At 38.1% G+C, this 114,345-nt stretch overlaps 2 protein-coding genes across 4 annotated transcripts; both read left to right on the top strand.

Annotated features, from left to right (window-relative positions):
- The first annotated feature begins 6,588 nt into the window (after positions 1-6,588).
- hes2.2 (hes family bHLH transcription factor 2, tandem duplicate 2) lies at positions 6,589-9,006 on the top strand. Its single transcript, XM_053623907.1, has 3 exons — positions 6,589-7,136; positions 7,249-7,336; positions 7,458-9,006. The coding sequence occupies exons 1-3, from the start codon at positions 6,963-6,965 to the stop codon at positions 7,811-7,813; spliced, it is 618 nt and encodes a 205-aa protein (XP_053479882.1). The 5' UTR covers positions 6,589-6,962; the 3' UTR covers positions 7,814-9,006.
- Positions 9,007-10,990: 1,984 nt separating this feature from the next.
- Positions 10,991-102,714, top strand: acot7 (acyl-CoA thioesterase 7). Of its 3 annotated transcripts, none has more exons than XM_053624548.1 (10): positions 10,991-11,298; positions 20,257-20,374; positions 25,168-25,324; positions 41,250-41,341; positions 43,447-43,561; positions 44,473-44,487; positions 44,797-44,883; positions 77,974-78,090; positions 84,890-85,074; positions 102,163-102,714. In XM_053624548.1, exons 1-10 carry the CDS (start codon positions 11,228-11,230, stop codon positions 102,259-102,261), a joined length of 1,056 nt encoding a protein of 351 aa, XP_053480523.1. In that variant the 5' UTR covers positions 10,991-11,227; the 3' UTR covers positions 102,262-102,714. The 3 variants fall into 3 exon arrangements, with proteins under 3 accessions (XP_053480523.1, XP_053480525.1, XP_053480526.1); XM_053624550.1 differs by lacking the exon at positions 10,991-11,298 and adding an exon at positions 12,074-12,272 and having other exon boundaries at positions 102,163-102,712; XM_053624551.1 differs by lacking the exon at positions 10,991-11,298 and adding an exon at positions 19,362-19,452 and having other exon boundaries at positions 102,163-102,713.
- The last annotated feature ends 11,631 nt before the right edge of the window (positions 102,715-114,345 follow it).

Raw genomic sequence — 114,345 nt, 5'->3', positions numbered from 1 at the left:
CAACACTGAATGTTGACTAAATGAAACATAAGAACACCTCCAGAGAAGCATGGTTTTGGTAGCACCATATTGTGGAATGCTTTTCATCAACAGGGATTGGGAAACTGGTTAGTGTTCCGGGGAATATGGATGGAGCCAAATACAGGGCAAATGCTAGAAGAAAAACAAAGACAAAGTACATCTAAACATGAGGGTTGGAATAGGTGCCAGGACTAGATGCTCTCAATTTTTATGTGTATAATTTAACAACTCATATATCACTCCTTACCAAATATGGATTCAGGAGACTCCATTGGATCTTCCTTGGATGGACTGACCGACAGGATATATCAATTATGGACGTGCTTAAATTAAAAACGTAGTTGTTGATTGCCTCAGCTCTGCCAGTCTAGTGGAATATCAACAAAACTATTACACACCAAGTGCGTGCACACACACACACACACACACACACACACACACACACACAAACACACACCTATCTGGCATAATTGGAATATGGAAAGAAAAGGGAATTGTACATCTGTGTCATCTCTTCAAAAATAACACTTTCCTGTCAAGAAATAATCCAGATATAAATCAGTAGTGCCTAGTACAAGTTTAAACTCCACATAGTTTTACAACCTTCAACTGAAATTGACTTAATTGGTATTATATGTCATGAATCTACACAAAATAGCCAATAATACTGAAGTACAAAGGTTGTGATTACATTTACCATTGTTGCTGTGAAATTTCTAAATTAGGTCTGGTGCAACCAGTTGCCATCAGAAGTGACATAATTAGTTGAATGGAGTCCACATATGTAGTGTAACATGACCTCAATATACCTGTTTCAGGAAGACCAAAATAAGTCCAGGACAAAATTATGGAAAGATATTTAAAGTATCAAATATGGAAACGGCTTGGTTTTAAAAAATATACTGAACTTTGAATTTGATATCCATTCAATTCATTACTAAAAATTGGAAAAAATGTTATGTTTTAGCCTTGGAAGTAATTACTATATTTTGAAGTCCAACACTGCTCATCACCCTGTGAGCCTCATACACACAGTGAAGAATGTTGGTGGTAGCATAGTGTTGTGCATCACACTTAGTCTTTTGGTTGCTTCTCTGACTAGTCTGCTCTTGTCATGGTTGTGCCATATGTTTTAATGCTGCTCTGTGGAATGTTTAGTGTCTGGGATAAAGAAATCCTGATTGATACTTTTCCATACCTTCATCCTGGACTTGACAGCTCCTTGGTCTTCATGATTCTGTTTGTTTAGATATGTTATCTAACAAACTCTCTGACCTTTTAGAAACAGATATTGAGCTCAATTGACACTTTCATTCCACACAGGTGAACGCCATACAATTGATTGTGATTTTTGATTAGCACTGAAAATAATTTAGGGATTTCACAGCTAGAGGAGTGTATACTTATGCAATCAGAACTTTCGTGTTTTTATTTGTAAATACCTTTGCAAACTGTATTGATTCCCCTGCTCCTCATTTCAATATTATAGTCAATGTTGTGTAGATGCATAACATACACTATATGGCCAAATGTTTATGGACACCATCACACCTTAATGTGGGCCTTCCCCAAACTGTTGCCACAAAGTTGGAAGCACAGAATTGTCTAGAATTTCTTTGTATGTTGAATCATTACAATTTCCGATCACTGGAACTAGGGGCTCAAACCTGTTCAAGCATGACAATGCCCCTGTACACAAAGTGAGGCCCATGAAGATATGGCTGAACTGGAAGAGCACTGACCTCAACCCCACTGAACACCTTTGGGATGAACTGGAAAGCCGATGTGTCCCAGGCCTTCTTGCTTGACATCACTGCCTGACCTCACTAATACTCTTGTGGCTGAATGAGCACAAATCCCCACAGCCATGCTTCAAAATCTAGTTGAAAGCATTCCCAGAAGAATGGGGGTTATTATAACAATAAAGGGAAACTAAATCTGGAAGGGATGTTCAAGTGCATATGTGAGGATCAGTTGTCCACAAACCTTTGGCCATACAATCCTAATTATGTCCATTTCAGTTCCAAGTTGTAACACTACAAAAACTGAAAGAGTTCAAGGCAAATACTTATAAAGCCACTAAAGTCACCTGCTATTTTCAAATGTGGAACCTGTCCTTTACTGATTCTACTCCTTTCCTGCTCCAGTCCATAAACAAAAAAAACAAAGCCTATGCTCTCCAAGCCTGTCTCTTTTGCCATCACCAGGTGTCTAGACCCCCACCCCCCCTTAAAGACTTGTGGTGGGGGTTAGCAGCTGGTTATCCTAGTCAGGATCCTGCTTTATTCTGTCACCAGACAAAAGAATCATCTTTCGCAATTCTTTATTCACTCTAGGTATTTTTCAGCATACTAGAAACTAAAAACCTATGACCCAGTTATATTTTAGTCTCCATACTGGCTGAGACTTATACTGTATTCACAGGTACAAAATGTATCAGATAACGTTGCTGGAAAAATATCAAGAAAACCCACCATTTTTCTAATAGTGAAAGACTAATTTAGTTCCTTTGAAACACGCTGACAAACTAATTCTTTACACTTCATCTTGTCCAGACACTCATGTACCGTATATTACCAGAGTGTTTATCTTTAGATAAAGAAGGGGTGATTATAGTTTGAATAATATCAAATTTGAGGAATAAGTACAACAAAATATCTTAATCTAGGCTTAATAGTTGAGCTGAAACTCAACTGTTATATTATATAATAATGTTTTCTTTATTATTATTATTATTATTATTATTATTATTATTATTATTATTATTATTATTATTATTATGGTGAACCCTAATGTGTAAAGCCTACTCTTTGATCTAAATCTTTTCCCCAAAACCCAGTACAGAAAAATCCTGCAAATTCTACAATTCTGCTTGTCATTTCCGAATGCAAAAAACAAATGAATAACAGGAAATATATAAATAGTAAAGGACATTTGAAATGTCCATATTGTTTGAACATGCACAGAGCTTGCTGAATAAACATTTTTAAATGTATACATTTCTAAGTTTATAGTATAACATTTGCTGCATACAGTTTTATCTCAGTGCACTTGTAGAGTAGCAGACAACACCCCTCCCCCATGTCATCGGATTCACCATGCTCCAAAATCCTTACCCCCCACTTCCTCATCTTATTGTTTAAGGGTATCTGAAAATATATTGTTTTTTCAGTAAAATGATAAAATATATATATATATATATATATATATATATATATATATATATATATATATATATATATATATATATATATATATTTAAATCTATCACACATATTCTTGTCTTTGTATTCAATAGGGAATAATATATCATTCTACCAGTTTTATGTACATCAACTAATTATAAGCAATTATCATTTAAAAGGCAATGACAAACAGATAGATGCAAGATGAAGAATAAGGTTGAAGCAATGCATAGTGATTTTCCAAAAATAAAACTTTCAGTATTCTCATCTCTTGCTTGGTCAACTGGAGCAGTTCTGCTTTTTATGATGTCATCTGCTGGAAGACTAGAAGATAATAGAGAGACAAAATGGGAGTGAGTTTTTGCAAGGCAACAAAATAAAAAAACTGAAAGATTTGTATGTAGGGGAAAAGGGTGACAATACAGCTGAGACATACATCAATATACATCCAGGGAAGCAGTAATCACAATTATTCAGTTATATAAAGGTGTTAATCCAAGATTGAGTGGTGTAAATAATAGTAATCAATTTTTAAAAAAAGGCATGGAGTGAAATGAAATTGTATTTAGTATTTTTTTGGAATCTATTATAATGAATACAATCCTAGTATATCCTAATTGTTTTTCTGATTGCACTGCACATGATGTTTATATGGAGCTGCTTGTCTAACAAAAATACTCTCTCAGCACACTAAGATATTAACTGCTACATGTTCACTGCTACAACAGTCAGTGATTATCTGCATGCCATCACCATGCATTTTCCACACACTGCAGCTGGTCTTTAATCTCTCCGTATCCCTCAGCTTGTGATCTTATAGGACACATCTTTGGTTTAGTTTACTTTATTTGTTATAGATTATAAAACAAAGCAAACTTTTGAATTATAAATGTATTTTATTTTATATTTTTCCTTATGTATCATTTATGAAGATTTTTTAAATGCAATTACAACTAGAGATTGTTGAGCTACGGTATAAGCTACATATAGTCCACTTCAAAATGGAATAGTGTGGTGCTCTTTTCTTCTTTTTGTCCTCTTTTTCTTCTCAACATACTTCATTCCATCCTTAGTCTTTCATAATAAGAAAACAAGATGTATATTGTGTACAGTATATATTGTGTATATATAGTGTATGCTGAGAAAACCATATGCATTGTACTTGCAACAGTGTTTACTGAATTTCAAACGGTTTTCTGGAAATGTATAGCTAGCATTTAGTGTACAGAAGCCATTATTTCATACTATCAATGGCAGAATAATAATTGTGATTTTAAGGGATGCAAAATTATATATTTTTAAGAAAAGCATTTAATTAATAAGCATATTATTTCAGTAAAATGATGCATGAATTAATATATTATAGTAGGCCTACTAAAGTTGTTTATAGTACTAAATAGAACGCAAAAAAATGCCAAAAATGACAAAGGAAACACGACATTTTTGAATACGTGTTCAATCTGCTCTGAGTCGTTACGCGAGCTAAAACATTGTGCGTCGCTTTCTTCCCATGCATTAACGAGTGGCTGTTGTAGAAGAGTATTGTTCCCACATAATGATTATTTTTTTTTAAAAGAGGGGGTTTAAACGACATGTCTGCTTGATGTTCACTCATCGCACGTGCTCTCCTACTAGGAAACATCCAACCTTATCATTCCCAAACCCTGGACAAAAAAGCTCGCTCTCCAGTTGCGCATTCACAGATGGGGCACCCACGCTCAACGCGTTTTTGAGGACAAAAGAAACCCCCAACCGAACGCAATTCATGCACAAAAAAAAGTTCTCGAGTTCACAATTCTGTGCCCGCGCCGAGTGGCCCGTGCGGCCGGTAATTAAGGTGCCCGCAGGGAATTGGGGCGCGTGCGGAGCGCGCATCGGTTACAAGCTATTGAGCGGGGAGCCTCTGTCGCTCCCTTGTGTTCGCTTGTGCAATCCTGATGACATTTTTTTAAACTTTAAAACGAAATATAAAACAGTAAATCTTCTCTTCTTTTGTTTAATGCGAATGAGCCAGATCTCTATCCGCCAGCATTTTAAACAGAATTGCGCACAGATGCGCAAATATAGAAATGCGCACACTACATCTGAAAACAAAACAAAACAAAACAAAAAAAACAAGGAATTACATCTTACACTAAACCTAAAACTACATTTAGTGATGTTTCACAAAATTACACCTACGCTGTTGATCATTTTTACAGCAATTATGTAAAGGATGTTTTGCATATACTATAGCATACTTAAACATTTTCTCCCCAACCAACTTGGGTTTTTTTTTTCCAGAATGAAAATGATAAACACGCGTCGCTTTGTTACAACCCGTCGTTCATTATAAATCGCCGTAAAGTTCCCAAGCAAACAGGCAGCCAATGAGCGCGCGCAAAACGCCAAGAAACGCTTCTTCCTTTGTCTGATCATCTGTAATCCAAATCCACTGATGACAGGCATGCAGATGGGCCACTGACGCCAAATATTTTTTCCAAAAACTAAAGTGCATGCACCACACAAAAAAAACATTCGTGGATGGAGCGTACACAGGCATGACCATTGCGCACAAGGAGGGAGGGGGTGGATAGTTATAGGAGGCCATCTGGTCTCCTCGCCATGACGCGTGCTGGACGCGTGGATCCCATGGGGATGCACGAGTTACAAACTGAAAATATTTCCGTGTGTGCACCACACAAAGCCCTCGTGTTCTCTTCAAAGACAGTGCAAACGTTTTGGTTACAAATACAACAGTTTTTAGTCGTGCGTCGTAGCCAGGATACCCAAAACGCTAAGACCAGCTTTCCTTCTTGTGCGTAAAAATACAGAACATCTGTATTGTACATGTTGGATACACATTTTCTAGACCTTTTATCGTGTGGATTAGTGGATTCTTTGAACTAAACATAAGCCAAACGTAGAGACGCCGTTCAACCCCCACCCCAACAAGCACACATACACCAATCCTTGCGCACTATGGATGCAGGTGAACACTACGTCATCGCATGAACACGTCAGGGGGAAAAAAACTATTGTTGATCAAATTTTACAAGCAGATGTTACTTAAAATGGCGTGGCTTGTGGATCTGTGCTTGTAATTTAAATTATAGATACTCAACACCCCCCAAACCCCCCCCCCCCCGCCCACTGCAAATCCATATTGTTCATCCATTCCTTGTGCTTTGTGTTCTCTCCTTTTTGTTTCACACCCTCCGCTATATAGGAAAGCATATATAATTCATTACACATTATTAACAGTATGTTTATAAGTTGTATATTATATGCATTATCAGATAGTAAACGTTTATTTTTAAATTGCTAGGTCTCAGTTCACGTGGTAGTGATATGGAGTTTACTAATGTTGAGATTTCACAGATGCAGATTACATATCATTATACAAAAAAATTGTTCATGAAAATAAAATGCATCAGACAAAATCACATCACGAATGCTTTCTGGATTCCGGAGTAACCATGTATTTTTGATAGAAATGTTCGTTATTGTCGGTTAGTAGCACAGAGGCAGAATTTTATCCAAATAAGAACGTGCGTGTGGAAACCTAAATTAACGACAAGTGATCACGTGCACAGATTTTTAAACGCCAGCCTATTGTTCTGCGCGTCAAAACTTTAGCTTGTGCGCGCGCGTGGCTTGTGGTGGGCGTTCCCATGACGCGTTGAGCGTGGATAAATAGCGCGCGCTGAACGCTGCTCGGGCAGAAACTCGTCATCGCTAGAAAAGAAAAGAAAGCTCTCTGGCAAAGAATCAAGAATGACTCCGGCTGTGTCTTTCCCGCCTCCCGGTGTCAGCACGGTGCACGTGAGAAAAGAGATCTCGGAGCTGCGAAGAACTTTAAAACCGCTGATGGAGAAGCGCAGACGCGCGCGCATCAACGACTGCCTCAACCAGCTGAAAAGCCTCATCCTTCCTCTGATGGGAAAAGATGTAAGCAGAGGTTCATTTTCATTTACAGAACAATCCAGATCTGTTTAGAAATATAATGAGTTTAGTGCCTTTTGTAGTTTTAACTCACGTTTCTTTTGTTTTTGTTTTTCAGAAGTGTCGCTACTCGAAGCTTGAGAAAGCAGGCATCCTGGAAATGACGGTCGAATTCCTCACCGATGTCCCTAAAACTCCGATAAATGGTGCGCGCTATTTTATCTTCTTTTTTCCTATCTATCTTCTTTGAATAAAACCTTAATCTACTATTATAAATATCTCAACTGCAAAAAATAAAGTGCACGCCTTATTTATTTTTGTCCCCAGATGCTACAGTGAGTTACAGAGAGGGCTATGAAGCGTGCCTGCAGCGGGTCTCCGCGCTCCTCCCGCGCACGAGCCTCGACGGCGAAACCTGCGCGCGCGTGCACGACTTCATAAAGCAGTCTCTGCGCTCGAGCTCTCCGGCCTGCCGCACGTGCCGCGCGCGCACCTCCAGCACGCTCTCACCGATCCAACACGAGCGGCTTCTGAGCCAGAACTGGATCGACATCACTCGGAAAGAAAGGCGCGCGAGCGACTCGGAGCGACTCGACAACATTCGGAAAGAAAGGCGCGCGAGCCCGGAGAGAGCTCAGGATGCGCCACAGGCCGCCGCGCAGCCCATGTGGAGACCGTGGTAGCACGCGGGAAAGCGGCACACAATTCATGCTGCTTGTTAGATAATGTACATAAACAGCCCAGAGATGAGTAGTAAACATTTGCAGCTATGTACAGCGTGCTGATTTGAGGTACTAAGTCAAGTCGATTTTTTTTCCCACTCAAGTATTATATACTTCTCGTTCGCTTTGTCAAAATTCGCTCGTTTGTATCTATCGGTTCGTTTTCTTAAAGATCCTGCGCGTGACCTGTAAATAACGCGGTTATTCGGTTTGGGGTTAACGGGGTGAGGGCTTGTAGAAAACGCCTATGTAAAACCCTAAGGGTTGTCCAGTGTAAGAAATGTGCTCTTCCACTTCAGTATTCTGATTCTGTGCACATTATTTTACTCGTATGCACATTCTATTGTGTTTTAAAGTCTCATGTTTTGAGAGACGTGCTGTTGATTTATTTATTTGTTTACTTGTAAACACGTTGTGATGTGTTATACAGTCTCATTTTTTGAGAGACGTGCGGTTTATTTCTTTATTTGTTTACTTGTAAACACGTTGTGATGTGTTATACTGTCTCATTTTTGAGGGACGTGTTATTTATTTATTTGTTTGTTTACTTGTAAACACGTTGTGATGTGTTAGCTATACTGTCTCATTTTTAGAGACGTGTTATTTATTTATTTACTTGTAAACACGTTGTGATGTGTTATACAGTCTCCTTTTTAGAGACGTGTTATTTGTTTATTTGTTTGTTTACTTGTAAACACGTTGTGATGTGTTATACAGTCTCATTTTTGAGAGACGTGATATTTATTTATTTTTTGTTTACTTGTAAACACGTTGTGATGTGTTATACAGTCTCATTTTTGAGAGACGTGTTATTTATTTGTTTGTTTACTTGTAAACACGTTGTGATGTGTTATACAGTCTCATTTTTGAGAGACGTGTTATTTATCTGTATGTTTACTTGTAAACACATTGGGATGTGTTATACAGTCTCATTTTAGAGAGACGTGTTATTTATTTTTTTCACGTAGTATTGTTTTCCAAAGTCTCTTTTTTGACGGGATGGAGTATTTCTTTTGTTTGTTTATGTAATTATTCTGTACTTTTAAATAAAAGAAATGGGCTAACCAAATGTTTTACCTCTTTTTTATTTGATTTAAGCACACTGAGGTGTCTTTAAGTCACTGACATGAGACAAATTTAACATTTAGGGTCAGTTTTACTCATCATTTGGATTATAAACTATTGCATTACATTATGTTTTCATAAGTGCACTATAACTTAGTTACTCACTTTAACTTAGTATAAACAAAAACAACTAACCCCCTGCAAAAAAAAATAATCCGTGCGGCGGTCTTTGCTGCCACCGTGTGGTGAAATTTATTTACGCACATTTGTAATTGCTGACTTTTGCTTTTATCACAACAGAAAAATAAATAATAAATATCCTAATTTAAAAATAAAGGAAAAAAGCAAAAAAAAAAAAAACATACACAGGACAAAATATAGCCATAAAGTTCATGAAAAATTACTGTCATAGACTTGGGTTTTGAAAATACCCCTTGTAGCTTTTGTTATTCTTGCAGTGAATGTAATAGGCTTATGCAAAACTCTTTTGGACAGAGAATCAATCATGGCTTTCTACATTGTTCAGCCTAGCTGCATAAAATGGTTTTATGGAACTCTAAACGACCAAAATATTATTTTATAAATCAATGCAGCTGTTCTCATAGCTTTGCTTTTCATTCAAAATAGTAAATGTCCTGTTTTTGCCTACTTTCATGTACAATATCAACAGTATTCATCTTATCTGGGGTTTTCTACAAAGCAAGTATGCCCCTGGTATGCTTGCTGCCCCCAACATGATTGTACACTCACCAGCCATTTTAATAGGAACATCTGTACACCAGACTACTTGCCAAATACACCAGGCTACATAGTAAAGATGAGCCTATAATATGGTTCACTTGAGTGTCCAATGACTCAACCATTACTACTGTAAAGGAGCACAAGGTCTGAAGCTATTTCTCTTACACATTGCACAACATGTAGTGAAGAACCTATTACTTCCTACCTGGTGTAATACTACAACATCTCATGTAATTATTCAATCAGCCAATTATGTGGCAGCACCGCAGCACAGATACAGGTCTAGAGCTTCAGTTAATGTGTACATCAAACATCAATAATGGTTATTGGTGTGGGGGCATGATGACTTAGTGGTCAGCATATATGCCTTGCACCTCCGGGGTTGGGGGTCCTGCCACGGCCCTGTGTTGTCGCCGGGTACTCTGGTTTCCTCCACCAGTCCAAATACAAGCAAGGTAGGCTGATTGGCATGTGTAAAGTGTCTGTAGTGTATGAATGGGTGTGTGAATATGTATGTGATTCTGCCCTGTGATTGATTGCCACCCAGTCCTGGGTGTATCCTGCCTTGTGCCCCATGCTCCCTGGGATAGGCTCCAGGTTCCACGCGACCCTGTATGATAAGCAGTATAGGAAATGGATTGATGCATGTTTATTGGGGAGGGGGCATGATGACGTTGTGGTCAGCATGTTTGCCTTGCACCTCCAGGGTTGGGGGTCGAATTCTGCCTCCACCCTGTCTGCATGTTCTCCCTGTGCTTTAGGAGTTTCCTCTGGGTACTCTAGTTTCCATCCTCAGTCAAAACACATGTGTTGTAGGCTGAGTGGCATTTTCAAATTGTCTGTAGTGTGCAACTGTGCAATTGCCACCCCGTCCAGGGCGTCCCCCCGCCTTGTTCCCTGAGATAGTCTCCAGGCTCCCCTGTAACCCTGTGTAGGATAAGCGGTATGAAAAATGGATGGGTTTGGTGGTGCCAAGTGGGCTGGTTTGAATAATTCAGAACCTTATTGGTGAGAGAGGCCAGATAGGAATAGCCAGACTTGGTTTGAGCTGACAGGAATGTATGGTAACTCAAATAACCACTCGTTCCAACCGTGATGAGAAGAAAAGCATCTCAGAATGCTCCAAACTTGAGAAGACCACACTCCTGTCAACCAAAAACAGGAATCTGACTCACCGAAAATGGACAGTTGAAGATTTGTCAAAAAACAAAACAAAACAAAAACATTTTTGGCCAGTTTCTATGTTTGACGTGAACTTTAACTGAAGCTTTTGACCTGCATCTGAAAGACAGTGTACACAATGTGCTACTGATTAGATAACTGCATAAAAGTGAACGTGTACAGGTGTTCCTATTAAAGTGGCCGGTGGGTGTATATTAAAAAAAAAAACAAACCCAAAACATCGAAGACACACATTTATACAAAACAATATCTCTCATTTTAAACCAGATTTCATTAAGAACCCGCTGTATTATCTGGTGTATCTGCAGTAGCCCAAGATATCCGGTGAACCGACTCCCCCCCAAAGCTCGTGCGCTCCGAGTCATTCAGTTTCGTTTGGAGACTGTGATGTCCGACACACCGTCCATCATGTCTGCTCCAGATTCTCAATCATCCTCACCGTCCATTCAGATATGCAGGTAAGATGAGAACAGTCTGACTCTTACTAACAGGCTCGGGGGGGTTTCTCTCAATGCTGTGTAAACTCCATCGCATCCTTCAGTCAACGAGATTATAACGTCGCAACACGCCGCGCGTGCGGCCCCGGTAATCCCTGGTGTTTAGCTATAACAGACAGATCACATAACATTTCATTGACTCTACTGCATTCTACTCTGTACAGGTCTGAAATAATAATAATAATAATTATTATTATAGCTATGACTGCGAGTGAGATTAGGCGATTGGGTCGTGTGGCTTTACTCTAGTTATCAGATGCCGGCGTATTCCGACGCCTCCTGTATACCGGATATGTAGCATGTGATGACCTCCACACATATGATGCTGAGAAATAGCCCACAAGGTTGTTCCGAGGTCGTCACGGCTTAAAACAGGACACCGAATAGCAGTGTATCCGATATAGATATTAAAACCCCTATTTCATACGAGCGTGATGATTGATGTGGAAAAGAACAGGATGTGCACGTTCAAAGCATGGATTTTAGACATGTTCCGGTATGGTGAGCGTGTTTTATGACAGGGTGAAAAAGACACTAGACGAAATCAAATATGTATAGAGTAAAGACAATTAATATTCTCATAATTTCAGCATTAGCAACTAAGAAAGAAAAAAAAAATGGCCTGTAGAAATTAGTTGGCGCGGTATTTATTACCGGCCATTTCTGCTCCCTCTAGTGGCAGCCAGATGTAAATACACTCATTATAGACGTAGGCGTAACGTCATCACGTAACTCACGGCGGAATCCCAAATAGCATTGCATTCTTTATATAAACGCGCTACATCCGGTTTACATTGATGGCTCTTACAGCCTATGTAGTGCACATAAATAGCAAATATTGAGCCACTTCGGATTGAGCCGACGTGTTAGCGCGCATGAGAAATGCTTCGTCTGCCTTTAGGGATGATGTCGCGTTTGGCGTTGGTCACCTCTAGGTATGTAAACTTGCATGTTTAAGGTACAGAGGAAGCGGCTAATGGCTAAAGCATATACATGAACTGGTTGCTATGCAGAAGTAAGCGACTTGAATGGAACCTCACGACACTGGCCCCATTAAAGATAATCTATTTGACCTTTTTTTTTTTTTTTTTTTTTTTAAATATGGGAAATAATAAACTTATTCCACGTTATTGATGCCGTAAAGCAGTGTTTACATACAACATACTCCCTCTTTCTCTCTCTAAATATAATATAATATATTATATATATACACATCTATCTATCTATCTATATATATATACATACATACACACACACACACACACACACACACACACACAAACACAAATAAAGTAATTGTGCATGCAGTCTAGGTGTCTCAGGTGTAGAGATGGACAGCTGTGTCTCTCCATGATGGACACACCAGTTGTGTCTTGAGTGATACTTCAGAATGGAGAGGGTCTAGAGCAATCTAGAACCCAACAACAAAAGGTTTCAAACAGGCGTTACTGGACTCATTACACAACCCAAAACCCACTGAGGTGCTTTTGTTTCTTGCTCTGTTGGACCAAAGATTCTCCCAGTTCTCCATTTTTATTCTGCACACTTACTAACACGCATAACTGCGAGGCTAATCTGCACTCTTTCAGTGTTTTATTACGTGACTTTTATGAGTTTGGGAGTGGATGAGAATATGAACTATGGACTTTTATGAAGTTATGGTCTGTGAGGTCTTTAGATGCTGTGGCACACAGGCTGTCAGTTTAACACTCCTGTCATTTGTAGACTGGAGTCGACTGTTTCACTTCGGAACAACTTTTCGTCTGATCTTGCAACAAAGAGGTGGATATGGTCTTATGACCACCATAAAGATACATAGTGAAGTAAAGTCACAGAAATTCCCTCGCTGAACGTACTGAAGCTACTGAACATTGTACTATGTACAAACATTGTAATTGTAAACTCTAAATTTAGAAAGACAGAAACCATGACAGATGACTTGCAACAAAGGGCTTCAAAGCTGTACAGCACGTTGCCTGGCAAAGTAACCGGGGTCCTGGTCAGTTGCTCTTTGCAAATTGTGCAAACAGAGAGGAAGGACAGACTGAAAATGCAAACAATTCCCTACTGCAATGCCGTCCGATTGGTTCTCAACAGGGGGGCTTTTTTTTGTTTTCAAGAAAAAAAATACAGACAGGTCATAATTTGTGTACTTGGTGTATTTTATTGCTTTTCAAATAGAATGTGCATAAATGAAAAACCCCATGTTCCCTCTCCCTCTGTATTTTCTTTTTGCTGGGGAGAGGTGGAGTTTAGCCTTCCTTTTATCTAGCTGTCAGTGCAGACCAGTTTTGCCAACTTAGCGACTTTTCAGACCCCTTTAACGACTTTTTTTTTGCGAAAAAATGTAGCAACTTTTTGGACAAACCTTAGCAACTTTTCAAATGCCTCCAGTACTGTCCTGCAAGCGCGAGGTCTTGCTCTCCTGCTGCACTCTCATCTCTCTCTGCGTCTGCTCTGTTCAGTGAGTGTCTGAGAGTTGGAGATTTAACAATGTCATGGATAACAAGACGCAGCTTCATCCAAATTTACATCATTCGTATGCGAATGTTTTTAGAACGCAAGACGAATATAATGCAACATGTTTTACATGTAAAATAGTCCACGTTATTACCACCTAGTTCTCTTGTTCAAAGTAGTTATAGTGTTCATAAACATTTTATATCATTCATGTTCCATACCTGTCCGTTATATAGCTTTATAAAAGTTATAAAAAAAAATGAAAAGTTATGAAAAGTAATTTAAAAAAGTACAAAAACACAAAAGCAAAAAAAAAATCTATCTATCTATCAAAACAGATTATATAATAGGTAACATGATAGGGGAGGCTTCGGGGGGCTTTAGTTACAAAAGGTTGAGAACCTCTGGATTATAAGATTAGGTGCTTCACTTCGTACAACAGTCATCACTGGAGAGAGAGTATACAACCTGACTATTGTTTACAACTTGGCCATGTAGTAAGGCTTTTGGAAAACTATACCCAAAGTAGTACAAAACATTTCAGTAATGCTGATTTTCTTTTGTACTCGCGTGCTTACGTTGATAAACGCCAAACAGTCGTGAATTACGAAGCACGTTCATGCACCCGATTTGCACTTAGTGACACCCAGTCCATTAAATTCCATCAAAACAATGACTAAACGGTAAAAGAGGCCTACTAAGGGCCAGTTGTGCAGCTCAGTCGTTGTAGCGTGTTGGCTCCCACAGACAAACAATTCATCCTTTTATAGGACAGCGTAACTTTTTTTTTCTCATTGAACGGCTAGTCTTATTTGTCTTAATGTACGGATTTGTTTTGTTTTGCCTTTTTTTTTTCAAGAAAGTTCCACAAACTGTTCATTAAATTTGTGCATGCAGTTGAAATAAATCAGCAGTTTTAAACTTTACACCATAATCTGCGTATACAGTCTCAGTAACTATGGCCAGTTATACGATATGAACCTTATCACTCAAGGTTCACATTAGGGAGTCAGCTTATACGTTTATGTACACATTTTCAGGAGTTTTCATACGATACAAATGTATTTCCAAACAAATAGGATTTTCATACATATATTTCACATTTCTTGTGTAAATGCTAAAAATCATGGCTGTTTTTAAAAATTGAGCCCCATTGTGCTCAACGTTTGTGTTGATCTGCTTTGGGTTTAACTCAATGCAGGTTTGATTCTAAATACTAATCAGCTACGCTTCTCATTTATTAGCTATCTGTGTTGTTTCAACATTAATCCAGGTAAATGTTCAGTATATTTACCTTATACCTGGTACAGATTGTAGGCTAAATAATGACTTCTTCCTCAAACTTTAATAGTACACAACGGAAAACTACAAAGACACACAATATGTATTTGGGTTGCAGACATTTTCTGCACCCGCAGCCGTTGCACGGATACTGAATTCACTTACTATTGTGGATAGAAGAGATGACGTCAAAAAGGTTATGCTGAGTGCTTTAAATGCAGTGGTTGAGCTGGGAGCTGTGTTAGTTTTGCCCGAACTCTTCTGAAACATGCGAAATGGTCGGATTTTACTGAAAGAAATCCAATGCTTTTTGCGTTATACTCTTCTCAGGTAGGAATATATTCAGTTGTATTTGGTAAAATGTACAGCGTATGGTCCTGTTCTTTTTTTTTTTATAGTGCCTTGTTTTTGATTTCTTGTGCTATATGGATGCAAGACATAAAAGGTTTTAGATTCAGAAGTGTACAACCGGCATGGCTATTCAAGAGAGATTATACACTGCTTCTAGGATCATGTTCACAAAAATCAAACTAGACTTGTGTGATAAATTGACTCATACGCATCAAAGATTTCTTATTAATGATCAACTATCTGTGGCCATCTGTTGTGAAGCAACTCGCTCCACTGGACAGATTCGAAAAAGGCCTTTCCAAAAGCTTATTCAAGGTTGTGTGTTGAGGCATGTATGAACGTGTGGTCTCATGATTTCTAACCAAGAATCAGATGTATTAAACATTTTCTGGAAAAAAAAAAAGGCAAAACGGACACAAGACCACGAGACACACCTTATGGCATCAGATCAGCATTATGCGTTATATAGTTGTGAAAAATTTGCGATTACACAGTGGTGTAAGAATTTGTCTTATTTTCACGATGGCACTGGAGTTGTACATTGGTGGTGAAAAGTCATTTCTCTGGACTGAACCCTTTCTAGCAGTCCCCGGGCGCTGGATTCCACCGGCGGGGTGGAAATCGACTTATCGGACATTTTCAATCAGTATGAACAAATGAATTATTTAATTGCTGCAATTCTGTTATTAGATTAGTCGGGACATTGTTGGATTTCTGTGTGGAAACGGGAAGGGGTGTGAGCCCCTTGCTGGGCAAACAATCCACGCTTCTCCACAATAACACCGGTAGAGAGATCAAACGGACAGCACAGCTAAAGCTTTTTTTGATAGTAAAGCACCGTATACAACTGCCACAGTAAAATGATAATATTTCAACCTAGTAGGCTAGGCAAAAAAAAAATTCTTATGAAATACTGCAACTTTTTAAAGCCCTGAGTGTCTATTTTCATATGAGCCATTACATTTATTTACATTTACTCATTTAGCAGATGCTCTTATCCGAAGTGATATATTTTGTTAAATATATAAATGTGTGTGTGTGTGTGTGTGTGGGGGGGGGGGGTAGTGGTTATGGAAGTGTTCACGGAAGACGTGGGTCTTTAGCTGTTTTTTGAAGACAGTGACAGATTCTGCTGTCCGGATTGAGGTCGGAAGTTCATCCCACCTCTGAGGGACAGTTAGTGTGTAGGTTCTGGAAAGGGACCTCATGCCTCGCTGAGTAAGCACTATCAGGCGTTGGTCGTTAACTGAACGCAGGTTGCGTGAGGGAACATAAACCTAAAGGGGAATGTTGAGGTAGGGATTAGCTGTTTCAGACAAGGTCTTGTACGCAGGGCCGGTCAATCCATTAGGCGTCATAGAAAGATGCCCAGGGCGTCACCATATTTGGGGCGCTGCCCCACCGCTGCCCCACCAAATCTGATTAACAGTACCGAGCCACATTTAATATTCCTCATGTGTTTTATTACCTCAGAAAAGTTTGTTTAGTCAAATTGGTTTGTTGGCGCTCCCTAGTGCAGATGTAAATAAGTGGCAGTGTGTGCAAGCATGTATTAAGTGCAACACTCATCACCATTTATTTATTTATTTATTTATTTAATAAAATTAAAAAGTACATCATACTTATCAGTCATCACCATTGGTGTGTCCATGTGACTCTGAAGTGTGTGTGAGTGTCAGTGATGATTTGTTTTTTTTTACGGCATTATGGACGATAATGATCATGGCAAAATTTTTATGCTAATGCTGCTGACGTATTACCGGCAGTAGCAATCAAAATTTTTAGTTGAGATGCAAAATGAAGTGACAAAAACAATCGGGAGCTCAATTTCCAAAAAAGAAAAAAGAAGAAGAGGCAAAGCGTGAAAAAATCAAAAGTAAGCTTATTACAATTTCTATATCATTTGTCATTTTTGTGGTGTTAAATTATTTAGATAGTGGATTTACAATGAAGACCGGGATTGGTTGACTTCTGTCCAACTCTTCTGTCCAATTTGTAATCGTTAAGCACACCACGGACTAATTTTTGCTTCCATAACAAGATGCTGTTATAGATTTGAAGTATCTGAATGTTTGATTGTGTTCCTAAAACGTTCAACCCGGTTCAGTCACACACCCTCATAATTTGTGCCAACAACAAACCCCACCCCAGGCAGTCTCCCCTAATATATTTAGATAATAAAGATGACTATTACTAATATTTATTACTTATTCGTAAGACTGTGCTGTCTGTAAGCAACAAGCTAGCTATTTAAATGCAAAGCCAATGATGTTTTAACTGGTTAGCACTGACTGAGAGTACAGTAGTTCTGCAGTAACAAAGAACAACATGTTCTAAATATGGAAATAGCTGTGGCTATGCTTTTAATAGTAATGACTTACAATTTCAGCTGCTTTTTTTTATTATTGAAGTAAGTAAAATATCATTGAGTATGAGAAACGAGTGTTGTATAAATTATTTTGTGTGTGGTCGGGGGCGTTGAGGATGAGTCTCGCCTAGGGCACCTAATGGGCTAGGACCGGTGCTGCTTGTAGGTGAGCATCAAGGCCTTGAATTTGATCCGGGTGGCTACAGGAAGACAGTGGAGGGAGATGAAGAGGGGTGTGACGTGGGTTCTTTTGGGCTGGTTGATAACGAGGCGTTCTGCGGAATCATCTGAAGTGTTTTGATGGAGCCGGCTGGGAGGCCCCGGAGAAGTGCGAGTAGTTGCACTAGTCCAGTTTTGAGATAACAAGAGCCTGGACAAGTAGCTGTGGTACCTGTTCAGTGAGTTGCGGTCTTATTTTCTTGCTGTTCTACAGAATGAACCTACAGGATTGTGCAGTTGTTGAAATGTGGCCTGTAAAGGTCAAATTGTCATCGAAATGGGAACCACTACTGTGGAGTGTGACATCACCGGTAAATTCAATGCCGAACACAGGCACAAATAAAAAATTTTGGTCTCTGATAAAAATGTGAATCCTGATTCTTGTGATTTCTTGTAGAACGAGCACAGTGAGGTTTATCTCAACCATAGAGCAGCAATCAAGATTGAATACATGGACTAACCTCTTATATAATACATTCACCTATTCAAATTGAGATCTATAATGTACCAGGCTACTTGACACCTTTAATTCCTAGTTTTACTTACAAAACTATGTTTAGTTTCACTGTATTTACTGAATTATTGATAGTAGTTACAGAATAAAATGTTTGTTCTGGTGTCAGAATGACAAAGTAGGACTTAGGACCTTGGTAACTTGGTGTGAATTAAGGTTAAGTAGAAATCAGTAATACACAAAAGAGTTCTTCTTGGTACACAAAGAATAAAAATCACTTTGTATTTAAGTTTTAAACATATATTATTGTTTATAACTTGTAACAGAGTTCATTTGTGTACAACATTACAAGCTGTACTGATGTTGACCCCCAACTACAACATTATGGGCTTTTCTCTGTAGAGTTGACATATAATCGCAGTGAAATTAATTTCAGTTCCAGGTTGTAACATTACAAAATGTTAACAAGTTCAAGTAGGGTTCTTCTGCAAGCTGCATGTGTGTATTCATGTGTTATAATAATAAGGCCTACACATCATGCATAGTTTGACTACAACGTCAAACATAATAGTAATACTGCACGGTCATACTTAATACTGCATATCAAGTTGGCCGTTTTTCACCCACCTAGAGGGGTTAGGGAAGTGGAGCGTTTCTCCACTCCTGTAATAGAAAACACAAATAGTCATACCAGTCAAGCCCTTTCCAAACATTAACTGTTTGCACTCAGAACTTCACCACGGAAGTGTCAGTCGCTGGATCACTCTCATTGGCGCAAAACCACATGGTTTGAGTGAGGGCAGGGCCACTCTGGATGAGAACCATGTTAGTGGTGGAGAGATTGATGATATCATAATGTCTAGTAGAAGAAGTGATGAATGAAAGGCCTGGTTTAATTCCGTTTTGACACAAGCAATCTCTCTCTGATTCGTGACTCAGGAGTTTAATTGGTCGCACGAATGGCTCTTATTCAGCTTACCAGGTAGTAACACATTGGACTTCTGTTTGTAAATTAGAGCTTATCATTATGTACTGTATTCTACTGTAATGTACGTTGTCATATGCCGTGTCTCATATCAAGTCTAAATGAAGTAGTTTTGATTTAAAAAGCCTAACCATGTAATTAGCTGTAAAACACCTAAGAATGAAGAGTAAGGCATGTCCTAATTTGTACCTTTAATATCTATCTTTCACCTGGAAATGTGGATATAGTTGACGTTTTAGAGAAAAAATTTAAAGATACACTTTATACATCATTCTAGGTAAAAGGTACATACTAAAAGTACAAATTGTGTCTCGCATGAGACAAACATTTCAGTGGAAAGGAACATTACACATTAGTAACATTTCTTCTGACAGTTTTTCCTGTTTAACTTCTACACAAACCCGTTTCCAGAAAGTTCGGTATCACCAGATTACGTAGATTCTAGGTTGCGCAACCAGGAGGCACATATCCACCTTCATTGTTGTTTCTCTGCTTTAGTGAATTTACATTAGTTTACTTTACTTTTAGCCTATTGTAAATTTTTACAGACTGTAATAATGTGTCCCCATCATAGGCACGTTTGCATTATACCCAGTACACTGATATGGATGATTAATATGTGTTTATGACATCTCTCAAACCACTGGAATGACCACAGTATACCTGGGCTTTAACAGCAGGTTTGATAGACAAGCTACAGTGCACTGAGTCCTGATACTTCAAGATGTGGCATGCTGAATGTTGCTGACTCATATCCTGCTAGTACAGATGGAAATAATTGGGTTTGTTTGTGATTCTCAGAATTATGCGACCAGATGATGCCAACATCGTGGGTAACGTCCATGGTGGGACGATCCTGAAGATGATTGAGGAAGCTGGGTGCATAATAGGAACTCGCCACTGTAATACTCAAACTGGGGTGAGTTATGCTCCTATGCACATTTCGGTCATCTACACTAGATTAGTATTCTATTCAGCTCTGGTCATTTTCACTACTTGATTTTTTTTTAAAGAAACTGACAGGGTTTCTGGTGGTTTTTACAATGTTATTTCCTCAGTCAAATGTACACATGGCTTAATTATCAGGTGAGAGGTGATGGTTTTGTTTGAGCACGTTGCCATTTTACTTGGTCTGTGTTTGCAGTGTATGAGAATTTCTGTCTATAATATTCGACTTAAGAAAGGATTTATGACATACAGTGGATATTACAAGTTTTTGTGATGTATAAAGAATGAACCAAGATAAATCATGTCAGATCTTTTTTTTTACCTTTAGTGTGATATTACAAGCAACACAATTCAATTGAAAAGCAAATGGAAAAGTTTTAAGGGGGGAAACGTACAATAACCTGGTTGCACAACTGTGCAAGCCCTTTAACTAATATTAAAACATTCAAAAAGATATGTTTGGTGAAAAAAAACAAAAAAACAAGACAGCTTGTCACCTAAGGAACACCATACCTTCGGTGAAGCATGGTGTTGGCAGTATCATACTATGGGGCTGCTTCTCTTCAGCGGGGACTGGGGTTATTTGGGCAATATTTTTATTTCTATATCACATTAAAGATGGAAAAATATCTGACATGTTTTATCTTGGTTTCTTTCTTTCTTTATTTTTTTTACAACACAAATTTCTTCTATTTTAATATCCACTGTACTCTTGTTCAGAGTTAAAGTCACAACTGTCTAAGTTTTGTGAAATTCTAATTAAGATTAACTGGACTTGTTTTTGTCTCAGAATATTTTTTACCAAGCATCTGGATATGTGCTACACCTACTTTATACCCAATTTACATTTACATTTCTTCAGTTGGCAGACACTTTCATCCAAAAAGACTTTTGAGCTGCAAAGATGGGCTTTCATCAAGGATCCAACAATGCCAGCTTGGTGGTATTGGGAATCTACAACCTTACAATTAGTAGTCCAGAGCCTTAACCACTTTAAGGGACACATATCAGGGGCAGTATCTGTTCCTTCTTGCCTTATACCCAGTGCATGTAATGTATAGTGCATATGAAGATATTTACAGACAGGGACAAGTTAAAGGAAAAACCGACATTTTCAGTGCGCCTTGGCATAGATTCTACAAATCTTTGTAGATGTACTGGGGGATGAACACCGTTCTACCAAAATATATTCCCTCAATTAATGGTTTGATACAGCGCTCTGTCTAACACGTCATTCCAAAATCTCCGTTAGGTATTCATATATTTGAGATCTGGTGACCCCATCGGACATGATTTACATAATTTTCATCCTCATCAAACCATTCAGTGAGTCCTTGTGCTAAAGGCAAGCAATCAGAAGAACACTGAAAAAAATTTGATGATGAAAAAACAGGAATTACTTCACAAGTTGTATTGGCGTTTACAAATTGTTATGGTTAGGATAATTAATAGTTTTACAAGGTATAGCTTCGTTTCTGACATCCAAAAACAATCGTTGCTTGTTCCTCAGTATTACGTATGAGGGTTGGGTTAATACGGTCAAACCACGGCTAGACCAATTTACTTCTAAATGCAAACATTCCTTAGCTAAGAAATCATGGTTAGATTTATGCCTGTTTATTCCCAGTAAGTTTGTTTGTGGCTTTTAGGGTTGAGATGCGAGCTGTGTTTATGTTGTGTAGATCTAGAAAATGACCCGAACTAGTTCTGATTTCCGGTTCCATGTAGACAAGGCACTGCTGTGTAATTCTAGATAAGAGACATGAAATGGAAATAGCCTTGCCAAAAACTAAAAACGACTAAAAGTTTAACAACAGGTCAAAATGCTTCACATGATCTATGAACTCTAAAAAGAAAAAGTAAAAAAAGAAGGCCTGATTAATATCTAATGAAGTATTTTATACCACAGCACTGTTGAATCCTTGAATATGATTGGGAGAGGTGATTTTGATTAATTTTCTAACAGTAGTGGCAGCTGTAATTCAAATGACAGGTTTATACTAATGCTCTTGTTCTGTGTTATCATTTCTATAGTAACTGTAGTGTATATATAGATATATATATTGTAAAGTATCTAATTTACAGGGGTTTGTATGGTGGATGTTTCACAGATTTCTAAGGTTAATAATAATAATAAAAAAAATTTAATCATATGGTCAATATGTAATAATAATAATGATAATAATAATAGTAATAGTAATAATAATAATTGTTGATATGTCTCCAGTTGATATACTAGCATCTTCAGTGTAAGCCTTTTGTTACACATCACTCTCAGACCTCAGACCATCCTGACCTTCAATAACACCATCCTGTCATTGATTATTCTCCAATAAAATGTCTAAAAAACCCTGCTTATATCATTTATTCCTCAATGACTTCGAACATGAGCGTCACTCATAAGACGTGATTGAATAACTGTTTCCCCCAGTGTTTGCACATGGTCAGAAACATTTGGGTGGGGTTGTGTCCTGTCCCTTAAAATGTTTTTTGTTTTTCTTAACATGTTTAAAATGTCAGTCAACTGAAATACTTCATGCCAGCCTTTTAAATGTTTATGCTTTTCTTATTAAATGTTAAAGGTGCTTTATAAACAGGGCTGGGCTGAAACAGAGTACATAAACGTATTACATATTCTCAATACAAAATGGAAGTATCTGTATACAGTTCGCAAAATGTTTTCAAAAGGCAGCACTCAGAATACCGGTATATGTACTTTGTACGTTTTTTGGACAATTCTTATAGAATAGTTCTTTACTGAATAAAATCATCTATACATGCGTATTAACACTAGTATGGTCAAATGCACAAGCATGATGTTTGTTCTGTTACTCAATAAGGAAATAAGGATGTGTTTTTGGAGTTAATAACTAGCAGCAGCTTTCAAACAAGTACCAATATAGTTACTGTTTTAATCTTCCTTTGTAGGTATCGAGTACTTATTGTTTCATTCATGGAATGTCACTTTTTGTTTGATTTTCAGAAGCATATTCTTCTTAGTTCAAAGCCTAATGCAGTGAAGTAATTGTTCATACTTTCGATACAGATGTAACTCTGTTATTTCTTTTGAATTTGGCCACACCAGCCTCAAGGAGGCTACTAGCAAAAAGTAAAAAAGGAAGTTTGTATAAACAGCTTGAGTAGTTTGGTCTACTCAAGCTCTGAGTAGACCAAACTGGTCTCACAATTCCAGTCTGTTCACGCTGACCAGTAACACAGAGGAACAGGGTCTATAGTAAAAACAATATGTTGCTCAAACCTGTTTATAACTAGAGATCGTTACTGATAATTTTACAGTTTCTCACATGACATTTTTGGTGAACAGTACATGTTTGCAGTTATCTACAGTATCTCACAAAAGTGAGTACACCCCTCACATTTTTGTAAATATTTGATTATATCTTTTCATGTGACAACACTGCCAACATGTACTGTGACATACTGAAGCGGAGCATGATCAGTATGCAGTATTCCAACATGATAATGACCCCAAACACACCTCCAAGACGACCACTGCCTTGCTAAAGAAGCTGAGGGTGAAGGTGATGGACTGGCCAAGCATGTCTCCAGACCTGAACCCTATAGAGCATCTGTGGGGCATCCTCAAACGGAAGTTGGAGGAGCACAAGGTCTCTAACATCCACTAGCTCCGTGATGTCGTCATGGAGGAGAGGAAGAGGACTCCAGTGGCAACCTGTGAAGCTCTGCTGAACTCCATACCCAAGAGGGTTAAGGCAGTGCTGGAAAATAATGGTGGCCACACAAAATATTGACACTTTGGGCCCAATTTGGACATTTTCACTTAAGGGTGTACTCACTTTTGTTGCCAGCGGTTTAGACATTAATGGCTGTGTGTTGAGTTATTTTGAGGGGACAGCAAATTTACACTGTTACACAAGCTGTACACTCACTACTTTACATTGTAGCAAAGTGTCATTTCTTCAGTGTTGTCACATGAAAAGATATAATCAAATATTTACAAAAATGTGAGGGGTGTACTCACTTTTGTGAGATTCTGTAAATGAGGTATTACCAAAGTTTATAGAAAAAAAAGGCTTACAAAGCTTACAAGTAAGCTTTGTAAAATCAAAATATTTTGATACAAAACAAATATACAAAAGACACAATATCTTTGTGTACACAATATCTACAAAAGATACAAAAACAAAATAAATCTGAGCAGGCATAAGTCTTTATAAATATGGGTATGAATATTTAATTAAAATCAAAACCTCAAAGAAAAATGTTTCAAATGTTTCTAAGGGCCAAATTAGGTTTATATAATAATTTAGATAAATTTTTAATCTATGGATTCTTACTGTATCCACTAGAGGACAGCAGACAGCCATACATTTTCTTGGACTGGCCATTAAAACCTTTTAGAAGGCTAAAAAATCATTTCTACCAATCAACCCTTTGAGATCGACTCTATTTGAACCATATAAAGTGGTTTTTCTATATTTGTAGGCCATGTTTTCCTCTCAAAGCAGTTTTAAACAACAAAAGATACTTAGATATGAACACAGATCCTGAACTACGTAAGGCAACTCTATTCATACATATATGTGGTCAGTGTAGAATGTTCTGGGTTGCCCATTAAAGTTAAGGATTGTTTAATGAACAAACAAACAAATTTCTCACAAAGGAACGGGTTTCTTCAAGCAACTGGTTCAAGAGAAGTCATGTGTATGTAAACAAGCAAATGAAAACATAGTCACCTGAAAAGGCTGAAAAGTCAAATCCTTCTTTTCATTCGCCTTGCAGGACCGCTGCGCTGCTGCCCTGGCACGAGTGGAGCGCACCGATTTCCTGTACCCCATGTTCATTGGCGAGGTGGCCCATGTGAGCGCGGAAATCACCTACACCTCCAAACACTCTGTGGAGGTGCAGGTCAACGTGGTGTCTGAAAACATACTAACAGGTTAGTGGATATCCAGCATGATCATAAACCTGTCAGTGGTCACTGTGGCTGAAATAGGGTGTTTACTTGAAACATATACATTTTATGTATTCATTTTATTAAACTTGCCCGGGCCTTCTGCAAATAGATTAGACACATCACATTAGACATATATAATGAGCCAGTTTAACAATCATAGCTGTAAATGGCTGTAGACTATGAATAAAAGTGGGTAAAAAGATAATCATAGTTATTATTTTTGTATTTTATTTATTACACATTCATTTAGAAACAAATTCAGTTTGTATTGGAATCTTTAAATGCAATTTTCTCCCTTTTTACTTTTGGGTGTAACCAGAATTTAAAATGCTAGAACTCAGTTTGTGGTTGAGCTACATTATATGGCTAAATGTATGTGGACACCTGACCATCACACTCATATGTGGGTCTTCCCAAAACTGTTGCCACAAAGTGTGAAGCACATAATTGTATAGAATATCTTTGTATGCTGTAGCATTATAAGGAACTAAGGAGCCCAAACATGTTCCAGCATGACAATGCCCCTGTGCACAACGCGAGCTCCATGAAGACATGGTTTGCCAAGGTTGAAGTGGAAGATCTCGAGTGTCCTGCCCAGAGCCCAGACCTCAACCCCACTGAACACTTTTGGGAGGATCTGGAACACTGACTACACACCAGGCCTCTTCACCCAACATCAGCATCTGACCTCACTAATACTCTTGTGGCTGAATGGACACAAATCCCCACAGTCACGCTCCAAATTCTAGTGGAAAGCCTTCCCAGAAGAGTGAAGGCTGTTAGGGGGGACTAAATTTGGAATGGGAATGTGCAACAAGCACATGTGGGTGCGATGGACAGGTGTCCACAAACTCTTGGCTGTATATATAGAAGAAAATTTTAATATTTCACCATGTGAAGGGTTTTCCCAGGTGTCCACACAAGTGTTTTTTTAAAAACATACACGGTAGGGTTCAGAAGACCACATTTTCAGAGAAACATTCAGAGAAAGTTTTAGAATTTAGAAAAAGTTTTTTTTTTTTTTTAAAAAAAGGGAAATATTCTAGATTTTGCACTATTTCTAGGTCGCTATTTAAATGTGATCAAATATGTAATATTAAATGCTCTGTACAAAAGCTCAGATTTTCCTCGCATCTTATCCTTTCCATTGAAGCACATGTTCAGGTGATACTTTGATGAATTTGATCTAACGTGGATCATCAGGTTTTCTACAAACTTGTTGAGTGCATGCCAAATACTAAGAAATGCAGTTTCATATGCCGTACTTTATAAGTGACAGGAAATTTGCTTTGTTGTACTTCTATATGCATATGTTTTTAAAGCCGATGCGGTTGGAGACTTATTTTCATAACTTTCTGAATCTGCACCACACTCACTAGATTGCAATAATCAGGGTTAAGCCAATCACTCATTGTTTGACAGTGATGTGTTATTTGCCGTACATGGATTATGTGACAAGGAGCTGTTGAAAGAGATAATATCTGAATTTTCAGCGTGTACTAGACAATGCAGTGTTGTGGCTTGCTTTAAAGATAATCAAGATAAGTATGGTTGGAGGCAGCTGCATGTCTAAACACACTTCTCGTATGTACAGGGCTTACAAATGTCTTTGCGTCTTTTTCTGCCATAAGGATTTTTCCTTTTCATAAATGCAGTCAAGTCTGATCTGATTGCTTTCCTGTCAGTTGTAGGTCTGTGGAGTATTTCATAATCTTCTATGAGGTGGATGAATCATAGTTTTTGAGAACATTCCCCTCACAACAGTTGGTCATGCGGAACACCTCGTAACATAGAAAAAATGTGACATGGAATTCTAGTGGCGTCACAGAAAGTATCCAGATTTGATCTATTTCCTTGAAATAAGATTGAAGATTTCAGTTTTTAAAATAGAAACATCTTAAGCCATCATCTTAAACCTGTACACGGTGTGATTTTCAGGCCTATTTTACTGTTGCAGCCATCATAAAAGAATTATTTGGTTGTAAGTTGTCTGACATATGCGGTCTTAGAAGAAGTGTCAGAAATCGGAGGAAATTGGAGGATGGCATAAGATCATGAGAACCTTCCAGAACAGCTACAGAAACGGTAGTAGCGATGGCTAAATCTAAACAAAACATGATAATGGACAGAAATATGACCTCATTCTCACAAGAATGTTTCTGTTTATGCGAGCCTGTTTTCTGCATGAGTCCAGATCACCCTGATTGATAATTAGGGGTGTAGTGATGCACCGTGACATGATGCATCACGACGCAAAACTTTGATCGTGGAAATGTGCGACTCACATTGTGGAAATCAGCATTCTGGTTTTGCATCAAATACAATTACACCGTTTGAACACCGTGGGTTGCAATCTGCACAACCCATAAAATATATCGAGAGCACGCTGGTCACATGATCACGTTCATTCGAGGAGAGCCTGCGCCATTGTGACGTGACTGTTAGCTCAGGATCACAACAACTGACACGCATTATATAGGTTATATGGTTGCACGTTCATGCTATAATTGTTAAAAAGAGCTCTTCCGTAGCTTTCAAATGACATCAGTCTACAATGCCTGGAAAAGAGGCTGTGGAAGTCTGGCAGTTTAGCCGGTTTAAAGACTTTTTGTTTATTTAATTCAAATTTTTGGAGAATTTATAAATGTATTTGTTTATTTTTAAGATATGGTGAACCCATAGAACATTTTGTTTACAATATTAAACCTCTATTCATAGTCTTTTTTTGATTTATTTAGTTTTATACAAAAATATATTGTTTGCACAGGCTGATGTGGCCATATTGTTTTGCACTGTTTATGATTTGGAAATGAACAAGGAGTTTTTTCAGTCATCATTTTTCTTGGTCCAAATTTTGTTTAAAAAATCCAAATTGAATCAAATCACCAAGCATGTATCGCGAATCAGTTGAAATGGAATCGTGACCCGAATGTATCGTTACACCCCTATTTATAATGCAAGTAGAATGTTGTCATTTTCTTTTATGTTTAATGTTAGATTTGAACAGTCTGTTATAAAATTTGACCGATATTTTATTGTGATCTCATACAGTGTGACAGCAAAAACAGCTGAAAGCACACAATGTAAAACCGGCTTTAACCAGTCCATCTTGTAATATAAAAATATATTCTGCAGCTGGAGTAAATGTACTGTCATAGTGAGTTGTACAATGAACATTTGTCTCATATTCTTCTGGTTAATCTTTTGCAATGATTCAACCTCTTGAGTAGAATGAGAGGGATATTTGGTCTAACATCTGCTTATTTGAGTACAAGAGGAACTATAAATAACTGATAAAACAATGTGGACTGAAACACGATTAACACAATGACCAAACAGTTCTCATGTTGGCCCTAGCTCAAGATGGTGCTAAAGCATTATAAATATAGATTTCTCCTCAGAGCCTGATCACACGTCTTTTTCCTCTCTCTTCTCTCCATCGTGACTCTATTACTGTCCTAAACATAGCCCTTTTTAAAGCCACAAACAGCGCAAGCTGTCCCAGAAATGACAAATTCTTACCTGGAGAGATACTTCTTTAAGCGAGATAATGAATCAGTGATAAATGGCAGGAAAGAAAAGGGGGAGGCAGAAAACACATCAGGACAAAACAAAAGAGGTATCCCCAAGGTGCATGGTGTTACCACAGCAACCGAGTTGTCAAGGAAGCAGGGACAAGCTAGGGAGAGGTGAGATGCCGAGTCGATGGAAGGATCTGCAGAGACAGACAGAGACATGCACGTGCCTCTGAGGGTACTTTCTGCTGCGGAAGTGACAGGAACAAGAGACAACCACAGTGACATAAAAAATAATAATTAGGGACAGTTTGTGTGACTTAAGGCAGGGGCTCCCAAACTTTTCCAGGGCAAGGCCCCCCAAATGGCATTAACATGTGACCGAGGCCCCCCTTTTGCAAGATGTCTTTAAAACACATTAAAAATACAGACTTCTGAATATATTCCCCCTTTTTTTTTTTTATTAATAATTACATCTTACATCTTTAGATTACATTACATTAGGAATTGATTGTGTGTGTGTGTGGTTGTCTGAGAGTGACAAAGAGAAAACATACTAGTTGGAGGGATGGTCTTGGTGGCTCTGACCAAATTGTTGAGGCCCCCCGTGTGCCCCCTGGCGGCCCCCAAGGGGGCCGCATCCCCCACTTTGAAAACCACTGACTTAAGGCATTTGATGCATATAGGCTCCTTCTAGCTTTTGTTTATTATAAGCAGGTGTTATGCATTCCTATATAAGAAAAACAGCACTGACATTTGCTTCATAAAAAAATAAATTAGTTTTATATAATGAAAATGGTAAGATGCTGGCATGCTAGCTGATGGAGTCATATGCTAACAAAAGATAAGAGAAATGACAGAAAGCTAGCTTGAGTACCTGCATAATGCTAGAAGTGCTAATATTTTGGCTCTGATACAACTTGAATAGATAAAAGAGACTGCTTATATTTAAAGATAAATATAAGATAATGCTGACGTTGTTGTTAATGTAGTCATATACTGTGATATTTTGTACATTTTGTAGTGTTACAACCTGAAGCTCAAATTGACTTAAGTGGAATTATATATCATGGATCTACACAAAATAGCCCATAATATCCCCCCCAAATATCCCAAACTTTGAACATCCTTCAGAGCACCATTAAATCCATTATTAAAAATTGAATTAATAGGGCACAGCCACAACTCTAGCTAGGGTAGTGCCTAATTCAGTGAACAGTTAAAGGGGACATTATACAGAGAAGCAACCAAAAGGTCAGGGATAACACTCCACGATGCTACCACTATCATGCTTCACTATGAGGATGGTTTTCTCAGAGTAAAAGGGCAGTATTGGATTTTCTCCAAACACTTTGTACCAAGGCCACGACATTCAATTTTGACCTTATCAGAGAACATTTTTCTGCATGTTTGTGTCATGCCTTTTTTTTGTCAAACTCCCAATGGGATTTCATATGGCTTAGCACTCTTCCATGAAGCCTTGCTTTTTTAGAGTGTCCAAGCTAGGGTTACAGTTTCTCCCATCCGAGCTGTGGATCTCTACAGATCCTTCAGGGTGACCCCTGGCCTTTTGGCTGTTTCCATATTTACCCAGTTTTTAATAATGGAATTAATGGTACACTGGATGATGTTCAAACTTTGGTATTTGTTTTTCTAACCAAACCTTGATTGTATTGTCCTGGACTTGTTTTGATAGCACATTGGTCTTCATGATACTATTTGTTTAGGTATGTTTCCTAACAAACAGGTTGCACCAGAACTGGTTTCACATCAACAGGGGTGAACACTTACACCATCACAACTTTTTTTTTTTATTAATGATTCTGCAAACTTCCGATATTATGGGTTATTTTCTATAGATCCGTGACATATAATCCCAATTAAGTTTATTTCAGTCCCAAGTTGTAGCTCTACAAAATATGGAAATTTTTTGGGGTTAATACTGTATGCAAGGCACTGCACTAACATAATATTAAAGCAATGACAGAAAACTATAATCATTTAGCATTATTTCGGCTGTGTAATGCTGGTGAGCCTAGACCAGGGGTATCCAATCTTATCTGGAAAGGGTCGGTGTGGGTGCAGGTTTTCATTCCAGCCAAGCAGAAGCCACACCCGAGTCTATTGAAAGCCAAGATCAACTGATTAAGCAGGTGGAATCAGGTGTGGCTCCTGCTTGGTTGGAATGAAAACTTTCACCCACACCGGCCATTTTCGGATAAGATTGGACACCCCTGGACTAGACTGACAAATGTTTATGGTTTTTGCAAACAGCTTTTTGACCCTGTTGATAGAATACACACCACACAGACAATTCAAGTCTTGATTTCACATGTAGACCATAAAAAAGATATTGTCATGTTGGCTGATGGAGCTGTATTTTGACATCATTTGACAGACATTTAGCAACACTGGAATAAATCTCCTATGAAAAGGGATTTCCATCAGGTGCGCCAGACAATGATTAATAGTTTTTCCACTACTTACACTACCTTAAGTCCAAAGTTTAGGATTGAGAAACACTGTATTTGGGAATTGGGGTCCAAGTCCATTTTACATCATTTGGTTGTGCATGTAGTTCATAAACTACATGTCATTCCTATATACTGTACCTTTAATCAAAACTGTTAGTTCACACTTGAACAGTGGCTTTGAGTCTAATGAGCCAAAGAATATGAGTGATCATTTTCTCATCGGATAGTTTTGTGTATAATGATGCACCATGTGCATGTTTCTGTTTGAGAGTTGTAGGTCATTAGACTTTTAAACCACGCCCACATGGTCCTCTAATTGACTTGGTCAATGGATGTTTAGTATAACATTCACGTTTGGTATTATGTGACACATTTACCATTATACACTACTTTTCTGGGTCATAATGGACAACAGGTAGATATAAACAAGTTTGTTTGGAAATTTCAATTTCTTTCATCCCCTCCATATTCGAATTTATAGAGCAGAATTGCATGCACAAATGCACAATAATGATCATAAAATTTACAACAAAAATAAGATTCCATTGAATACTATACAATTCAGTGGCAAAGCAAGTACTAGTATTTTAGGGCTTTACTCAGTTCATGTCTCTGAGGTTGGCAGTATGTTCTGGAGTAGAAACATCCAGGACTGGGTACTACGCAGTTCCTGATGTCTAAATTGCGCATAACTAGGGGTGGGCCTATATGACAAAAATATCATATCAAGATTCTTGAAGACATTTCTACGATACATGATATGCATCATTATATAGGTTAACAAACTACCAACAACAATATGCATGATAGCAACCATATCATGATATGCACACTATCTCAGAAAAGTGTATTGTGACATAATTTACCACAATATTGACATTATTTAATCATATTGCCCTATTGGTAAATCCATAATTACTTCTGGGATTAAATCCTCATTGAGACACACATGTAATGTAACTGGGTATACAGCCCAATGTTAGTTAAACGACTGTACTAGTTAAGAACAATTACCTGCTTTTGGCCTTCATGTAAATGAAACATGTAGAAATATAGTTTTCTATTGTGGCCTAGATTTCCTAATCTGAAATAACAGCATACAACTATACTGTCACTATACTATTTCTAGCGCTGTGTTACTGGGTGGTCACGGCTCATGTTGGCATTGCCCCTTAAATTTGCTTGCTGCGCCAGAGGGCGAGCGTGAGGAACGGGAGCAGACATTATGTGCCTCTGTCATGTCAGCTTAGTGTCACGCTTTGCCCCGCATGCACAGGCCACATCTACACAGGCCACAGCACCTGCATATGCCGAGGCCTGTGCTCTCTCAGGATAAAATTAATTATCTCTCATGATGTGTGTTTGAATGCGATTTTCAGTAATGTCCGAAGCTTAAGCATAGATACAGAGGTTAGAAATGATATACAGATCTTGTACAAGTAGGAAGAGCCTTTCTGTGTTAATTCTGAGTGGAAGACCAGGCTAAAAGTAAAGCAACCATGATTGTTGGGGAAAAAAAACAACTTTTAGTTCCTACAGGGTTTTGTGTGTGTGTGTGTGTGTGTGTGTGTGTGTGTGTGTGTGCACGTGAGAGAGAGAGAGAGAGAGAGCGAGCGAGCGAGCTGTGTTGGGGCTGGGTTTAGGGCCATCACGTGGTTTCTTACACGGTTATGGACACACACACACACAGACACACACACACACACACACACACACACACACACACACACAGTCAGAGCCAATCTAGTCAGCCTCCTCACTCACACTCCTCAGGGGTCTCCTGCTTCTCAGCGCAGGGGCCGTGATGATTGGGGCCTCAGGCTAGCCTTCATCCTTATTTAAAACACACACACACACACACACACACGCTTATTTTTATTCCTACACCTAACCCTAAAGTCAGTAACGAGATGAAATCTTTTTGCTTTTAGTTTTTTTGTTTGTTTTAGTTTTAGTTTTTAAATACAGGCTGCAGGTTTTGTGAAAAAAAAAAAAAAGTTTTCTCTTGGGAGCAGAAAAATGTCCTCAGAAGGTCAAAACTGTCAGATATTCCTATCTTTGTGGTGACATTTGGATATGAAAATATAAAGATCTAAAACACACACACACACACACACACACACACACGATGCATGAATGCATAATTGTAAAATGCAGTATATATACAAATCTGAGTAAACACTCTTCTTCTTTCTCTTAATTTTACAAGTGTAAACAAAACTATGAAAATAGACAGATAAAAAAACAACACAAATTTGCATTTAACATATAATTTGACAATCAGTAGCATCTAACTATTACGTATACAGTCTATTGACTAAATATATTTCATCTTTTGTGAAAACATTTCGATTGTGAGATTTAGAACTACATTGGAAATAGTAAATATAGGATTAATGGTATGCAGTATGATATAATACAATATACTGTTATAGTAAAATATATCATTATAACACAATATACTGCTATGTTACAATATACCATTATAGTGCAATATACTGTTATGGTACAATCAACCTCTATAATACAGTATACCATATACTGCTGTAGTTAAAATACTGTTATATTAAAATATACGGCTATAGTACAATATACTGTTATAACAGAATATATTGTTATAGTACAATATACTGCTATGAATACAATAAAAATTATATATATATATATTGTTATAGTACAATATACCTTTATAGTAAAATATACCATCATAGCATGGTATACCATTATAGTACAATACACAGTTATAGTAAAATATACAGCTATAGTACAATATGCCATTATTGCAAAATATACAATTATACAGTCATGTGAAAAAATAAGTACGCCCTATGGAAACGGTTTGCTTTTTTGACATATTTGGACAAGCAACCATTTGCTCATCTTTGAAACAGTGCCTGTTAATGAAGTTGCTATACTTGAACAAAACAACAAGGAAAATGAGCTTTTTCAATCATTTATTCAACAGAAATATCAATGGATGTGATATTCTTCTGTGGAAAAAGTAAGTACACCCTTGGTCTCTCAGAAGCTACCATTGCTCCCTTTAGCAGAAATAACGTCTTGTAGGTGTTTTGCATAATTGTCCACCAGTCTCTGATATCGGCTTCCATGCAATATTCTTTCAGTTGCAAGATGTTTGAGGCTTTTCTTGCATGTACTGCCCGTTTTGAATCCCCTCACAACATTTCAGTGGGATTTGACTAGTCCGTTCCATAACCCTCCATTTCTTATTTTTGATCCATTCCTCTGTGGATTTGCTAGTGTGCTTAGGATCATTATCCTGTTGAAAGGTCCACTTTCGGTTCAACTTCAACTTTTGGACAGAAGGCCTCTCATTATCTGCAAGCACTCTCTGATATGATGCGAAATTCATAGTTGAATCAATGAATGCAAGCTGTCCAGTCCCTGTGGCAGCGAAGCAACCCCAAAGCATAACATTTCCACCATCGTGCTTCACAGTTGGTATAAGGTACTTCTCCTGAAAAGCATGTCTGCTGTTACTGTGGCCAAACAACTCTATCTTTGATTTGTCTGTCCAGAGCACATTATTCCAAAAGGCCTGGTCTTTGTCTGTATGCTCATTGGCAAAGTGTCTTGCTCTGATGTTCTTTTTAGACAGCAAAGGCTTTTCCCTGGCACACCTCCCATGCAGGTGAATTTTGTGCAATCTTTTTCTGATAGTAGAAGCATGCACTTTGACACCAACAGTTACTAGCAGATCCTGTGATGAAATGTTGGCGTTCTTGGAGACTTTTTTTTTTTTTGCATCAGATGGTCTCTTCTTGGGCTGAATTTGCTGGGATGGCCAGTCCTGGAGAAATTGCCAGTCGTTTGAAATCTGCACCACTTGTAGATGATTTTCCTTACAGTGGAATGATGTATTTCAAATAATCTTTTTAAATCCCTTGCCAGACACATAGGCATCCACATTTTTTCTGAAGGCCTATAGGAACTATTTAGATCTTGGCATTATGACACCACACACTTCAATAACAAAGGGAACACCAGGCACTAGATATGAGAGGTATAAATAAGACAGGTTCCACCTGCACTCCCTAAGCAGGTTCTAATCACTGGCACCCAATCCTGAACACCTGAATCTAGTTATATGGATTTTAAGGTGTGATAAATGTAGGGGTGTACTTACTGTTTCCATGTGACTGATCTGTTTTTTTGTTCATTTAAATTGTGAAAATTACTACAAAATGTCAATGATATATGTCATTTGATTGAGTGTACCTTTTTAATGGGCACTGATTCAAGGAGGATCAAATGTTTGTCTTTCCAAATATGTAAAAAAACCAAAAAACAAAAAAAAACCTCAACAAATTCCACGGGGTGTATTAATTTTTTTTACAATATTTAACAATATACTGTTACAGTACAATATACCGGTAAAGTGCAATACACTACTATAGTACAATATATTGCTATAGTGCACTATAATGTTATAGCACAATACAGTTATAGTACAATATAGTGCAATATACCATTATAGTTCAATATGCTTTTATAGTTCAGTATACTGCTGTAAGTCAGTATACTTTTATAGTGCAATGTACTGCTATAATACAATATACTGTAATAATGCAATATACTTTTATAGCAAAATATACTGTTATATTACAATGTACAATGTATTACAAAGTACAATATACTGCTATAGTTCAGTGAAAGGGAGTTACTGTTAACACCCCAAATATTGACTAAGTTGGAACCGATATGTCTTCTGTCCTGAAGATTCTCCCTTGGTGGAAAACGTACTGACCATTATAAAGTGCCGATACTAGAAACTCATAAATATAAATGGGAAAAAAAAAAGTTTCTTTACAAAAAAACTTCAAATTTTCTATTCACAGTATAAACCTTTATTTTCAAATACCATATAATTATGAAAGACAGAAATATTGCTAAAATTTCTTTTTAAAATTGCTTACTTTTAACTTTGTGGTTTACCTTTAACATGTTATGATGTATTCATTTTATAACTTTGAGATTGGCCTAAAATGAAAAGTGCAGAATAAATAAAAATGTACTATGATGATGATGATGATTATCTTTATTCACATTTACATTTATTCATTTAGCAGACACTTTTATCCAAAGCGACTTAAAAATGAGTAAATATAAGCAACGTGATATATCAAGCAGAGAACAATACAAGTAGTGCTACCATATAAGATTTTATAATTGAGTTCTAGAGAAGCAAAGTGCACAAAGTCGAGGTGTAAGAGCCAGAGTAAGTTTTTATTTATTTATTTATTTATTTATTTATTTATTAATTATTATTATTTAAAGGATAATGTGGGGTTGGCATTTTAGGGGTTAGTTAAGTGTTCACGGAAGAGGTGGGTCTTTAACTGTTTTTTTTTAAAAGATAGTGACAGATTCTGTGGTCAGGTTTGAGGTTGGAAGTTCATTCCACCACTGAGGGACAGTTAGTTTGAAGATTCTGGAAAGGGATCTTGAGCAACGCTGAGTAGGCACTACTAAGCGTCGGTCGTTAATCGATCGCAGATTGCGTGAGGGAACGTATGCCTTCAGGAGAGTGTTGAGGTAGGAGGGTGCTGGTCCAGACAAGGTCTTGTACGTGAGCATCAAGGCCTTGAATTTGATGCAGGCAGCTACAGGGTCTTTTAAAATCAACATCTTTTATTATAGAAATCAACATGTGGATAATTAAAAAAAAAAAAGATATGGGTGAAAGTTCCAGTAACAGATGTGCACTTGAGGAGCTCACGGCATCTGGACAGAGCTTAAGATATGCATGAATTACGCCTTTTCAGAGGACATTTGCAAACTCTCAGACACTGTCATACAAACCACCACAAGTCAGCTGTTCTAATTGCATTTTACACACACACACACACACACACAGAGTTACAAACACACACAATTCCCTAATGTCTAAAGAAAGATATACAGGTTCAGCAGAGCTTGTGCTAATTACTACTGTACTAAAAGCTCCACCAGTTAACTAGACACTGACACTGATTTTAGCCTTTGCTCTGTGTGCGTGTATGTGTGTGCATGTGTGTGTTCAAAGATGTGTGCAACTTCAAGCCTTAAAAAGCCAGACAATCTGTAAACAAACTGCACCCCGCTACACCATCTGAAAACATTCCAGTTGCAGAGACCCGAAGCACTGTGTTGCAAAATTGAAAGCAGTGTGCAAATAGCTGGCAAGCTTAATGGAAACTTTGAGTTGGTTATCCAATGTCCTAACATACTAAACAAGCCAACCATTGTCTCAGTCTGCTGGTAACAAATGCTTCCTGTGGGGTCACTGCTATTCAGTGTCCAGAGACATCTTGGATTTTTTTTTTTTTTTAATCTCTAAGATGGCGTTCAAATAGACACTTAGGAAAGGATATTATAGGCATAGACTATAGACTACACACAAAATGTTACACCTGTTCTTTTTCCAAAGCTTGGAAATAAAATCATCCATCATCCAAGAAAGCAATATAGAGTATATAATATATCTACATGCACGAGAAGAATATGACACTTATGTTTAATGCAAGTCACAGATTCAATGCTAGTGTGGAATGGTTTAGATGGTTATCTAATAAATTCACTCATCCATCATGGGGGAAAAAAGCAAAATGTGCTACGTCTGAACCAAAATGCATGATTAGTTGCTTGGGAAATAGATATACCAGCCTAACATGAAAGAATGCGACACCTACACAGATCAAGCTTGGGTTTCATGCCCCCATCATACTGCAAGATACTCTCGCTCTCACCGAATCTTTAATTTCACTAAGGTCCCACCAGGAGGAAAAATAATCGCTTGCTTTAATATTTGAGAGCAACAAGCGAAAGGAGGTAATGATGTTGTGGAGGCAGCCAAAGAGAACGGCACATCCTCTCCAGTGGGTCTTCATCTCATCTAATTACGCTCTTAGTCACAGCTGCAGTGCCAGATTAATCTTTTTTTTTCTCTCCCCCTCTCACCCTCCCCACAAGCTTCTTGAGATTCAGCGAGCCATCGCAAGAAGTTTCCAGTCTTTTCAAACTTTCCCTACTCGATTGTCGACGGGAAGGAGTCTGCAGAGTTCTTCTTCTCGAGCTCATCGGAGTTCAGCAGACACAGAAAGCTCCAAACAATATCGAACCTCCATCTGTCCGGCACGCGTGCTATTTTTAGCAAGTCAATCTCTTGCTAGCTGACGCCACGTAAATACGCCTCATATGCGGAAGCTGAAGACAAGTTGCCACAGGAACCAATTAGACAAGCCGCTCTCTCACCATGGCAGCAGCAGAGTCTCGGTGCAGTTGTCAAGGCAACCGGGCTGTCTGCGTGCCTCGGACGGAGTCTAAAATGCAAATGCTATTCCCAAATGTAGTCTGTCAGGACTCATCGCTCACTTTCAGATGACTCCGCACAGTCGGAGTTAGTTAAGGCGGCAATCATTTGTGCTTAGCGTTTGCTTTGAGCGACGGTGAGGTTACGAAGCACGGCTTTAGTGGTGATACTGTCTCTTGGAATACTTTTGTTAGTTGTTGCTCTGGCCTTACAATGAGTGGAAAAGTTTTCATGACGCATTACATTTTGCAAAGGTGATGCAAAGGTTAGCAGGGAGTTTATAAAAGTTAGTTTCCCTCAGGGAATCCAAAAGGGCCTTTATTTTCAGAAGCATCTGATATGAATATGAAATGTTTACGGAAAAAAAATCAAAAAATGTTTTGTTTACATGAAATGCATTAAAAGCACACCTATTATGGTTTTGAAGCCTGCCTAATTTTGTTTTAAAGGTCTCATACAATAGATTTACATGCATCCAAAGTCAAAAAACACTTTAATGTGCTCATAATTTAAACTGCAGAATTACATTTTTTTCCCAGTGTCAAAAACAACTTGTTAAATGATCTGTTCTAAAGGATTCAGTCTAAACTCCTCAGTTCAGAGAGGAGTTTTCATACTCTGCTCTGATTGGTCAGATGTCTGTTGTGATTGGTCTACCGCTGTCAGCGTGTTTCAAAAAGGAAACTACCATAACGAGTTTCAGCTCCGTCTGTTTGCGAGCAGCCAATGAAGACCATAGGCTTAGTTTTTTGTTACAAACCTACGTAGGTTAGTACAGGAAGTAAAGTCTGGAATTACTAACGACTCGTTTCAGCTGTTCAGAATCGGTTCTTTCTTTTGGGAGTCAATAACTCTGTTTGTCGTGTGCTTTGATTTTTGAAACTGTGCAGATTTTTTGCATTCACAAACAGCTCTATAACACACTACATGAAAGTTAATATTTGAAAAACCACAACAGGTGCACTTTAAACATTTCTACCCCAGAGCTCTTGATTTCGTCTTTTTGATTGGTGAGAAGGTATTGATTCGTTTTCTATAACAGCAACTCTGACATTAGTGCGGACTGTACTTCAGATCACAGGTTCATTTCAATGCGCTTGTTCTAATTTTTTTTTATTTACAACTCATTTACAGCGACATGTATGGCAGATGCTCCACATAATCTAATAGGCGAATAATAGGCTAAGGCTAATAATAAAATATATTCAAAAAAACATGTTGTTAATTTACAAAGAAAAGCATATGATTGTTCTTGTTATGATTAATGTTGTGCTTTGTAATAGTCAGTAAGTTTTGCACCATGGGAAGGACAGAAGACATTGCGCTTTCCAGGCTCTCAGAAACATGACAAGTTTTCTTAACTTCAAAAAAGGACAAAAGTGAGGCTGGTGAAGGGATGACGGTTTACAACTGCCATAACGAAAGTGATAACACGAGCTGACTTGTTTTGCGGACGTTCTGCAACATTAAATGTACCCATAAATGGCTAAAAACATGCCATTTATTAATAAAAATTTTTTTTTTAGTTTTGACTGGTTATAAGAGGAAGAAAACATTTCAGGATGTGCTGTGTCATTGACTATAACAGAATGCCCCCTTAGCGTTTTATTCCTTAAGTATTAAATACAGTAGAAACGTACTTTTTACGGCCTACTTATGGTTGAGTTTCACTAGCCGCCTTCATATTCCCACTACTATCATTGCTGCAGCTTGTTTTATATACAGGTATATGTATATTTACCCACAAAACCATCATTATAGGGATTGAATACGATAGTACAGGGTTGCTCGAGCAATAGGGCAATAAAGGTTTCTAGATGAGCAGAGTGTAGGATTATTGTGTTACGTTATTGCAAGTTTTTGCAAAAAAGTAGACGCCAAGGAGGCTCATTCTTCTGTGGTTACTGAGTACGAGCTTGGTAACTAGCTAAACAGGAATATGAGTTGATCCTGAATGTGGTAAGAAGTGATATTTTCTTAATATACTGTATTGTACATGTAACAGTGTGAGGAATATAGAGTAGCCAATATTTGAGGTGTCTCTTCAGCCTCTGTAAGGGCAAGGGTTCCACTTTAGTCATTCTGAGCAAACGGCTTATAACAGTTCCTCACCCCTCTCACACAGCTTTTTTTTTTCCTTCCCTGAAATCACTCTACTGCCTCATAAATGCAGCTGACCCAAAATAGCCTCACTTGGACTTTGGAGAGAGAGCGAAAGAGGTTCAGTGGGAGATGCTGAAGTCGCCATGACAACAAAAGTAACACTAAGCAACTAGCAACCCACTTTGCTGAAAATCTATTAGAAAATGGGCTTGTTTGACAGAGAGGCTTAGGACAACATTCAGCAAAATAGAAATGACATTTATTATGTGCTCACTATTCATTGTGAAATCATATTGAAAGCCTTTTTTTGGAAGCCAGTGTTGCTGGCTGAAATAGTAGATATTGTGGAGGAATTTGGAAAGAATACTTAAGATACTATACTGTATGTTGGCTTGAATCCTTGGCTTGGAAATGTTTTTATTTACATCAAGCCACGTCTCAGATCACAGTTGACTTTCCTTTCCCAAAAGATGCATTTTGTAAACTGTGCATGTCTTTCTCAGGTGCCAAGAAGTTAACCAACAAGGCAACACTGTGGTATGTCCCCGTATCGCTTCAAAATGTGGACAAAATCATTGAAGTCCCCCCCATTGAGGTAAGACTTTACATTGTCCACATAGACCATAAAGTAACTTACACTAATTTATATCGATCACATCCATTAAAAAACTAACTTAAACTTGCAGTTAGTGCACTGTTTGGGAATGAGCTTTCTGTATAGTGATTCCAGTGACTTGTTGAATACAAAGTAAATAGATGTAAATAAAAAAATTATTTGTTATAGTTGTGTAAAGAATAAAACACAATGCGACATGCTGTTATAGGAAAATAATCAACAATCACAACACCCTGATGCACTGTTTTCACCCTGATTATTTTCCAATAACAGCATGTTCTGAAGGGTTTTATTCTTCTTGTACCACAGTGATTTGCCAACAATTACATATTTTTATGTAATAATGAATGACACATCATAATTTTTATTCATTTATAGTTACATTTAATGTACATCTGAGAGTTCCACATTATCACTATAAACTATAAACAAGATAGATATTTGAACAAGATCCATAGAACATTTTTCATTGTTTTTATATTTTATTTTCCCTTTTTAAATAAATAAATAAATAAATAATAGTGAAGACTATAAACTATGATAGATTTATGATTATGTAGTGTCTTCAATCTTCAAAGGACACTTGATGACAACTTCTTGAAACAGCCGCTAGGGATGTTCTCACATCCTTTGAACACTTGGCTGCTTTCAGAAATACTGTTTATTTCATTTTGATGTTTTGGAAATAAATTCACACTCATGACCCAATGAACGCCATGAGCTGGTGTTTGTTTTGGTTTCTAATGTTTCTTTGGTTCAAGTTCTGTCTCCGGCCCTGTCCTGCCATTGGTTTGTTGCCTGATTGTGTTCACCTGTTCTGTGTTTGACTACTTAATCGCTGTTGTGTCTACATATCATCACAAAGTCTTATTGGGCAATTAGTTACTTTACGTCTGTGTCCTGTTTCCCGAGTTTGTGTTTTATATGTTCTGGTTTTGACCCTAGTTCCAGTTCCTTGATTCTGTTTTATGGATTTTCCTTCTTTAACTTGTGTTGTTTGATGCTATATGGGCTTTATTATGATTCTTACATATAAGATAAAGCACATACCAGGTTTACACACCAGGCACTTGTATCCTGTCTCTCACTGCACTTTACACATTCATTCATCCTCATTAAGTGCTTTATCCTGGTCAGGGTCGCAGTGAATCTGGAGCGTATCCCGGAAACACTCTACAGGAAAACAACAATCTTTAATATTGAGCACATCTGGTAGGGCGTTTTTGGTTTTGAGCTGTCAGCATTGCTCACAGTCTGACTGAAGCATGAGTACAAGGTCATATGAATCTCCAGGACACTTGCACTCAGCTTCTTAGTAACTTGAAGAGTCTGAAGGGAGTTATGATGTGGTCATGGCATTACATAATGTGTTGTGAATAATGTGCAGGGCCTTCCCCAAAGAAATTTTAACTTCATTTAATTGTCTTATTTTAGGTATATTTTAATATAAGACTTATATTATACAGAAACTGGACAGTTGAAGATTGAAAAAATTGTCTCATGTTTATTTCCAATCTTTAACTGTCCAGTTTCAGTGAGACTGTGCCTACTGTAGCCTCAGATTCTTGTTCTTGGAACCTGATATGGTCTTCTGCTGTTTTAGCCAATCTGTCTTAAGGTTCAATATATTGTGAGTTTTGAGATGCTTTTCAGCTCACCATGGCTGTAAAGAGTGGTTATTTGAGTTACCATGCACTTCCAGTCAGCTCGAACCAGTCTGTTTATTCTCCTCTGACCTCTTACATCACATCAAGGTTTTTCCAACCACAGAACCTCTGCTCACATGATGTTTTTTGTTTTTCACAACACTCTGTGTAAACTCTAGAGATTATTGTGCACGAAAATCCCAGGAGATTAGCAGCTACTGAAATACTTACACCAGCCCTTCTAACACCAACAACCATAGCACAGTCACAGAGATCACATTTTCCCCCATTCTGATGTTTGATGTAAACAACTGACGCTTTTGACCTGATTTTATGCAAGGTGCTGCTGCCACATAATTGACTGATTGAATAATTGCATGAATGTGTAGGTGCTTCTAATTAAGCTTAATTGTAATAAAGTGTATGTATATTTTTCAGTACTCCAGTCCTGACCAGGAGGAGCTGGGTAAGAAGAGGTATGAAGCTCAGAAGCTTGAACGAATTGAAACAAAAGAAAGGAATGGCGAGATCATTACACCGGTTTCTCTTCCTGGTAAAACTTATTTAAACATACATATACATATACATCATAATAATTATGTTAATAATGCTTCTTCACAGCTGTCCTGATTATATAGAGCTGATTTGTATTTTCATAGCTAATAGCTAAGCCCACTGAGCTTGTCATTGAATTAATAACATTTATTGCCCATGGGCTTAAAAATGGTCATGTGGTGCGGCTATGACTGTTACCTACAAATAAGTTATTTCCTTAATATGCTTAAAAGCCTGTTTAAAAATAAATAAATAAATAAAATTTACCAATAAAACTGATTAAAAAGTGTTCAAGCCTAGTATTCACTTCACCGTGCTGTATTAGTGAGTAATACTGAATATGTGACAGCTACATAGTTGTTTTCTAAAATTGATACAATTTTACAACTCTTCTAGATGTCTCCAAGGATCCCTGGTATTTTGCTGTATGGTGTCACTTATTATTATTATTATTATTATTATTTTTCATTATGAAAGCTCCGAAATGTTCTTTTTCTAATGGTCGCACCATATGATATTTTGTAAAATGATCACATGCGTGAATTATGAATTAACTATAAGTGCCAATGGTTTGCATTTTTGATCAGCAGTGCAAAACACGTTTGAAATTGTGACAGATGGCAAAATAAAAATATAAAATGATTTAGAGCGATTTCAAACAGCCATACCACATGATATTGTGACTCTTCTAATAAATGAAGAATGTACTGTAATGTACTAGATATGTTTTATGTCTTATTATGCGTTTGAATTTTTTTTAAAGCCAAAAAAAAAAATAGTTGGACAGAAAAGTCAACCCATGTCCTTGTATACTTGTTACACTTCTGACACAGTTTGTTAGTAGTTTAATTAAAAAAGGAGTCTAATAACGGTTTTCTCTATTCTATGTCTTTTTCTGGACACATGCAGAAAGGCAGACAAAAGGTATGTATCCCAAAAATTAAAATGCCAGACATAATTTTATACAAGGCTTTAATTCCCCATCCTTATTTTTTTACTGCAAAAAGTTTGTTTGTGCTACTGTTAATGAGTTTTCAGGAGTGAACAGATTAGTCAATTTCTTTGGGAACTCGGGAGTATTATATTTAGAGTAGTCTATTTATCTGCTTAATAGTTTCTGAAGATAAAATGTAATGATTCAGTGAGAAAAAAAATACATGTTCAAGTTGTAAATAAATTTTTTTGGTGGGCTATTCAGTAATAGAGTTGCATATGTGTGTGTGTGTGTTGCAGAACCATATACCATCGGATTCAGCCAGTCGAGTCTCATCCACCTGATTGGTCCTTCAGATTGCACTCTGCATGGCTTTGTACAGGGCGGTAAGGAACTCTACAGCTATGACTAAACAACATTTACTGGATGTTCTTTGAACACTGGCTAAATGTTTTAAGAAATCCAAAGGATCCAGTCTCATCTGGTTCCTGTTGAGAGAAAAGTAGCTTGTTTGCTGGAATAGGAATGAAGAAACAGGGCACAACAATGTAATGCTGTGTGTGTGTGTGTGTGTGTGTGTGTGTGTGTGTGTGTGTGTGTGTGTGTAGAGACAGAGAAAGTATTGGAATGGGACCATCATGTCATGGTCTGTAACTTCCTCCGCAACACATACATGTACAGAGCGAGAAATCAAAATCGCTGACCTGAACAAGTTACATAAACATGGCAACATCCACAGCGGCTCAGCTACGTACACACAGCAATCCTAACGAGAGAGAGAGAGAGAGAGAGAGAGAGAGAGAGAGAGATGCTTAAATGTATCTAACGTTCAGTATTTGTCTCCTAATTGGACATATAGAAGACCTGAGACCTTTGGACATATCCTCACTATAGATTACTGAGCTGGATCAAGAGCCAGGCATTTCACTAATCTAATTACCTTAGGGACCTTAGTAGGTTAGGAGAACAAATATATATATATATATATATATATATATATATATATATACACACACACATACACATATACATATACATATATATATATATATATATATATATATATATATATATATATATATATATATATATCTATATCTACAGATACAGACAGGGCATAATTTGTGTACTTGGTGTATTTTATTGCTTTTCAAATAGAATGTGCATAACTGAAAAACCCCACGTTCCCTCTTCCTCTGTATTTTCTTCTTGCTGGGGAGAGGTGGAACTTAGCCTGCCTTTTATCTAGCTGTCAGTGCAGACCAGTGTTGCCAACTTAGCGACTTTTCAGACCCCTTTAGCGGCTTTTTTTTGCCTAAAAAAAAGTGCCTAGCGACTTTTTGGACAAACCTTAGCGACTTTCCAAATGTCTCCAGTTCTGTCCTGCAAGCGCGAGGTCTTGCTTTCCAGCTGCAATCACACCTCTCTCTGCGTCTGCTCTGTTCAGTGAGTGTCTGAGAGCCGGAGATTTAACAATGTCATGGATAAAGAGACGCGCCCTTCATCCCAGTTTACATCATTCGTATGCGAATGTTTTTAGAATGCAAGACGAATATAATGCAACATGTTTTACATGTAAAATAGTCCACGTTATTACAGCCTAGTTCTCTTGTTCAAAGTAGTTATAGTGTTCAGAAATATTTTTGATCATTCACGTTCCATACCTGTCCGTTATATAGTTTTATAGTCCTAAAATTATTTTTAAAAATCTTAAAAGTTATGAAAAATATTTTAAAAAGTGCACAAGCAAAAAAAAAATCTATCTATCTATCAAAAACAGATTATATATATATATATATATATATATATATATATATATATATATATATATATATAAATATAATTATTATTATAAATAATAGTATTTGGAGGTTTCAGAAAGGGGTCTCCGCTCTTGGTGGTTTGCGACAGTTTAGGTGAAGGTCTATCCTTCACCACGGAGGAACTTGTGCTTTATAGTTTCATGGTAACATATGAAGCTGTATTTTTTGTCTTATTAAACTTAAAAAAGAGAGGGAAAAGCAAGTCTGCTTGTAGAATGACTGTTTATAACTGTTATAAGGTAGGTAATAATTGGATCTAACATTAAATGTAACTATAAACAGATAAAAAGTATTGGTGGACAATTGCCGGACATGCTGTTATTGGAAAATAATGAACTTCGCTGTGTGTCAAGCCGCATCAATCATTTTCGATCACCACATCGATCATTTTCCTGTCTTGTTGCTAGCCAAAGCAGCAAAGATGGAGATCAGCTAGAAAGCAGCCTGTGTTTCCTCTTTTGTGTCTTCTGGGAATAAGAGCAAATTGTTGGCGCTGTTCTTCTATGCTATTCCTTTCATCAAGAAAGGATTTTCGAGGAAAAACAGCTTTTTCTAAAGGTTATACAACTGTCTTATATTAAAACAAACTACATTACAGCCTAGCAACAACAGAAAAATCATTATGTCTGTCAGTCATCTGGATTTTCATCCCCTCTGAATAACAGTGAGAGAAGAAATAGGGAACTAATTATTTAGGTATTGACAGTTCCAGCTTTTTTATTTTATTTTATTAATCACAGTCTTTTGTAGTCAGCATCGACCATCTTCTTTCATATTCCTTTGTACAAAGTTGTGATTTTCATTGCATATTCAGTCAGATCCGGATCGAGTCAGGTAGAGCTGTGTGTGATTAGGGAGCAAGTAAAGTTTGCATAGTTATATTAAACAAAACAACTTACGAGTTATGGAATGCTGTAGGTCCTTGATATACACAATACCCTCCACTAATATTGGCACCCTAGGTAAATATGAGCAAAGAAGGCTGTGAAAAATTGTCTTTATTGTTTAACCTTTTGATCTTTTGTTAAATAAATCACAAAAATACTCTTCTCTCATGGACATGATGTACTTTTCCATATGGCTACCTTTCTGTGTGTCAAAACCACCTCTGGTGTTTTCTGCCAAAAAGCTCTATTTTGGTTTCATCTGACCATAGAACCCGATCCCATTTGAAGTTCCAGTAGTGTCTGGCAAACTGAAGACGCTTGAGTTTGTTTTTGGATGAGAGTAGAGGCTTTTTTCTTGAAACCTTTCCAAACAACTTGTGGTGATGTAGGTGACTTCAGATTGTAGTTTTGGAGACTTTCTCACCCCAAGACACAACTAACTTCTGCAATTCTCCAGCTGTGATCCTTGGATATTTTTTGTCCACTCACACCATCCTCTTCACAGTGCGTTGAGACAATGTAGACACATGTCCTCTTCCAGGTTGATTCATAACATTTCCAGTTGACTAGAACTTCTTAATTATTGCCCTGATGGAGGAAATGGGCATTTCCAATGCTTGTGCTATTTTCTTATAGCCACTTCCTATTTTGTGAAGCTCAACAACCTTTTGCTGCACAACACAGCTATATTCCTTGGTCTTACCCATTGTTATGAATGACTAAGGGAATTTGGCCTATGTGTTACCTCATATTTATATCCCTGTGAAACAGGAAGTCATGGTTGAACAACTTCCTCTTCCTAGTCACCCAGGTGTACTAAAATTTTTTAAAATTTCAATGGGAATATACTTCAAATATATTTTTCTCATATGAATTCATAGGGGTGCCAATAATTGTTGCACACCTATATTTAACAAATATATATATATATATATATATATATATATATATATATATATATATATATATATATATATATATATTGGATAAACCTGTGTTGTGTTTGCAATTGTTTGATATCCATGAGAGCATGAGAGAGTATTTTTGTGAATTTTTTTTTAACAAAAGAGCAAAAGGTTAAATAATAAAGACAATTTTTCACAGCCTTCTTTGCTCATATTTACCAAGGGTGCCAATATTAGTGGAGGGCACTATAGATGCTTATCTATAAGGAACTAGTGGTTCAGGGCCTTGCTGAAGGGTCAATATCTGTTCTCCAGCAGTCCTAGGATCTGAACAAGGGTCACATAACACAGGAATGAGCTTTTGCTTCAGTGGTCCTTTAGTGGTTATATTGTCAGTTGTTTCTTTGAGACGTGCATTTCTTAAGAGCAGAGCTATTTAGAATCAAATTACTCTTGTAGATTAGGTCGACAATGTTTTACAAGCAATATCTGTGGAGCTTCACATGTTCCACCCATTTTTGTGTGGAGTTTCTCTGGGTTGTCTGGTTTCCTCCCACCTTTCCAACCATGCCAGGGTGCTTACCCACTGAGTCAGCGTGAAACTGAGACTTTCTGCTATTCTTTTTGGTTTACTTTCACACGCTACATAGTTAAATGCAAAACATCATTGGCTGAGGGATGAAAACGTACTCCCGGAGCTCTTTCATCCATTCAGAAATACAGCGACGGAAAAAAGTAAACCAACATTTATCAAGTGTGCGAAGAAATCACTAAAATCACCAGAGCGCCAAGACATTTTGTGTCTCAAATCCAGCGTTAATTTTCTCTTTATGTTCGTTGGGACAAGTATCCAGAACACGTGGCATTTCTGCATCCCTACAGCCTCTCTCCTTTTTGTGATTCAGTTCAACCCAAAATACCCAGCGTGTTTGGGTCACTTCCTGCAGTTGAGCTGATTCAGGAGCAAATCGCTTACTCAGTCCATTCAAAGCATGCTAGAGTTCGATTGGAGCTGGACTGAGACCATCCTACTCAGATGCTTTCAGACTGGTTGGTCTGGTCTGCACCTGAGTGTGATTGCTGTGTTCTCACCTGCCTGAAGAACTGGAAAACACACCAGAGTTCCATTGAAACAGTGTAAACAATGCACGTGTGAAAGCACCCTAAGTGTAAATGGATGGACTGGCATCCCATCCTGGGTGTATTCCTGCCTCGCTCCGAGAGTTCCCAAGATAGACTCGGGATCTACCGCCACCCTGACCAGGATAATGAATGAATGAATGAATGTTTTCACTATATATTATGTTTAAATGGAAATGACATCCTCTATGTATGAGAGCTCACCAAAACCTTTATCTTTATATACCTTCTGTAATTTGTATTTTAAATATTTACACCTTATATAATACACTTTATTTATTTATTTAGATGCTGCACACAAACCATTAGCCAAAAACACTAGTCGGACAGGGTGATACTGTGGGGAAAATAAAATGCTAACAGAGTTTATTGTATCTAGTTTCCCGAAGTGCAAATTATATCAGTTAAGCTTAGACATGTTCTACAGAATTCTCAATGGAAATTTCAAATGGAAAGAACATTAAAAATACTTCATGCACATTTGCTAATGCTGCAGTTTCTTTCCTGCGAGTTAACACCAATGCAGCCATGCTAACTCGTGCTAACTAGCTTTCTTTTAAACACTTTTGAGTGATGTACTGAGTGGGTTTGTTTCAGGAACACGCTCAGTCTCTCCGCTTTGGGCCGTTGTGGTGAGTGTGAAGTCTTGCTACTGTGAGACTTACATATGCTCTGACAAATGTGTGGCATTTCTGTTACAGTTTGTGCCACACATTCTCACCTTCATGTGGAGAATCTCTCTGTTGTATTTTGAGCATAGCCTTGTTAACATCTTGTGTAAGCTCACAAAACACCAGTGCCTGCTGGAGGACAGTGATAGTGGCGCGGGTGAGGCTCAGGATTAGTGAGTTCGGATACAAGTTAAAAAAGATAGTAAACTGGGGGTTTTCATGTGCATACAGTAGGTCGTCACCTTTATTTATAGAAACGTAATTAATGAAGGACATCATTAATGGTATACAAAATTGGATCCTGTGTACAACTGCTGCATTTTTGCCATGACGTTTACATTCAAGGGTGGACAAATGATAAATTAATTAGCTACTTTTTTGTAAGCTTGTGTCCACATGACATGGGAGTGAAATTGAACATGCTTTCTGGGTGAAAGGGATAGCTTACACTCTCCCCAGTCAATCACAATAACACTAGCCAATCACGAGCGTCTCTTGTATGCAGCGCTTTGCTTTAAGTGTGTTACACTGCTATGTGACGGAGCACGAGCAGCAGATCGAAAAGATGTGACGGTTGGCTTCATGCGTCTTAGGGGAAGCATGTGTTAGCTTTCACCCTTCCCGGTTGGTAGCTGTTGTATGATAGGTGAGAGCTGGCTGGTGGGTGGGAACTGGCAAGTGAGCAATCTGTAGAAAAAAAGGGAAGAAAAAAAAGTGAAAATCTTTTTTTTTATGCGAAAGAGTATTTTTTTTCTTTTTCTGGTTGTTGAACCCAGTTTGTTCACTATGAATAAAACTAAAAAATCTGCTTGTCCTTGTCACCCAGGATACTGATTTGCTCACCCCGACATTGTTTGTACATTTATAAACAGATCTGTACAGTGCCTCTTTTCTGACAGTGTAGGACTGCCAGGGAGTTGCTCAGCTGTACGCTTAAATTGAATTCTGACCTTTTTAAAAGTTACTCTGTCAAATGGCTAAATGTAAAATGTTGCCCCTGTGAGCTGTGTGGAGAAAACAATAAACTTATTTTGAAATGTTAGACTATTCACACAGAGTACATGAATTCAACTAAATAACATTGGATAATGCAAAAAGAATGTACTTATATTTATTGTCTTTACTTATCTGAGTATTCCACACTAATTCTACACCATTATCGCATTCCTGAATACTGTATGTGAGTGTGTGAGTGTGTGTGTGTGTGTGTGTGTGTGTTACTCCATTGTCTGTAAGAGCACTAGAGGAAATAAATGGCTCAATTACACCGTCATATTAGTGCTGTCAGAAAAGGGGAGCATCCTTCAAAGAAGATGTCTGGATCCATCAGTTTCAACCGCTTCTTCTTATCATCGTTCCCATTTTCCTCTCTTCCGAGTGTGTTTGGCTAAAGAAGCCTTAACGATGTCAACGCAAATCAATTATACTAATCCATTTGACCTTACTGAAGACAGGGCAGAGACAAATTGAGCTGTTTTGAGGTAATTTAATTAAAGACTGGATGGAGGGCAGAAGCGTAATTGGATTTTAAAACATTGATGAAGTGAGGATCGAAATAGAATTGTTGAAAAAGTTAATATTAGGTATATAGTCATTATTAGTTTTTAGGAACGTATTCAGGCAGGCGTAATCTATCCTGGTGTAGAGTTTCAGCTGGTCAAACTAACCTAATTGTAAAAAAATAGACATATTTTTAGATGTGATAGTAGTGCTTGATTTTGTTAATATGGCTATGAAGGGCTAGAATTTATTGTTAGAGATGCACAGATGAAAAAGTCTATTTTGCACGCTATCGGCTGATAGTTTAAAACAGTCTGATTTTCAGGGTCGATTATATCCTGTCAATCAAAAGAGGGCGGGAAAACACATCGATTTCATGCTGTGTGTAAAGATGATGTCTCTTGTGTGGATTGACGTCAAAACTGCAGTTTGTAATCTCTGCACTGCTAAAATTTTACACCGGACGCTGCAGCAGTGAAGCGGGAGTTTCAGCGTCGAGTCTAAATTAAAGGGCCTGAATTAAAGAGTCTGAATTAAAGGGCCAGTACACCGTTGAAAGATTTAAATGAAGATGAGTTGACAAAAAAGTATATATTGCACAGAAAAATATATTTGTAGAGTAGTATATTTCATATCCAGTTAATGTTAATATATAAAGAAGTTGATATTATATATTACCAGTTTGATGTTCAGTGATGAAGTAGAAATGCTTTTGGTTGTGGTGAGTGAATGTGAGACTAACAGGAGTTTTTTTTTAGAATTCAGTCAGTTAATTCTTTTAATATGTATTAATAACATTACTTTAATCTTCAGAATTTAGTTCATGTGTTAATGTTTATTAGAGTAATGTGTTTTCTGTTTATGAGACCAGTTACTGGGAAACAACTTGTTGAAATGGAGAGAATAAAATTTTTATTTGCATTTCTTTCAGAATTGTGGAATTAATTATTATTAATTTAAAAGAAGGCATAAAAGGCAGAACTATCGGTATCGGCCGATATCACTCTGAATAATCGGTTATCGGTATCGGCTGAGAAAGTATCGGTGCATCTCTATTTCTTCTTCCTCTTCTTCTTCTTCTTCTTATTATTATTATTTTGGTTTCTTTTGTATATAAGGAATAAAACCGGATGGGTGTGGTGTGATACTTCTCCCAAAAGTGTTTTAATCCTCTTTCAATTGCTAGCAATTTTTTTTCTTAATGAATGACACATCATACTTTTTATCCATTTATAGTATTATTTAATGTTGTTGGACATACATGAATCAATACGTTCCTGATCTCACTTATGTTAATCAACTACAGCATGTCCCAAACGTCTGCATGCATTGGGGACTATGTTTGGCAGCACCACATCTGTCGTGCCTTCGTCAGTGGATGTTCGTTGACGTCGACCGACTCCTCGGTTGATCCGCAACACTTCCAGTCTTTTTGAATTTGTTGATAAGTTTGGCGACAGTGTCGTGTGTGACGGGCTCGCCATGTTTCCTGTTAAAGTGCAGCACAACCTTTGACAGCTTTCCGATTCAGCCACGAGAATGATTTCAATACGTTCTTCTTTCAAAGGCATTCTTAAAGGCAAACTGAAAGATTTTGGAAGACATTTAGCTAAAAAGTGTTCATTTTCCCTATGCATGGAGCCTTTTGGGACACCCTGTATAAACATGTGTTTGTTTGTTTGTTTGCAGAACTGCAAAGGCTTTCCCCTTCATTTCTGGAAACTCCATCCAACAACTTTAAATCCAAAAATTTATCTCCTCACAGAAAACTTCACCATATCAGAATGACATGGAGCGTCCGCTAAACAAGGTGCTATGAACGAGCTGTTACTATAGAAACAGTCATATATTAGAACGAGCACATTAAGATAGAGCCCTGATTTGAGTTACATCCAGCAATACTGTCAGAACTGCTGTTACAGAAAATGAATCAGCACCTTCTGATGAATCAGATTAAAGAATTGAACAGTCCTATGGTATAATCATTTTTACTGCCTTCAAATCAATTGCAATAAAAGGCACAAAAAATAATCTGCAGGTTCATGAGAATCTTCCCAAGATCTGTTGGAAACTAACACAACCCCCACTTTGAGATGAATAACAGCTTTTCCGTGTGATGTGACAGCGATGAACCGTGTGACCCTCAGTTCTGAAAAACTGGAAGATTCCTAAAGCCGTGACATTTAAAGACAAAGAGAAGACGTTTTTACCCTAAACGCGTGCATTAATTTAGTGTTCTGAAGAATTTGGTGACAGTTTTGATGGAATGTTGTCTTGGATTTGGTGTTATGGATGGAAAGGCAGCTCATTATACGCTATGGACAGACCAGAGCAGAAGAAAATGACACATTTTCTCCTCTAAGCCTCTTAACCACAGCTGAGTCTATAAGCAAGGACATCTGGCACACATGTAGACACACAAACACACAGTCTATTAGCTTGTTGTTGTTTTTTCGTTCTGTCCCTCACACTGTTTCTTTCCCTACTGCACTGTAAAAGATGAAGGTGGGAAGCAGATGAATGCTTTTCTAAAGGATCAGAGAGAAGGACAGGTCTTTAGGTTTGTGTATGTGGCTCTTGACAGCCTGTTGCTGGAGACGAAACAAACATAGCCACAGCACTGATTTCACACCTTACGAAAAAGGAATGATCCTGTCACCTTGTATCTCTCCAAATCATCTATCCAATTCTTTTTTTTACTCCCCCTCCCCCCCTTCATCTCGCTACCACTGTCACCCTCTTTCTTATTTGTACTATTACATCTCTCTTTCTTCCTCCCCGTTCTCTTTCAGTGTAGCGGGGTTGGCGTGGGGGGGAAGGGTTGTTTCTGTGGAAACTGAGGCTGATTGCCAGGGAGGAAAACAGCATGCGAGTGAAATTAAAGCGAACAGCGAGACGAAAATCTGTTGCCTCGCAAATGTATACACGTGTAGGTTAAGACAGTGTTTAAAAAAAAAAAAAAGCATTCCGAGTGCAAATAAGACCTGTGGAAGTGATACACTGCTTTAGATTTTCATTATTTATTAGGTATGATATGCAGCATCAGGTTTTCATGTCATTATAAGTCAGCGGCGTAGCCAGAAATTCATTTTGGATAAGGAACTATGCTAAGTAATAGCACATTTACTGCGTGATCTGCACAGTTAAATGGAGAAGCGCGGCACGTTCATCCATTTTGGGTGGATGCCAGACAGTAGAAGTAAAAGCATGCACCACCAACCGAATTTATCATATTAATTATGTTAACAGGTGTAGGAAATAAAATAGCTCTATAAAAGTTCTGCTCAATATGATTCAAATAACGTGCTGGTAATAGGTGGAAAATAAAATCTTACGTCCTAAAACTAGATCTATGCACTTTTTACTCCTCCTCCATTACAATTTCACCACCTTAATATCCCTGAACTCAGGGAGAATGATAAAATTTCTCCAATTATAAATGAGTGTGCATACTTGTGCAAGTTTTTTCTTCTTTATCCCCCCCCCTAAATGTTTATATTTGCTTTGCACTCGAATTTTGTTGGTTGCTATATCACATTAAAGGTGGAAAAATCAAAAGATGTCCATCCATCCATTTTCTGTACAGAGGGTCACAGGGAGCCTGGAGCCTTTCCCAGGGAACTCGGGGTACGAGGCAGGGGACACCCTGGACAGGGGGTCAGCCCATCACAGGACACATTCACACACCCATTCACACACTGAGGACAATTTGAAAATCAGCCAGATGTCTTTGGACTGAGGGAGGAAACCCCCGAAGCACGGGGAGAACATGCAAACTGGTAACTAAACTCGCACAGGGTGGAGGCAGAATTCGAAACCTCAACCTCTGGAGGTACGAGGCAAACGTGCTAAGCACAAAAACCTGCAATTTTAACAGTGGAGATGTGTGTAGTCTTTTTATATCCACTGAACAGAAGAAATTAATGTTGGCTATTAGCATTCAAAGAAACTGTACTACGCTGCCAGCATATATTATTGTGCAAAGGTTTGAAAAGCGGATGTGGTGGCAAAAATGCATATTTTTTCCCCCAAGCACTATGATTTACTCTTCAGTCACTGTGTATGCTGGGTCTTTTTGCAAAGGAGTGACAAGTCGACTGTTACATGTCTGTTACATAAACTTGTACAAACTTTACATAGCTTAAAAATGTGCTTTCTGGAATTGGGCTCTATGGATAGCGCAATAACCAGGCAATCATGTGGCAGCAGCACAATGCGTAAAATCATGCAGATACAGGTCAAGCGCTCCAGTTAATGTTCACATCAAACATCACAATGGAGAAAAATCTGATCTCAGTGACTTTGACTGTGGCATGGATGTTGGTGTCACATGGGCTGGTCTGAGTATTTCAGTGTTTCAACTGCTGGTCTTCTGGGCTTTTCACACACAACATTCTCTAGAGTTTACACAGAAAGGTGAGGGGAAAACAACAAAAACAACCAGTGAGTGGCAGTTCTGGCTGTGGGAAATGAATTGATGAAAAAGATCAGAGGAGAATATATGAGTTACCAGAGCCTTCCTGTCAGGCTAATCACTCTTTACAGCTGTGGTGAGCAGAAAAGCATCTCAAAATGTACAGTATGTTGAACCTTGAGGGAAATGGGCAGAAATGGAGTGGTGTGTGTGTGTGTGTGTGTGTGTGGGGACAGAGAGAGTGTCATTAAGCTTTAAACAGCTGCATAAATGCTTCAGGATTTTAGGGATTTCAAGGGATATTTTTTTTTTGGCTAAGCTTCTCTAGAAATAATTATAGGGCACAGGAAAGTTGCATCCATCATTATTACAGATTTTGTGTGTGTGTGTGTGTGTTTGTGTCTGTGTACCTGTGTGTATGTGTGTATGCGTCTCTGACTCGGAATCTGTTTGCAAATATGGCACTGCTTCTGTAATCTGAAAATAGATGCAAAGAAATCACTGCCAAAACAACACGGCAAAGTATTTTAAGACTTAACACTACTTTTTTTTTGTCCTCTCATTTGTCCTTCCCATTTTGCCTCATGTGCAACACTACTTTTTAAAAATGTATGTATTTATTTACTTATTTATTTATTTTTATGAACATCTGAATCCATAAAGACAATGTGAAAATATATGTAAAGAATCTGACTCTGGGGGCATTTTGTGACAATGTTCCAGCACCTGTTGCCATGGTAACACTTCTTTATGAAGCAGCTTGGTTCGGGCTTTTTGATTATACCGCTATGATTAAAACACTGGGGGAGAGACAGAGGGAAGGAGGGAGGTGTGCTCTTTTCAAGAGCGGAAGTAGATTTTATTTACAAGCTGTGAGTACTCACTCTTTGGTCTGCACTCTGCATTAACACTGCCTGAAGTGGAGTAGGAAATATTAGACTAAATAGACGAAGAATGAGATATACCGCTGAATAACGGCAGTGCAGAGGAAGACTCTTTTGTTATCTTAAATGACCGCTCTCGGCTTAATGCAATGTGGGAGGAAATTTGCAACTAATCGTAATCGAGGATACGAGTGCTGCCAATGAACTGGACTGTGCTGGAGCTGGTGTTCTAATTGGACATTTTGTGTGCAGTTCTTCCTTTCAGTCCATTGCATCACACACATACATTTATTTATTTTTTTTTACTGCACAGCCAAAGTCCCCTTAAGCTATCGTGGCCTTGCCTGGCCTCAGCGTGGTCCCTATTTTTCTCAAAAATACTGACCTTTATTAACTCGTGCAGCAATGGTGAATAAAAATGATGGGGCTAGCTGTGGAGCATGGCAGTCAATATCCAGGTAGTTTGTAGTTGTAGTTTAATGTCATGTGCATTAGAGTGTATTAAAGTTGTCTGTTTTAAAAAGAAAATGCTTCAGTAACCAGACACTGAAGACTTATAGATGATTTCTTTGCCATCTCCAGGCAACCGATTTCTAGAGGTTTGCTTAGAGGAGGTGATTGAACTTGTCTTGGTGCTCAGTAACAAAAATATTCTCAGGAAGTTTGCTTCATACAATAGAAGACAATTGACAAATATTCATAAAATATACACCGATCAGCCATAACATTAAAACCACCTGCCTATTGTGTGGGTCCCCCTTGTGCCGCCAAAACAGCTCTGACCCGTCGAGGCATGTCCTCCATAAGACCTCTGAAGGTGTGCTGTGGTATCTGGTACCAAGACGTTAATGGCAGATCCTTTAAGTCCTGTAAGTTGTGAGGTGGGGCCTTCATAGATTGGACTTGTTTGTCCAGAACATCCCACAGATGCTCGATCAGATTGAGATCTGGGGAATTTGGAGGCCAAGTCAACAACGTTTTGTCATGTTCCTCAAACCATGCCTGAACAATTTTTGCAGTGTGGCAGGGCACATTACCCTGATGAAAAAGGACACTGCTATTAGGGAATGCCACAACAATTTGGCCCTTGTCAAAGTTGCTCAGATCCTTAAACTTGCCAATTTTTCCTGCTTCCAAAACATCAACTTTGAGAACTGACTGTTCACTTGCTGCCTAATATATCCCACCCCTTGACAGGTGCCACTGTAGCGAGATTATCAATGTTATTCACTTCACTTGTCAGTTATGAATGTAACGGTAATGCCAAATAGCTTATTGAAGTAAGGGGTAAAACACAATTGAGCACGCAGAAAATAATCAACAACAGGGTGGTGTGATTCTGATTGCTGATTATTTTCCTCTAACAGCATATCCTAAAGTGTTTTATTCCTTATAGACTACAGCAGTTTGCCAACGCTAACAATTTTTTTTGGGAAAAACATTTCCTGGTCTTTTTCCAATCTTCAGCTGAGCCTGTGCCCACTGTAGTCTCAGATTCCTGTTCTTGGATGACAGGAGTGGAACCTGATGTGTTCTTCTGCTGTTGTAGCCCATCTGAGATGCTTTTCTGCTCACCATGGTTGTGAAGAGTGGTTATTCAAGTTACCATAGCCTTCCTGTCAGCTTGAACCACACTGGCCTTGTCCGCTGATCTCTCTCATCAACAAGGTGTTTCTGCCAGCAGAACTGCCGCTTACTGGATGTTTTTTGCAACATTCTGTGTGAACTTTATAACTGATGTGTGTCAAAATCCCAGGAGATAAGCAGTTTTTTACAAACACAAATCAGCCCATCTGGCAACAAAAGCCATGGCACAATCAAAATCACTGAGATCCCATTCTAATGTTTGATGTGAATATTAACTGAAGCTTTGAGCTGTATCTCCATGATGTTATACATTGCTCTGCTGTCACATGACTGGTGGATTAGATAATTGCATGAATGAGAAGGAAAAACAGATGTTCCTTTTAAAGTGGCCAGTGAATGTAGATACTATAACTTACAGTGCCCTCCACTAATATTGGCACCCTTGGTAAATATGAGCAAAGAAGCCTGTAAAAAATTGTCTTTGTTGTTTAACCTTTTGATCTTTTGTTCAAAAATTTTACAAAAATACTCTGCTCTCAGGGATATCAAAGAATTGCAAACACAACACAGGTTTATAACAAAAAGTCTTTGTTAAATATATGTGTGCCACAATTATTGGTACCCCATGAATTCATATGACAAAAATATATTTGAAGTATATTCCTATTGATATTTTATATTTTTTTAGTACACCTGACTAGGAACAGGAAATGGCTCAGTGATGACTTCCTGTTTCATAGGGGTATAAATATGAGGTAACACATAGGCGATGTTCCCTTAGTCATTCATCACAATGGGTAAGACCAAGGAATATAGCTGTGTTGTGCGGCAAAAGGTTGTTGAGCTTCACAAAATAGGAAGTGACTATAAGAAAATAGCACAAGCATTGAAAATGCCCATTTCCACCATCAGGGCAATAATTCCAGTCAGGGCATCAGGGCAAAAGTTCCAGTCGACTGGAAATGTTATGAATCAACCTGGAAGAGGACTTAACGCACTGTGAAGAGGATGGTTCGAGTGGACAAAAAATCTCCAAGGATCACAGCTGGAAAATTGCAGAAGTTAGCTGCATCTTAGGTTCAGAAAATCTCAAAAACTACAATCCGAAATCATTTACATCACCACAAGTTGTTTGGAAGGGTTTCAAGAAAAAAAAGCCTCTACGCTCATCTAAAATCAACACAAAAATGATTTACTGACCACAAAATCAAGGTCCTGCCATGGCTATCCCAGCCCCCTGACTTGAAACCCATAGAAAACCTGTGGGGTGAACTGAAGAGGAGAGTCCATCAGCATGGACCTCGAAATCTGAAGGATCTGGAGAGATTCTGTATGGAGGAATGGTCTCAGATTCCTAGCCATGTATTCTCCAACCTCATCAGACATTATAGGAGAAGACTCAGAGCTGTTATCTTGCAACAGAAAGTAATTGTTGCACACATATTTAACAAGATCATTTAAACATGTGATTTGAATTACACCTGGCACTACTGTCAGAGCAACTGTTAGAAGCTACTACTGTTACACCATCTGACCAATCAGAATCGAGAATTCAATAGTGGACTGATCTTAAGAAAAACGAAAACTTAATTTTACATTCAAAAAGTGACAGACTTGAGTGACAGTCAGCATGCGCTTAAATGATAAAAATGAAATGATAAAAAACAACGACAAAAATACCCTATAACCGTCATCAGAGTGAGTCACCGAGAGACTTTACTTTAGGCAGGCGGAGGAAGATTGAAGGAGCTTTTATAAATTTAATAACAATGTTCAACACCTGACCATGTCATCTCTCCTGACCATGCCATCTTTATGAGACGGCAAATGAGAGTGTTTGGTTGGTTCTTTTTTTAGCTTGAGACAGAACATTTCAGACCATTAAAGCATATGCAGGAGCATAACTTCTTCATAATGCAATGCTTGATGGAGCAAATCACCTTAAAAAGAATTTGACCATACCGGTAAACTAATTACAGGTCAGTTTCAATTTACTTTACTGCATTATAGGAATCCATAATGGATAAGTTTGGAGCAGTTAGTGTTGTGTGCCTGCTAAATGGTGCTTGCAGGCTTTTATTAATGTTAAGCAAATTAGCAATTTTGAATGCGTAATGAGCAAGAGAAGCAGTAATGCTAGAGACGGTGTGAAAATATTTAATTTGCTTCAGTTCCTGCTAAACATCTTTTACCAAAAAGGTTCATAATTACAGAAATGTAATATGGAAGTCAAACTGAGATAACAACTAATATAACTCTAATCAATGCAGCACAATACAACATGATGATGTTTATTCAGCACTATATCGAGGTAACACTGGTATTTAACATTGTCCAATACAAATATACAAAAAGTTGAGTTTAGGGTTTAACCTGATTCAGAATGCAGCAGCATGCCTCGTAGTCAACCAGCCCAAGAGAACCCATGTCACACCTCTTCGTCTCCCTCCACTGGCTTCCTGTAGCCACCCGTATTAAATTCAAGGCCTTGATGCTCACGTACAAGACCTTGTCTGGAACAGCACCCTCCTACCTCAACACTCTCCTGAAGGTTTACGTTCCCTCACGCAATCTGCGATCAATCAACGACCGATGCTTAGTAGTGCCTACTCAGCGTGGCTCAAGGTCCCTTTCAAGAACCTTCACACTAACTGTCCCTCAGAGGTGGAATAAACTTCCAACCTCAATCCGGACGCAGAATCTGTCACCATCTTCAAGAAACAGCTAAAGACCCACCTCTTCCATGAACACCTAACCAACCCCTAAAAAAACCCCCGACAACTTACTCTGGCACTTACACCTCTTCTCTGCACACTTTGCTTCTTCTAGAACTCAATTAATGGATCTTGTATAGTAGCACTACTTGCATTGTTCTCTGCTTGATATATCGCTTCGCTTGTATTTTCTCATTTATAAGTCACTTTGGATAAAATCGTCTGCTAAATGAATAAATGTAAATGTAAACCTAAACTTGAATAATCAGTTAATATGTATGGTAGGGAAGAAGTTTATTTGGTTTTGTTTTCAAACTCTGCCCAATGCTTAGGGGAGGAGCAAAGGACAGGGCAGTTATTGACATTTCATTATGGGATGCAAGGGTTGTTCAACAAAGTAGAAGTGGACACACTTAGGTTGGTTGACTACTTGGGTTGGAAAATCTGATGCAACCTGGCAAACAAAGAAAAATCCCTCAAAATGAGCTGCGTGACTGTATGTTCTTGACTCTTTTGCAATTGTCTATTACAGGGTTAAAATGCACTAGATACACTATATGACCAAAAGTTTGTGGACACCTTTCCATACCAAGAATATGTGCTTTTTGAACATCCCATTACAGATTTAGTCTCCCTTTGCTGTTATAATAACCTACAATCTTCTTGGAAGGTTTTCCACTAGATGTTGGAGCATGGGTGTGGGGATTTGCTTATTCAACCAACACGAACATTAGTCAGGTCAGGCACTGATGTCCGGCGTGAAGGCCTGGGGCATTCCAGTTCATCCCAAAGGTGTTCAGTGAGGTTGAGGCCAGGGCTCTGTACAGACCTCTCAAGTTCTTCCACTTTAATCTTGGCAAACCATGCTGGATCATCTTTGAGCTCCTTAGTTCCAGTGAAGGGAAATTGTAATGCTACAACATACAAAGACATCCTATACAATTGTGTGCTTCTAACTTTGTTGCAACAATTTGTGGAAGACCCACTTATGGGTGAGATGGTCAGGTGTCCACAAACATTTGGCCATATAGTGTAGTAGCCTATAGCATAAGCCAAGTGGGCTAGCCTGTGGACTTAAATTTGTTTAAGGCGATGTCATTATTAATGTCATCTTGCCCCACCGAAAATCTGTGGTCATGAGTCGCGGCTTTGCAAGAGACTACCATCCATATGGTGTAGCCACATTGACACAGTAGTGAGTGAGTCATTCAATTAATTGGTGAGTGTAGTAAGTAATTGTGACTTGTTTTGCAATTTACTTGCCATATGTCTACCCAGTGTTAAACTGTATAAGTTGCAAGGACTGCAGCTATATAAATATATGATATAAATATATGATATAAATATCATAAATAATAAACTTTAATCAACTGTGCAATTCAAATATGACATGATGAAATGAGAAACTGAAAGGGAATATTTGCTTAAAATTCTATGACAGCTTTTTAAAACAATCCACGGAAATGACATTTTTTGAGTGACTATAGGACAAATTCTGTAAATCCCCTCATTTGATTCACTACTTTAGACACCAATCTAAACGGAAACATCTAATCCATATTGATTTTAGGCCAAGAAGTTATTAGTAAGCCTGTAGTGGTGGTATAAGGCAACTGCTAGAAACAGACCTTGCTTGAGTTCCTGCAGAATTTTGGCTGTGTGTAAATGTAAAAAAAAAAAAAAAAAATGTAACCAACACTTCACTAGTCCATGGCATGGGCCTGGCATTTGCGTAGTATGTGTGTGACTAAAGTACTAAATCTCCTCCAGCTCCATTTCGGAATGGACTCTTTGGTGAATCATGCGAGTGCAAACATGACGGATGAGTTCTAAAAGAACGCAGGTGGAAACTTCACAGTCTCTCTGTTTCAATTTCAAAGTGTCCTCATCCGTCTTTTTACAAGGCCTTCTCACCTTCCATTTGCTCGTTCCCATTTTTCACCCAACAGCATTTTGCCAGCGTGATGCCTGTGAGTCGCAGGAAAACTTTTGCCAGAAATTGTCAAGAGACACTTTGGGAGGTGGCGTTTGGGATTTTTTTTGGGTGGCACATCTAAATTGAGGGGATCTCACTTCGAGATGAGACTCCTTGGGTACAGCACACACTCACACTAGAATGCCAGCATGTCTATACTTGTAGAGGATTGGGAGCTTTACAAAACGAACAGCCACGAATCTGTAAAACGAAGGGCATTTGTGTATGAAAACACTCTGGCTGTAGTGAAATTATGACACATGAGCATAATTATCTTGCACAAAAAGTGAATGTTTAGTCTAATTGCTTCCTATTAATGCACTTCAACCCAATGTTATCCCTCGTTTGGCATTTAAAACACGAGATCTGTGCTCTTCACAGTTTTAAGATGTCAGAAGTAAAGGATTATGTTTTAATCTTTACCTGTATATACCCACAGAGGTATTTTTGAAACCGATTCCCACAAAATGTTTAGGAGAATTAAAGTGCAAGAGTGTGGTTATACTGAATATCAATACGGCTGTGATTTGGCCACAGGTAATCACAGCCGTGCCATTATTTGGTATAATCACATGATTGTGATGAGTGTAATATTGCTTTTACATAACAGTTCTATAACCTAGAAATGAATATCGAGTAAGGTACATTTCGGACACAATATGTGTCCAAATGATGTGTTTATTTTTACCCTGCTAAACAGGAAACAGATCCCGAAGAAGCTGCCTCGCTAGCTATGATTGATTTGTACATTCCTGTTAAAGGTGCTTCCGGTAAAATTGGCATTCCCCCCATTAATATGTATGGTAGCGAACAAGTTTATTTGATTTTGTTTTCAAACTCTGCCCCATGCTTGGGGGAGGAGCAAAGGACAGGACAGTTAATGACATTTCGTTGTGGGTTGTAAGGGTCATGGTTTTTACACCAAATTGACCTAGTTTAAAAATATCCGCAGCCCCCAAGATCTTATTTTATTTCAAATAATTAAAAATAGAGCTGCAACAACTAATCAATAATAATCGATTATGAAGATCGTTGTCAATGAATGTCATTATTGATTATTTGGTCTGTGCATGGCCAAAAACTCCCTTTGGAGAGTAAATGCTAAAGTTGTGTCCCAAATTGACGTACTATACGCTTACACTATGCGCTATGTACTCTACCGACTAGTGTCTCAAATGGAACACTAGTGGTTCTTTTACTACCTGGAAGTAGGAGCTGTTTCCCAGTCGATGGCACATGACGTCAAACGCACGTAATGCGACTCCGCTAGCTTTAGAGTTAACGAAAATCAATTTCTTTGATTTACTGTTTATGTCAGCGTTACCTTTTATGGCCAACAAGACCTCGGTCACCATCAGACGGAGGTGTAATCGTCCAGTGACAGCGGGAAAAAAGTGTGTGACCTCCAAGTCCTCTAAGGCAGGGGGACATTTTATGTTAACACCATGGACAAGACTGTAACCTGCGAACTTCACAAAGCGGAGTTTGTGTAGCACGGAAGCACGACAGTGATGCACAAGCATGAGCTTATGTTTATATCGAAAATGCTCCACTGTGTGCAAAGGGTTGGGGAAACTGGTGCGAGTTGCTTAAAAGTCTTAGTTTAATTCAAGTTTATTGCCATTATTTGCTGTATTTGCATGCTTGCAGTGCACCTTCTGTTGTTTATTATAACTGGAGAGATCTGTAAGTGATCTGTTAGTAATGAGGCCATGTTGCTCCTCACTTGCAGTGCAGCGTGAGTACAATCTGTAATGTCTAATTAAAACTTTACAATCAAAGTAAACATAAGTAAAACAATATGTCTAAAGGCAGTGAGTAAGAGAAACCATATGGTGCAGTGAAAGTGATATTTTATTATTAGTATAATTATCCATGTTTTTTTTTGGCATCCATAAAAACATTGCATAAATACTTATATATATAATATTATAACCACTTTATATATATATATATATATATATATATATATATATATATATATATATATATATATATATATCAATTGTGTTAATATTATATTTTCTCTGAAGTTTATATTTGTAACACTCAGTTTGTGGATTTTATTGTAACTAAACTAAAAAATGGTACTGAAAGTTAGCCCCGCCCCTATCCGATTAATCGCAGAAAAAATATAATTAATCGGCCGAGTAATCGGTTATGTTAATAATCGTTAGTAGCAGCCCTTATCAAAAAAGTGTTCCACAAAGTGTAGGGGTGTTACGCCACGGCGAACTCGCGGCTGCAGTTCTCAGCGTTTAGGACTACACTTTCCAGCCATGCCTGCGCTCGAGTTCGCCGGAGTTTTGATTACGAACATCCTGCGCTACATCAAAAGTTATAAGAGGGCCTCGTTAACTTCAGCTTCTTGCGAAGCAGCATTGTCTCTGTTCGTGTACCAAGCCATAGTTTTCGTATCCGTTAACCTGGTTTCGATATTCGCTTGTTATTTGACTACGATTTGGCCTACGCCCTGTATTACCCGTTTGCCCGATTATCTGACCTTGATTTCGTTCCGTGGTCTGTCTTTCGTCTGGCCCACATACTCCAGATTGCTCGTCCGCGTTTGCCTCCGCCAAGGAATCGTAACAAGGGGACACATTGCACTATGAGCTACAGAGCCACATTTACTGTCATATATCTATAAATAAAAAGTATACATCAGAAAAGTATCAATTGCCATGAAATGTTGCTAGCACTACTCCAATAACCATTTCCGAATTGGACGAGTGGAATGATGCACACAGTAAAACGTCGCAGTTCTGTTATACTAAATATAAGCACTCTTGGAACACCTCTTGACCAATCAAATTAGTGGATCAGAACTGACTGATGTATAAAATGAACTCAAAGACCTCTCAAGTCTTTATGGATATTATGGCCATGTGGAGCACATCCGTCGCATGCTGAAGATAGAGAGAGTAAAAGTTCCACAAATACAAACAAGCTGAGACTCTATAGGGATCTCTTTTTGAGTTCCTGACTTCTTGCAGAGGTTTGGCTCAGACGTCTTCCCGTGGCTGTGTCAAACCCGCCAGCTGATTTCAGCACAGAATCTGATGAGCTCTCTGGGTTGTCCTCTGTCTGTAATGAGAACACTGCTGTGTCTGATATTCTCAAGTCTCTGGCAGAACAGTTACTGCTGTTCCTAAGTCTACCGGAGGGACTTTATTTATTTATTTATTTTCGGCTGAGCTAAATCTGGGGAAATGTGGACCTGCAAGATCCAAGCTGTATTCTGGGAACCAGGGGGTGAAAAAAAATTCAAAATTAAGTTCTGGAGTTGCTGTAGAGGGCTGCTGCTGTGGAATTTTTCTTTAATTTTTCAACTGTTTAATACGAGTCTGATTACTGTCTGGGACCAATTAAATGGAGATTATAATGTATTATATGAGGAGACCTATAAATAGAATGAATGTCTAAGAGTTAAGCTGGCATAGTTCCCATTAAAAAGGGATCGTGAAGACTGTTCTCTATGGTCTCATGTCTATAGGACAGATACAGTATGTCCTCTCTCCACTTCGATTGTAATGTCAAAAAAGGTCAAATTTGAGATTCATGCATTATGCTTTTAGAATAATATATTCCATAACATATGGTATAACACGTTCAAACAGAATTTATGACTGTGTCCTAAACCGCATAATGCATACTAATTAGTATGCCTAAATTGACATCAAAGGTGCACTGACTAACTATATGGCGACTTAACATGCAGTTTGGGATACAGCACAAGTGTTCAGGACTTAAAGAGGATATAAGTAAATGGAGAAGTTTCCTCAGTATTATAGAAGCATCATGAGAATGAAACTTTATTGTGCAAAACACTGACTGTCATAGTTACTGGTAAAAGTGCAGAACCTCTTGGTTGCTCTACTGTAATCTCTCTGCTGTGTAGACTTCTCTGAGGCCATTAGATGTCAACTAGCTGAATAACTGGGTAGCTGGTGAAAATACAGTATAGAGAACAAAACTATCATTGTGTATTGCTCTCAATGTGTGTAGTTCCAAAACACAGAGGAAGCAGGGCAAGCAGGAACCCCAGATGACTCGCTCTTGATGTAACCAAGTTTGAAATACAAAATTCAGAGATATACACAAACGCCTTCCGTTTGTCACTAGAAGGTTATCACGAGTTGTCTAGCTAAACAGCCGGACAACTGGTTGAGCATACAAATTCCATAACCACAATAAATCAGCTGACTATTATTCACAGACTTCCAGCCAAATTAGAGAGCAAAGAAATGGGGTACCTGATTAGCAAGAAATAAAAATAAACAAATAAATAAATAATATAATCCTTTTTCCTCTTATAGTGGATTATTGGACTCCTTATGAGTTCTTTATGAGCTTTCTTTGCCTGTCACCCTGTAATAGGACATCTTTTGTGCCTAAAATTGAGGCACGATGACCTTTGATGTATCTAAGCTGGCTTGTGATGTATGCATGCAATTTTCTGACACTCTTGATACAGTACAGCACTGACTGAAGTACCATTACAGGATTGTCTTTGTCGTCTTTTCATATTTAGAAGGCGAGCAAAAGATTGACGCCTTGTTCTCACCAAGAAGGCCACTAAGGTGGTTTTCACACTGGGCACGTTTGCTGCGATCTGAAGTGCGATTGTTCCCGGCGCAGCAACGTTAGTCTGGTTTCAGACTCGCTCGATTCTATCAAACACCGGTGCATTTTCGTTCATCTTACGTCATCACAAACTCACATGGAGAACACAACGCCTCACCATATTTTTGTTCTTTTTATTTGTTATTATGTGCATCAGATATAATGCGCAGCAGTGGACCTCTTCTGGGTCCCACAGCATTCCCCTGCTACTCATGGTACACATGTGTTGTAGAAACTAATGATATTGTCAACGTTTAAAACACATGTGCAGTTTACTTCCTGAACAAGTGTGGACTTCATGGACTTCACATTCACGGCAATCATGGCACAGTTCCAGTGCAACTGAAATCAGACCACCTCCTACAGGTGGTCTACAGGCTTCCCGGTCCACATGACCACTTTCACATTACATTTTTCATGCAAACCGTTCTGTTTTGGACTGAACTACCAGTGTGAAAGCCCCCTAAGGTGCTTTGCCAGTCCCTTGCCATTTTGAGACTTGAATACTGGACCTCATTCCCATCTGATGTCCCTGTTTGTGCAGTTATGTCTATGGAAATGGTTAAGGATGCATCTTTCAGTTTAATTTCAATCTCTTGAAGATACGTTCACCCATGGTACACCACTGCTGTGGTTCCTCTATTGATTCCCTGTAGATACTTGCAATAGATTTAAAAATTCTGATGCTAGCTCACAAATCCAAACATGAACCATCTCTGCACTGTACCTCAAGTCATTCGAGCCATAAGAATATCTCAGCTTGACCTGCCACTTTTATAGGACACAAAGAAGACAACCAGCAATCAATCAGGAAATCCCTTGTTGTCTTCTAACATAGATAGGATATTATATTACAAAATATAGGTAAAGGTTACATAAAAATAACTCTTGCTCTAGATATAAATGCTTTCGGGCAAATTGCACCAGGTGTCACTATAAAAGACTTAATTGCTTGGGAAGGTTTCACACAACAAGTAGAAATCATGATGAAGGTGAAGGAGCTTACTAAAGTTCTCATTATTAAACAACACTCAAATGAATATCACTAACTAGCAACACCACTTTCAGTACAACTGGTTCAATAATATGTAGGTGGAAATTTCATGGAAGCTTACCCAAACAGATGTGTCACTTAAGATTTCATAACACACTCTCAGACTAACGATAAGGAAGTTAAGGGGGAGCCAGCAGTCACTCGAAAAGAGTTGCAGCATGACCTGAAAGCAGCAGGAACAACAGTTAAACAGAGAACAATAAGCAAGGAACTGCACCGCAGTCATCTCCATTCCTACACTCCCCTGCTTAACCCTTTACTGCATGGTGCAGTAAGCTTAAATGACTGCAATTAATTTACCTCAATTTCTTGATAGGCAATAATACAAAACTACTATTTTCCTATGTAACTGGAAAATGGGACTTTGACATAACAAAAAAATGGCATGATTAAGGAGGGCTCACAAATCACATGGCATCATCGGAGGGCTCACAAAATTTTATTAAATTTTCAATATTTTCAAAAGTACTTAAAGGAAAATATCAGAACAATATTTGAGATAACATGTATTTTTTTTGTAATTTGAAAAAAGTTTATATATTTTGACTATTTTGTTAAATGGTAAAATGTAATTGTTGCCATATGGCAACAATAACATGCGATAATGGAACTGTGGTATGTGCAATAATGAATGGAAACAGTCCTACATAGAAAAAAAAATACACTAGGCTTCTTTACTAGTAAGTAAGAAAAACTATTCTAATTTCAGATATTTTGCAATTGCACCTTATTTTGTCAATTTTATGTTTCAAGAGACAGAATTAAAGAACTAAAAAGATACTTCACCCAAAACATGTTTGGATCTAATTTTTGTATGTATTTTGAGTGAGTAAATCCATCAACGTACTGTAATTCCTTTCTAGAAGATATAACTTTGACATGCTTACTCAGTGTCAAAAAAAAAATCGTATTCCAGAATTTTGTGTTATTTTTGACTATATAATACTTTCCACCATTGCGCATTGTTGCCATATGGCAACAATTTACAAACTACCTGCTTCTCTGCAAACAGGGTATTACACATCATAAAAGGAAACTTGAATGGAGTGATGTAGGGGTACATATCAGAGGAAAGTTGATCTTATTGGCCAAGAAACTGAACTCTGAAGGAAAGACTGCTGTGTGGCCTGAAAGTGCTTGTGTGGCCTAACCAATCTCCTGTTTTTACTTATAGAGGATTTTGAATTCGTGAGTCCATCAAAGGGACCCTTGTGACCTTGGGGAACTGAAGATTGCAATAAGAACAATCAATCAAAAAGCAAATTACTTCTTAAATTTGAAGTAGATATACAATGCAAAGAAGTATATTAAATATCAATATCGTCAACTAAACAAAAACCAAAGTGCCCGAGTACTTATCTCCTCTCACAGTGTCTACTTATGTATCAGCACTATCTCCTGCTTTTGGATATGTGCTTTCCAAATAGACAAGCAAGCACTTGTGTAAGTCACTCTAAATAAGAGAGTCTGCCAAATACTGTATGTGCAAATGTGAATGTAATGTCTAGAGCAGAGATAAATATTTACATAAGACAAACCTTCTTACATATGTAATTCACAGGAGGCAGATTGCAACAGTGTGGGTATTGATTTGTTTAAGCCTAATGTATGCAATGGTCTAAATGTGCAAGGCAGGAGCAAATGAACTCCGTTTGTAATCTGTATTCGGTAGAGAAGACCAACGCAAAGCAGATGGTGAGGATGGTGCAGTCCTACTGTGCTGGTCCACTTTGTGTGACAAACAAAACATGCAGAGACTTGAAACATCTGCCACTGTTTTGTTAAGGTTCAGAAAAGGACCCCAGTTTTCCACTTGGCCCCATGGGTGAAGGTTCAAAGGTTTGTTAGTTTTCTAGATCATGTTATCCAAAAGCCATAATTTAGCATCTAAATCCTAATTCTAAAGACATTTGAATGAATTTGGCCAACATTACATGAACTGTATTCAGAGCTGGAGACTTGGTTCAAAAGTTCAAAGTTACATCAGTATTTCCAATGCTGCCAGTTTTTTCTTGTGTATAGCTCTCAGGACAGGAGTTTTTCCACACCAAGGGCTGGAAAACAGATAGGATAGGAAAGTACATACTAACAAAGTAGATTGCATTTTTTCCTTTTCTATTAACTGCAATAAGATGTCATGTAAAAGCAGAAGACAATAATAATATGATTAATATACCTTCAGATTGGTCTTTGTTTATCATGTCCAGGACTTTTTGTGCCATTTTGCCCTCATTTACGTAACCACTGCCAGGAATTCCCTCTCAGTGTGCGAGGTGCTTCCTGGGTCAATGAACTCTGCTTGTTGGTTTTGTATTTTATGGCCTTTGGCTGTTTCTCAGTTCTAAGAATGCAAAGAACAGACTTGCGTTCTCATGAAGACCGGTCTTGCCAGGCTACCTTGGAAGAACAAACTCGAAAGGACAGGAGGACATACAATGCATCTTGGTGAAAATTGCGATGTGCTGCGATCTTCCTGTTGCGCAATGAACCCAGCACATTTGTAGTAGTGGGACAGGACCACAGAAAGGACAATAAATTCGACGCACCAACATTCAAAAAATGACAAACATAACATTATTTATTATTTAACATAACATTCTTAGTTTTATTTACATGTATTTATTTACTGGATAAGTGTCCTTGTCTCTTTAGTGCTCCCCAAGTAATATGTTTCAGCTGGTTAATAGATTTACTGTTAACTGGCTAATTATCCGAAAGTTAATTAAGCATGTTTTAGTGTTGTAAGCTCACTGTTTACAACTGCAACCTCACGTTAACTAAAACCTAAGCTAACGAGTTTACCTTTACCTCAGGATTTAATTTAGCGTACTTCTTCCAATTCTACTTTATTACACATAACTTTATTTATGCCTTTAATGTTGTGAATTCTTTATATTTCTGGATTTCTTGAGTTAATGATGATGTCTGGTGAAAATTTCATGTGAATAGCCTCATTGGAAATATATTTACTGAAAAAAATGTTGACGTGTTCAATACTTATTTCCCCCCACTGTAGAACTAGTACACAAGGACGCAAGATCGCATACGAACGCATATTGAGAAATGGCTTTTGTTTTAGCTTCGGTCCTGTCTACGCCCCTGTCTTTTCATTGGTCTGTTACCCTAATATGTACACATGTCCTTGATTAGTTTGGTTATTTATACCCTGTTGTTTCTGTCCCTCTTCATGAAATCTTGTTGAGTGTATTTGTGGATTACTGAGCCTTATTTTCTACTCCTATCTATTCCGGTTTTCTGACTCTTGCCTGTTTTTGTTCTTAATTATGGATTTCCCTCATTTGTTGTAGCCTTCCTGTTTTTTGACCTACGCTGATAATGATTTCCGGATTGCCCATAATAAATACCATGCTGAGTTTGCGGACTTGGATCCGGCCTTCAAGAACTGCATGTTACAGCCACATTTTCCTGGAAAAGATATTTAACTAAGAAGACTCACTCCATGCCTACTGCATTAGTCATTGTTTAGTTGTTTATCTTACTAGCTTAGGACAATCAATATGTAAAAAGTATCTCTTTTTCCTTTGGCATGGTCTTTTTATTTATTTTATTTTTTTAAAACCTCAAAACACCATCTCTCAGCAGGTAATTCTACCCTCATTCACTATCTCACTGACCTGCAGCTACTGGACACGTAACTCTTTGTCTGTATTATGCCACTAAGACATTCAAACAAAACAGTAATTACTGTAATTGCAGTAGTCCAGTGTAGATAGCCTGTAATTCTTGTTGTCTTAAGACTTACAGCAGTACTAGTCTCATTGTGAAGAGACTTTCTTCCCCTGAAACATCCTATAAGATGGAAAAATACTGCTTCTAGTGCATGGTGTAGCCATAAAATATACATTTACTTCTTATTTCCCCCTCTCAAAGTACCTGGAGACCTGTATTTCACAGATATGGGAAAGCCACATGTCAGGGAGCTCATTCCGAAAGCAATGTAAAGGCATAATGTTCCATATGAGGTGTAGCGTTGTCATGATTTTCCTTTTTTGCCACCGGTTGTTTTGTTCCACAAGGTCATTACTCCTATGTTGCGAATACAGATTCATTCATCTTGCCTAAATCCTGCATTGGTTCCTGTCGCAGCTGTTTTCACTAGAGCGTAAATTAGTTCATTTGTGCCACATATTTGGCTGCAGTAATCTAATGCACTCCTATTAGCCAGAACAATGTGCTTGAGATGATACAGTTACCTGCAATTTAGGAAACACACACTGCGCTCAGGTACAGGCTTTTTTCTTTTGAAAAGAGGTTTCATCTCTTGGACAAACATTTTGGGAGACTGTAAAACCTGCTGTATATTGAAAATATAAGAAATGCAGGCGCAAAAGAAACCCCTCCCACCTCAAATTTAATATGAGGACATGCCGTAGACAAGAATTAACATACATACTAGGGATGTAATGGAATACATTATTAATCTGTTCTAAACAGATACAAATGAAGATACGAATTGGAGGCGCATTCTTAATTTGTTTTTTTGTCTAGAAAGCTTGCCAAAGACGGCATCTGGCTGAGACTGGCATGCATCAGGACAAGGATCCTGGTGGACGCAATAAAAAATGTAGGAGCTTTTTACTTTCATGTTGGCTCAAGTAAGCTGTCATATTTGAAGCTTGTGGGACCAACAAAGACCATGTGCATTAATATGAATGTGCAGCACTGAGTGATGAATTCATGAAAACATCATGAGTGGCAAAAACAGACCTGTACACATCTTTTGTCAAAACCAGTTATGAACTTATGTGATGTATTCACATGCAGGTATGCCTGGCATTTCTACCTGTGGGTTTTTCCCTGTGTTTTCGGGGACATAGTAGTTGGTTTCATCTTTAATTAAAAAACAAAACTAAACAACAAACAAAATTCTGGCATAGGCCACACCCACTTTGGGTTTTATTCCGAATACAGATACAAATATGGATATTTGGTGCACTAAACAGATACAGATAGTGTCATTGCGGTGCGCCCCTAGAACATACAGTATGTATCAGTTACAGTTAATAATTGTAATGCAGTGCAACACACAATTATGCACACACTAGTCCCCGTGTGTATCTGCAGACTGTCTCTGGACACACTGGGTTGCAGGGATAATGTGTCTGGATAAGTCTGGAGAATTCCATTTCTCCTTGTTGATGTACTCATGAAAATGCATTTACTTATCTATGGATTTACACTCGAATGGTACTGAATATTGATATGTGAAATGTGGCATGTTATTTGCAATTACTGGGCAAGCCGAGTCCCTTTTTTTAGACGGCTCTGTTTATTCGTGTCTTACATCACCTAAGCTCTGTCATGATGGAGCATTCCCTGTGGGTTTGCAAATCCCCATGTCAACTTGTGCACCGTGATGCATTTATATGATACATGAATGAGGGTATGAAAAAAAAGCACTGCACTGCAGAGTCTCGGAAAAGGAGAAACATGGGGAAGTGTAGTCAATGATTTGGTTTTGGTGAGGTGCTTCTGGGAAACAATGTGATGACATTTGCAGTTCAACTAAGATTTTATTTTGTGCTAAGGACAATAAAATAGCCAAACAAGTAAGGTGTATATATGAAATTATTTTTCTGGATAAAGGGCAACTTAGGTGTCACATCTGTGGAGTGATTTCTGTATATATATATATATATATATATATATATATATATATATATATATATATATATATATAATATAGTAAAAAGCACCAGCTATTGCTTTGAGACAGACATTGCTTTGAGTATATATATATATATATATATATATATATATATATATATATATATATATATATATATATATATATATATATATATGAATCTCAAAGCAATATCTGGTGTTTTTTACTTTCTATTTCCTAATGTGTACATTCTAGACTGTTATTAACATGTTGAGTTTACATGTGATTTGTGGTATTTAACACAAGCGTAGGCTTTTTCTTTTCTCCGATTGACAACCAAATCACTAATTGACAGCTGTGGAAAGATTTTGGTGGAGTTCTTGTTCAAAGAAGGCTTTGTCCCTAATAATGATAGAGTTATATGTTAATAATTAATGTCAAGCATTTTCTCAGTAGACTTTTTCTGTAACCGTAGCCGTATCTTTTTTGCAGTATTATCCATTACCAACACTTCTAGGTGTTGGGCCTTTATGTGATGCTGTAAAAACTCGGTGGGATAGAAAATGTGGACTGATGATTTGTTTTTGCTGTCAACTGCGGTATGATGTAATATAAAAGCAAGGAACGGTTAAAAAAAAGTGAGTTAACACTGGTTTAACAGTTTGGTTTCGAAAGCATCTAAAATACACTATATGGACATATGTTTGCGGACACCTGACCATCATACCCACATGTGTTTGTTGAACATTCCATTCCAAAGTTCCACTCTTCTGGGAAGGCTTTCCATAGAGTGTGGCTCTGGGGATTTGTTCATTAGTGAGGTCAGTTGCGGAAGCCTGGTGTGCAGTTGGTGTTCCAGTTCATCCCAAAGGTGTTCAGTGGGGTTGAGGTCAGGGTTCTGTGTAGGACACTCGAGTTCTTCCACTCCAACCTTGGCAAACCGTGTCTTCATGGAGTTCACTTTTCGCACAGACGCTGGAACATATTTGGGCCCCTTAGTTCCAGTGAAGGGAAATCGTAAAGCTACAGAAAACAAAGACATCCTATATAACTGATGCTTCCAACTTTGTGCCGACAGTTTGGGGAAGAACCACATATGAGTGTGATGGTCAGGTGTCCACAAACTTTTGGCCATATAGTGTAGCACTTGCTCAAGAAATAAATAACTAGAACTACAACGGCAGGATGTGTGACCACGTGTAGAAGAATGTCTACTACTGTGGAGAGGTGTTGTGACTGGAATTTAATCAAGTCTGACGAAAGAGAGATCCAGCATGAAACACAAGGTGGTCAACATGACGTTGTGCAAAGATTAACAGTAAAAGACAGCATGAATGAAGGAGCAATGAAGGGCACAGCTGCCATGTTCTGCTTCATGATGTCATTTCATGGAGGAACTGTGGTCCAAGTCATTCAAAGTAGTTATATAATGTGGTGTTTAAAAAAAAAAAATTGTGCCAGTTTTTAAATGGTAAAAGAACATCCGAGTCCTCTATAATCTTTACAGTGGGAAGAAGAAAGGCCAGTGGGTTGAAAGCTCTATTGGCCGATTTCTCTTATCACTGTCGTCATATGTGTCCATGAAAGCAATGCTACTTTGATTCAAGAAATGAAGAAGCAGCTTGGATCAAGCAAGCCTTGAACAGATTACTCCTCCACATTGTGGAACATGGCTCTATACTGAACGATAGTATCGATAGCCATTTTCTTGTCGCTTGAACACTATCATCAAGCAGTAGAGCCTACAGGCAGGTGTTCAACACCATAAATCGAGCACTGAGCTATGAAATTGGTAACATTATCCCTGTGTTTAAAAATAAATACAAAAACGCAACAACAAAACCTAAAACACAGCACGTTCCAAAACACGACAATGTTTACTCGAAACAGAAAGGTTAGGTTCTTATTGATCGCATGCTTGTTGTTATTTTTCAGTCTGCTATCTATTTAGCCTAACCAAAATGATTTCATATGAAGTGACTTATGTTATTATATTATAAATGAGGAGGAATTCTTTCTTCCTATAGGTTGTCAGCTTTCACACACTCATATCAGTGCAATGCAATGTTAACAGTATACAGTGCCCTCCACTAATATTGGCACCCTTGGTAAATATGAGCAAAGAAGGCTGTGAAAAATTGTCTTTATTGTTTAACCTTTTTATCTTTTGTTCAAAAAAAAAATCACAAAAATAATCTGCTCTCATGGATATCGAACAATTGCAAACACAACACAGATTTATTTTTTAAAAAAATCTTTGTTAAATATAGGTGTGCCACAATCATTGAATTCATATGAGAAAAATACATTTGAAGCATATTCCCATTGATATTTTATATTTTTTTAGTACACCTGGGTGATTAGGAACAGGAAATTGTTCAACCATGACTTCCTGTTTCACAGGGATTTAAGTATGACGTAACACATAGGCCAGATTCCCTTAGTCATTCATAACAATGGGTAAGACCAAGGAATATAGCTGTGTTGTGCAGCAAAAGGTTGTTGAGCTTCACAAAATGGGAAGTTAGTTGTGTCTTGGGGTCAGAAAGTCTCCAAAACTACAATCTGAAGTCACTTACATCACCACAAGTTGTTTGGAAGGGTTTCAAGAAAAAAAGCCTCTACTCTCATCCAAAAACAAACTCAAGCGTCTTCAGTTTGTCAGACACTACTGGATTTTCAAATGGGATCGGGTTCTATGGTCAGATGAAACCAAAATAGAGCTTTTTAGCAATAAACCCATAGAAAACCTGTTGGGTGACCTGAAAAGGAGAGTTCACCAGTGTGGACCTTGAAATGTGAAGGATCTGGAGAGATTCTGTATGGAGGAATGGTCTCAGGTCCCTTGCCATGTATTCTCCTACCTCATCAGGAATTATAGGAGAAGAGTCAGAGCTGTTATCTTGGCAAAGGGAGGTAGCACAAAGTATTGATTAAAAGGGTGCCAATAATTGTGGCAAACCCATATTTAACAAAGTTATATTTTTTTGAATAAACCTGTGTTTTGTTTGCAATTGTTTGATATCCATGAGAGCAGTTTGTGAATTTTTTTTAACAAAATATGAAAAGTTGAAACATATATATATTATGTATATTATATATATATATATATATTTTTTTTTCTTTTTCTTTCTGATAAACCTGTTTTTTGTTTGCAATTTTTTGATATCCATGAGAGCAGAGTATTTTTGTGAATTATTTTAACAAAAAATCAAAACAATAAAGACATGTTTCACAGCCTTCTTTGCTCATATTTACCAAGGGTACCAATATTAGTGGAGGGCTCTATATCTAAAATACCTTCATTTGAATACCCTTGATAAAATAATATATTCCTCATATTTCCTCTTACTCTATACAGCCCCCAGCTATCACTTTTCCCTCATCTCAGACTGGTACATGCTACAGTCAATCAGCAGAGAGCATGTGATGTTCAACAAGGACCACCGCTTTGCTGCTATCATGTTTTCAGTTTTGTTGCAGTGTATCCAATTTTGCCATTGTGTTTATGTTAATGTTTTAAAGTAAATGTTAATGTGTTTTGCATTTACCACCGCAGACCTTTAATTCGAGACAAATCCATTCGTTTCAGACAGATCCATTCTACTCTGTTTCTTTAGCCCCTTTATTTAGTTACACTGACTATCAATAACATTTTATTTATTTGCAGGTGTCACCATGAAGCTAATGGACGAGGTGGCAGGAATCGTGGCCGCTCGTCACTGCAAGACCAACATTGTGACCGCATCCGTGGACGCCATCAATTTTCACCGCAAGATTAAGAAAGGTAAACAGGATGCGAGATATGAATGATTTAATGGACCCAACAAAAAGGGGTTGATTTTGAAATTCTGTTAGCTTTTTTGGACACACACACATGCTCACACACAATACACATCTGCCATTAGAGGTCTCGCACATATCATCTTTTACACAGAAAACCTATTTTCGGATCCAAATTACCTCTAGGCAGCAGAGTTCTCGTACCTAGATGCCAGCTTTGATAAAAAGTTTTTCCTGTGCGTTTGTTGCCGCACGACAGCAGCCACTGAAATAAGCAGCTCGACTAACACGGAATAGGCACTGGTTATTTTTATATCTCAGACACCCAAACAGTATCGTCCTTTACAATTCCCAAATTACAGTATCACGTCTCTTGAAACAATATCTATCATGCTTCCAGGGCTGTTTTGATGGGTAACAGTACACACAAAGCACACGTCTAGCAGAGCCTCTGAATATATTAGGTAAGCAAAGCAGATGAGGTAGTGGAAAATTAAATAGATATAAATTACTGCACACGCTGCTGTTTTTTGCCACCTGTTTCACAAGGAGATCGTTATCAGATTGCTCGCTGCACAGGCAGACCACAGAAAAAAAATATTTTTTTAACTCTTTGGTGGTAGTAGTTTTCGTAGTATTCATTATAAACCAAGGGCACATGTCAATATTCTCAGACTAGATCAAATTTCTTTTCTGTTATCTTTGAAAAACTATCCATACCATTCTAGAAAAGACTGTTACCTAGGGGTGTGCATGGTGGCTTAGTGGTTAGCACGTTCGCTTCACACCTCCAGGGTTGTTCGATTCACACGGCGACCCTGTGTGTGCGGAGTTTACGCCAGTTTCCTGTCCCAGTCAAAAGACATGCATGATAGGCATTAGACATGCATGTCCAAAGTGTACGTAGTGTATGAATGGGTGTGTGATTGTGCCCTGCGATGGATTGGCATGCCTTGTGCCCCATTCTCCCTGGGATAGACTCCAGGTTCCCCGCGACCCTGTAGGATAAGCGGTATAGAAAATGGATGGATGGACTATTAGTTAGGTAGTAATGTGTGTATCATTATGTTGGGTTATAGTGTATACAATGCTGTATATTAGGAAACATGGTTGAGGTGGAGGCAAAGAACACCACAACATGGTGATGTTTTTTTCTAGTCTGTTTTTTCCCCCATAAACACTACAGTATTCTAAAACATATATCCGGTTAATTTCATGCGTCCTCTGTGCTTGCGTTCTTGAGTATTGGAATTGAACTTCGGTAGTGGATAATGACATAGAACGAGTACACAAGGACACAAGATCACATAAGAACGCATATTGAGAAGCGGCTAATATCTTGTTCTGTTGTTAGCCTGGTTAATTTAACAAGTCCATGCAGTGTAGTTTATGTAAATACTCTTTTTTACTCTTTGTGTAATTAAAATCCTTACTTTCTGCCTATAACAGAAAATATAATAACTGATGAACTGGGGATTATTAACAATAAAATGATTATAAAATATTATACAATTAAATATAGCTGTTCATATTGACCACTGAGTCGGAAGTCCAAGGCATTATAAGCGTCCTGATATAAGAAAATATGATGATATAAAATGATATAATGAACAAATCTTTGTCATCAGCAGTGCAGTAACTAAAGCAATATTACACCTGCAGTTGACAAATTGTATGAATTATCCTTTAACAACCACACTTTGTCATCTTTAAGACAGAGATTCCCCAAACTAGGGGTGGGTGCACGACGTTTCCAAACGGGGTTGTGGGAGAATCTCACAAGCTCCTCTTTTGTTCTACTCAGTGGAGCAGAAGTCAAGAAATCAAACACAATATGCCAAAATTTTGTATGGTTTTACAAGTATGGTGGTTATTTTGTGGGGGGAAAAAACAACAAAATGCCAAGGCTTGGGGTTGTTTGCCAAAAAAGATCTCCATTTTTTTACTCTCAAAGCCTTTTTCCTGAACCCAGCTCTACTTTCATACAGAACAAGTGAGTGTAGATGATTAATAATTGAGTCTTATGTTGACTAATATTCCATTGCTTTTGTCTAAAGTTGTCTATAAGGTAGTCACATTTGTTCACATGATTAATATACCAATTGTTTGGCATGTGCCCAGAAGCACTGACATTAATTTTATTGAACATAAAAAGAAGAAGGTAAGGATTTTTATTTAAAAAAAAAAAGGCCCATGTAATAATAGCATGGACATGTAATGAACATGAAATATAGACGCTCCTCAGAAATCTTCACTCTGTACAGCGTTTCCAAAAGAGTCTCGGCGTCCATTATCGTCAGATGCACGCACACACACACATACACACACACACACACACAGTACAACACAGATGTCATATTGTTTATGTTCTGTTAAACATGTTGGCAGAAATAGCCATTTATCCTGAACTTTGCTTGGAAGGGGAGATTGTTGTATACATTAGTTTGAGAGAAGTGTTTCTAAAAAGCAGGAAAGACCGATTGGGTGACAGTGCTGTTTAATTTGCGTTTCTCGAAGGCCTCGTTGAAGCATATAGTTTTAGGGTGCATTATTTCAAGCTAAATGTGTGTTATGACTCTCTGTTTGCCATCATCCAACAACGTTGCAGCAGTAAGAGCTCATGCAGGGTATACGCCACTGCTGAAAAACTCAAATGTAGTTTAGTTTTAAGCATATTGAATGTGTTTAACTCAGTAATGCAAGTAAGAAAATGTGCTTTAAATATGGAATAAAACACGATACAGTAAGGTGTGCTGTTATAGGAAAACAGTTCACAATGGGGGTTTATTCCTTCTATACCTCAGCAATTTTTAAAAAAGATTCTCGATGAGCATAGTCCTTTTTCAGGTTTGTAAAAGGTTTTTAAAGTAAATTCCTATTATCACTTAAGTTATAGGCGCTTTAAAGTGTCATTCCTTCGCTAGCCTGACTTTCTCTCTCATGAAGAAATAAACAAACCACAGCATCTCACATGTTAACCAGAAAGCACAGCCTACTGTACTTCAACCAGAAGAGCTTCTGTAGTGGAAACGTACGGACTGTTCCAAAACTCTGACTCTGGAGTGAAGTGGTAGCTCAGTGGTTAAAAACGTTGGACTACTGATCGGAAGGTAGTGAGTTCAAATCCCAGCACTGCCACTGTTGGGCCCTTGAGCAAGGCCCTTCACCCTCAACTGCTCAGTTGTATAAATAAGATAATTGTAAGTCGCTCTTGATAAGGGCGTCTGCCAAATGCTGTAATGTAATGTCCTCCCAAAAAGTGTAAATACACATGTCCTTACATTAAGCTTCACCATATCAACAAGTAGATATATTTCTATGTTAAATAAAAACATGTTTCCCTAATCTGTTTTTATTAGGCCTACATTATGTAGATTATCCTCCATACAAGTCCCTGTAAATTAGTTGTTACTATAGAAACGATATTGGAATGTGCGCATTAATAGAAATGTACCTTTTGAAATACAGCTGTAATTTTATACACTGTAAGACATTTCAGGTGGTTAAACTTAGAAACGAAAGTTCACCAAGTTCAACTTGAAGATAACCTTCATTTCAACTCAAAAAGTTACCTTGTACAAGTTTTACAAACCAAGACAAGGGGTTACTTTAAGTTTCATTTTTGAAAACTTATACACTCGTTCAATTTCCAAAGCTTGTCATGACAATTGGAGTTAAAGAGAAGAAATAAGTTCACATAGCTTAACGGGGCTTTCACGTTTTACAGTGGAGCGTCCGAGCTGCTGTTCAACAGCTGCTAATCAACACCCTCAGATTGGAGAATTCAACCGCACTGCGGTATAAATAGTTTTACGCCTCAGCCGTAAAATGCGGAGTGCAATGGCCCATAATGAATGGAAAGTGTTTTTTTTTTTTACATTACTGCAGTAATGGTCTATACTACTCACCATGTTTTAACAATGTCATACCACAAAGCAAGAATACTAAAATCCCCATAGCTAAAAGATTCATATCAAGATCAGTTATTTACCTCTGGCAAAGGCCTATGGCAATACAAACTAAGAGAGACACTTGATGTTGATCATGTTCTATATAAGAGTTGCTCTTTATTCAAGTAATCAAACTGACACAACTGAACTAAATTAGTGTAAGAAATCTCCAGGTTCCCTGGTGAGTCCAATTCATTATGTGATCTCAACTAATAAGAAGCTCTCTCGCGCCGCAGATGTGCTCTCCAGACCTATTTTTGCTTAATTGGTGAAACATGAGGTAGTAGTTATGAAAGCAAAACTGAGAGACAAGGTGGAGAAAGGACAGTATAGTGTAACTTTAGTAATTGGAGAATTTAGTTTGGGAACATAGGCATGACACCCCGAGAGAACAGGAATGGTCTACAGCAGCGTTTCTCAAAGTGAGGTTCATGAAGCATTGCCCATATGTTTTTGAAATATAGTTAAATTGCTGGAAATCACAGTTCACCATTATCCAACTTATTACATTTATTATTGAATTCTGAATGGTAGTTATATGTTAATAGTTTTTAACATGTTTGAGTGATAACTTGACTTGTTGGTGGAAAAACCTCTAGGGGTCCAATAAATAATCAAAGTACTATTATTCAGGTTAGAATAATAATGAGCTACATATCTGAATACTTGGATTTGATTGATTGTATTAATTAAATAAAATCTGTGCTGAAGGGGGCCGTGGAATTTATTTTACAGAACCCTCGTCATATATACATATATATATATATATATATATATATATATATATATATATATATATATATATATATATATATATATATGTATATGTATATATGTGTGTGTGTGTATGTGTGTATGTATGTATATGTATTCAGATACAGTATTCAGATTCAGATGCGATGGACTAACAGGAAACACGGTGAGCACATCACAAACGCCACTGTTTCTAAACTTATTAATAAATTCAAAAAGACTGGGAGTGTTGCGGACCAACCGAGAAGTGGACGTCCATCAACATCAACTGACAAAGGCACATCCGAAATGGTGCTAGTAAACATACGTCCCGAAAGTCTCCAAGTCTTGATATTTATTTCCATGGAAACTTGGAAGGAAGGGAGATGTTTTATATCTATAGCCTACATATCATGTAGTCTTCAGGGTGTCCTAAAAGTCTCCATACATAGGGTGGGATATGTATGTACTCCATAAAAGTCTCCATACATAAGCAGTGGGATATATTAGGCAGTTCTTGTCTAAGTCAGTTCTTGTGTATGGAGACGTATGGAGACTTTTAGGACACCCTGTAGACTACATTATATGTAGGCTATAGATATAAAACATCTCCCTTCCTTCCAAGTTTCCATGGAAATAAATATCGAGACATACTTTACACCATATTCTATCATGTTCCTTATATCAAAGATATAAGTGTTTTACTCTCCTAAATGACATTATTGAAATTCTTTGAAATAGCCTCTTTTAGGCACTATAAGTAGTGATTCTGAATCTTAAGCTCTAATTTGGCTAATGCACTACTCTATACAGCACTCCACTAAATGAATATTTTTATATTTATGGGAGTCAGCATCCATTATAAGTGCAATACAGTAATGAAGTGTCTTCACAGATACAGAGATGTGTTTCACAGAGCAGGTACTGACGCAGGGCAGTTAGTTCCGGGGCCTGTGTAATGGAAAAATAAAAGAGCCAAAGTGATGCTTTGGGAAAAAGGACGGGGGGAAAAACGCCCTTGGATGATAAGATCAAAGTGGGCAGCCGTGAAGCTACAAACAGTAATTGGGCGTTTTGGAAGGGGCTGCTTTTTCCTGGTAGTGAACACAGTGTTGTCAGGATACACACGCGCGCTCCCACACATGCTCTCTCCTTTGAGAGCGCATACATGACGTCGCAATCCAGCTGCACAAAATCACTGGTTCTCCATGCTGAAGGCTATAACATTTTATCAGTAAGACCATGTGTTTATGTTTGAAGCAAGTCTGCTGCTTTACAAAGTCTCCAGGCTGCACATGTTGGCATGAAAAGGCTGTGTTCCGCTGTGGTCCTCACCTTATTGTACATTACCAGTTATTACACCACAGAGCTGTTGAGTTCACGAATCTGATTGGTCAGAAGGTGTTGCTCGGACAGTAGTGCAGCCTGCAAGACAAATCACAGGTTTATATAATAGCGTTCGTTCTAATACGTTATTGTTTCTATTGTAACAAGTTACATCAGGACTTGTATCATGGATACGTCACACAAATGTAATTGTGGATATGGTGACGTTTTCTGTGATTAGCATTTTTGGAAGAATCCACTGGCAGCAATTTGTAATAATCAAACTGTACGTTTTTATGACACATGAAAGTCTTTTAGATGGAGGATGCCTTTTGGAAACACGGCAAGCTGTCATTTGTTTGCCTCATTACTTTCATGAGAGAGAAAAAAAAAGAGTAGGTGCTGAGGGAGCAGCTGTTTACAGCTGCTATAGTGTAAGTGATAACATGAACTTCTTGTTTTGCAGATGTTGCACAACATTCAATATAACTAAAAGGATTAAAAAGTATGACGTGTCATTCTTTAATAAATAAAAAAATAATGCTAGCATTGGCAAATTGCTATGGTATAATAGGAAGAAAACATATTGAGACATGCAGTTATTGTAAAATAATCACACCACCCTTTCGTTGATTGATTTCCTATAACAGCATGTCCGGTCGTGTTTTTTTCCTTACATAACAGATTTCCGGGAAACAGACACTGCCATGCAACAAACATACACATTTCACTCTCAATAATCAATGGCCATGAAGATAAATTGGCCTAATGCTTGACTCTGTGGCACCCCTGCAGGTTGTGTGATCACAGTATCCGGGAGAATGACTTTTACTAGTAACAAGTCAATGGAGATCGAGGTGTTTGTGGATGCTGATCAGTTGGCGGACACGGAGGAGGGGAAATATCGGGCTGTCACTGCCTTCTTCACCTACATTTCTCTGGACAAACAAAACAAGCCGCTGCCTGTGCCTCCCCTGAAGGTAGGATATGAGAATTCTTTATTACCCAGTGGTCACTTGATTAAGTAGTCACTTAATCAAGTGCCTGGTGTGACACACTGATGAAAAATAGTGACTCGAACCTACTTTATTATACGCTTTGACCCTTTTGGCTTTAGTGCTGCATTCCTATGAGGATTAAAGCACAGTTGCTTATTCATTTCTTTCAAAACCCCATTAATAACAATTTCCTCTGGCTCTATGATTCCATTAATCCATTAACGGTTTGCTAGTGATTTGCTGGTTCTCCGCAGACTGTAGAATGGATTGTGAGAATATGCTTGGCCACTTAATCAACTGTGGGGAGATATGGATACTGCAAATTTTAACTGTAGACACAGTTAAAACTTTACACCTTAACTGTAGACACATCTTTACTTATGCTGTCTAGCCCTTTTGTGTGACTAACCTTTTTTTCTGACGACTATTTCTATTTTTTTCTACCAAATTTAGCTTTCTATTCTGATTAATAAATTGCTACTCCTCAATATATCTTTAATTATTACATTATTAACTTAGCAGACAGTATTCTGCAGACAAGGTTACCTCAGAGGCTACGTGAAAGCATAGCCACCTGATGACCATGTTCATTTTCAGTCCTTTTATGCCACCTACCGAGTTCCAAGCTTGTCTATTCTTTTCACATAACCTGATGTCATATGAAAGTAATCAGGGTTATTACTTGCTGGATTTCATAGGAACCCATCACTCATTTTCAACTTATCCACTGTTATGTTTGGTTGGTTTGGGTTTAATGGGTGCAGACTGACATTATAGCTCATTGTGCTAAAAAAAAGAAAAGAAAAGAAATACAGTTAATCGGAGACCTAATAAAGTTTCCCAAAGTTCTGATATGACATATGTTAATATTTCTGATGCTGGCCTACACATATTTAGACAGTAAATGTTCACTGTTACTTTACTTTGGTAAGAAATATTTGCATATTATTAAGGCATAATTAAAAGCAACGATCAGCCATAACATTAAAACCGCTGGCAGGTAAAGTAAATAACATTGTTTATCTTGTTACAATGGCACCTATCAAGCAGTGGGATATATTAGGCAGTTCTTGTCTAAGTCAGTTCTTGAAGTTGATGTGTTGGAAGCAGTGAAAATGGGCAAGCGTAAGGATCTGAGCGACTTTGACAAGGACCAAATTGTAATGGCTAGATGACTGGGTCAGTGCACCTCCAGAACAGCAGTTCTTGTTGGTTGTTCCTGGTATGCAGTGGTTAGTACCTACTAAATGTAGTCCAATGAAGGACAACCAGTGAACCGGCGATAGGGTCATGGGCACCAAAGCTCATTGATCCGCTTAGGGAGCGAAGGCTAGCCCGGCTGGTCCAGTCCCACAGAAGAGCTACTGTAACACAAATTGCTGAAAACATTAATGCTGGCTATTATAGAAAGGTGTCAGAACACAGTGCATTGCAGCTTGCTGCATATGGGGCTGTGTAGCTGCAGACAAGTCAGAATGACCATGCTGACCCCTGTCCACCACCGAAAATGCCTACAATGAGCACATGAGCATCAGAACTGGACCATGGAGCAATGGAAGAAGGTGGTCTGGTCTGATGAATCATGTTTTTTTCAAGGTGTTGACTTTGGTGCCTCCAAATTCCCCAGATCTCAATCCAATCGAACATCTGTGGGATGTGCTGGATAAACAAGTCTGATCCATGGAGGCCCCACCTCGCAACTTACAAGACTTAAAGGATCTGCTGCTAACGTCTTGGTGCCAAATACCTCAGCACACCTTCAGAGCTCTTGTGGGGTCCATGTCTCGATGGGTCAGAGCTATTTTGGCGGCACAAGGGGGACCTACACAATATTCGGCAGGTGGTTTTAATGTTATGGCTGATCAGTGCATATACTTTTGGCCAATAACAGATTTATCATATTTTGTTAGAAAATGTGAATAGCAACATCTTATACTTTTTGACAGATTGTTAGAGATATATTTTAACACTAGGCCAACTGTGTGTCTATTTAAAGGCCAATATTATTGCAACCTAAGTCTATTTTATCATTGGACTACTGGTGAAAACTCTTGGTTTCAAGAGCTAATGCAAGTCGGTTTTCCATCATGTGCAATGCCCTCCACTAATATTGGTACCCTTGGTAAATATCAGCAAAGAATTCTGTGAAAAATTGTCCATATTGTTTCAACTTTTGATCTTTTGTTCAAAAAAATTCACAAACTGCTCTCATGGATATCAAACAATTGCAAACAAAACACAGATTTATTAAAAAATATATATCTTTGTTAAATATCGGTGTGCAACAATTATTGACACCCTTTAATCAATACTTTGTGCTACCTCCCTTTGCCAAGATAACAGCTCTGAGTCTTCTCCTATAATGCCTGATGAGGTTGGAGAATACATGGCAAGGGATCTGAGACCATTCCTCCATACAGAATCTCTCCAGATCCTTCACATTTCGAGGTCCATGCTGATGGACTCTCCTCTTCAGTTCACCCCACAGGTTTTCTATGGGTTTATAGTCAGGGGACTGGGATGGCGATGGCATGACCTTGATTTTGTGGTCAGTAAACCATTTTTGTGTTGATTTTGATGCATGTTTTGGATCATTGTCCTGCTGGAAGATCCAACCACGGGCCATTTTAAGCTTTCTGGCAGAGGCAGTCAGGTTTTCATTTAATATCTGTTGATATTTGATAGAGACCATTATGCCATGTATCCTAACAAAATGTCCAGGTCCTCTGGCAGAACAACAGCCCCAAAACAATAAAGAGCCACCACCATATTAAACCGTGTGCATGAGGTACTTTTCCATTTGGCTACCTCTCTGTGTGTGCCAAAACCACCTCTGTTGTTTACTGCCAAAAAGCTCTATTTTGGTTTCATCTGACCATAGAACCCGATCCCATTCGAAGTTCCAATAGTGTCTGGCAAACTGAAGACGCTTGAGTTTGTTTTTGGATGAGAGTAGAGGCTTTTTTCTTGAAACCCTTCCAAACAACTTGTGGTGATGTAGGTGACTTCAGATTGTAGTTTTGGAGACTTTCTGACCCCAAGATGCAACTAACTTCTGCAGTTCTCTAGCTGTGATCCTTGGAGAGTTTTTGGCCACTTGCACCATCCTCTTCACAGTGCGTTGAGACAATAAAGACACATGTCCAGTTCCAGGTTGATTCATAACATTTCCAGTTGACTAGAACTTCTTAATTATTGCCCTGATGGTGGAAATGGGCATTTTCAATGCTTGTGCTATTTTCTTATAGCCACTCCCCTTTTTGTGAAGCTCAACAACCTTTTGCCGCACATCACAGCTATATTCCTTGGTCTTACCCATTGTTATGAATGACTAAGGGAATTTGGCCTATGTGTTACTTCATATTTATACCCCTGTGAAACAGGAAGTCATGGTTGAACAATTTCCTGTTCCTAGTCACCCAGGTGTACTAAAAATTTTTTAAATATCAATGGGAATATACTTTAGATATATTTTTCTAATATGAATTCATAGGGATGCCAATAATTGTTGCACACCTATAATTAACAAAGATTTTTTTTTTTTTTTATAAACCTGTGTTGTGTTTGCAATTGTTTGATATCCATGAGAGCAGAGTATTTTTGTGATTTTTTTTTTAACAAAAGATCAAAAGGTTAAACAATAGACAATTTTTTCACAGCCTTCTTTGCTCATATTTACCAAGTGTGAGTAATATCCAATATTAGTGGAGGGTACTGTGCCTCTCATAAAGAATTGAAGTCATTTTAATGTTACAGGTAGCCAAATTTCTGATCTTATTTATACCAAGTACTGAACCATTATGTCGGTAGGCTTTGTAGTTGTGTGTGTCATCCCTGCCCTGATCCAAATCAAGAGTGACCACAATGTGCAATATTAAAACAGCACATGAAACACTGCTCGGCGATGCATGTGCAGATTGAGTTCTAAACACACAATTGGTATAAAAATAGATGTACAACACTGCATCTAAAAGCATATTCCCTAGAGGCCTTTATACTTCAGAGTGGAAACTGGCTGAGCACCCTTCCTTTGATTGAGCTTGTCATATCGTGGCCATTGGTAAGTGTGCTCCAGATTATAAATAGTACATTTACGAGGCTGCAGCAGCTATTTTTTGACTTCAGGTGCTTTTCAACCCTCGCAAGTGAAAGATCCAGGTTTATTTTTAGCCTTTCCCGTTTTAGCGCTTCATAGAGGGAGACTGTGGGATGAGTGGAAGGGAGGGGGATGGGTACAAGGATGGATCGCAGTGCAGCCCTCTGGGTAGAAAAGGATAGAGTAATAGAGGGAGGTCACGGCAACCCAGCTAACCTCAAATGCCACATGCACAGAATGGTTAGAGCACAGAAACACAGTAGGGATCACTCAGAAGGGCTGCGCTTGTGCCTTTTTACAGCCAGCATTATAATCAAGCTCTCCTCGGGACAGCATTTTAACAACAAGGCATGATGGAGAAATGAGAACGAGGAAGAAAAAAGCAGAAAACTTCTTCTTGTTCTTCCTTTTAGTCAGCATGTTTTCAGGACCCATTACCGATTGGCATATCTGGTCCCTTGTGCATGGAACAAGTTGCGTTACCGTAGCAACCTCTGGGCCGCGAAGTGAAATTCACGTTTATTTTTAGGCACAGCTCATGCGGTGTGTATGCACTATGAGGTTAAAGTGTGCGCTGATTCCCTACATTATGTATTGCAGTGCTGCTGCCATGACGTTTTATAATCAGAGAGGCAATTTTAGTTCATTTTGTGCACATATAAAGCTATATTGTAGTATATTTGCCATTAAATAATTTTCATATTTTTAATCATCTTAATTATGTCATTCGAGAACATGTTATGAAGGAAAGCATGCATATGGACAGATGATTGGTATTGGAAATACACATTACATCATGAGATTAGGAACAAGCCTGCCACCAGCACTGGAAAAGTTAATTTAATTTAGTAAAATTTGCTTCAAAAACACTGTTTCTTCTTACGTTTCAACAACAGAAGCTGCAAGTCCTGCTTTTATAAGACCATATTAAAATTTATATCCAGGTACATTTTTTTATTTTTTATTCTACCCTGCCTTTCATTATTTAGTGCTACTGTGCCAGTATTGATATTTGGCAGGCGAGAAAGGCTTCAGCAGTGGGAATGCTAAGACAGTCCAGAGCATTTGGCATTTCTCCATCACTGTGCAAGTTATCACCTTACTGTAAGCAGATCGTCATTACATGAAACTACTATACTCCCATAAAGGGATACAGACGCGTGGAAGAACGTCTTTATAATGTGACCGAGGCAGCCTTCTGTGAGAATATCTTTATGGAATAGACCAGCTAAGTCTCAAAATCTGTTATACTTCTGTCCAGAAAAGAAATAAATAAATTGATGTGGAAGTTTAAAAATCATCCACATGAACGTGAACATTCTGGGCTGTATGTGATACATACAGTCAATAGAGACATAGGGAAAGTTACTCGTGTTCAGAGTTGGGTTACACACACTCTTAAGTCAATTTTCTTGCCGCCACATTCAGATTATGCAAATCAAGTGCGTGCTTGCGAGATTTTTCTTTAGTAGAATTGTCCAAAACAGGGAATTTCAATAGCATCAAGACCACTGTCTTTAAACCCAAGCACTTGATTTCAAACCCAACAGCAACTGGGGTAGAAAATGCAGACTAAAGAAGCCTATCTATTCTTTTCCCTGTAATGCCAAATGTAATTTGAGCTTGTTATATTACATTTGATATTACATAATGTACATATTACATTGTACATACAGTCGTGTGAAAAAATAAGTGCACCCCATGGAAATTGTTGGCTTTTTTGACATATTTGGACAAACAACCATTTGCTCATCTTTGAAACAGTGCCTATTAATGAAGTTGCTATACTTGAACAAAACAACAAGGAAAATGAGCTTTTTCAATCATTTATTCAACAGAAATATCAATAGATGTGATATTCTTCTGTGGAAAATGTAAGTACACCCTTGGCCACAGAAGCTAGTATTGCTCCCTTTAGCAGAATTAACTTCTTGTTTTGCATAATTGTCCACCAGTCTCTGACATCGGCTTGCTGGGATTATTGACCACTCTTCCATGCAATATTCTTTCAGTTGCAAGATGTTTCTTGCATATACTGCCCTTTTCAAATCCCCCCACAACATTTCAATGGGATTCAAATCCGGGCTTTGTCTAGGCCATTCCATAACCGTCCATTTCTTCTTTTTGATCCATTCCTCTGTGGATTTGCTAGTGTGTTTAGGATTATCATCCTTTTGAAAGGTCCACTTTCAGTACAACTTCAACTTTTGTACAGTTGGCCTCTCATTATCTTCAAGCACTCTTTGATATGATGCAGAATTCATAGTTGAATCAATGACTGTCCAGTCCCTGAAACAGCAAAGCAACCCCAAAGCATAACATTTCCACCGCCGTGCTTCACAGTTCTTATGAGGTGCTTCTCCTGAAAAGCTGTCTTTGGTCAGCGCCAAACATGTCTGCTGTTACTGTGGCCAAAAACAACTGTATCTTTGATTCATCTGTCCAGAGCACTTTGTTCCAAAAGGTCTGGTCTTTGGCTACATGTTCATTTTGCAAACTGTAGTCTTGTTCTAATGTTCTTTTTAGACAGCAAAGCCTTTTTCCTGGCATGTCTCCCATGCAGGTCAAATTTGTGTAATCTTTTTCTGATTGTAGAAGCATGCACTTTGACACCAACAGTTGTAAGACTTAATAGCAGATCCTGTGATGAAATTTTGGGGTTCTTGGAGACTTCTTTTTGCATCCGACGGTCTGCTCTTGGGCTGAATTTGCTGGGATGGCCAGTCCTGGAGATAATGCCAGCCATTTGAAATCCGCATCATTTGTAGATGATTTTCCTTACAGTGGAATGATGTATTTCATATAATTTGGAGATCTTTGTAAATCCCTTGCTAGACTCATAGGCATCCACAACCTTGTTTCTGAAGGCCTTACAGAGCTCTTTAGATCTTGGCATGATGACACCACGCACATTAATAACAAAAGGAACACCAGACACTAGATATGACAGTTTAAAATAAGACAGGTTCCACCTGCACTCCCTAAGCAGGTTCTGATCACTGATACCCAATCGTGTACTTACTTTTTTCCATGTGACTGATCTGTATTTTTTGTTCATTTAAATTGTGAAAATGACTACAAAATGTCAATTTTCTGTGTCATTTGATTGTGTCTGAGTGTAACGCCTTTATTAATAGACACTGTTTCAAAGAGGATCAAATGTTTGCTTTTCCAAATATGTCAAAAAACTATTTGACATGGGGTGTACTTATTTTTTCACATGACTGTATTACATATTACATGTACACATTACATATTTCATTTGATATTACTTGCTGTAACATAAAAGCAGGAGACAATTTTAAACTGAACCATTAAAAAGACTAAAATCCAGATATATGAGTGACAAGATGGCAAGCATTGAAAGAAACATCTAATAGCAGTCTAGCATATTGTCAATATTTTGCTGCATGAATAGTCCTAATTGTAATTAATTAGTGCAAATTTGTTTTAACAATATGGCTTTTACCATAATTGTTCAGCAGATGATAAAATAGCACTTGATCCAGCACACGCATTATTTTGCATTTTATTTTTTCTATATTGTGCTCCAACAGTTACTTGCACTTAGATACTAAATCGAGGTCATGAAATCATAACGTGTGCATGGACGTAGGCTATTTATGAGGCGCTATTCTCTAATTTGAGTCTTTAATAAAATGATGTTTTTGTTCATATGGCCCTATTATCCTGTCACTCTGAATACAGTCCCTAATTTGGATTTCCTGTGCTTAAGAGTGAAAAAGAAAACAATTGTTATGACATTTACAAATGTCAGGACAAGCTGGAAAGACCAGCAAGAGAGAAAAATGAAGACGATTAACACTAGTAGATCTGCCTGAATGAAATATTCTGGTGTAACCAAGACCATGTGCAGCAAGATGATGTGTTTTAATTTGTATGACACTTTCAGTAGCTCTAAGAAAAGAGTGCATTGCATTGAGAATGTTACTTATTATGTGGTTGCAGTCGCAGATGGGGAAACTTTGAATGCATCGTCTGGGGCATTCAAGTAACATATCCATTGATTATATGACACCATATATATGGCATGTTTTTTTTCGTATGGATTATACCAGATGCACTAGATTTGAAAGCCCTGTACATGTTCTCGTTGGATTCGTGGTTTTCAACAGCACTGATCGCTGAATACGATATTCATAAGCATGTATTAGACAGTGCATTGATTTCAGATACAACAGCACTTGTGGTTCTTTTTTTGACTATTCATTAAATGTGATTTAAAAATGTCTTTCTTATTTTAATTAGACTAATTAGTCACCCTTGGCATAAAAGCCTTTTTTTCCCGGCAAGAGCTGATCCAGAAATTCCTCTGAGGGTTTTAATGGCTTAGTTAGACTGCTTTCTCTGTGTGATTGTGTACGTGACTAAATAATATTCCTTTTTTCAGGCATTCAGAATTGTGATGCACATGCACTTTTATTCAGAACCTGATCTATCCTACAAGGGTCAAACAGACAGGATTGTAACACATGGAAGCCAGAAGCAGTAGGGTATAAACATGGCATATTTTATGTAGGCTATTCCAGTAATTATAGTGAAGTAGCATGGGTTAGATGACATAGCAGTCAATGCTTGAAGTATAGGAACTAAAAACCAGCAATAGACAACACATTCGATGGATAATTTGATTAAAGTTTGGTGCATTTCCATCAGGTATTCCAAAGATACAACACCTAGAACTCAAAATGTAAAAGGAAGGACAAATGGAGCACAAACATCCGTTCCATGAACATGACAAGACATGCATGGTAGGCTGATTGACATGTCTAAAGTGTCTGTAGTGTATGAATGGGTGTGTGAGTGTGTATGTGATTGTGCCCTGCGATGGACTGGCACCCTGTCCAGGGTGTACCCCGCCTTGTGCCCAGTGTTGCCTGGGATAGGCTCCAGGTTCCCCCGCGACCCTGAAGAAGGAGTAAGCGGTAGAAGATGGATGGATGGATGGAGGATCAAGAATAGTGATCAAGGAGTGTAGACAAAATGTAGAAATCTGAAGAAGAGTAGGAAAGATTCAATGACAGTACGGTTCTATGATAAAGGTACAGTTTAAAAAATAATAATAATAAAAAAGAGAGAAAAGCCCAAATAAATATTCTGAATCCAGGGTGAATCATCAGGAAACCTAAACCCATGGTTCTCAAAAATGGGTTCCAGGAACCCATTCAGTTAAGCATAGTCACAGGATCCGTTTTTGTTTGTTTGTTTGTTTGTTTGTTTAAAGCTTTTTTTAAATGACTCTGAATCTTGTATTTGATTTATTGTGGTCCGTTACAGATGATAATGATCGGCTTGGTTACGATAGCTTGCTCACGTCTTTCCCTACATTTGCTGTGTGTACTTATTACCTTTATAAAAGCATAATAATCATCATATTGCATTCCAGGAATCTCTGCAAATCAGTGTTGGATTAAATGCCTCTGTGACTGAATAAAGCTGCCACTTTGGGGCTGTTGGTTCATTTGAAGCGGCTTCCTGCGTTAATTTGTGTAATTAAGGAGCCAAAAGGCTCAGGGGCTTTGCGGCAAGAGATGATTATGTCCTCCACAGGACCCCTCCCAGAACCACATCCATTGCCCTAATTAATAGTCAGGGCTATTCGGCGTCAGTTCTATCTGGTGTGAATTTGTATGTGGCACCGGGTCAGGTGACCCTCGCTGATTCCAAACCTGTTCCGTGCAACAGAAAACAAGCTGTCCTGCTGTGAGGCCACACGGCAACTATCTGCGCTTCGGGGACACTTCGGCTGCAGAAAAAGCTCTGTGTATTGGTATGCTTCTCAACCACACCATTAGTCTTAGCACTGCTCACTAACAATGTCAGTCCATACAGGGTTTCGTAGTGTTTTTTTGATTTTGCTGCAGCTTTTTTCAGAATTTGCCATGCAATTTGCAGAGGGTTTTTTTGTGTGCTTTTTTTATGGAAAACTACTTGAGTTGGCGAAATTGCAATTGCACAAAATTGTCAAATTGATGTTTGTTGGTAAATGAGACCTTTTAGCTGTACACGTTTTCGACATGGAAGGGGGCTTTGGCTGAATGCGTGTTGATGACGTCACATGACGCGTCTTGGCCATAATCTGCGGAAAATCTGCATTAATTTTGAAAAATTGCAAGCTCCTGCGAATATTTCTGCGATCGCAAAATCACAAATTCCTGGAGTGACTGTATGTTACACCACAAAGCAAGATCATGTAGAGAAATCAGTAAAGGAAATAATCTGAAGCCGAGGCCACGGTTGCTCTTAATGTTCAGTAACCAGTATGAAACAGTGTTGTGGCATCTCCTGACACTGAGCACCAAAATCTCATTAAGTGTACAATTGGATAATATGGGCTTGCTTGTGTGAAGCTTGTGGGTTATTACAAATCAAATTTTTTCATGCTTTGCAGTTTCTCACAGCAGATCCAATCATATCATTTAATCTGATATAGAGATAGAGTATATAAACCCACCGGCCACTTTATTAGGAACACCGGTACCCCTGCTTGTTCATGCAGTTATCCAACTGTGGTTTAAGAAGAATAAATCAATTTGGGATGTGCTGCTCTAGGAAAACAAACTTCAAGGTGGTAACAGTAACTCTTCTTTGCATCAGGTTGTACCACACCAGCCCACCAAAGTGTTTATTTACACTTTTATCAGCCTCATTTACCAGCCCAGTTATTTAATTTCCATTTTGATTTTAATCAGAATTTTAACAGATGATATTTTCACTTTCCTATCAACTGTCATAAGTGATAGTGTCTCTCTCGCTCTCTCTCTCTCTCTCTCTCTCACACACACACACACACACACACACACACACACACACACACACACATAGCCTCTGAAGAATGCCAGGCATTTCCCCTGTCTAAAGTGCACTGTGCGCCAACAGAATTCAATTTGTTCAAGACAATCATGGCTGACCTGCATTTCCCAAGCAGCAGTGCAGCCTGTGGCCCCAGATGAATTTCCTTCAAGGTCAGATGATGCTGTGTACAAGGCGAGAGAGCATGGGATAAAGAGGAGACTTTTCTCTTTTTGGCATATGACTGTCACACATATGCAGCTTGACTCTAAAGATAAGATGAGAGGACAAGTACTTTGTCACAGAAGCTGTGTTCTTTACTCATCCTGCTCACTAAATGGTCTAAGTAACTATTAAAGAATATAACTGTATTTATAATCTTAAAGACATTTCACCACCTTCACCACCTTCACCACTGGGTTCAGTATTTTCGTCGATGACATTAAGGATTAATTAGCCTGAACTTGTAAGCATTTCAACCCTTGTGATTGTAAGCTTTGGTACCGCGCATGGAATAAAACCTCTGTTTTAAATGGTACTTCTGTCAGAGCTTCTGTTATAGAAAATTACTCAACATCAGGTTACTTCAAGTAGCAAACCACAACCTGCCAAGCCTGTGTTTGAAATGTGCATTAGTAGGCTATGTATGTATCTTAAGATAAAATAAATCTACCGATCTATAGGGTATTCCAGTTTTTGCAATCTTTAACTGTCCAGTTTTGGTGAGGCTGTGCCCACTGTACTGTACAGTAGTTGCCTTGATGTTCGGTGTACTGTGTGGTATGAGATGCTTTTCCGCTCACCGTGATTGAAAAGAGTGCTTATTTGAGTTACTGTAGCCTTCATGTCAGCTCAAACCAATTCAATTCAATTTTATTTGTATAGCGCTTTTAACAATGGACATTGTCTCAAAGCAGCTTTACAGAAACATATAAATAAAGGATACAGATTTTAAGTGTGTGAATTTATCCCTGTTGAGCGAGACAGTGGCGACGGTGGCAAGGAAAAACTCCCTAAGATGATATGAGGACGAAACCTTGAGAGGAACCAGACTCAGAAGGGAACCCGTCCTCGTCTGGGTAACAACGGATAGTGTGAAAGTAAAAGAAAGTTCATTATGGTTTTTATATGAAGTCTGTTTGTTGAGCTAGTCCACTGTTCACCAAAGGAGACCTGAGTGCAGTCTGTCCATTCTCTTCTGACCTCTCTCAACAAGACATTTTCATTTTGTTTTTCTGTTTTTGCACAATTCTGGGTAAACACTAGAGACTGTTATGCGTGACAATCCCAGGAGATCAGCAGTTTCTGTAATACTCAAACTAGCCTGTCTGGCAGCAACAACCATGTCACGGTCAAAGTCACTGAGATCAAAGTCACTGAGATCACATTGTTGTCATCACAAAGATCACATTGTTTTTTTCTCCAATCTGATGTACGTCTCATTCAAGTTTTTTTTTTGTTGTTTACTGCTGCAGTAGCGTGGGATGGAGAGTTTTTTTCTGATGAGCTTTGATATTAAAGGGGAGTTCACCTATCTTCTGCTCCAGGCAACCAGCTTGGCAACAGCTAATCTCCTTTTGTTTAAAGCAGAAGTGCTTCTAGCAGTAATGCCCAGACTCGTATTTGGCTGTACAGCATAGGCTTTTGGTGTTAATTTGTTTTATTGTTAACATACAATGATAAAAATGGCCAAATATGTCAATCTTTTATCTTGTGTATTTATGGTTTCCGAGTTGGCATAAACTGCTTATCACACATACTTATCATCTGTGTCTGTTCTGTATATATTTAATAACACTTTCACTTATGCGTTCAAAATAGAGATTCGTTTATCAAGAGATTCGTATAGGCCACTGTCCTCATGCAAAAGGCTGCTTGATATGTCATTGCACAGCTCTTTCCTGGAGGTTTCCTGCCATCTGCCACTGCTGCGCATGACTGCCTAGTGACCTATAGCCAATGATGAGAATATCCATGCTTCAGAGGGCAGCTATGAAAAACTACTGTCCAGAATTAAGCAGCATTGTTTCATCTTTTAGATTGTGTAATTTCACATTCCCTTAAGTGAGGGTGATTATGAATGACACTCAAATCATTTATAAACAGGAAAGAAACATGTGGGATTAATTCAGCTCCAAAACTGATGTTATAGACCTTATAAATGTCCATGGTAGAACTTCTTTAAACGAGAAAGAAGAGACATGGTATGATTTCTCCCTGTAGTCCAGATTAGGGATTATGTTATAGGACAGGACATTCATAGTACATGGCATACAGTGTTTTATCACTTTGGGTCTTGATTAAAAAAAATCATGTAAAATTCTTTAATTATTCAAAAAACTCATCTCAACGATCTAATTGTGATTTATACGAGTGCACAAATAAAAAAAATATGTCCCATGGTGCCTTTCCTCCATTAAATTTAATGTTAGAATATACACTCACTGGCTAGTTTATTCAGAAAACCTGTGCATTCGTGCAATTATCCAGTCATCCAATCATCCAATCATGAGGAAGCAGCATAATGCATAAAATCATGCAGATACAGGTCAAGAGCTTCAGTTAAAGTTCACATCAATCATCAGAATGAAAAGAAAAAAGTGATCTCTCTGACTTTGACTGTGGCATGGTCATTGGTGCCAGATGGTCTTTTTTGAGTATTACAGAAACTGCTGATCCTGGGATTTTCACACAACAGCCTCAAGAGTTTACACAGAATGGTGTGAAAAACAACAAAAAAAAATCATGTCAGCCTCAGTTCTGCAGATGAAAATGCCTCGTTGAAGAAAGAGGTCAGAGGAGAATGACCAGACTGGTTTGAGCTGACAAGGAGGCTACGGTAACTCAAATAACCACTCTTTTCCACTGTGATGAGCAGAAAAGCATCTCTGAACTCAGGACATGTCAAATGTTGTGCAGATGGGCTACAAAACTAGAAACCCGAGGGTTAGGGTTAGGGTTCCAATCTTCAAGTGACAAATGTGGGTTCCTCCTGAGTTGAAATCTTGTTTCAGCATAACTCCAGATGCATAATTCACAGCTTAGTGGAACAACATGAAAAGTATCACTGTGCATAATGTAGTGTGGATGTTGGAATAATCATCCCTATTTGGTGGGAATGATCATAATGTACATAAAACATCCATGCTGGCTTTGTTTTTCAAAGTGAGATCCAAACCACTATGCAAAACACAAAAAATTCTTGAAATGGATTAGTGGTATAATGATATACTGGTATCTCAGTTTGTCATTGTGAGGAAATCTGAAATATTTATACCACTAACAATTCACCAAAATAGAAAACTGACGCACATGACACTGACCTTTCAGCTCTTTGCATACAAAGATGCTATACACCGATCAGCCATAACATTAAAACCACTGCCAGGTGACGTGAATAGCATTCATTGTCTCATTACAATGGCACTTGTCCAGGGTTGGGATATATTAGGTAGCAAGTGAATAGTCAGTTCTTGAAGTTGATGTGTTGGAAGCAGGATCTGAGCGACTTTGACAAGGAAGAAATTGTGGCTAGACGACTTGGTCAGAGCATCTCCAAAACTTCAGGTTCTCACGAGCATCAAAACTAGACCATGGAGCAATGAAAGAATGTGGCCTGGTCTGATGTATCATGTTTTCTTTTACATCATGTGGGCAGCCAGGTGCATGTGCATCGCTTTCCTGGGGAAGAGATGGCACCAGGATGCACTATGGGAAGAAGACAAGCCAGCAGAGGCAGTGTGATGCTCTGGGAAATGTCCTGCTGGGAAACTTTATGTCCTGGCATTCATGTGGGTGTTACTTTGACACGTACCACCTACCTAAACATTGTTGCAGACCAAGTACACGCCTTCATGGCAACGGAATTCCCTAATAGCAGTGGCCTCTTTCAGCAGGATAATGTGCTCTGCCACACTACAAAAATTGTTCAGGAATGGTTTGAGGAACAAGACAAAGAGTTCAAGGTGTTGACTTGTCCTCCAAATTCCCCAGATCTCAATCCGATCAAGCATCTGTGGGATGTGCTGGACAGACACGTCTGATCCATGGAGGCCCCACCTCGCAACTTACAGAACTTAAAGGATCTGCTGCTAACGTCTTGGTGCCACAGCACACCTTCAGAGGTCTTGTGGAGTCCATGCATCGACGGATCAGAGCTGTTTTGGTGGCACAAAGGCAGGTGGTTTTAATGTTATGGCTGATCATTGTACAGTTACAATCAAAATTATTCAACCCTCATTCCAAATCAGGTTTATTGTCAAAGTTTACAGACTTTCAGCTGTTTGCAATGAACAAAAGCAATAGAAATAATTCAACACAACAAATTCTTCGAGTGGTTTCCCTAAATTCAACTGAAAATGCAACTTATAATGATTTCTCCAGTCACAAAATTATTCAGCCCCTTCATGGCAAGCATCTTTAGCACTTAGTAGAGCGCCCTTTTGCTGTTATGACCTGCTGCAAACGAGATGCATAGCTTCTGGCAGTGTTACTGAGGAACCCATTCCTAAAGAGCAATGGCCTGCAGTTCAGTAATAGTCTTGGGTTTGCATGCTGCAACCAAACCTTGGTGAAATTTGAGGTATGCTTGGGATCATTGTCCTGTTGGAAGGTCCAATGACACCCAAGCTTCAGCTTCCTCACAGATGGCATGAAGTTTCCTCCTAGGATTTCCTGATACGTCACTGAATCCATCTTGCCTTCCACACACCGAAGGTTTTCAGTGCCAGAGGATGCAAAGCAGCCCCAGAGCATCACTGAGTCACCACCATGCTTGACTGTAGGCAGAGTGTTCTTTCTTCATTCTTCTTTCTCCAGACATACCGCTGATCCATCGTGCCGAAAAGTTCCAGTTTTGTTTCATCGCTCCACAGAACAGGATCCCAAAACATCTGTGACTTATTTATATGACTTGGAGCCGACTTTTCTTGTGCTTTTGGGTCAGTAGTGGTGTACGTCTTGGAGTTCTGGCATGGAAAACTTCAACGTTTAGTACATGCCTTACTGTGCTCACTCGAGTGTTTTTCCACAACCTGCCTTCTCAGAAATCTGCTTGATAGCCATTGATAGCATCATTTTTCTGCCCCGTCCAGGTATTTCATACATTTTCTGCCTCTAGACAGTTCAGGTATTTCATGTGTTCCAGCTCAAGCATGCCTGGTGCAACTAACGAAGCCCTTGATTAGTTGCATCAGGTGTGCTTGAGACAACAACTGTTTTGCATATTTGTGCTGTTGTGAAGGATTCTATTAGAGGGGTTGAATAATTTTGAAACTGGAGAAATTTGGGGAAACCACTTGAAGCATTCCTTGTGTTGAACTATTTCAATTGCTTTTGTTTGATTTGTTCCTTGCAATTTTTTTTTGCAATCAATAAAACTGATTTGCAATGGGGGTTGAATCATTTTGATTGCAACTGTATGTATAGTTGTTAAAAAAAAAAAAAAAAAATATATATATATATATATATATATATATATATATATATATATATATATTTATATATATATATATATATATATATATATATATATATATATAGTTGTAATGTTATCAGGGGTTGTTTATACACTTCAACTCCTGATGTGAAAGATGTGTATATGTCGTTCTTTTAGCTTTTATTGGCAAAACGCCAGTGCTGTTTTATTTTGGGCTGCAATATTTCCTTAGTGCCTCCGGGCTTTCCGTGTCTGAGTCCTAGAAAAGTGCAGAACTTCGCCCGCATCACCATAAAGGTGACATTTCTGACAGGTTTCTTTCAATTTCTTGCAGTTTTCATAGCAGTGTCGACATTTTCAACACATTCTCATACATTCACTGCCTGTGTGTGCCCAAGTCCAAGTGTGCTGAACTTTTAATTTGAGGTTGTTTTAAAGACATTGGATTTGGTAGTCTGAATTTGTGTGTCAACCCTTCCACGTTTAAAGCATAATCATATATTACATGCAGCTTTTAAAGTTTCATCCTGATTATAAGTGCAACCAGCACATCATCCATCAGCTTGATTTAGAAATATCATAAGCTGACCTTCAAATGAAGTGTTACCGGAAACCTCACTGTCTCACATCTGTGTGCATGTACTATAAGTAGTAATTTCTCTCTCTCTCTCTCTCTCTCTCTCTCTCTCTCTCTCTCTCTCTCTCTCTCTGTGTCTCTCTGCAGTTGGAAGGTGAAGCGGAGCAGAAGCGTTTTGAAGAAGGAAAACTTCGGTATCTTCAAAACAAGGCGAAGAGAGTGGCGGAGAAGGAACAGAAACAATGATGCCCCTCAGTACCTGAGCATAATATGATAGTGTAGCAGAATATTCCAGTAGAACATTGTCCAAAGTCTCAGTTAAAAAATACAAGCCTCTCTTATCTTATGTAGCTGAGTGGATGAAAAGGGGGGAAAATATTTTACGTACGTCGTACTTTCCACTAATGCTTTCCATTTGTTGTTTCGCTGCTGCATACCAAAGCACCTTGTGTATGTAGATATTCGTTGGAACAGAGTATTATATTATATAAATCTTATGTCTGAAGAGATCTATTTATGAAGTGCTTCGATCATTCTGTGTAATAATAAAAAGGATGCACTAATAACAACTTGCGCATGTCTATCTGTAATACAATTTGTAGTGATGGTAATGGCCAGCCAACAATTTATACAACTCCAATAAATAAGGGATAAAACATAACAAGGTGCTCTGTTACAGGAAAATAATCAACGACTGGGTGGTGTGATGTGGCCTGAGTGTTTTTCTTATACAACTGCAGTTTGACAACAATTCCATTTTATATTTATTAAGGTAAATATTTCACGGGATAATGCTCTGGTATGTAAGCCAGACATAAGTTCCTGTTATCACTTATGTTATAGGAGCTATAAGGAGTCGTTCTCTCAACAGCCTCTCGTTCAATATTTCTTTCTATAGAGACAATAATATACTAGAACTAATATAAACCTCTGGCAGTCAGCATTAGTGTCCCAGGTGCTTTTGTGCTAGCATTTCATGTAATGCCATGCTGTATAGTAACTGCCATTTTGAAGACAGAATAGGGGACTGACTACTTTAAAGAGAGGTGTTTCATTTGCTGTGCATATTGGTTGCAATAACTGTAAAGGGATTAACATTTCATTTTAATAAGTGGATCGTCACCACAAAGAGCGATCACAGGACCCCTACAGAATGCTTCTGACTGTGTAACGAGTGCTTAAGTTCAGGTCAAGATGCTAGCAAGTTAATGCTGTCCTGCATATATGTTGTGTTAAAAGATTATGCTGAAGCAAAATGATTTCTGAATCATGTGAAATTTTGTCTTACCTATAACCTATAATGTACTCTATTCACATGTTCAAATATTCATGAACTGATGAGTTTACCTAGTTATCCATCCATCCATTTTCCATGCCACTTATCCTATACAGGGTTGCAAGGAAGCCTGGAGCCTATCCCAGGGAACTAGGGGCACAAGGCAGGGGAAACCCTGGACAAGGAGCCAATCCATCACAGGGCACAATTGCACACACATTCACACGCTACGGACAATTTGGAAATGCCAATCAATCTACAATGCGCGCGTGTGTGTGTGTGTGTGTATATATATATATATATATATATATATATATATATATATATATATATATATATATATATATATATATATATATATGTATATATATATATAATGATTTCTGCCAGGTTAAGTGGAATCGGCAGTTACCTTTATCTAGGTGAGGAATCTATCACCTAAATATGGCAACCACAAGGGAATAATCATGATTCGACACATACTGACCGGGGCTAGGGTTGGGGGTTCGATTCCCACTGCTGCGCTGTATGTACGGAGTTTGCTTTTTGAAACCCTTGTGCTGTAGGATATAAGATGTTGGCTTGGATTTTATCATTTGAATAGCTTCTTCTTTCTTCTTCTTCTTCTTTTTTTTTTTTACTTACTCAGTGATCCTTTTTCATTATTACAGTGTTCTGTCATTCTTAATCAATATAGTAATCAACACTGATGGTGCTAAAACATTGTCAAAACAAGTTTTAAAATAGCAAATAGCTCTCACACTCTTATTGGGAGATGGCGAGTTTAAATCCTGAAGACGCCACAGCTATCCATGTTCCAGGGTAGTGAGAATTGGCAAGTGATTAAATTGGGAGAAAGTGGGAACAAATTTTCCCCACAGAAAAGTTAAAAATGAAATATTGACAAGTTAGCAACTAATTTGAGATACATCACAGATATCTTCACTTTGTTTCACATGACATGGTATTTTCCAAATAGTTTATTTTTCCTCGTGCAGAGAAAGCGAAGCTCGGTGACTTCTTGTTGAAATCTTTTCATTCTCAATGAAAGGTTTTGAAACCCACGTTCACTACCCACTCTCACACCACCAGAAGAACACAATTCATACTCAATAATGAGTAAGAAGAGCTGGAGCTCTGTGACAAATGGAATAAAATGTAGTTAAATCCCTGCTGGTCAATAAATGTAATCACTGGAGCCATTCATGTCCTTCCCATACACCTCTCTTGATGGTAATATAATAACACACAGCACCGCTAACTCATCCTTCTACCTCAGCTGATGATTGATGAATCCCATGTTCTTATATAAATCAGATCTAAACACACATGGAGGTTAGAAATATAAAAGAGATTTATATTGTAGTCATTATTTGTCACTGTATAGTACAAAAACGCTTTTTAGATCAATTCTGTAAAAATAAAATGGCCGTAAGACTCTGCAGCAGGGGTTAAATTACAGTAATTATGGTAATTAAACTTCTGGGGAAATACCCATGAACATAAAGGCCATTCAAAAAAAAAAAAAAAAAGAAAAAACAGAGGCACATGGAATCAGAAGTGAAGCACATGTATGAAAATGATTTGGAAGGAGATAGGAGGACATAGATATCTAATAGATAGTCTATTTTCCTGACTATTTTTATTCCAACTGACACCAATGTATCTGTGAGCAGATGCTAATACTAATATGCTAATAATATACCTTGACACTGTTATGTGTAGTCAAGTAATGCAGTAATTATGCTTCCCTAAAAAGCCGCATCTGTCCACAAGGGACAAATTAACTAAATCATTTATTACCTGCATAAATGTGAGCAAGTGAACTCCCACGTAGCAATTAGCTCAGATTGAGACAGTTCTGGTGAAAGAGCCCAGCTGACAAAGGCTTCATCAGCTGCTGCCTTTTATGATGAGTACAGAAGAATGTTCCTGATGAAGGACTAAAAGCTACATAGTTACAATTTTTTTTTTTACGTTCTAACACCACAAACTTTAGTATTTGTTGATGTGTACAAGCTAGACAAGATTAGCAACCTAACCAACAAGCTATCCTAACCAGCTAGCGATTAGACAGTGTTACTGAATTTACTAACTTCAGTTACTAATATTATATACACAGTACTGTGCAAAAGTTTTAGGCACATGCAAAGAAATGCTGTAGAGCAAAGATAATAATCAAAAATAATGAGATTAAATCTTTCTACATTATATATATATATATATATATATATATATATATATATATATATATATATATATATATATACCATAAAGAGCAGTAAATGAAACAAAGTCAATATTTGGGGTGACAAAATTTTTTTTAAATAAAAATAGTAGTCTCAGGTAGAATTAGTGCAGTTTTATAAGGAAATGAGGTGTAAGTTTTATTTAGCATTTTGCAGAACGGTTCTTCTGGAGACTTTGATTGTCGCACTTGCTTCTTATTTTTGCAGAAAATCCAGCAGCCTTCATTATGTTTTATTGTCTGAAAAGTGTCTCTTACCACTTAATACGCTGCTTTCTTTACTGGCATACAAACATTTTTCTGTAACATTTAATCTTGTGTTAGAAAACTAATGTTTGGAAATCTAAAATGTTTTTGTACTGACTCTATAATGTAGAGGTCATAAAATAAAAAATCTATAACAAAGTTTTTACTAAAAATAAATAGGGTGCCTAAAACTTTTGCATAGTACTGTGTATATATATATATATATATATATATATATATATATATATATATATATATATATATATATACACACACACACAGTATATATTAATATTTAATTAATATCTAATATTACTTATATATATATATATATATATATATATATATATATATGTAATATTAGATATTAATTAATATTAATAATATCCAAAGGTTCAGCTCGTCACCTGTCGTCAGTGAATAAATGAATTAATTTTACGGTATTTATTTGACCCTTGTGGGCTCAGGACCAGTGCCCCAGGCCCGAGCCACCCAGAACACGTACTAGTATTACAGTGGGATTTGAAGAGAAATGATGGAGAATGACACAAAACAGGTGGAGATGAAATTATTGGTGTTTATTATTAGTACGCGTTCTATGTTGGATTATATAAACAATTTGAAATTATGCATGTTTAATTCACATTCGTTCTTATAGAGCATGTTTGATTTAGTTTACCCCTACGTGTTAATTAATACATTATCTAACAAACATAGTTAAGGTAAGCTCTTCATTCGTTCGTGATTAGTACATGCCTTAACTCATCCTTAATTCATATTTAAATAAGTATTAATTCAGGTATTAGTTCATGATTATTCCTGTAATTGTAAAGTGTAACCCTTTTTTTTTAATGATTCTTGAAAACCTAATCTCATAATTGAAACAAATTTAAATTAGTCAGGTTTGTTAAATACTGCAGATGTTATACATATTCATGTGCAAATCTGTTTTTTAACAATTATTGATAATTAACATTCATTTAAAGTCTAGCTGTTCACCAAATTATTTGCAGTGTATTTATACTATTATAAAACTGATTCTTTTAAAAACAATGAAATTTTTCTCTGTTTTTTTATTTTCTGCTTTTCTCTTTTTTTGTTGTAACTCAAAAACACATGTCTACTCCTTAGCCAATTTTGCCCACAGATGACATCTATTACATATAATAATGTAATTATAGTATTTTCAGTGATACTGAAACCCATGATCTGAACCATTTGTGTCATTGCTGATAGGCATGTATTTTGCCATGTCTTTAAATAGAGCATCTCTAATGGTAAGAGGGGAAAAAAAGACTGATTTATCCTGGAGTGAACTTTAAAATACTGTTACAAGATTGGACAAGAGGGATGATAATAAACTATTTGAGACACACTGGGTCGACAAGCTTAATACAAAAGGCAGCATTGTGTTTATAGTAAAATGAAGCAGACTGCAATAATCATTTCTGTAGCAGCACTTTTGAATTGAATGCAAAGTCTGAATGTGCTTCACATACAAATGATTAGAAGAGCAAAATAGGGTGTTCATAATAAAGTGTGTTAGAGAACCATCCATCCATCCATTTTCTGCACTGCTTATCCTATGCAGGGTTGCAGCTAGGCTTGAGCCTATCCCAGAGGACTTGGGGCACGACGTGGAGGACACACTGAAATGGGTGCCAATCCATTGCAGGGCACAATCACACACTACACATAATTTGGAAATGCCAATCAGCCTGATTGGCATTTGACTGGCAATGCATGTCTTTGGACTGTGGGAGGAAACCCTTGAGGGGCGGAAGTGGGAATTGAATTCCCAACCCTGAAGGTGCGAGACAAGCGTGCTCACCACTAAGCCAGCGTGCCCTCATTAGAGAACCAGTGTAAATCAATTAACTATGTATTTTTCAAATTAAGTCAAAGGCTAAATACTTATCCTTTGACCTTTGTAAAGCCTTTGGCCTTTGTGCTTTTAAAAAGTTATATCATGAGCATTTCAAATCTTAGGACTCCATACAGGATTTCACGGAGGTTTTTTTGTGATTGTTGTGGCCAAAAATGCTTGATTTTGCTGCAGTTCTTTTTAAAACTTTTCCATGCAGTTTGTGGAATGCAGTTTGTGGAAAACTATTTGAATTGGAAAAATTTCAATAGCAAAAAATTGTTTTGCACCTGATGTTTGTTGGTACATGACGTGTCTTGGCCCAAATCTGTGGAAAATCTGCGTTCATTTTGAAAAAAATTGCAAGCTCCTCAGAATATTGCGGAGTTTCCTTGATTTTGTGTTCTAGAGGGACTGAAACGTCTTCTACTGGCTGAGCTGCGACTGATCCTTGAGACTGATACGAGGTGTGCAAAGTGAGCAGAGTGCTTGTCATGGGCTATACTGCTTCAAGAGATCAGCAAAAATATACTGGACCAAAGCTGAACCATGTCATAAGCAGGACTTTGTAGTCAATGCAGAACTTATAGGCGGCCAGTGTAGCTTGAATAACACTGGGGGAACACTCTGTGTTTTATTCTTGTTCAGTGTTTTCTGTTCCTATTTGCAGAGACAATTTCATTTGTATGTCATGTCAGTAAGAAGCGTAAAAATAATTATTTGTCATGTTCTGTGTACTGATGCTCAAATCAATAATAATAATAATAATAATAATAATAATAACAGTTAATCATAACTGAAGATTTTTCACTGCAGTTGCAGACAGTTTATCAACATCTGACGACCTGGATTGCAGACGCAGCATATACTTGTTTTCGTTTGAAATAAACTGTTGTATCCAGTACACTAACATGCTCATTTGGTTGTTTTGTAGACTGCAGCTAAATATCAGCTCAACCAAAGAATGTATGCTGTAAGCATCGAGCCTGCTGTCCAACAACATACAGTATGCTGGGGGTTTTTATGATAAAAATTCTTGTTTTCTGCTCTACCTGCTTTTCTTGCTAGCTTTGCATAATGGATTGCTGTCGAATTTTTAGCCCTTATGCTCTGTTTTCTTATTGGAAAAAAAGTACAAAATAAAAATAAAAAAAGAGAAAGAAATCATTGGTGTGAAGACCTGGACTAATTTGAGAATATCTTCAAAAATAGCCATTTGAATGACATCTATAGCTTCTCAAAGTTATAAACGTCCCCTAGAAATCAATCTTCAACCTTTTATTCTAGTTCTGAAGACATGCTGGCCAGGTCTTCAGTATCCCAAAGCCCTAAACGTGATTGATGTTCACTGGTATGTAGAATACCACAATAATATGGACTGGCTGAGGATCAGTGAGGACTGATTTTAGAGCTCCACATGAGATTAATTGGAGAGTCCTTAGACATGATCATCGCTGTTCCTTCCAAAACACCCAATTCATCAATGTTAATCATGTTTGCTGAACAAATCCTTTACTACACACAGATTTCTGATTATTGCATATTCTTTGCTGTCTATAGGATTTAAAAAAAAAAAAAACACTTTCCTTGAACCCTAAATATTAACCTTGCTTATAAATAATAAAATGGAAGATAATGAAGATTGATTAACAGTCTAATTTGCATAAAGCTCATATGAATATGAGCTTTTTGGTTAAGATATTCCTTTCTCATACAGTTATGTACTGTATACCATGAAACATTCACACATACATGTGCCTTACTATCCTTGTGAATGGCCTTCCATTGACATTATTATTAATGCAACTAATTAATGCTACACCTAAATCTAACCCCAATCTTAACCTCAGTAAAAGGAAACCTTGTGGGGACCAGCCAAATGAGGACCAGGTAAATGTCCCCACATGGTCAAATCTGTCAAATACTCATATCTGTGTGAAAACATTTGGTCCCAACCAAGACATACACTCATTGTCCACTTTAATAGGTACACCCGCTCATTTATATAGTTATCCAACCAGCCGATCATGTGGCAGCAGCACAATGCATAAAATCAAGGTCAAGATCTTCATTCACATGTGTTATCTCTGTGACTTTAACCGTAGCATGGTTATTAGTCCCTGATGGGCTGGTTGGAGTATTTCAGAAACTGCTGATCTCCTGGGATTTTCAAACACAACAGTCTGTAGAGTATACACAGAATGGTGTGAAAAACAAACAAAAAAATCCTGTAAGCAGAGGGTCTGCAGGCTGATGCACCTTGTTGATGAGAGAGATCAGAGGAGAATGACCAGACTGATCTGAGCTCACAGGAATTTTTTAGTAACTCAAATAAGCAGTCTTTATATCCGTGGTGATATAAAAAAAGAAAAGCATCTCAGAACACACAGCACATCAAACATTGAGGGCTACAACAGCAGAAGACCCATCAGGTTCCACTCCTTTCAGCCAAGAACAGGAATCTGAGGCCCTAAACTGGACAGTTGAAGACTGAAACAAATAAAGATTTCCTAATCTTCAACTGCCCAGTTTGGGAGTCTGTGCCCATGATAGCTTCAGATTCCTGTTCTTGGCTGACAGGAGTGGAACCCAATGTGGTCTTCTGCTGTTGTAGCCCATCCACCTCAAGGTTTGATGTTTTGTGCATGCTGAGATGCTTTTCTGCTCACCCTGGTTGTAAAGAGTGATTATTATATGAGTTTCTATATCCTACCTGGCAGCTCAAACCAAACTGCCCATTTTCCTCTGACCTCTCTTGTCAACAAGGTGTTTCTACTCACAGAACTTTCACTTACTCAACGTTTTATGTTCTTCACACCATTCTGTGTAAACTCTAGAGAGTTTTGTGTGTGAAAATCCCAGGAGATCAGCAGTTTCTGAAATACTCAAACCAGCCCATCTGGCACCAACAACCATGCCACGGTCAAAGTCACTGAGATCACATTCCCCTTCCTCATTCTGATGTTTGATGTGTACATTAACTGAAGCTCTTGACCTATATCTGCATGATTTTTTTGCATTGTGATGCTGCCATATCATTGGTTAATTGAACAACTGCAAAGATTAGCAGGTGTAGAGGTGTTCCTATTAAAGTGGACAGCAGGTGGTACATACACATCCATACACACACACCATGCTGATCGCTTCCTTCTGTGTCAGTTTTTTTTTTTTTTTAGCTTTGAGACAAAATGATGAGAAACTTATGACTCCAAGTAGAAAATGTCAGCGTGAAATCAAATCTAGGTGAGAGGACATCCTTGGGTTCTCTGCAGGGTGTGTGTGTGTGTGTGAGAGAGAGAGAGAGAGAGAGAGAGAGTTTTTGTGTGTGTGTGTCTGCATCCTGTCCTTCCGCTAAGCTTCCGGAAAGTTCCCAAGAGCACCTGGCTTGGATATGGAGGTGGCTGTCTTTTTTCAAATTTCATTTCCAGGTCATCTGGCTTTGTGCAAGATTGGAGCAATTCATCATTTTCACACAGTCTGTGATATATATCTGAGCGCTTTGTCTCTGTGGTAGTCAATGCAATATCGGTGTCATCTCCAGCATGTTCTGTATTTAATGAGAAGCAATTTAATGAACAGTGCAATACTTAACGACACGCCTACAGTTCACTAGATGAGATGAACTGTAACGCAAAGGTCACCTTTAATGCTTTTCACAGTGGTACCGCCGGATGTAAATGCCCATCATTTCCACCTCTAAGTGACATTGATAGCCCTGAAATCATGCATAAGCTGCCATAAGCTAAAGATTTCGCTGTAATTCCATCCAGCCAAATCATTACAGCATTAATGGCTTCTTGTTTTTCCTCTTCTGTGCTCTCAGTTGTTCTGAAACTGCACTGTTAGCATTTCTCCCTAGTGCACTAACATTTACCATTTAACATTGCTAATGATTCACCTTATGTAGAAGGTTGGGGGTTTAAAATAGACACTCATGCTTGCTCTAAGCAGATAATTATTTGACTTTCTTGGAAGTTCTGAGGTTTATGCAGGAATTCATTCATTCTTGATTTTGATTGGTCAGGAAGTTGATTCATATTCTATAACAGCAGCTCGGACAGGAGTTCCATCTACAAGGCAAATCGCAGGTTTATATTAAAGCATTCATGTTAATAGGTTATCAGTTACTATAGTATACTATAGTTATAGTTACGATAGTAACTGATACGTTTTTCGGATGAGACATTAAACCGATGGTCCTGACTCTCTGTGGTCATTAAAAATCCCAGGATGCTTCTCGTAAAGAGTAGGTGTATAACCCCGGTGTCCTGGCGAAATTCCCCATTGGCCCTTCTCTATCATGGCCCCTTAATAATCCCAATCCAAATAACTAGTAACAACTTATAGAGGGAGTTATATGGTGGACACATAAACAGATTAAAAACACATGCAGTTGTTGCTGCTGTAACTTCAGAAATGAGGGCCTTGTGGTTTCTCAGTAACATGACAAGCTGCATTTTATTATTTTTTATTAAATCAAGAGAGTGAATGTATGATGTTTTCTTGGTGAACTTCCGCCTTGGTTTGATATGGGGTAGGACGTTTGGGGTAGGATCGTTCTGTATATTTAGCCACCTTTTATTGAACAACCAGTGTTTATAGATAGTTCTGGGTACTTTCAAGTCATAAGTTTAATACAATGTCTGCGCAAAATGCCTCCTAAAGCTAGCAAAAGTGGAAACGCATAGGCTACGTCACAAAGCCCTGCTTCTCCTGCTGTGACCTCATCATCTTACAGCTCTTCGGACCGTGGTACTGTCGGTGGTGAATTGATGTTTATCATCACAGATTTTAAGACTGAGTTACATAAACACGTGTTACATAGGACTGAGTTGCAATCCGTGCTGGGAGATGAACTGTCATCTATAAAGTCTGAAATACAGGCTCTGAAAGTGGAGTTCGCCAGTAGTATGTAACAGTACAAACAGATATGATGGATGCTTTGTTGGATAATCAAAAAAAATTGTTAACATTGGCAAATTGCTGTGGTATAAGAGGAATAAACCACTCTGGTCATCTAATATGGTTAGTAATATCAATGGTCAAACCCAGTCTGGTTCCCAAACACTATATAATAGTATTTATATACTACTTATATAAACACAATATTTTACTCTCAAATCATGACAAACTGTATTTACCTCGTAGAGGTGTTAGCATAATCCAAGAGAGGGTTCAGTTGTTCATGATTCAAGCATCTTCAGTTTGCCAGACACTACTGGAACTTCAAATGGGATCGGGTTCTATGGTCAGATGAAACCAAAATAGAGCTTTTTGGCAATAAACACCAGAGATGGTTTTGGTGCACACAGAGAGGTAGCCATATGGAAAAGTACCTTATGCTCATGGTTAAATATGGTGGTAGCTCTTAAATGTTTTGGGGCTGTTTTTCTGCCAGAGGACCTGGACATTTTGTTAGGATACATGGCATCATGGACATCAACAGATATTAAATGAAAACCTGACTGTCTCTGCCAGAAAGATTAAAATGGGCCGTGGTTGGATCTTCCAGCAGGGCAATGATCCAAAACATACATCAAAATCAACACGAAAATGGTTTAATGACCACAAAATCAAAGTCCTGCCATGGCCATCCCAGTCCCCTGACTTGAAACCCATAGAAAACCTGTGGCATGAAGTGAAGAGGAGGGTCCACCAGCATGGATCTCGAAATGTGAAGGATCTGGAGAGATTCTGTATGAAGGAACAGTCTCAGATCCCTTGGCATGTATTCTCCAACCTCATCAGGCATTATAGGAGAAGACTCAGAGCTGTTATCTTGGCAAAGGGAGGTAACACAAAGTATTGACTAAAAGGGCACCAATATTTGTGCCATACATATTTTTAACATGCATATCTATTTTTTTTGTATAAACCAGTGTTGTGTTTGCAATTGTTTGATATCCATGAGAGCAGAGTATATTTGTGATTTTTTTTTTTAAAAAAAACAAAAGATCAAAAGGTTAAACAGTAAAGACAATTTTTCAGCCTTTCTTGCTCATATTTACCAAGGGTGCCCATATTAGTGGAGGGCACTGCACTTAATGCATTGGTTTTTCCAATCTTCTCCCAGTTTAGGTGAGCCCGTACCTACTGCACCCTCAGATTCCTGTTCCTGGCTGGCAGGAGTTGAACCGGATGTGTCTTCTGCTGTGGTAGCCCATCTGCCTCATGATTCAGCATTCTGGGATGCTTTTCTGCTCACCATGGTTGTAAAGAGTGGTTATTTGAGTTACTGTAGCTGCATGATTTTATACATCATGGTGCAGCCACATATTTGGCTTATTGGAAAATTGTATGAATGAGCAGCGCTCTTTATATGAATGATGTAGAATCCATTAATACAAGTGGTCCATATCTTGTTTGAATCATGGTGGACTGGCTGCTCTTATGTAACATCCTCCTTGTGCAAGCACACTTCAGGAGCTGTTGCCATCCACAGTCCTGACTTTCATTCTTACATATTTGATCTAAGGAATTTAAGTAAGAAATAAAACCTGATGGTGTGTGCATTTATTTGAAAATAATCAACCATGAGGTGAAGCACGGCACAAAGCAGATTCACTGTCATCAGCTGAAGCTAATCATTTTAGTATAAAAGCACACCCTGAAGTGTTTTATTAATCTGACACCACAGCAATTTGCCAATGATTTTTTTTTTTTCCATTTAATAATAAAAGACACGCCATACTTGCA

This window comes from Ictalurus furcatus, chromosome 5, assembly GCF_023375685.1.
Source record: "Ictalurus furcatus strain D&B chromosome 5, Billie_1.0, whole genome shotgun sequence".
NCBI classification, from domain to species: domain Eukaryota; kingdom Metazoa; phylum Chordata; class Actinopteri; order Siluriformes; family Ictaluridae; genus Ictalurus; species Ictalurus furcatus.
This window is presented reverse-complemented; position numbering and strand designations above follow the sequence as displayed.

What these genes read in the sequence shown, in the direction of transcription:
- hes2.2 (XM_053623907.1), top strand. Translation starts at nt 6,963, where the DNA reads ATGACTCCGGCTGTGTCTTTCCCGCCTCCCGGTGTCAGCACGGTGCAC. An exon ending in TTCCTCTGATGGGAAAAGAT is followed by an intron (nt 7,137 to 7,248) that starts GTAAGCAGAGGT and finishes TTTGTTTTTCAG; the next exon opens with AAGTGTCGCTACTCGAAGCT. An exon ending in CCCTAAAACTCCGATAAATG is followed by an intron (nt 7,337 to 7,457) that starts GTGCGCGCTATT and finishes TTTTGTCCCCAG; the next exon opens with ATGCTACAGTGAGTTACAGA.
- acot7 (XM_053624548.1), top strand. Translation starts at nt 11,228, where the DNA reads ATGTCCGACACACCGTCCATCATGTCTGCTCCAGATTCTCAATCATCC. An exon ending in ACTGTAATACTCAAACTGGG is followed by an intron (nt 20,375 to 25,167) that starts GTGAGTTATGCT and finishes TTCGCCTTGCAG; the next exon opens with GACCGCTGCGCTGCTGCCCT. An exon ending in TTGAAGTCCCCCCCATTGAG is followed by an intron (nt 41,342 to 43,446) that starts GTAAGACTTTAC and finishes TATATTTTTCAG; the next exon opens with TACTCCAGTCCTGACCAGGA.